The sequence below is a fragment of the Rattus norvegicus genome, chromosome 9 (assembly GCF_021556685.1).
Source record: "Rattus norvegicus strain SHRSP/BbbUtx chromosome 9, alternate assembly SHRSP_T2T, whole genome shotgun sequence".
Taxonomy (NCBI): domain Eukaryota; kingdom Metazoa; phylum Chordata; class Mammalia; order Rodentia; family Muridae; genus Rattus; species Rattus norvegicus.
In genome coordinates this window covers 25,642,666-25,786,844 of record NC_141542.1, presented here as the reverse complement: position 1 = coordinate 25,786,844, position 144,179 = coordinate 25,642,666, and the positions used below count along the sequence as shown (strand labels likewise).

Sequence of the window (144,179 nt, the reverse complement as noted above, 5' to 3'; positions counted from 1 at the left end):
TTCCCTAATTTCTTTCTCAGCCTGTTTACCCTTTGAGTAGAGGAAGACTACTGAATTGTTTGGGTTAATTTTATACTTGGACAGTTTGCTGAAGTTGTTGATCAGGTTAAGTAGTTCTCTGGTAGAATTTTGGTGTTGCTTAAGTAGACTATCATATCATCTTCAAATATTAGTGTTTTGACTTCATCCCTTCTAATTTTTTCCCTTTGACCTACTTTCATTGTTTGATTGCTATGGCTAGGACGTTAAGTACCATATTGTACTTAAGTAGGGAAAGAGTGGGTAGCCTTGTCTAGTCCCTGATTTTAGTGGGATTCCTTCAATATTCTAAGTTTAGTTTGATGTTAGGTACAGGTTTGATGTATTTTGCATTTTCCTATATTTAGATTCAGGCCTTCAATTCCTGATCTTTCCAGGACTTTATTAATGAAAGGGTAATGAATTTTGTCAAATGATTTCTCAGCATCTAATGAAATGATCATGTGGTATTGACTTTGTTTATATGATGAATTTCATTGATGGACTTCCGTATATTAAATCATCCCGGCATCCTTGCCATGAGGCCTACTTGACCATGATGGATGATTGTTTGGATGTGTTCTTGGATTCAGTTTGCAAGAATTTTATTGAGCATTTTTGATCAATATTCATAAATAAAATAGGTCTGAATTTCTCTGTCTTTGTTGTATCTTTGTGTGGTCTAGGTATAAGAGTAATTGTGGCTTCATAGAAGGAATTTGGTAGTGCTCTGTCTGTTTCTATTTTGAGGAATAGTTTGGACAGTATTGGTATGAAGTCTTCTATGAAGGTCTGATAGAATTCTGCACTAAATCCATGTAGTCCTGGGTTCTTTTTGGATGGGAGATGTTTAATAGCAGTTTCTATGTCTTTATGAGTTATGGGGTTGTTTCGATGGTTTATTTGTTCCTGATTTAACTGTGGTACCTGGTATCTGTATAAAAAATTGTCCATTTACTTCACATTTTCCAGTTTTGTTGAATATATGTTTTTGTAGTAGGATCTGATGATCTTTTTAATTTCTTCAGATTTTGTTGTTATGTCTCCCTTTTATTTCTGATTTTATTAATTTGGATACACTCTCTGTGAACTCTGGTTAATATGGCTAAGCGTTTATGTATCTCGTTGATTTTCTCAAAGAACCAGCTCCTGGGTTTGCTGATTCTTTTGATACTCGGTTTTGTTTCTTCTTGTTTGATTTCAGCCCTGAGTTTGATTATTTCCTGCCTTCTACTCCTTTAGGGTTTATTTAATTTTTTCTAGAGCTTTTAGGTGTGCTGTCAAGCTGCTGACATATGCTCTCTCTTGTTTCTTTTTGCAGGCACTCAGAGCTATGAGTTTTCCTCTTAACGCTGCTTTTATTGTGTCCCATAAGTTTGGGTATGTTGTATCTTCATTTTCATTAAATTCTAAGAAGTCTTTAATTTCTTTCTTATATCTCCAATGACCAAGTTGTCATTGACTTCAACTTCCATGTATATGTGGGCTTTCTGTCCTATTTGTTGTTATTGATCAGCAGCCTTAGTCCGTGGTTTTTTGATACGAGGCATGGGATTATTTCTACCTTCCTGTATCTGTTGAGGCCTGTTTTGTGAACGATTATATGGTCAATTTTGTAGAAGGTACAATGGGATCCTGAGAAGAAGGTATATCCTTTGGTTTTAGGGTGGAGTGTTCTATAAATATATGTTAAATCCATTTGTTTCATAACCTGTTAGTCTTTCTGTGTCTCTGTTTAATTTTTGTTTCCCTGATCTGTCCATTGATGAAAGTGGCATGTTTAAATCTCCTACTCTTATTGTTTGTGTTGCAATGTATGATGTTTTTGAGCTTTAGAAAGGTTTCTTATTGTTTAGGGACACAACTGCTATATACTTGACAAATATAGCAATCACCCAGAATATCCGTAGAAAGCATGTTACTGTTGGCCACATGAGGATGAGTTTCTTTCAAGATCATCATGATTTTTGGTAAGATCTTCCCTGTAATTGGTGGAATGGCTTCCCACAAACATGGTCCAGTTGTGTAGAATCTCCTCCTTGGTCAGTATCTCATCCTTGTTTTTATCTGATTCATACACCAGATGCTGGGCCTCAGCCTGTGCATGGTCATAGTCCTGAGGGAGGATCCAATGGTGAATCTCATCCTAATCCAGTTTCCCATCCTTGTTCAGATCTGGGAAATCATTGAACTGCTCCCCAGACAAAACCCAGTCGGTCTCAGGGCAATTGTCCTCGTGAGAAAAAGATATCCACAATGTACTCATCCTAGTCCACAAAACCATCCCCGTTCTTGTCGATATTCTCCAGGGTTTCCAGAACTACAATCTCCTCATATGTTCTAAATCCTCTTAGTGCAGAAAAGCAATGAACCCGTCCTGAGTAGCTGTCAGGTCACCGTCAAGGCCTTAAACCTCCTCTCATCTCGTGGAGGCAACTTTTTTTTTTTTTATTTTTTTTTATTTTTTATTTTTTTATTTTTTATTTTATTTTTTATTTTTTTTTTATTTTTTTTTATTTTTTTTATTTATTTTATTTATTTATTTATTTATTTTTTATTAACTTGAGTATTTCTTATATACATTTCGAGTGTTATTCCCTTTCCCGGTTTCCGGGCAAACATCACCCTCCCCCCTCCCCTTCCTTATGGGTGTTCCCCTCCCAACCCTCCCCCCATTGCCGCCCTCCCCCCATAGACTAGTTCACTGGGGGTTCAGTCTTAGCAGGACCCAGGGCTTCCCCTTCCACTGGTGCTCTTACTAGGATATTCATTGCTACCTATGGGGTCCAGAACTATAATCTCCTTCATATGTTCTAAATGCTCTTAGTGCAGAAAAGCAATGAACCTGTCCTGAGTAGCTGTCAGGTCACCATCAAGGCCTTAAACCTCCTCTCATCTCGTGGAGGCAACTTTTTAAAGTTGTGATGATCAGAGCTATCTTGGAATTCAGCAAGGTTTCCCAGGAAGTAGCCATAGGTAGCCTGCTTGTATTCTTCCCAGGAGATTTTTCATCTATGTCCCTATCATAATCCTTCCAGAGTTTAGCCACATTTTGGTTGATGTATCTTTTCTGTACCTGTTTGATCCAAACTTTCAGATCCTCAGTAGTAACAAGGCCGCCTTCATCACTGTCAATTGGATCAACAATTTTCCCCAACTTCTCCTGCTCTCGTCCAGGATTAGCTATCAAAGGTCTTGGCGTCCTCCTTGCCCCGGAAGACCTCATGATCGTACAGGAAGCTGTGCTTATTCTCTGGTGGCCACTGGCCCTGCTCTGAATCAGGACAAACCATGTGCTCCTTGCTCATCATGCTCTTGGCATGAACGCCAGGACCAGTGCCAGCAGCAGCCCCATATGGAGAGTCCCAGGCTGACACCATGCACCACAGTCGCGATCAAAGGGAGGCAGCAGGGAAGTAGGGGCTCAGAGCACCTTATCCGCTGTCCCTTCCCCAGAGAGGGCTTTTGTTACATTTCGAATGTTATCCATTTTCCTGGTTTCCACAAAACCCCTTATAAAACCCCCTCCCCCTTCTACTGTGAGGGTGTTACCACACCCACCCAAACACCCAGGCCTACCTGCCTCCCTGTTCTGGTTTTCCCTACACTGGGGCATCAAGCCTTGACAAGACCAAGGGCTTCTCCTCCCATTTGTGCCCAAGAAGGCCATCCTCTTCTACATATGCAGCTATAGCCATGTGTCTGTCCATGTGTACTCTTTGGATGGTGGTTTCAGCCCTGGGAGCTATGGGTGTTTCTTACTGTTTTTCTTATGGGGCTGTAAACCCCTTCAGCTCCCTCAATCCTTTCTCTTACTCCCCCATTGGGGACCCTGATCTCAGCTAAATGGTTGGCTGCAAGTATCTGCCTCTGTATTTGTCATGCTCTTTACCCCACTCTTTTGAGCAGATCACCACAGAGCAACGAAGATGTATTGTCTTGGCGTGATGATGTACGGACAAATAGATGATTTCTTAATTCTTATGATGGTTCTATAAGAATTCCTAAAATTAGATTAGAAATTTTAAGCTCCTTTATAATGGGACAGCTATTACGTTTTCTCTGTTAATCAAAATTGCATTGAGAACTCTTCCTTCTTAAAGTTTCATGAGTGAATTGCTTCTGCAATACCAAGCAGGCATCTACAAATTAGAACCCATGCTAAGAGGGTACAAACCAATTAACCAAAGTTCATAAAAAGAGAACTAATGATTTACTATAGGTGCGAGGACTGAACGTAAATAATTGACTGGATTTGCCTATAGGCAATTTCACTTATTCTTTTCTCATAAAAATTACAGCTTTTAACTCTCCATGAACATGCAGAGCCAGTGACAGATGGTGACGGTTTATCCTGATGATTACTCTTCATGGATATGCATGTAAACATTCTCTGTCGTAAACTGATTATCCAACTTATGATTTGAATTCCTGTGCAAACTTGTGGTGAACTTTTCACCATGTGATGCTGTGTTCAGAAAGATATACAAATGCTGAGGACAAAGAGAGAGAAAGCTTTTTAGACAGAACTGAACTGAAGAGAACAGAACTCAAGAAGAACTTAGAAGTAAAGGCATAGCGTTGAGAGTAAGGCATTGAGAGTAAGGAAATTATTGTGTCATAAGAGCAAGAGGAAAGGAGATAAGAAGAAGAGAGCAAGGAGAACCTTATAAGTCAAACTTTATGGAGGCAAACCTTTGTAGAAATTTTAGGAAAACTGAAGAACTTATAAATAAAGGTTAAAATCACTGCTCTTCAGTCTTCAGCCTGGCTCACTGGCTAGCCTCTGCTCTTCAGTCAGACTCACTGGCTATCCTCTGCTCTTCAGTCAGGCTCACTGGCTAGCCTCTGCTCTTCAGCCTGGCTCACTGGCTAGCCTGTGCTCTTCAGTCAGGCTCACTGGCTAGCCTCTGCTCTTCAGCCTGGCTCACTGGCTAGCCTGTGCTCTTCAGCCTGTCTCACTGACTAGCCTCTGCTCTTCAGTCAGGCTCACTGGCTAGCCTCTGCTCTTCAGCTAGGCTCACTGGCTAGCCTCTGCTCTTCAGTCAGGTTCACTGTCTAGCCTCTGCTATTCAGTTACGCTCACTGGCTAGACTCTGCATCTCAGCTGGGCTCACTGACCTATGGGGCCCTAGCACATCGCTTAACCATCTGCTCATGATTGCCTGACCACACTGACCACCTGACCGCCCTGACTTCTTAAAGTCATTCTCTAGAAAGAGCAAAAGAAACCAAAGAGAAACACCACAGCAAACTTTTCCCATGGGCTCTGCTTTAACCTTAAGTGCTTTCATTATTTCTTTAAAAGAGTGAAATATAATTTCGGCTATTCATATGGCCAGGAGAGCTGAGCAGTAGTCATTGCTTTAGGGAATTTGGTGCTAAATCAAAAGATTCCTTTATTCTCTCACGATGTTATCTGTATGCTGTAAGATGTATGTTTAGAAAACACAACACCAAATTCCTAAAATCTAGATGTTTTAAGACATCAGCTCATGGAGAAACATAACTGCTTCCTATCTAGACTGGGCTTTTTTGCTATACTGCAGGTACAATCAATTTTCCACACTACTTCTATGATTTTCAAGAATGATTAAGAGAAAAATAAGTTGAACATAATGGCCAGAAAGGGGGTTCTGTCAAGTTGTCTTATGTGGGACAAGATACCAAACTATGATGGTAAACCTAAAACCACCTGTTCCCAAAACTAACAGAACTTACAGAAAATACATACTTTCTTATCACACCTCCTCCCCAATGGGCAGTGATTTAATGAGCACCTACTACGATCCTAGCACTGTGCATCTAAGTGTGTAATGGTGAATAAAAAAACTTAATAAAAAGCCTCATTAAGGAATAAAGAAAAATGAAACATAACTTTGAAACTCAGAATTCAATATAAGCAAAACCACCATTTCTTCAACTGGTGATTTCTGAAAACTTCATAATTTTTTCCATGGGCTTCTATAGTAATGATACTGAGTCTTGATTTGGTAAATCACAAAAAGCAAGTCACTCTTCTTTCTTGGCTCCCACAACTGTCAAAGGGAACAACACTGTTGCTGTCCATTGTGCTTCCCTATCAATCCTGCTATGGATGGTAATGAATTCCAGTCTTTTCAATGTGAAAACAGGCCACCACTTGAGGGCAAAGATTATTAAAATTACCCAAACCGGTATATTCTCTAAAATTTTCACATAGCATTTTACTGATATCACAATGTAAATTCACCACAAATATTTAACCAATGAAAATATTGAATAGCTCTGCAAATAGGAGCGATAATCATATATACTTGAAAACAACTATTATGGAAACAAAGGACGTACTAGGAGAAAAGATACATCACTAAAAGCTACACAAGCAGCAAAAAAGACACTACATTTCTTGGTTTAAAAGTTAGGTGATACACTTGATCTTTAAAGACAGGCAATGTACTTGATCTTTAAGCCCTTCAACTGTGCCCTGTCCACATAGAAACTGCAGTAGATGACAATCTTTTGTAAGATTTATTTATTTATATGTGAGACAATGCATCTGTCTTCAGACACACCAGAAGAGGGCATCAGTACTCATTACAGATGGTTGTGAGCCACCATGTGGTTGCTGGCATTTGAACTCAGGACCTCTGGAAGAACACTTGGTGCTCTTACCCATTGAGTCATCTCTCCAGCCCTCACAACAGCCTCTCTTTCACAGCATCACAGTGGTCTATTTCACTAGATGGCTCCAGGGTGATAACAGAGAAACTTTCACAGTTCCTGAGCACTTCTGAGTTCAAACACCACCAGTGCCAACTCTGTGCTGTTGGCACATTCTGACCTGTCTCCTAAGGGTTGTCAGCCACAAAAGGGACGGGTTAGCACCAGACAGCATTCACTGCCCAATCCTAAAAACCCCATCGATTCTGAAAAAGCCACATTCCATGCTTGCTCCATATTTGAGGAAGCCAAATGGTTGATCTGGCTCAAGGCTCTACTTTTCTTAGCTCATCAACTTTCTTTTTCCACTTCTTGTCACAAGAAGTATTTTTTTATGCTGCAAATACACTGCAGTGTTTGAAGGAAACCACCATCAACTCTGGGTGCCACCTCTTGAAATTTAAAATTCACAAAACAATTCATGGCTTTCTAATCAGCACCATGGAAAATGAACAACAACAAGCAAAACCATTCCAAAGGAACTTGCTGATCTGAAGGTCTGCTCATAGCATGTAGGAAAGAATTAAATTATGCAGAACTGTAATCTCTCAGAGCTTTGGAGGCTAAAAAAGAGGAAATCTCTGTTTATGTTCCCTTTCTCCAAGTAATTGAAGGAGGGTATTTTGCATCCTCCAAATACAATTTCTTGCAAGGGGCAACCAATTACATAGTAGATCAGAAGAAATCTATTAAATAATACATTCACTGCCTGAGGTTTTTAGAAAATATTTTCCCTTGATCCCAGGCCTTTAACATACATTAGAAACATTACAGGGATGTGCCACCAGGCTAAGCTGCCTCTGAAAAGCCTGTCCTGCCCTGGCAGGTACAGGCCATTTAATTCCAAGTCATCTGGAGAGGTGTGACAACCCCAAGTTGCTGTGGGGATGTCAGAGCACAGCTCTCATGCACACTCCAGATTACCTCTCCATTCTTTCTCAATGCCATGGGCTTTCCAATCCCTGCTTCAGCTCTCCATACATTCCTGAACCCTCCCTTCCCCTACCTAGTGGGCTCACTTTGCATTGCCTCCTTCTGCCATGGCTTTCCCAGGGCGCGGGGGGGGGGGGGGGGCAGAACCAGTCCAAGGAGGGGAGCAGGTCTCCTACCTACCTTGACGATGCTGCTCTTAAGGTGCAGCCCGCCCTGCTTGCTCCTTGCTGTCCCTGGGGACCAGACCGGAGGTCGGGCTAGGGGTCTGCGCGAGCGCCAGGCCTCGAGGTCCCCTGGCAGGACTGGCCTGGGCTTCTTCCTTGGACACTGCGAGGCTGTAGTCTCAGTTGGAAACCCCGTCGCTGTCATAGCGCGCCCTCCGGTGGCCGAGGTGACGCCCAACGCCGCTAAGGCCCCCTTCCCTGGCCGCTTCTTCTGCTTTTTCTTTTCTTTTCTTCTTTCTCTTTTTGTTCGCGATGTGGCGCCTGCGAAGAGCTCGCCTCCAGGAAGGAGGACATCGTGCAGTCAGAATCACCTCTGGGGCCTGCCGGGGTTGGAGAGGGAGAGAGAGGATTCAGCTTGGGAGGTGGCGCCCTGGCTGCTGGCACCTGCTGATGGAAAACTCGCCCAGGCACACGCGCTGCTGAGGGCGCCAAATATAACGCGGGCGCCCGGTCCCCTCAGGCCCCGCGCTCACCCACGAGCTCCGCGTGCCCTGAGGCCCGGCTCGGGCGCGGTCGAGCTGCGGGGTGGGACAGACACGGGTGCCCACTCCACGGTGCAGGCAACACGGGGAAGCAGGACACGGGGAGGCGTGTGGTGTGAATCTCTGGGCTCCGCCCAGGCCCGTCAGACCCCCTCAGTGCTCTGAGGAGGCGCAGGTCGGCTTCTGTGGCCCCCAGGCCCAACATAACCTAACCGAGGCCATCGCCTGCGGAGCTTCCAGCTGCCCCAGGCTTGAGGCTTGGGCATGGTGATTGTGGTTGCCACTCTCCTAGGCCAGCTCAGCAGGGTGCAAGCCACCACCTGCTGTCCTCACCTGAAGGCATCCTGATGGGGCTGAGATCCCAGATCCAGCAGGCGAGCCTCAGGGCACTGGGCCATGGTCTTGGCTCTGCACCTTGTTGCCAGCCCCTCATACATATGGCAGCATCACACATATGGCTCCTACCAACCGCCACTAATTACCATTTGGACATTCCATCACAGTGTTCTCAAGAAGAAAGATTGTAAACAAACAGAAATAGAATGAAATTTAAAATCTTTTTTATCAGGCTGGAGAGATGGCTTGGTGGTTAAGAGCCCTGCTTCTCCAGTGCTCCCAAGTTCAATTCCCAGCAACCACATGCTGACAGACAACTATCTGTAGTGGGATCCAATGCCCTCTTCCTTCTGAAGCTCTCTTCTGACATGCAGGCACACTCGCAGAGTGTTCATGTACATAAATAAATAAATCTTTAAAAATAAAACCTTCTAATCAGTTAATGTATCTACATCTAGAAGCTAGAAAAGGGTCACAGCAATATTAAAAATAATTCAGAAATGGTAAAGGGATGTACGAGAGTCACAAAATTCACTGGGCAAGATGGTGTATGCCTGGAATCCCAGCACTCACAAGGCTGAGGTAGGTGGATTGCCTTGAGTTCAAGCCTAGACTAAAGTGTGAGACCTTGTATTAGAAAACAAAACAATTGGGGAGGGGATGGAGAGAGAGACAGAGAGACAGAGAGACAGAGAGACAGAGAGACAGAAAGAGAAAGACGGAGAGGGTGACAGAGACAGAGAGCCAGCGCCAGAGAGAGACAGAAACAGAGAGAGACATCGATGTCATTTCCTGCACTGATGACAAGCTACTGAAGAATGTGAATGTCTCCTACCAAGCACTGAGATAATCCTAATGACAGAATGGGTTTCTTATTAAGATATCATCAACTGTAGATGGAAAAGTAAAGGAATGTATAAAACATAAAAGAGAAATCCTACATTTGGAAAGCCTTAATTTAGAAGACTGTATAAGTTTAAGTCATAGGGGAGGGGATGAGAAGATGTGGGGGAGAGAATAACCAGAATAAATTATATATGTGTATGAAAATGTTAACTAAGAGCAACCAATGAAAAGAGAAAAGCAGGTTTATTTTACGGTGAAATTGAGTTCCCATATGATACTATATAACATTTTTTAAATTGATTATATGAATTATCTGCAATAAAAAATCAATTGTTATTAAAGATGTGGTTGTGTTCATATTAATTTCAAGTGTTTTAAATTCTTTTTATTTATTTGCTTATTTATTGATTAATTTTTTAAGACAGGGTTTTCCTATGTAGACCAGGTAGACCTCAAAAAAGAGACCCACCTGCCTATGCCTCCAAAGAGTTAGGATCAAAAGTATACATACAGATGAAATTTACATTCTTAAAGTGATCAAAAATTACAGCTATCAACTTGGTACAATTATTGAACAGTGATCAAGTGAATAAAAATATCAGAAACACATGTAAGGCATTAGGTTACTGTTGTTAAAAGGATCTTGAGCAGCATATATAATTCAAATCATCCAGGAGACACATAGTGAAAAAAAAACATGAAACTGGGTAAAGATGATTTAAATTTTTTTAATCTATTAAAAATTTTAAAGTGCATTCGATATGAAAGCTGTAAGTGATATACTTCACATTTTTGCTTATATACCATCTTCAATTTTATGTGCATTCTGCAAGTATTGTCCATGTTTATTCAGGCTCTTAATATTTCCCCATGACTGATACCATTCACAGAAATCATATTGAGCAAACTGTATATGTTGACGTATAATAGAATTGTATTCTACAAAGTATAGCATAGAAATATGTATACATAACTTCCCATATGTATGTATATACATATGTAAATGGCTCAAGAAAATGAGTATCATGTTATCACTGTGGTATTACTTTCATTAAAATCCTGAGAACATTGAAATGGCATCAAATAATGACCAGATTGGCAAAAAAAAACTCCACAAAATAAAATTCTTATAAAGAATCTAACGATACTAGCAAAAGATGCAAAATATTAAAGACTCATTGAAATATAAAGCCCAGATGAAATTCTGTATAATATTTTCTCAACTCTAGGATAATGTATTTTTGTACAACTATATCAATAAAAGGCCTGAATTTTGAAGAATTCAAAAGTAGTACAGTATGATTATGCAGTGGTCAATACTGTTGCATACCATTTTACATAACTGCAAACACTCTTGATCTTTTGTTCCGTGGTCTAGTGATGAACTCGGGTAGATTTATGGGGAACCATTGCACTGTAGACTTAAACTGGATTAATTTGGGGATGAGTAAGCCATATTTTGGTAAAGTTGCTTTAAAAATAAACCGTTGGATATTAGTACGGTAAGTAATTCTCCCTGAAGGAAAAACCAGACACAAAGAACCTAGACCACTGCTGTCCAGGAGAAATTTCTAGATGATAGAAATATTCTATATCTGCGGTGTTTCTGTCTATGGATTCTGGCTGGCTGTTTGCCTCCTGGTTTGCCTGCTGTGACTAAAGAGGCAGATTTTAGTTCTAAGTTTAGTTCATCTCAAATAGCCATGTGTGACCAGTGGGTGCCATTTGAACAGTGTAGCCGCAGAAAACTGAAGCAGTGTAACCAAAGACTCACCTAGGAGTCAGTTGACCTCCTAGAAGGTGACTTGGGAAAACATTGGCATTGATAGCCTCTTGGGGAGCTCACCTTCTCCAAAAGCAAACTGTGAATCCTTTACTCTTCTGCAATAGTCATAATGCAACTGGTCTCACACCCACCCCATCCCTCACCAAAGACACTTGAGAGGGAGCTAAACCCACTGTGTGCTTTAGATTTCAGTTTAGAAAGCACTTCCTTCAAAGTGGAGCAGACTGAGATTGCCAAGTCCTTTTCGTGGCTCCGGGGACTTGGGTCTGACCAGGGATGAGGAGGAAATGAAGAATGACATTGGACACCCATAGATGGGGAAGGCTGGGTCCGTGAGCTGGAGAAAATGCAGCATCCCAGAAGCTCAGCATGTTTATTATATAGAGTTGGCCAGGAAGCAGGGCTGTTGCACAGGGCAGCAAGGAGGTGGGCATTACATGCAGATAAACAAGGAGGGGAGGACTATGCATATGCAACTGACAAGGGGCAGATTTAGCTAATCTCAGTAGGAGCAGTCTCTGCAGGGAACAGTCTTCAGGCTGTAAATATACAGATGGGGCCAGGGAGAAAGGTAGAGTTGACTTTTTCTGCACACACTATCAATGCCATCCTGAGAAGGCTTTGTTGTCTCTGAGTCTCAAGGGGCATGGGGGCCTTTGCCTTTTCCCCATGGATAAACAGCATTGGGTCCATGGCATGGTCATATCAGGTTTACAGCACACATCCACTCAGGGCTGCACTTCCTCAGGGCTTCCTCTGCTCCCACAGTGAGATCTCAAAAGAAAAACAGAAACCAAAGAAAAAATGTGCTCAGTTAACTGGTTAATTCCCTAAAGTATACAGATCCAGTGTCCTAACTAGGACTTCTTCAAAGGCTACAGAAAATCCTGTGGACCTAAAGTAAGCAAGAAAAAAAAAACCCAAAGACCCTTCGTCCCCCAAAAGATGAATGGGAGAAAAAAATTATTAAAGGTTTTCATAGAAAATTGTTTAAGAAAAATACACGGGAATTGTACTTAATAGAGTTAGTGTGCTGAGATGTGAGACCCACTCACAACATGCAGCATTTGGAAGTCTCAGACAACTTAACAGAAGAGGACTCCTAAATGTTCGTTGTGACCACTCTCCACATACTACTCACAGCTTAATACTAACCTCCATAATTGAGTTGGGGACAGTGTTCACCATAGCAGATAATTGAAGCATTAGTGCACACAGACACACAGACACACACAAACACACACACACAAAACACACACACACAAACACACTCACACACACAAAACACACACAAAACACACACACTCACTCACACTCACACATACACTCACAAACATACACACACACTCAAACACACACACAAAAAACACACACTCACACACCCTCACACATACAGTCACACACATACACACACACTCAAACACAAGCACACACACATACACACACCCTCACACATACACACACACAAAACATACCAAACACACACACACTCAGTAGCACACACAAGAGAAATGTATATTCTAGGAAATTTCTTGGTGTATTTTTATTTGTAAGCCTCAATGCTGGAGTATTCTTGGTTTTGCATAAAGTGGGGGGAAAAGTCAGGCTTCATTTTCCCCCTTTTGAAATGACAGATATCTGTGTGTTAAACAGACTCTGATGGCTGTCCAGGCTGCCTCGGCCTATTTGACAGCATCCAGGTCACCTTGGTCTGGACAGTGGTTGTTCTTCTTATTGGCAACTGGTTTGCATCAGAAGAATTTTTCACATCCTTACCAATATTAGAAGATTGGTGACACAAGCAGCTTGACAAACAGTAAAATTATTGTGGTTTTGCCTTTCTGGAGGACATTAAAATTTACATGGTTTGCATATGGCTTTTTTTTCTTAGCATTTAGTCCTGCTTTAGTGCTGTTCAAATGTGGCCATGCAGCCAGCATCCCTTTGCTCCAGGCTCTCAGCACCCCATTCCTGTCACTGATCTGATACATACTTGGTCCCAGAGATTGACAGCAGAGGGACTTGACACACAGCGTCCACTCTGCTTCACTGCATTGATTTTTGTAAATTCTTTACAATGGCTATTTCTTTTTTTTTAAATTAAATTGAGTATTTCTTATATACATTTCTGTTATTCTGTTTCCCACTTTCCGGGCAAACATCCCCCTCCTCCCTCCCATTCTTTATGGGTGTTGCCCTCCCCATCCTCCCCCCATTGCCGCCCTGCCCCCAACAATCTAGTTCACTGGGGGTTCAGTCTTAGCAGGACCCAGGGCTTCCCCTTCCACTGGTGCTCTTACTAGGATATTCATTGCTACCTATGAGGTCAGAGTCCAGGGTCAGTCCATGTATAGTCTTTAGGTAGTGGCTTAGTCCCTGGAAGCTCTGGTTGCTTGGCATTGTTGTACATATGGGGTCTCGAGCCCCTTCAAGCTCTTCCAGTTCTTTCTCTTCAACGGGGGTCCTATTCTCAGTTCAGTGGTTTGCTGCTTGCATTCGCCTCTGTGTTTGCTGTATTCTGGCTTTGTCTGTCAGGAGTGATCTACATCCGGCTCCTGTCGGCCTGCACTTCTTTGCTTCATCCATCTTGTCTAATTGGGTGGCTGTATATGTATGGGCCACATGTGGGGCAGGCTCTGAATGGGTGTTCCTTCTGTGTCTGTTTTAATCTTTGCCTCTCTATTCCCTGCCAAGGGTATTCTTGTTCCCCTTTTAAAGAAGGAGTGAAGCATTCACATTTTGATCATCCTTCTTGAGTTTCATGTGTTCTAGGCATCTAGGGTAATTCAAGCATTTGGGCTAATAGCCACTTATCAATGAGTGCATACCATGTGTGTTTTTCTGTGATTGAGTTACCTCACTCAGGATGATATTTTCCAGTTCCGACCATTTGCCTACGAATTTCATAAAGTCATTGTTTTTGATAGCTGAGTAATATTCCATTGTGTAGATGTACCACATTTTCTGTATCCATTCCTCTGTTGAAGGGCATCTGGGTTCTTTCCAGCTTCTGGCTATTATAAATAAGGCTGCGATGAACATAGTGCAGCACGTGTCTTTTTTATATGTTGGGGCATCTTTTGGGTATATGCCCAAGAGAGGTATAGCTGGATCCTCAGGCAGTTCAATGTCCAATTTTCTGAGGAACCTCCAGACTGATTTCCAGAATGGTTGTACCAGTCTGCAATCCCACCAACAATGGAGGAGTGTTCCTCTTTCTCCGCATCCTTGCCAGCATCTACTGTCACCTGAGTTTTTGATCTTAGCCATTCTCACTGGTGTGAGGTGAAATCTCAGGGTTGTTTTGATTTGCATTTCCCTTATGACTAAAGATGTTGAACATTTCTTTAGGTGTTTCTCAGACATTCGGCATTCCTCAGCTGTGAATTCTTTGTTTAGCTCTGAACCCCATTTTTTAATAGGGTTATTTGTCTCCCTGCGGTCTAACTTCTTGAGTTCTTTGTATAGTTTGGATATAAGGCCTCTATCTGTTGTAGGATTGGTAAAGATCTTTTCCGAATCTGTTGGTTGCCATTTTGTCCGAACCACAGTGTCCTTTGCCTTATATAAGCTTTGCAGTTTTATGAGATCCCATTTGTCGATTCTTGATCTTAGAGCATAAGCCATTGGTGTTTTGTTCAGGAAATTTATCCCGTGCCCATGTGTTCCAGATTCTGCCCTAGTTTTTCTTCTATTAGTTTGAGTGTGTCTGGTTTGATGTGGAGGTCCTTGATCCACTTGGACTTAAGCTTTGTACAGGGTGATAAACATGGATCAATCTGCATTCTTCTACATGTTGACCTCCAGTTGACCCAGCACCATTTGCTGAAAATGCTATCTTTTTTCCATTGGATGGTTTTGGCTCCTTTGTCAAAAATCAAGTGCCCATGGGTGTGTGGGTTCATTTCTGGGTCTTCAATTCTGTTCCATTGGTCTATCTGTCTGTCTCTGTACCAATACCATGCAGTTTTTATCACTATTGCTCTGTAATACTGCTTGAGTTCAGGGATAGTGATTCCCCCTGAAGTCCTTTTATTGTTGAGGATAGTTTTAGCTATCCTGGGTTTTTTGTTATTCCAGATGAATTTGCAAATTGTTCTGTCTTACGCTTTGAAGAATTGGATTGGTATTTTGATGGGGATTGCATTGAATCTGTAGATCGCTTTTGGTAAAATGGCCATTTTTACTATATTAATCCTGCCAATCCATGAGCTTGGGAGATCTTTCCATCTTCTGAGGTCTTCTTCAATTTCATTCTTCAGAGTCTTGAAGTTCTTATTGTACAAATCTTTTACTTGCTTGGTTAAAGTCACACCGAGGTACTTTATATTATTTGGGTCTATTATGAAGGGTGTCCTTTCCCTAATTTCTTTCTCGGCTTGTTTCTCTTTTGTGTAGCGGAAGGCTACTGATTTATTTGAGTTAATTTTATACCCAGCCACTTTGCTGAAGTTGTCTATCAGCTTTAGTAGTTCTCTGTTGGAACTTTTGCGATCACTTAAATATACTATCATATCATCTGCAAATAGTGATATTTTGACTTCTTCTTTTACGATCTCTATACACTTGACCTCCTTTTGTTGTCTGGTTGATCTGGCTAGAACTTCAAGAACTATATTGAATAAGTAGGGAGAGAGTGGGCAACCTTGTCTAGTCTCTGATTTTAGTGGGATTGCATCAAGTTTCTCTCCATTTAGTTTAATGTTAGCAACTGGTTTGCTGTATATGGCTTTTACTATGTTTAGGTATGGGCCTTGAATTCCTATTCTTTCCAGGACTTTTATCATGAAAGGGTGTTGAATTTTGTCAAATGCTTTCTCAGCATCTAATGAAATGATCATATGGTTTTGATCTTTCAGTTTGTTTATATAATGGATCATGTTGATTGTTTTCCATATATTAAACCATCCCTGCATGCCTGGGATGAAGCCTACTTGATCATGGTGGATGATTGTTTTGATGTGCTCTTGGATTCGGTTTGCCAGAATTTTATTGAGTATTTTTGCGTCGATATTCATAAGGGAAATTGGTCTGAAGTTCTCTTTCTTTGTTGGGTCTTTGTGTGGTTTAGGTATAAGAGTAATTGTGGCTTCATAGAAGGAATTTGGAAGTGCTCCATCTGTTTCAATTTTGTGGAATAGTTTGGATAATATTGGTATGAGGTCTTCTATGAAGGTCTGATAGAATTCTGCACTAAACCTGTCTGGACCTGTGCTCTTTTTGGTTGGGAGACCTTTAATGACTGCTTCTATTTCCTTAGGAGTTATGGGGTTGTTTAACTGGTTTATCTATTCCTGATTTAACTTTGGTACCTGATATCTGTCTAGGAAATTGTCCATTTCCTGCAGATTTTCAAGTTTTGTTGAATATAGGCTTTTATAGTAAGATCTGATGATTTTTTGAATTTCCTCTGAATCTGTAGTTATGTCTCCCTTTTCATTTCTGATTTTGTTAATTTGGACACACTCTCTGTGTCCTCTCATTAGTCTGTCTAAGGGATTATCTATCTTGTTAATTTTCTCAAAGAACCAACTTTTGGTTCTGTTGATTCTTTCTATGGTCCTTTTTGTTTCTACTTGGTTGATTTCAGCTCTGAGTTTGATTATTTCCTGCCTTCTACTACTCCTGGGTTTATTTGCTTCTTTTTGTTCTAGAGCTTTTAGGTGTGCTGTCAAGCTGCTGACATATGCTCTCTCCTGTTTCTTTCTGCAGGCACTCAGCGCTATGAGTTTTCCTCTTAGCACAGCTTTCATTGTGTCCCATAAGTTTGAGTATGTCGTACCTTCATTTTCATTAAATTCTAAAAAGTCTTTAATTTCTTTCTTTATTTCTTCCTTGACCAGGTTATCATTGAGTAGAGCATTGTTCAATTTCCACGTATATGTGGGCATTCTTCCCTTATTGTTATTGAAGACCAATTTTAGGCCGTGGTGGTCCGATAGCAGGCATGGGATTATTTCTGTCTTTCTGTACCTGTTGAGGCCTGTTTTTTGACCAATTATATCGTCAATTTTGGAGAAAGTACCATGAGGAGCTGAGAAGAAGGTATATCCTTTTGCTTTAGGATAGAATATTCTATAAATATCTGTTAAGTCCATTTGGCTCATGACTTCTCTTAGTCTGTCTACGTCTCTGTTTAATTTCTGTTTCCATGATCTGTCCATTGGTGAGAGTGGGGTCTTGAAGTCTCCTACTATTATTGTGTGAGGTGCAATGTGTGTTTTGAGCTTTAGTAAGGTTTCTTTTACGTATGTAGGTGCCCTTGTATTTGGGGCATAGAAATTTAGGATTGAGAGTTCATCTTGGTGGATTTTTCCTTTGATGAATATGAAGTGTCCTTCCTTACCTTTTTTGATGAATTTTAGTTGAAAATTAATTTTATTTGATATTAGAATGTCGACTCCAGCTTGCTTCTTCTGACCATTTGCTTGGAAAGTTGTTTTCCAGCCTTTCACTCTGAGGTAGTGTCTGTCTTTGTCTCTGAGGTGTGTTTCCTGTAGGCAGCAGAATGCAGGGTCCTCATTGCATATCCAGTTTGTTAATCTATGTCTTTTTATTGGGGAGTTGAGGCCATTGATATTGAGAGATATTAAGGAATAGTGATTATTGCTTCCTGTTATATTCATATTTGGATGTGAGGTTATGTTTGTGTGCTTTTCTTCTCTTTGTTTTGTTGCCAAGACAATTAGTCTCTTGCTTCTTGTAGGATATAGCCTGCCTCCTTATGTTGGGCTTTACCATTTATTATCCTTTGTAGTGCTGGATTTGTAGAAAGATATTGTGTAAATTTGGTTTTGTCATGGAATATCTTGGTTTCTCCATCTATGTTAATTGAGAGTTTTGCAGGATACAGTAACCTGGGCTGGCATTTGTGTTCTCTTAGGGTCTGTATGACATCTGTCCAGGATCTTCTGGCTTTCATAGTTTCTGGCGAAAAGTCTGGTGTGATTCTGATAGGTCTGCCTTTATATGTTACTTGACCTTTTTCCCTTACTGCTTTTAATATTCTTTCTTTATTTTGTGCGTTTGGTGTTTTGACTATTATGTGACGGGAGGTGTTTCTTTTCTGGTCCAAACTATTTGGAGTTCTGTAGGCTTCTTGTATGCCTATGGGTATCTCTTTTTTTAGGTTAGGGAAGTTTTCTTCTATGATTTTGTTGAAAATATTTACTGGTCCTTTGAGCTGGGAGTCTTCACTCTCTTCTATACCTATTATCCTTAGGTTTGATCTTCTCATTGAGTCCTGGGTTTACTGTATGTTTTGGACCAGTAGCTTTTTCTGCTTTACATTATCTTTGACAGCTGCGTCAATGATTTCTATGGAATCTTCTGCTCCTGATATTCTCTCTTCCATCTCTTGTATTCTGTTGGTGAAGCTCGTATCTACAGCTCCTTGTCTCTTCTTTTGGTTTTCTATATCCAGGGTTGTTTCCATGTGTTCTTTCTTGATTGCTTCTATTTCCATTTTTAATTCCTTCAACTGTTTGATTGTGTTTTCCTGGAATTCTTTCAGGGATTTTTGTGACTCCTCTCTATGGCCTTCTACTTGTGTATTTATGATTTCCTGGAATTCTTTCAGGGATTTTTGTGACTCCTCTCTATGGGCTTCTACTTGTTTATTTATGATTTCCTAGAATTCTTTCAGGGATTTTTGAGATTCCTCTCTGTAGGCTTCTACTTGTTCTCTAAGGGAGTTAGTTCTTCACGTCTTTCTTGAATTCCTCCAGCATCATGATCAAATATGATTTTGAAACTAGATCTTGGGGCTGGGGATTTAGCTCAGTGGTAGAGCGCTTGCCTAGGAAGCGCAAGGCCCTGGGTTCGGTCCCCAGCTCCAAAAAAAAGAACCAAAAAAAAAAAAAAAAACTAGATCTTGCTTTTCTGGTGTGTTTGGATATTCCGTGTTTGCTTTGGTGGGAGAATTGGGCTCCGATGATGCCATGTAGTCTTGCTTTCTGTTGCTTAGGTTCCTGCGCTTGCCTCTCGCCATGAGATTATCTCTAGTGTTACTTTGTTCTGCTATTTCTGACAGTGGCTAGACTCTCCTATAAGCCTGTGTGGCAGGAGTGCTGTAGACCTATTTTCCTGTTTTCTTTCAGCCAGTTATGGGGACAGAGTGTTCTGCTTTCGGGCGTGTAGTTTTCCCCATCTACAGGTCTTCAGCTGTTCCTGTGGGCCTATGTCTGGTGTTCACCAGGCAGGTCACTTGCAGCAGAAAGGTTGGTCTTACCTGTGGTCCCAAGGCTCAAGTTTGCTCATGGGGTGCTGCCTACAAGCTCTACGCGGGGACAGCAACCAGGAAGATCTGTGCCACCCTTTCCGGGAGCCTCTGTGCACCAGGGTTCCAGATGGCGTTTGGTGTTTTCTTCTGGCGTCAGAGATGTGTGCAGAGTGCAGTCTCTTCTGCTTTCCCAGGCGTTTCTGCCTCTCTGAACGTTTAGGTCTCCCTCCCACGGGATTTGGGTGCAGAGAACTGTTTATCCGGTCTGTCCCTTCAGGTTCCAGCAGTGTCTCAGGCGCAGAGGTCCTGCAGCTCCTGGGCCCTCCCCCACCAATACCACCATTTCTTTAACTGGTGATTTCTGAAAAGCTCATCATTTTTTCCATGGGCTTCTACAGTAATGATACTCAGTCTCAGTTTTGTAAGACACAAACAGGCAACTCACACTTCATTCTTGGCTCCCACAACTGTCAAAGGGAACAACACTGTCGCTGTCCATTGTGCTTCCCTATCAATCCTACTATGGATGGTAATGAATTCCAGTCTTTTCAATGTGAAAACAGGCCACCACTTGTGGGCAAAGATTATTAAAATTACCCAAACCGGTATATTCTCTAAAATTTTCACATAGCATTTTACTGATATCACAATGTAAATTCACCACAAATATTTAACCAATGAAAATATTGAATAGCTCTGCAAATAGGAGCGATAATCATATATACTTGAAAACAACTATTATGGAAACAAAGGACGTACTAGGAGAAAAGATACATCACTAAAAGCTACACAAGCAGCAAAAAAGACACTACATTTCTTGGTTTGAAAGTTAGGTGATACACTTGATCTTTAAAGACAGGCAATGTACTTGATCTTTAAGCCCTTCAACTGTGCCCTGTCCACATAGAAACTGCAGTAGATGACAATCTTTTGTAAGATTTATTTATTTATATGTGAGACAATGCAGCTGTCTTCAGACACACCAGAAGAGGGCATCAGTACTCCTTACAGATGGTTGTGAGCCACCACGTGGTTGCTGGCATTTGAACTCAAGACCTCTGAAAGAACACTTGGTGCTCTTACCCACTAAGCCATCTCTCCAGCCCTCACAACAGCCTCTTACACAGCATCACAGTGGTCTATTTCACTAGATGGCTCCAGGCTGATAACAGAGAAACTTTCATAGTTCCTGAGCACTTCTGAGTTCAAATACCACCAGTGCTAACTCTGTGCTGTTGGCACATTCTGACCTGTCTCCTAAGGGTTGTCAGCCACAAAAGGGATGGGTTAGCACCAGACAGTATTCACTGCCCAATCCTAAAAACCCCATCAATTCTGAAAAAGCCACATTCCATGCTTGCTCCATATTTGAGGAAGCCAAATGGTTGATCTGGCTCAAGGCTCTACTTTTCTTAGCTCATCAACTTTCTTTTTCCACTTCTTGTCACAAGAAGTATTTTTTTATGCTGCAACTACACTGCAATGTTTGAAGGAAACCACCATAAACTCTGGATGTCACCTCTTGAAATTTAAAATTCACAAAACAATTCGTGGCTTTTTAATCAGCACCATGGAAAATAAATAAAAACAAGCAAAACCATTCCAAAGGAACTTGCAGATCTGGAGGCCTGCTCAAAGCAGGCAGGAAAGAATTAAATTATGCAGAACTGTAATCTCTCAGAGCTTTGGAGGCTAAAAAAGAGGAAATCTCTGTTTATGTTCCCTTTCCCCCAGTAATTGAAGGAGTGTATTTTACATCCTCCAAATACAATTTCTTGCAAGGGGCAACCAATTACAAAGTAGATCAGAAGAAATCTATTAAATAATACATTCATTGCCTGAGGTTTTAAGAAAATATTTTCCCACGATCCCCGTCCATTAACAGCACACTCCAGATTACCTCTCCATTCTTTCTCAATGCCATAGGCTTTCCAATCCCTGCTTCAGCTCTCCATACATCCCTGAACCCTCCCTTCCCCTACCCAATGGACTCACTTTGCATTGCCTCCTTCTGCCACTGCTTTCCCAGGACAGGGGGACCAGGTGGGGGGGGGGGCGGAGCCAGAACCAGCCAAGTAGGGACGCGGGTCTCCTACCTACCTTGATTCTGCTGCTCTGGCGGTGCAGCCCTCCCTGCTTGCTGCTTGCTGTCCCTGGGGTCCAGACCGGAGGTCGGGCTAGGGGTCCGCGCGAGCACCACGCCTCCAGGTCCCCTGGCAGGGCTGGCCTGGGCTTCGTCCCTGGACACTGAAGGCTGCAGTCTCTGTTTGAAACCCCGCCGCTATCATAGCGCGCCTGCCCTAGGCCGAGCTGACCCCCAACGCCTTTAAGGCCCGCTTCCCTGGCTGCTTCTTCTGCTTTTTCTTTTCTTTTTGTCTTTCTCTTTTTGTTCACGACGTGGCGCCTGCGAAGAGCTCGCTTCCAGGAAGGAGGACATAGTGCAGGCAGAATCACCTCTGGGCCCTGCCGGGGTCGGAGAGGGAGAGAGAGGAGTCAGCTTGGGAGGCGGCGCCCTGACTGCAGGCACCTGCTGATGGAAAACTCGCCCAGGCACACTCGCTGCTGCGGGTGCCAAATATAACGCGGGCGCCCCGTCCCCTCAGGCCCCGCGCTCACCCACGAGATCCGCGTGCCCTGAGGCCCGGCTCGGGCGCGGTCGAACGGCGGGGTGGGAAGGACACGGGTGCCCACTCCAAGGTGCAGGCAACCTGGTGAGGCGCAACACTGGGAAGCGCGTGATGCGGAGCTCCTGGCTCAGTCCAGGTGGGTCAGTCCCCTCTCAGGGCTCTGGGGAGGCTTAGGGCGGCTTCTGTGGCCCCCAGGCCTACCTTGACCTAACTGTGGCCAAAGCCTCAGGAGCTTCCAGCTGCCCCAGGCTGGAGACTTGGGCAGGGTGATTGTGGCTGCCACTCTCCTAGGCCAGCTCAGCAGGGCACAAGCCACCACCTGCTGTCCTCACCTGAAGGCATCCTGATGGGGCTGAGAGCCCAAGTCCAGCAGGCGAGCCTCAGGGCACGGGGCCATGGTCTTGGGTCTGCACCTTGTTGCCAGCCCCTCACACATATGGCAGCATCACACATATGGCTCCTTCTACCAACCGCCACCAATTACCATTTGGACATTCCATCACAGTGTTCTCAAGAAGAAAGATGCAAACAAACACAAAAAGAATGAAATTTAAAATCTTTTTTATCAGGTTGGAGAGATGGCTTGGTGGTTAAGAGCGCTGCTTCTCCATTGCTCCCAAGTTCAATTCCCAGCAACCACATGGTGACCTACAACTATCTGTAGTGGGATCCAATGCCCTCTTCTGTCTGAAGCTCTCTTCTGACATGCAGGCACACTCACAGACAGAGTGCTCATTTACATAAATAAATAAATCTTTAAAAATTAAACCTTCTAATCAGTTAATGTATCTACATCTAGAAGCTAGAAAAGGGTCACAGCAATATTAAAAATAATTCAGAAATTGTAAAGGGATGTACGAGAGTCACAAAATTCACTGGGCAAGATGGTGTATACCTGCAATCCCAACACTCACAAGGCTGAGGTAGGTGGATTGCCTTGAGTTCAAGGCTAGACTAAAGTGTGAGACCTTATATTAGAAAACAAAACAATTGGGGAGGGGATGGAGAGAGAGACAGAGAGACAGAGAGACAGAGAGGGAGACAGAGACAGAGAGACAGAAAAACAGAGAAAGACGGAGAGGGTGACAGAGAGAGAGAGAGAGAGAGAGAGAGAGAGAGAGAGAGAGAGAGAGAGACCTCGATGTCATTTCCTGCACTGATGACAAGCTACTGAAGAATGTGAATGTCTCCTACCAAGCACTGAGATAATGCTAATGACAGAATGGGTTTCTTATTAAGATATCATAAACTGTAGATGGAAAAGTAAAGGAATGTATAAAAAATAAAAGAGAAATCCTACATTTGGAAAGCCTAAATTTAGAAGACTGTATAAGTTTAAGTCATAGGGGTGGGAATGAGACGATGTGGGGGGAGAGAATAATCACAATAAACTATATATGTGTATGAAAATGTTAACTAAGTGCAACCAATTAAAAGAGAAAAGCAGGTTTGTTTTACGATGAAATTGATTTCCCATATGACACTATATAACATTTTGTGAATGGATTATATGAATTATCTGCAATAAAAAATCAATTGTTATTAAAGATGTGGTTGTGTTCATATTAATTTCAAGTGTTTTAAATTCTTTTTTTATTTGCTTATTTATTGATTGATTTTTTTAAGATAGGGTTTTTCTATGTAGACCAGGTTGACTCAAAAAAGAGATGCACCTGCCTATGCCTCCAAAGAGTTAGGATCAAAAGTGTATACACACACATGAAATTTACATTCTTAAAGTCATAAAAAATTACAGTTATCAACTTGGTACAATTTTTGAACAGTGATCAAGTGAATAGAAATATCAGAAACACATGTAAGGCATTAGGTTACTGTTGTTAAAAGGATCTTGAGCAGCATATATAATTCAAATCATCCAGGAGATACATTGTGAAAAAAAAACATGAAACTGGGTAAAGATGATTTAAATTTTTTAATCTATTAAAAATTTTAAAGTGCATTTGATATGAAAGCTCTAAGTGATATACTTCACACTTTTGCTTATATACCATCTTCAATTTTATGTGCATTCTGCAAATATTGTCCATGTTTATTCAGGCTCTTATTATTTCCCCATGACTGATAACATTCACAGAAATCATATTGAGCAAACTGTATATGTTGACGTATAATAGAATTGTATTCTACACAGTATAGCATAGAAATATGTATATATAACTTCCCATACGTGTGTATATACATATGTAAATGACTCAAGAAAATGAGTATCACTTTATCATTGTGGTATTATTGTCATCAAAATCCTGAGAACATTGAAATGGCATCAAATAGTGACCAGATCGGCAAAAAAATCCACAAAATAAAACTCTTATAAAGAATCTAACAATACTAGCAAAAGATGCAAAAATATTAAAGTCTCAATGAAATAAAAAGCCCAGATGAAATATTGTATAATATTTTCTCAACTCTAGGATAATGTATTTTTGTAAAACTATCAATAAAAGGCCTGAATTTTGAAGAAATCAAAAGTAGTACAGTATAATTTTGCAGTGGTCAATATTGATGCATACCATTTTACATAACTGCATAAACTGTCTTTCTTTTGTTCCGTGGTCTACCGTCGAACTCAGATAGATTTATGGGGAACCATTACATTGTAGACTTAAACTGGATTAATTTGGGGGTGAGTAAGTCATTTTGGTAAAGTTGCTTTAAAAATAAACCTTTTGATATTAGTACAGCAAATAATTCTCCCTGAAGGAAAAACCAGACACCAAGAACCTAGACCACTGCTGTCCAGGAAAAATTTCTAGATGATAGAAATATTCTATATCTGCGGTGTTTCTGGCTATGGATTCTAGCTGGCTGTTTGCCTCCTGGTTTGCCTGCTGTGACTAAAGGGGCAGATTTTAGTTCTAAGTTTAGTTCATCTCAAATAGCCATGTGTGACCAGTGGGTGCCATTTGGACAGTGTAGCCACAGAAAACTGAAGCAGTGTAACCAAAGACTCACCTAGGAGTCAGTTGACCTCCTAGAAGTAACTTGGGAAAACATTGGCAATGATAGCCTCTTGGGGAGCTCAGCTTCACCAAAAGCAAACTGTGAATCCTTTACTCTTCTGCAATAGTCATAATGCAACTGGTCTCACACCCACCCCAACCCTCACCAAAGACACTTGAGAGGGAGCTGAACCCACTGTGTGCTTTAGATTTCAGTGTAGAAAGCACTTCCTTCGAAGTGGAGCAGACTGAGATTGCCAAGTCCTTTGTGTGGCTCCAGGGACTTGGGTCTGACCAGGGGTGAGGAGGAAATGAAGAATGACATTGGACACACATACATGGGGAAGGCTGGGTCCGTGAGCTGGAGAAAATGCAGCATCCCAGAAGCTCAGCATGTTTATTATATAGAGTTGGCCAGGAAGCAGGGCTGTTGCACAGGGCAGCAAGGAGGTGGGCATTACATGCAGATAAACAAGGAGGGGAGGACTATGCATATGCAACTGACAAGGGGCAGATTTAGCTAATCTCAGTAGGAGCAGTCTCTGCAGGGAGCAGTCTTCAGGCTGTAAATATCCAGATGGGGCCAGGGAGAAAGGTAGAGTAGACTTTTTCTGCACACACTATCAACACCATCCTGAGAAGGCATTGTCATGTCTCTGAGCCTCAAGGGACATGGGGGCCTTTGCCTTTTCCCCATGGATAAATGGCTTTGGGTCCAAGGCATGGTCATATCATGTTTACAGCACATATCCACTTAGGGCTTCAGTTCCTCAGGACTTCCTCTGCTCCCACAGTGAGATCTCAAAAGAAAAACAGAAACCAACAAACAAAAAATGTGCTCAGTGAACTGGTTAATTCCCTTAACTGTACAGATCCAGTGTCCTAAGTCTAGGACTTCCTCCAAGGCTACAGAAAATCCTCTGGACCTAAAATAAGCAAAAAACATACAAACAAACAAAAAGAAAACAAAAAAAAAACAAAAACAAAAACAAAAACCAAACAAAGACCCTTGCGCCCCCCCCCCCAAATGAATGGGAGAAAAAATTATTAAGGTTTTCATAAAAATTGTTTAAGAAAAACACACGGGAATTTACTTAATAGAGTTAGTGTGCTGAGATGTGAGGCCCACTCACATTATGCAGCATTTGGAAGTCTCAGACAACTTAACAGAAGAGGACTCCTAAATATTCTTTGTGACCACTCTCCACATACTACTCACAGCTTAATACTAACCTTCATAATTGAGTTGGGGACAGTATTCACCATAGCAGATAATTGAAGCATTAGTGCACACAGACACAGACACAGATACACACACACTCATACACACACTCACACATGCACACACACACAAAACACACACACTCACACACATACACACACACTCACACATGCATACACACTCACACACATACACACAGAGACACACCGACACTCACACACACAAGTACACACACATACACACACACTCACACATACACATAAAACACACACAAAACACATACAAATCACACACTCTGAGGAGCACACACAAGAGAAGTGTATATTCTATGAAGTTTCTTGGCATATTTTTATTTGTAATCCTCAATGCTTTAGTATTCTTGGTTTTGCTTAAAGGGGGGAAAAGTCAGGCTACATTTTCCCCGTTTTGAGATGACAGATATCTGTGTGTTAAACATACTCTGACGGCTGTCCAGGCTGCCTCGGCCTATTTGACAGCATCCAGGTCACCTTGGTCAGGACAGTGGTTGCTCTTCTTATTGGCAACTGGTTTGCATCACAAGAGTTTTCCACATCCTTACCAATATTAGAAGTTTGGTGACACAAGCAGCTTGAGAAACAGTAAAATTATTGTGGTGTTGTCTTTCTGGAGGACATTAAATTTACATGGTTTGCATATTGCTTTTTTTTCTTAGCATTTAGTCCTGCTTTAGTGCTGTTCAAATGTGGCCATGCAGCCAGCATCCCTTTGCTCCAGGCTCTCAGCACCCCATTCCTGTCACTGATCTGATGCATACTTGATCCCAGAGATGGACAGCAGAGGGATTTGACACACAGCATCCACTCTGCTCCACTGCTTTGCTTTTTGTAAATTCTTTACAATGGCTATTTCTTGATTTATTATTTCTACGAACATGACTTGGCTTGATATTTTGAGATAGGATCTTCTTAGGCAGCCCAGGCTGGCCTTGATTTCCCAATTCTCTGGCCTTAGTCTTCCACCATTCCCTGATTCTCAGTTTGTTACTAGAGGTAGTTATATGGCCCCATTTCCAAATCAAATGTTCTTCTGGCTTTATTACTCTGCCCTTTTCACAGACTTTTATTAATTATGCAAAGTAGATGGTGTTTAATGTTTAAATACTAGATATATTAACTCATCAGTCCCCAAGACAACTCTGTGAATTAAACACTCATTATCATCCTCACTGTGCAGATAAGGGAATTGAGTCACACAAGGTAAAATAACTTCTCCACAGTTGAACATCTAAAGAGTGTGAGAGCCAAGCTTTGAGTCCAACTACAAAGTAGATCGGCCTATAATGGGGTGGCCTGTGGTGCTGTATATTCAAATGCTAAATTCTGTACCCTAAGGTCTGGTTGCTTCAAACAAGGAGACCCTAATGTATACCAGATTTTTTTTTGCCTCCTAAGTTATCCCTGATTGGTTAATAAAATCCCTACAACATGGGCTTGGAAGAAGAGAGGGGACAGAGCAAAGTTGTCCTTGGCTTGGGGGCTCAGGCAGGGTCCACGAGGAGAGGGAAAGGACATGGAGGAGAAGGAAGGAGACACCACCCCATAGGGTAGTTGGATCATGAGTGTATTGCCATGAGGGCCACTTTGTTAGAACAGGCGTGGCCCAGGCAGAGCGTGGCAAGCAATACCTCAGTGTTACTGACAGGGAAGCAGAAAAAATAGCACAGAAGGTGGATGTCTGCCCAGTTCTAGTACTTTAAAGCTTATTATAAATCTAAAAGTTTTGTGTCTTTTATTTGGGAACGAAATGATCTACGGTCTGGTAGAAACCCCCTTATAATATTTACTGTAGCAATGGCCACTCAATTATTGTGGTATTTTAAATATAACACACATTGAATTTTACAATTCAGATGCAAGGCTTTGTATATTTCCATGTGACTGTACACCTGAGGTCATGTGTAGGTATAGAGACATAACATGGCAGAAATACCTAGAACATTTTAAGGTCACCCCACCGACCAAATGAAAGCCACAGGCTATACAGACTGTGATGGATGAGGAGAAGGCTTAGTGCTCTCTGGAGTCCCCTTCCCTAGTCTTGGGATAAGACTTCCAGTAAGCCAAGACCATATTCCTCTTCCATTTCTCAAGGAGCCAGGGGTAGACCCAGATATATGATTTATTGCCTGCAGGGTTTTTTTTTCTGCAAGCGCTGCCCTGTTTGAGGACTTGTCAAGGGTAAGCACCATCAGAGGAAGGCCAGCATATGAATTCTGTATAACTCTGCTCTGACACCATGTAGCACAATCCTATCAAGTACTGGAAGCCTTGCTGGAAAGATTAATCAAACTCTAGGATCAAAAGGAAGCAACCCGAGGGCCACATGGCTGTAAATCAAGTCTGAAACCATAGCCCAGTATGGAAGTTCAGCCTTGGATCTTATGTCAAACAGCGTTAGCATCCAAAAGAAACACAAAATTGAAATGGCAAGGTGACGGGTAATGACCACATGGAAAGGATATCTAAGTCATGTGGAAAGATTCCAGTGCAAAGACATCTAGCAAAGATACTGAAAGAGTGTACCCCAAAACGGGGAGCCCCATCTCGCGCTCTGATCGTGGGCTGGGGTGCCCCCAGGAATCACGAGTAGCCATTCTTGATGTAACTGCAAGAGGTAGCTTTTATTAAGGGGATCCCGGGTCTTAGCGGGATCCCGGGTCGATCCGTGTCTCACACAGGAGAGAGAGGAATCGACCCCGAGCCTCCAATCTGGGGGGTTTATATAGGGGAGGTTAGGGGCATTTGCAGGGTTACACATGATTGGTCAATTCAAATGGTGCACAGTTACTTTCGGCACGAAATTACATCAGCAAGGAGTATGTGCTCTCTAGCAGCTCGGCAGGCAGGTAGGGTGGCTCATCTCACTCAGGGGGGTGAAGGAAGGGGAGGGGGTGGCTACTGATGGTCAATGTCCTTGGGGCTGGTAGCTGGTCCGGCAAGTCCTATCTCTGTCTCTCCCTCAGGCACGTCCGGCCCTGCACATCCGGACTCTGACAATGAGTAACCTTTTTAAAACTCTAGTTCTACATTCCCTTCTCCTTTTTTGTTAATAGTTCTAATCTTAGAACTTCATGGAGAACTCAGCTTCATCTAGCATAACAGCTTGGTATTGTTGTCTTAACATGAGGATTCTAATCTGGACACTATCTAAGCCTATACACCAAGGTCATGACTAGCTTTTAGAACTTCTAAGCTTATACAGACTGTGATCCCTGAGGCACGGTCCCAAGAAGTATTAAGAGTAGTAACATATGCAATGTTACATCATTTGTAATGGAAATCAAGCCTATCCCACAACTATCTTGATAGAACCCAGGACAAACATGACTGAATTTCCCTCTAGGTCCCAGCTCTCAGCCCCAACAGCTAGTACACGACTGGTGAGGGCTGAGAATTGACAGCTGTCAAGGTGGTCAGCAGCACCAGGTATGGTCCTTTCCAGCGAGGCTCAAGTGTCTGGGCTCAGTGTAGCTGCAGTCTCCGACCTGGAACTGATGGGATGTCTCAGGGGTCTCCGGGGCATAGGCTGCTGTCAGCTGTGAGCAGATTTCTTTCTGTATCACCTGTAGGTCTTTTAGCCTGGCACACAAATCATTATTACTATGGCACTATGACGTGTTGGTTCAGTAACATCATCTAATACAGTCAGGGGGGCTGAGGCCTCATATAAGATCTCAAAGGGGGTAAGGCTGAATCTGGAAGGGGTATTTCTTGCTCTGAAGAGAGCAAGAGGGAAGGAGTGTCACCCAGGCTGTGCCAGTCTCCATGGTTAATTTAATTTGGTCAGGGTCTCTTTTAGAGTTGTATTTATTTACTCTACCTGTCCTGAACTTTGAGGTCTGTAGATACAATGTAATTTCCAATCGACCTCTAAATACTTGGCCACACCCTGGCTTACCTTGGCAATGAAAATAGGACTGTTGTCTGACCAGATTACCTTGGGTACTCCAGACTGGGGGAAGATTTCTTCCAGTATCTTCTTGATGACTATCGAGGCCATCTCTTGCAGTTGTTGGCTTCACCAGGGCATCCAAGAGATGGTAAAGGCATCTGAAGTGCTGATGTGCTGGGGGTAGGAGTTCAGCCATCCCAGATGACATCGTGTTGTCCACCATGGCAGCACCCACTTGTCTCTGACCTTCATTCATGAAGAGAACTGTTCCCGTTTGTGGACAAGGTCCTCGGCTTTCAGCAGGGGTTAATCAGCCAGTTGCAGAGGTCTTTCCTCCACCCATGGGCTTCTGTCAGTGCTTGACACTCGTGCTGTGGTGGCTCCAGGTCTGGATTGGGCAGCAAGGTGACCAGATTGTCCCCAACCATTGGAGAACCTAGTCCATGGCAGCTGACCAGTGGTCCCGTCTTTTGGGACACTCTATTTAAAGGCAAAACATCAGCCACTCTATCACAGTTTAAGTCCTGGATTGGGTGATAATTGCCAGTGCCCGGCTGGCAGGAACGGTGTGTTCCAAGCAGAACAGCGCTAAGCCACACACCTCCCAGCATCAGGTACTGGTGCACTGAGACAGGTCTTAAGCTCCACATTCACAGTCTGTAGATATGCATACACATGGCCTCACCCAGCGATTTCAGCCCACGCAAGCCAATTTGGAGAGCAATTTTCTCATGAGTAGGGATAGGGGCAGTCAGGGATGACCATGAATTAGTGGGTGGGTTACCCGGCCCACCCCAAGGTCCACTGTTCTTCGGGCAGTCCATAAGTATTGTTCGTTGCCAGTAGCCCCTTGCACTCAAGGTTTTTGGATATTGGCCCACTGGGGGGCATAGGAGCACAGAGCATTGGGTCCCTCTCCAGCACTCTAGGACCAAGAAGCTCTCCAGTGGCCCCTCTTGTTCTTTCTTGGGCAGTCCCTGCCACAGTGTCCTTTTTCTTTGCATTAGGCACACTGATCTTTAGCCAGGAATTCTCTTCTATTGCCAGGTACTATCTTCCTAGGTTCCCTAACTACTGTGGCCAGTATATGTTCCTCTCTCATCTTTTATCTCTCTTTAGCTCTCTAACTTCTTCTTCTTTTTGTCTCTTTTCTTCCCTAGCTTCCTACTCTTTTTATCCTCTTTCTTTCTTTCTTTTTTTCAATCTCTCTGTCTGCACCTTCTTCTACAGCTATTTTTCTCTGCAACTTACAATAACTCTCTCAGTGACTTAGCTTAACCCTTCAAGTTTCTGTAACTTTCTCTTCATATCCTTTCCTTATCTTAGCCAGATTGGTGGGGCATTTTCCAGCCCCTCAGAGACCCACCCTTGGAGCCTGGCGGCAGACATGGAGCACTCCCTACCTTCAGGCGTCTGAAGAGAGCACGCAGAAGTGAGGGCCTTCTATCCGTGTCTGGAACATTTTTTCTGGCCTCTAGTAGGATCCCGTCTTTCCTCAGTGGTAAAGAAAACCTGTAACAGTTATTAACAAGCATGAAGAGGGCAAACAGCATTTAGTCACACAGCTAAACCAGGAGGCCTTCTTGGACAAAAAGCCATTGTACAATTAAGCACAAGCTTTGTCTATGAAACGGAAAGGTGAGCAGAGAGGCAGCAGATCTGCTATCGACTATCTCTCTAGACTTAGATTTTTCCCTCAAGGAGTATAACCAAAGGATGGAGAGATGGTTAGAACCTGGGTGCTAGATGACAGGTGGCTGACAAAAGAATCATAACCAATTCACCTGGGGCTATCAGGACCTCAGTAGCAGCCCTTTACCAAACTGTCTCACTGGGTTTAAAGGCCCATGGAAAAGAAAACATTAATCCTGACCTTGGCCACCGCCTGATAAGGCAGGCTCCCTTAAAGAACTTCTCTAAATGAGCGCTCTCCTACTATGAGCAAATGTCAGAAATTCCTTTCTTGTTCTTGTTTTCCTTATAGTCCTCTCCCACCTCGCTCTCAGCCTTTTCAGATAGTTCCTCCTGTAGCATTTCTAACACAGCCTGTCTCTCTCTCTTTTTTTTTTTTTTGATAGCCTGTTGACAGCATTTCTGATCTTTTAGGCAGCTACGCACTAAGTGTCAAAACGGCTGAAACTCTGCCTTTAAGATTCCTTACTCCCAAGCAAAATTTAAATCTTTCTCTAGCTTATCTCAGCTGGCTGCGAGCACAAGCACAGAGAAAACACTGTTTTAAAAATTAACTTTGGCTATCAACCAACACACCGCCACTAGAGCAGGGTCCATAAGATTAAGTTTCTTACTCACTAAGCATTAAGGGGACCAAGTAAAACTCTTCGACGAACAAAGCAAAACATGATTTCAAACACAGTCGTCAGTCCAAGATTTTAAACACAGTCAGATCTTTTTGACTGTCAGTTGCCGGGTCCTCCCTGCAAAATTCAGCTCGTGTAACGGTCTCATGCGTCCCAGAACCTGCGCGATTGGGGCGTCCCCCTGTGCGCTTTCTACAAAGGAAAAAGAAAAAAAAAAGACTATTCGGAGTAGGAATCCTTCATCTACTCACAGGCGCCTATTCGGGGTGGGGAACCTTCTTCCACCCCTGCACAGGGCAGGAATCCTCCTTCTGCCCAGACAGTGCACTCTCAAGCTAGCTTTCTACTGGGTGGGAATCCTTCTTCCACCCGTGCACAGGGCAGGAATCCTCCTTCTGCCCAGACAGTGCACTCTCAAGCTAGCTTTCTACAGGGTGGGAATCCTTCTTCCACCCGTGCACAGGGCAGGAATCCTCCTTCTGCCCAGACAGTGCACTCTCAAGCTAGCTTTCTACGGGGTGGGAATCCTTCTTCCACCCGTGCACAGGGCAGGAATCCTTCATCTGCCCAGACAGTGCACCAAGACCTTAAAACGGTACTGAAAAACACAGACTACAAGACTTAATTCACACAAACTCACACACAGCAGCCGCTTTCCAGCACTCACATTAACGTACCTCCAAGTGGCATTCGGGGTTCCGGGGGGGGGGTCACGCTCAGATCCCGGACGAGCCCCCAAATGAAAGATCATACCCCAAAACGGGGAGCCCCGTCTCTCACTCCGATCGTGGGCTAGGGTGCCCCCAGGAATCACGAGTAGCCATTCTTGTTGTAACAGCAAGAGGTAGCTTTATTAAACGAGACCCCAAGTCTTAGCGGGATCCCGGGTCGACACGTATCTCACACAGGAGACAGAGGAATCGACCCCGAGCCTCAAAACTCGGGGGTTTATATAGGGGAGGTTAGGGGCATTCGTGCGGTTACACATGATTGGTCAATTCAAATGGTGCACAGTTACTTTCGGCACGAAATTACATCAGCAAGGAATACGTGCTCTCTAGCAGCTCGGCAGGCAGGTAGGGTAGCTCATCTCACTCAGGGGGGTGAAGGAAGGGGAGGGGGTGACTATAGATGGTCAATGTCCTTGGGGCTGATAGCTGGTTTGGCAAGTCCTATCTCTGGCTCTCCCTCAGGCATATCCGGCCCTGAACATCCGGAATCTGACAATGAGTAACCTTTTTAAAACTCTAGTTCTACAATACATGTCCATGAAGCTTTCACCAAGAATCCCCATTCTGTGTTCTAAAATACTATATATACACACACACACAGTGAATCCTAATTTATGGTCAGCTATGGGGATTGATTCTCTGGGAACCTGACTTTGAGATAGAGATAGATGCATAAATGTGTTTGACAAGTGCTCTTGGTGACCATGGCTGTGACAAAGAGGAGAGAAGAGGATAGGGTGGAGAGCACTCTGGCTCTAATGCAGTCACAAGAGTATGTAGGCAGCCCTGTGTGGGGCTCAGGAGCTGGCCTGACACTGAAGTCTTAGCCTGCACTGGAACAAGCAGGAGGCCCCGCCTTAAAGTCCCCATTGGCTAAGGACGAGGTCCTGGTCAGAAACTAGTTACCACATTGTAACCACATAGCCATCCCTTCTCCAATATCATTCTTCCTGAATTTCCAAGTCCAATCATGAGGATATTTGGGGCTCCACTCTGATCTTTTACTCAGAGCAAACATAGAAATCAGGCCGATGGGCAGGGAGTGGAATGGCCTAAGGTTAGGCTAAACCTCAATTTTAATGGGTCCATAAGTTCAGGAGGGAGTCCATTTGGCATTGTCATCTGTGGCTTCTGTGTCCTTATCCCGGGTGTGCTGACTCTGTGATACGATGCCACCTCAACTCACATATGTCAGGGTGAAAATCATGTATGACTTTTCTGGGAAGAACTCTGCCTTTTCCTACCATCTGGAGTTATACAACATCACTATGCAAAGCTCAGAAGAGAGGGGTGGAGATTGTGGAGGCCTTAGAAGTTGAGGATCTTTTCTGATTAAGGCACATATTTTTTCCTGTATAATTTTTCCCTTGCTCTTTCCCTAATGATGGTTGACTTCATTCCTGGCCTGAAGTAAACTGGATTCTAAGGTTTGGATTAGGGAAGCCCCTCTTTTTGAGATGATAGGCCCAGCAAGGGATCCCACTGCATACAGGTTCCTATTCCCAAGGCAGTTGTTGCTGCAGAATCACAGCATGGGGGCAGCAGCACAGGATACCTCCCAGCTTTCTCTCCTGCACTTGCTGCAAGTGTAATAAGGCTGTTTGTTTGTTTGTTTGTTTGTTTTTTATTGGAAATTCCTACAAAGCTGGTCAGAATTAATACATGCCTTTAATACCAGCACCTACAAGGTATTTTTGTTTTTGCTTTTGTTTTTGTTTTATTTCATTTCATTATTTCTGTAATTGTTGTTAGGATTCTTATTGTTTTCTTTGGTAATTCCCTCTACCTCTTACCTCTCTACCTAGAATGTGAAGCCTATGCTCTGCATGGTCCTATTATTCATGTTAAGAATTTTATTCTTACCACCAACACCACAGATGATCACATTATTTACTTTCAAATCAGGAAAACAGGCATAAAGAAGAGAGCTATGTAGTTTGGTCTCAGGTAAGCAGGCAATCAGGAGTGTAGGATGGCTTCCCATTGTTTTAGGTTAGGTAAGCTTCTGTTATTGAGATGAAAGGCCTCTGCTGAAACCTCCAGTTGAGTAACAGAGAGCATGGAAAGACTGAAAGAGTGGTTGCACCTTGAAGGTGAAGGCTGGCCCTTCAGTGCCTCTGCAGCCTGAGGCAGAGTTCTGTTGTGAACACAAGGGCACTTGGTCAGAGATCATAGGGGACTGCATTTTGGTTGAGCCCTGAGACCTGGATGAGCAGAGGCCTCCACAGTCCTGATAAAGGGAAGCAGAGCCACATAGATGTGAGGGAACAATGGATCTTTGAACTGCATGTTCTCCACCTCATTTATCTTGTATACATAATATATGTAAATGACAAGGGCACCCTACTTTATCACATCTAGTCTCTCTATCTGTTAAAGCATGTGCAAATGTAAATACAGTAGAGTTAGTTCAGCAATACATTGTATCCCATTTTGTTAAAGAACTTTGTTTTATTTCTATTTATATATTTTTTCTTTTTCACTTTACGTTCTGCTCACTGACTACTGATACTTAATTACTCTCCCACAATCCTTCCCCAATTCTCCTGGCACAGTCTTCTCTGAGTGTATGAGGGCCAACTGTCTCAGTACCTCCCTTCTTTAACCAAAGCCTTTCCTGGGGGCATTGGTGAGGATGCTGGTTTTGAATGCCTTGGACTTGGCTTTCTTCATGCTCCAATTTGCTGGCTTTCGGAAGTTTGTGAAGAAATGTCTGTGAACTTGGTCCTTCATCCAGATGGTACACAAGAGGCAATGGTTTTGTTAATATTTTTGAGAGTATATTTCAATCAAACCTATCCTACTAATATCCTAACAATAACAAAGGTAATGGGAGGCTACACATCTATTCCCTTAGTTTTCAGTTCTTCTCAGAGCAGCAGTGTAGAAGCCCACAAAGGTGGCAAAGTGAAGTGAGGTCAGGCAGGGGTCTTAAGAGCTCAGTCCTACTTTCTTAGAGTAACTCCTAGGGATTTACCATATCCATACACCCGTAGCTCCATATGCACTGGACCCCAGGGAAGTGCTCAACATTCATTGCTTTTGCCACGCAGTTTGCCACAAATGTTAGAAATCTGAAAAGTTCAGGAAACTTGAAGGTGTGAATAAGTCCCAGTGACTGGAGTAAGCTCAAACAGTCTGTGACAACAAAGAACTGACTGAGCATCCAAGAGACAAGACGCTCACCAGGATCATAGTTGTATTCCAGTAAGAAAATTTAATAATAAGTTTTCAGGTGAAAAGATAAATTAGGAGGTCATAGACCTAAAAGTTTTATCCTTTGCCCTCAGGGGAGCAGCCATTCTGTCAGCCTTTCCTGGCCCTCGGTCACAGGATCAGAGTTCTCACCTGGAAGCAGGGTTATCTGGAAGGCACATAATACATATCCACAGTCTCCTCTTTGGGTACAAACTGATAGGCAACTTCAAGGCTTAAAGTCATTCTCTCTCTCTCTCTCTCTCTCAGCTTGAGGTTGCACACACGCTGTATTCTTTTGTGCACTCCGGTTTTTTTATTGCAGTTTTCTTTTCTCAAACTCCCACAATCATGTACACATGTGTTCATTACCCTTGCATTCTCACACACACTCTTCATACACACCTCGTACATATCTCACACACACCACATGCACTCTCCTGTCACGCACACACACATAATCTTCACACACACCTCACACATATCTCACACACAGCACATGCACTCTCCTGTCACGTACACACACATAATCTTCATACGCACCTCACACATATCTCACACACACCACATGCACTCTCCTGTCACTCACACACACAGTCTTCATACACACCTCATACATATCTCACACACAGCACATGCACTCTCCTGTCATGCACACACACAATCTTCACACACACCTCACACATATCTCACACACACCATATGTACTCTCCTGTCACGTACACACACATAATCTTCATACACGCCTCACACATATCTCACACACACCACATGCACTCTCTTGTCACACACACACACAGTCTTCACACACACCTCACATTATTTCCTCACTCATTTTCACATTCTCTCCTCATGCTTTCTCCCTGGCTCTCACATTTGTTCTCAGACTCGCTCTCTCATTAGCTTCCTCATTCACTCTTCACATTCTCTCTCCACTCACTCTTCACATGCTCTTCTCATGCTCTCTCATTCGCTCTCACATTTGTTCTTACATTTGCTCTGTCATTTACTCTCTCATTCACTCCCTCATGCTCTCTCTCATTTACTCTTCACATGTTCTGTACCCTTTCTCTTGCCCCAGTCCTTTATTAATAATCCAAAAGCGGGTAGAAAAAAGAGATTTTATAATCATTGCCAAATCAAATGCAAAGAATGACTACATCTCACCAAGAACTAAGAATTACAACTGTTCTCCAATTTTCAGGCTTGCCCTATACCCAGGCCTGTGGCCAATATAATAATAATAATTGTAAACTTATCATTATTTAAACTTTAAATCTTTACTTTTATACTTCAGAGTCCAAAGCTCTGAGGTCAGCAAATTGCATTTTCCTGTGACACTCTAATGATAAATTACATAGGCAAAACTGCCAGGCAGTGGCCAGAAAGAATCAAGGTAACCCTTAGCACACTAATTCCACTAGCGTTCTGTTCCTTGCACACAATGACTCTCATAAGGGTTCCAGTAGTTAGACTTAGTTTACTAGTATATTATTTTATATATTCTATACTTCCTTAACCAGTCTATAATATTATGTAAAACTTACTTCCTAACTTCAATAACTTTTTCCTTTCTTAGGGTCCCAATGTCGGCTCTAATTCATTTTCTCTTATTTTCTTCAAGCTGTCTTTGCAAGTCAAACCCTAATCTAGAACTACAATTCTGCAGTTATTACATTTTTTTCCAAGATGAGAATACACAGTATCCACCAGGGCCACTAGGGCTGTGCTGTGCTGTGCCCCTATGCATCAATTTCCAATTGTCTAAGAATCATAACATCAACGAACATCTAGTTTCACAGAATTCACCAGAGCAGAAGGAGAAAGAAGTAGGAAAGTCAGATATAATACAATAATTGTGCACACCAAGGCCAACTGATAGGCAGTCACACACAAATGAAATCTATACAGCCGTTGTCCAGGGCTAAGGTTTGGAGAAATGGAAACAACCAGTTTTTACAAAAAGCTACTGCGGGCTACTGAGATGTCTCCATTGTATGTTGTCCCCAGCATTAGCCAGAACTCAGACAACAAAGGGAGGTCAAAAGGATACAGATTGGAAAGGAAGAAGTCAAAATATCACTGTTGCAGAGGATAGGGTAGTATACATGGGACACCCCAAAAGTTACAACAGAGAACTCCTAAGCCTGATAAACAACTTCAGCAAAGTGGTTGGGTATAGAATTAATCAAACAAATCAGTAGCCTTCCTCTACACAAAAGATAAACAGGCTGAGAAAGAAATTAGGGAAATGACACCTTTCATAACAGTCCCAAATCATATAAAAATACCTCAGTGTGACTTTTATCAAACAAGTGAAAGATCTGTGTGACAAGAACTTCATGATATGAAGAAAGTAATTGAAGAAGATCTCAGAAAATGGAAAGATTTCCCATGCTCGTGGGTTGGCAGTATGAAGATAGTAAAAATGGCCATTTTCCCAAAGTGACCTACAGTTGCAATGCAATCTCCATCAAAATTCGATTCCAATTCTTCATAGGGTTAGACAGAACAATTTGCAAATTCATTTGGAATAACAAGTAACGCAGGATAACTAAAACTATCCTCACAATAAAAGGACATCCCTGGGAATCACCATCCCTGAACTCAACCGATTTACAGAGCATTAGTGATAAAACTGTATGGTATTGGTACAGAGACAGGAAGATAGACCAGTGGAATAGAACTGCAGACCCAGAAATGAACCGGCACACCTATGGTCCCTTGATTTTTGACAAAGGAGACAAAAGCATCCAGTGGAAAAAGGATAGCATTTTTAGCAAAGGGTGTTGGTTCAAATGGAGGTCAACATATGGAGGAGTACAAATCATCCCCTTCTTATTGCCCTGTGTAAAGCTTAAGTCCAGGTGGATCAAGGACCTCTACATCAAACCAGAGCACTCAAACTAATAGAAGCAAAAGCGGGGAAGAATCTTGAACACATGGACACTGGAAAAAATTTCCTGAACAAAACACGAATGGCTTATGCTCTAAGATCAAGAATAGATAAATGACCTCATAAAGCTACAAAGCTTCTGTAAGACAAAGGACACTGTGGTTAGGACAAAACAGCAACCAACAGACTGGGAAAAGACCTTTACTAATCCTACAACTGATAGAGGGCTAATATCCAAAATATACAAGATCTCATGAAGTTGGACTGCAGGGAGACTAATAACCCTATTAAAAATTGCAGTTCAGAGCTAAACAAAGAATTCATAGCTGAGGAATATGGAGTGACGGAGAAGGACCAAAAGAAATGTTCAACATCTTTAGTTATGTGGGAAATGTAAATCAAAACAACCCTGAGATTCCACCTCACACCAGTCTGAATGCCTAAGATAAAACACTCATGCCACAGAAGATACTTGCAGGGATGTGAGAAAGAGGAACACTCCTCCATTGTCGGTGAGATTGCAGACTGGTACAACCATTCTGGATATCAGTCTGGAGGTTCCTCAGAAAATTAGACATTGCACTAGCTGAGGACCCAGCTATACCTCTCTTGCACATATACCCAAAAGATGCTCCAACATACAACAGGGCACATGCTCCACCATGTTCATAGCAGCCTTATTTATAATAGACAGAAAATGAAAAGATCCCAGATGCCCTTCAACAGAGGAATGGAAACAGAAAGTGTGGTACATCTACACAATGGAGTACTACAGAGATATCAAAAACAATGACTTCATGAAATTCATAGGCAAAGAGAACGAACTAAAACATATCATCCTGAGTGAGTTAACCCAATGACAGAAACACACACATGGTATGCACTCACTGATAAGTGGATATTAGCCCAAATGCTCAAATTCTCCAAGATTCACAGACCAAATGAAATTCAGGAAGGATGACCAAAATGCTGATTCTTCACTCCTTCCTTTAAAGGAGAAGAAGAATCCCTATTGAAGTGATAGGGATGAAAAGTTTAAAACAGAGCCTAGAGGAATGTCCATTCAAGAGTCTACACCACATGTGGCCTATACATATACAGCCTTCAAACTAGATAAGGTGGATGAAGCTAAGAAGTGCAGGCTGATAGGAACTGGATATAGATGTCTCCTGAGAGGCACAGCCAGAGCATGTCTAATACAGTGGCGAATGCTAGCAGCAAACCATTGAACTGAGAACTGGACCTCAGTTGGAGGATTTACAGAAAGATTGAAAGAGCTGAAGGGACTTGCAACCCCATAAGAACAACCATGCCTGCCAAGCAGAGTTCCCAGAGACTAAACCACTACCCAATCACTATACAGGGACTGTGCCATGGCCTCATCTGCATGTGTATCAGAGGATAATCTTCTTGGGCACAAATGGAATGAACAGCCCTTGGTCCTGCCTAGGCTGGGAAAGTGGATGGCTGGTGAAGGGAATACTTTTATAGCAGAGGTGGAGGGCGATGGTATTCAGACTTATTTCTGGAAAACAAGGAAGGAATAACATTTGAATTCAAAATGAAAAATACCCAATTAAAATTCAACAACAACAAAATGGTATTTTGAGCTTCGAATCAAAAAAAGCCACAGTCAGGAAACAGAGAATTGTATGCCTATGGTTTTCTTCAAATATGCTCAGGGCCCAGGTAGGTTCTGGGTCCAGGCTGGACCAAGCAGGTTCCTGCCACTGACTGCTCTTCTATTCCTGTTTCCAGAGGCACCATGCAGATTAATATTGGGCCAGAGATGTGGGCAGAGCTGGTCAGAAGTGGCTTTCTTTCCTGTGGTCTCAGGATTATCTGCATTCCTGGGTGTTCAGCATTTTCTGCCCCTGGATTTGGGTGCAGGATTCCCGATGGCTTTAAACTCCCTTATACCATGTTTATATGTCCTGGGAGGTGTTACAGAAAAATTAATGTTTATCCTATTAATTTGGTCAAAACTCTCATCGACAGAGTATAATTTACAGGTAACTATATATTTGACAGCAAGCATACACAGTGGGTAATGTATGCATGATGAAGGTGAAATTCAGAGTTGGAAACACAGTGCACAGTGACTGTATAAATGCCTGTGAATCTCAGTCTGACTGGGAAGTGATTTGATGCCCAGTTCCCATGAGAATTCAGAGATCCATCCCTCCCTGATAGCTGTGGGACTTCAGATGTTGACACTAATGATCAATAAAGAAGGTTCCTAAGAGTGAAGAGTTTAAGATTACTCCTTTATTGACCAGAATACATCCAATTTACTTGATAGTAACCAGATGCAGGTAGTAAATATATACAGTCTATATCCTTATCAAAATAGAAAAGCAAATGAACAAAACAACAACAGATAAATAATAAATCTTCAAATGAATAGAAGGAAAACCAAATAACCAAAACAATTAAAAATTAACCAAACTTTAAATAGAAGAATTGCGCTAAGCATTCTTTTGCTGCTCCTTTTGCAGAATAGACTTATAGCCTGTGGCTTGCCTTGGAGACATAGTAGACAAGCAGTTAGTGATGGTAACAATCTTTTCGAGAGGAGTGGAAGTAGGTCTGTTTTGTTGGAGTGGGGGTATTAAGGAAAAAGCCTACCAATACTGAGTATAAATTATATTACAGACTTTGTCACAAAGTCTTTCCAATGTTGTGAACTGATCTCCATGAAACTCTTCTGGATGACCCATCAGGACAAGTACAAATTTACACATGCACAGTCTTTCTGGATGACCAGCAGCTCTTGATTGATGTGCATCAGCACTTCTCTGAGTCCCTCCAAAAGTTTACACTTGCTGGAGGGTGGGGAGGTGAAAGATCTTATCCTGGTCTGTGTCATGTTCGAGTTTCTGCTGGAGAATTTCAGACCTAGCAGAGCAAGGGAATAAAGATTTATTGAGTGGTTGTCAATTCAGCTCTCCCTCTTACATCAGCTCTATTCAGTTGGACAATCCAGCATGACCTGTCAGCTGAGGTCAGTCCCTGCATCCCCAAGTGACATAGAGTACCTGCGCTTGGATTTATATCTCAGCTTTTAACACTGCTGGAATTTGAACTGTGGACTATGCACTGTGCTGGGATTAAGAGAAAAATGAGCATTTTTCCCCACTGGTCCAGGTATATGACATTGAATAATAACATTGTAGCTATGTCTGAATCTGAGTTCAAGAGAGGTATGAGCAACGTAGAATACCATGTGGATTCCTTCTGGAGAACATGCCCAGAATTGAGCTGAAATTTCTGATTATGTTAGCACTGAAGGAACCCGTCTAGTTTCCATTTGTAACCACTGAGTCTGCAAATACACAGAGAAGCCATCTCACTTCAAATTCATGCTCACTGCATAGATCCTGTAATCACTGAGAATGTGCTCCATGTAAATCTTCCCAGCGTACACACGGACATTAAAGGTGATTATGATGTAGAAACAGAACAGCACCCCTGTAAGTCTATGGCTAGTGTAAGGCAATTTGTGAGAGGACAGAAGAGAAAATGTCCTCAGATCTTTCCGGAGAGATCACAGGAAGAAAGGAGTAGAACATAGCAAGAAATCCAGAGGATCATATATATTGTTTCATGGGCAAAATTCACATGAACTGTACCAGAACTATACTCTGAGTAGCTCCTTAGCTGCCTGAGGCTGAAATCCAGGTGGGTGGTCATCCACCCAAAAAGGGTATTTATATAGGGAAGGATATTCAAATGGCTTCTTCCAGCCTGTGTTCTTACCTGAACATTAATGCTTAATGTAAAGATTCCCCAGGATTCGCTGGAGGCATAAAAACAAATGTTGACTCGGATATGTACATAGTGGCCAGACCTATAGACAGCTCAGTCAGTGATGTGCTGTCCTCCCATAAACCGTCATAGACTCAGGGTTCTTTCCCCATTAACAATCTGGCTTAGCAAGTCCCAAAGGCTGTGTAGAGCTGTCTTGTTGCTCAGCAAAGGATCATATATTGGTGGTGGACTAGACTCTTGTTCTTGTTCACTCTTTCAGACTTTCCCCAAAGTGTGCAACTTCTTCTAATCGGAGCTGTCTTTACCATAGCCTGAGTGACTTCATGCCCAAAGCTAGAATCATAGGAAATCTCCATAACCAGGATCCAAATCAACAAATTTTCTCCCCGTAATGTGATTGTTCCACAGATAATTTGAATAAGTAAGTAAACGCTTGCATGGATTATCTCACACTGAATCAGAATCTATGGAAGGGCTCCATCGTATGGTACACTTTTACTCCTTGGCTGATGGACGTCTGGATAGATTCTCCTTCAAGGTTACTCTGGGACCACTACAACATTGATGCTCCCTAGTTGCAATGGCAATACCTACTCCTTGTTGTGGAATCACTGGGTTAACTAAAACTTCTGTTCCACTTTCTGAACATGGCTTCTCATAGGGCTACCTGTTCTTACACTGTCAGACCCATTTGAAGCTCATCATTTCTCCTAACCCATTGAGGCTGAAATTAACTGAGAGAAAATGATGTTGATCGACAGCACTTGCAGAATGCTACACAGATAACATAGAGGAGCGCTTTGGATTATCTGTGCACCTAAAGGGGTTCCTGAACCTGCCCTGTTCTTGCACCACAGCATAGCTATGGGACTTTTTCTGGATGACGATACAATTCCAAGCAACTCAAATTCTCAATGAATAAAATCCAAGCCAAACTCCATGGGGAAGTTGTAGTGTGCCAAGGTAGCTCGAAAGAAATGGTAGCAGGCAATGTGGAAAGCAACCTTGGAGAAGACACAGTGAGTGACATAACCTTCCAGTGGGCTTTCACAATTCACAAAGAACAGAGAAGCAGAATAAACTCATGGATTTTTCTAGAGAAGCCTTGCCCTTACCTCCCAGTACTCCATTCCTTTGATGTGCTCCAAAGGATTTCAATGCAGATCAGTAGTTTTGCCCCTAATCACTTGAAAATCTAACTTTACAGGTGTTTTTGTGTCCTCTTTTTGGGGGTTGCATTTCTAAAGGATTTTATTGTCCTGCTTCTACACCATAACAAAAAGGGACCTGCAAGCTCTAGGCCTGTACCATTTGTTACCCCTGTGAAACATGACTCACTTGAACATATTTCCACTCCTCCCCAGACTTCACAAGATAATTCATTCTGAAATTTTTGGAAACAATAAATTAGTAATTTAAGTGTCCTTTTGCTGTACAGAGCTAGATGGAGATGCCAAATGACTGGGCAGCTCTATTTCATGTTTCATGGATGTAAAGTGAACGCTTAGAGTACTTTTCTCATGAAACTTGGAAATAGAGGGAAACATACATTCACTACTGCAAACACACACACACACACACACATATACCCACACACACACACCACACACACACACACACACACACAAACACACACACACAAACACAGACACACAGATACACACTTGCATGCACAAATGAAAACTTTGCTCTTATGCAGCACATTTCCTGTTGAGTGAGGAATTAGTGGGAACAATGCTGTGTACAAGTCTCTTAGACACAAGTAAGATGTGCTGCCCTGGCCTGTACTCATTTCCACTTCAGGAAACCATTCTATGCAGATACTTGCTGATCCGACAAGTAAGTTACATGTTCTGCACAGATAGCCTAAACAACACAACATCAAATCCCCAAGAGAGATTTCTAGGAAAAGACTCCATCAAGCTCTATGCTGACTCATCATAGGCCCCTCACTAAAACTACTCTGTTTCCTTCATAGAAGACTTTGGAAGCACCAGAGGAGACAGTGACTCATGGTCAGTTCCCAGGAACATTTGATCACATTAGAGTTCCTGTGGTATTAAAACAACCTCAATGTCAGTCAGAAAAAGGCTAAATAAATAACATACAGTGAATTTTCTGAAATGCAGCACTGTGTACAATATTGAGAGGGAATCTATCCTGAAAGAATGCAGTGCCCATGATATAGTCAGCAAAGCAATGTCAGCAGAGGGTTGCACTCTAGGATTCCATGCAATATCATGGTGAAGCCAATAAGACAATCCAGAATCTTCCCGGGGGATAACTCTGTTCAGGTAAAGTGAAGAAATCTAATCCTTATTTTTAAAATAGCTGAATGGTTTAAGAATGTGTTGAGACAAATAAGAGAGGGGGCTCATCTTGGAACTGGACGAATGATGCAAAGACTGCTGGCCAGCACAAAACAGGAAGCTTCATGTTTGTTGAGAGACCTAGGCTTAAAGGACTAAGTTAGATAATGACTGGACAAAACTGCATGTCATGAACTGGCCTCCCCGCATGCTCCCTAAGATGCAGGTCAGCACAGCAATGCAACTTTCTTGGTGAGAATTGGGGGTACATATGGATAACTTTGTTCTTGAAGTCTCAAGTCTCTCATACCAACCCTCAGCCTTTGAGAAACCTTTTCCACATCCTTGCTCTTCTAAACAGCTTCAGGTTCTAAGGCCCAGTTATGAACTCTCCAGGAGCACTCAAATAAGACAGGACTGACATGCTGATACACAGGCTCTGTAGTTACCCAAGATCTATGAAGCATGAAGTCACCATCTTCATATACAGGGACATGAGGGGAGGAAGAACAAAAGCCACCACAAATGACAATGAGAACCATTTCTTTGGCATTTCCAGCAGGCTCTCCTCCTTGAAAACTACTTACTTCCTGAGTCTCACACCATCCCTGTAAAAAAATGGGCTCTGGGCTTTTGCTTCATCCCTCAAAGCCCTGCTCTAGTCTAAAGAGGTGCTCCCACATAGCACCCTCCATCCATAATGGCATGTAGTGCTCTGCTGTGTGATCAACCTATCTCCCTTAATGAAGTGCAGATTCTCGAAGAGCAGGAGCATTTGCTTTCGAAACATGCAGTTTCTTGAAAAGGGGCTATCTCCACAGAAAGCCTTGTAAACCATCACATGAATGAACACTTGGATGAGACCTAGGTCAGGACATGGATCAGTCAATAGACAGTTACATTGGTTTGTCTATGTTTATGGTAAGACCTGAGGACAACCTGACCCTGAGGCCTAACCCTACCTGCTGTTGCTTGGCACTGGGGGCACAGATGTTCATTCCGGCCTCTTCACAGAGCCTTTTTGTCTCCACAGAGAATGCGGGCAGTTCAGTCTGCTCCACCAGCAGTTCTCTCTTCTCATTCAGCAAAATCTGTATATTGTTCTTCAATTGAGCTTGTTCACGCAGGAGCTGGGAGTGCCTGATGCTGAACCACAAACAAAAAATGGTAAATCCCAGCCAGCTTCTATTTGCCTGTCACTCCTACAAGTCCAATCATCCCTTCAAGGGTCCTCATCCTCAGAAATCCCCAGAATAGAGCCACACTATGCAAGTTAGCACCAATTAGAGGAGGTCAAATCCAGAATCCACATTCCACATGAATCAAAGTACTTCTGAAAATCCTGACACTAAGACGGTTTATATAAATCAAGGAAGAAGAGATGGTCCATAAGGGAGCTCGTATGTCCATGGTATGGTGAAACCATCTTCACGTTGTGGGGAAAGCCCCTCTGAGGGGTAGTTGAAGACCCAATAGATATAGACTCTTTCCATGTGTTTCTCATGGATCACAGATCTTTAAATCTCCTGTCAGAGTCCTAGAGATTCAGAGTTGATTGATATTCCCATCATGGTGCAAACCTTTTCAATCTAGAGGAACTTTAACGGGGAAAATAACAATTGGAGGGTCTTCTACACCCTTCACATGTAGGACAACTGAGTCCAAGAGCTACAAATCTAAGACCCTTGCCAGGAGGCAGCCTTCTTGTTAAGAGTCAAACACCATGGAACCAGAGCCCTGACTTTTGTTCAAAGTCATACAGGACAGAAGCATTCCCTGCCTAGTGCTGGGTTCTCATCTCTGTCAGCGACTCACCGGTAGGAACTGTTCACTTGTATGAGCTCCTTGTACCTGTCCATGGCATCACTTATTGAGTTGGTCATCATTTGCATAGCCATCATTCTCATCTCATGTTCAGATTGAAGGACTGGCAATTCGACATGCAGCCTGGGTTAGGTCATGGCCAAAGGAACAAACAACGTTTTGAACTCACGATTTCAGAATTAGGTGAAATGTAAATAAAAATATATAATAAAAAATTTCAAATTCAAGGAATGGTGGAAGGGAAGAAAATGGCAAACTCAAAAACCAGACCAAAACCCAACAGTGAGTCTCAATCCACAGAAAATATTTCTATGTAAATAAGCAAACATTTGTTTTGAAATAAGGACTCCTTGGAATCCTGAGAGATATGGTTCTGCAAAGACTCACTATATAGGAGGGGCAGAGCCAGCCTGAGAGCTGCCTGTTTGGGAATAACAACTGTCAAGACCACAGTGACCATTTCTAGGTCACAATAAACAATCCCTGGATAGTTAAAAAAATAAAAAAACTAAAGATCAAAGCAGGTGAAACAAATTAGGTAAAATCAGACTGTTCTCTCTATTACTTAAACTCAGTATGTTCCACATACTTGCTCCTTCAAAGTATTTGTACTGGTTAAGTTTATTATCCTGGGCACAGGACAACAGAGTCACGGTACCAGTTAGAGGAACCTGACCATCAAGAGCTGGCCAGGTAAGCATGATGGAATTCACTAGTTCAGGAAGAAGATTCCTCCAGTCTGTGCCACAGCTTTGGGCCCAAGAGAAAGCTGTGATGACATTTCTCTTGTTTTGAAAGCAGGTATACTCAATCCTTGGTTTCTATCGTTACATGAATTCCCAGAGTGCATAACTATGTTTGACAGGGAAGAGGATTTATAGCACCTCCTCCCCTCAGGAGAGTCCTGTGTGCCACCAAGGTATACAGAAGGAGCAAAGTGCTGTGTTGATCAGTGTGGGCCTCCATGTACTCATCACTATCATGACCTGCAAACTGTTGATCAAACAAATCCTCAGACCCATTCAAAGGTCCCAGACGTCCTGATCCAGAGTAAACCACCAACAAATACTGCCACATATATACACACCAACCCATATCCAAACACATTTAGAATGCCAACTACATCCATGGAGGTGCCATAGAATCAGTGTATAATGAACAAATTCAGAGGAAAGAGTGATGACGTGCAGGCATTTCATTCACACACACAGTTGCAGCAAGTGTGACAAGGTCATTCTAGCTGTTGACAGAACCAATGCTAATCCAAGAGGCTCAGGGTCAAGTACAAAAGAGGTTGACCCTAAACACACAGCACCTAGCTCATCTCACAAGCAAATGCCTGCCAAATCTCCTTAAAATCCAGGATGAGAGGTGAAACTCTCTCGTGCTATGAGTAAATCTTGAGGTAGCAGAGAGAGAGCGCAAGGCAGTGAACAGGTTACTGGGCATAATGACTACCTGTGGTCCCACTCATCATAGATATAAAGATCCAGGATTTGATAAAGTTCATCCCTCTCGAATTGACACTTCTGGATTTCAAATTTGAGTTCCTCCAGTTCCTTTAGACACTCCTCTTCCTTAGTGATGACATTTTGGGATGATGCATTCCTACCAAAACCTGTAGACAGATAAACCCAAGTGAATTTGCATATTTGAACCAATGGGCAGAATAGATCATTCTGAATCCGAAAAGGAGGTTGAGGAAGGGGAAATGGTAGAGACTGGGTGAATCCCTGAAAGAGCAGAAAAGCTTTCTTAAAGGTTGATTCTTAAGCTATGTCCCTCTTCCCAACCTCTAATGCCATACACGTGCCACACTCACTATTACACAACCCGCGGCACTGAAAGTTATAATCTGACTGAGACATAAACATCTGCGACATTGTTATATCAGATATGGTGCAGATAATCCTGGAGTTCATAATGACTTCATAATGTTTAGCACCATCAAGCTCTAACCAAGTGTGGTCCAGCCCAAAGTGTCTGAGAACTCAATTCATGACTAGGGGTGCATCCTTCCTTGTTCTCGCCATCAAGACTTATGTAATGTACAGTAATCTAGAGGATGAAGCGCTTCAACTCCCAACCATGGATGGTCACATTGTTAATCTCACAGTGCCTCCTCCTGCCAATCATTGACACTCACAGTTAAAAAGCTTCAAGAAAAGACACTGAAGTCTTACAACTTTATGGCTTTCTCTCAAATTAAAGATCAGGAACTCCTGACTCTTGGTTTGCCTTTGAAAAATCCCAAGGCTCCTGCTTGTAAGGCCTAGTCTTAGAAGGCACATCTCAAACCTACCTCCTTGAGGATGTTCCCCAACTCTGCCCACGACTCACCAAGCCTTCCCAAGAATGATTTCCTCCTTCCTGTTTCACTAGAGAGGGGGTCAGCTTCCCTCTGACCTGGTGCGGTCTCTCCTTGATCAACACTTTCCTTCCGAAATAGCCTGAGCAGCTGGCGAAACATGCCTGCTTGTGAACCCAAAGGGAACTGAAGTAATATCCCAAAGGCAGTTGGTGTCACCACAACACTGGTGACATCACAGAAGATTCTAGGGATCTCTTAGATACAATAGAGTGTCCAGTGAACGTCTTACTGATGATGTCACTGGAAAGTTCTATGGTCTACCTACCAACCAGCTCTCCCCAAACTGATGAATTTCTATTGGGACCCTTTCCTCCAGTCTCCCATGTGTCACTGGGAATACCATTTGGCAACCTCTATTTCAAATCTAGATATGTTTCTCTGCTTCATTAGAAGTCAACAATGCTTTTGCTGCGGAGGGTTTCTTACAACCCTGAATTGGAGAACAGATTTTTCTTAGCACCCAAATCTCTAGGGACCAAGGAGGAGGGAGATTTTTCTTAAAAGTAAATCTACTACTCGAGACAATGCATGTGACATGTATTTCGATTTCTAAGCTTTTCCCTTTTTCTGGAGGCCAATATATTTCTTCTATACCTCTGAGTGTATAAAACCTGGAAATATTTGCTTACTGTGCAGTCCTTGAAAGCCGACATTGTTTCCATTTACATATCCATGTATTTCACAAAATCAATGGTCTATAATCCTATTTTTTTGCAATAAAAACTCCTTTTACTTGGGAACAGAGGGATCAACAACAGGGCATATATAAAATAATAAATTTCTGTCTGTTTTATATATTATGTAGGACATCCTCCCTTTCTCAAATATAACAAGACAATTAAATTGGACATCAGTGAGCAAATGTCAACCTGGACCTTGTGTTACTACATTGTAACTATATAGCCATCACTTCCAATATCCTTCTCTGTGAATAGACAAATCTAGGCATGAGAATATTGGGGACTACAACATGATCTTTTACTTGTAGCAAACATAAGAATCAGGAGGACGGGAAGGGAGTAGAATGGCCTGAGTTCAGGTTGAACCTCAATTTTAATGGGTCCATATGTTCAGGAGGGAGTCTATTTGGCATTGTGATATATGGATTCTGTCTTCTTATCATAGGTGTTATAATAATTCAACATGAATGTGTGCTATAATGCCAGCCCACCTCAGAGATGTAAGAGTGAAAATCATGTCTGACCTTTCTGGGAAGAACTCTGCCTTTTACTACCATCTGGAGTTATACAACATCACTATACAAAGCTCAGAAGAGAGGGGTGCAGATGTGCGTGCCTTAGAAGTTGAGGATCTTTTCTTCTGATTAGGGCACTTGTTTTTCCTATGTAATTTTCCCTTGCTCTTTTACTAATGATGGCTGACTTCTTTCCTGGCCTGAGGTAAACTGGAGTCCAATCTTTTGGATTACCGAAGCTTCTATTTTTGAGATGACAGTCCCACCAAGGGTCCTACTGCATACAGAAGGTATGAATAAGTCTCAGGGGCTGGAGTAAGTTAAAAAGGTCTGTGACAACAAAGAACTGATTAAGAAAACAAGAGCCCAGCTGCTCATCAAGATCACAGTTGTATGATAGTAAGAAAATGTGAATAGGGCATCAGGTGAAAAGATAAATTAATTAGGAGGTCATAGGCCTAGAAGAGGTAGCCTTTGCTCTCAGTGGAGCTGCCATTCTTTCTGCCATTCCTCACCCTCTGCCACAGAACCAGAGACTTCCCCAAACAACTGGTTGGCCTTGCCAAAGACCTGGCAGGGCTTCTCCCTGTAGAATAGGACACATAGAGTCCTTGAGGACTCACCAAGAGGTCTCCTCCACACAGGTTCCTTGTTGTCAAAGGGAATTGTTCCTGCAGAATCCTGCCATGGCAGCAGGAATTTCAACCTGGCTGCTCTTGGTCCAGCTCACTGGGTGCAGGCCTGAGGCCCAGGGGTATCTGGGGAAAGAAGCAGCAGGCACTACCTCACAGCTCTCTCTTTCTTGGATGCAAGTGCTAGGACTGTGATGGGATTTTTGTTTCTTTATGTGTTTTATCAGAAATACCTACAAAGCTGATTAAATTTGCAACATGCCTTCATACCCAGATTGCAGAATGTTTTTACATCGTTGTTGTTCCTGTTTTATGTTTGGATTTTGTTCTTTAATCCCCTCAGGAAATTTCCCTGTGCTTAGAATGTTAAGCACATGCTCAGGAGGGATCGATTATTCAAGTTCGGCAAAGCTTTTGTTCTCACCATCACTCCACAGATGATGCCATTACTTAATTTGAAATAAGAAAACAGTTATAGAGAAGTAAATTAACCTGCAAGCTATCGAAGAAGAAACACATCATGATTGTGGAATGGTACCCCAGTATTTTGTATTTCCTAAGTTATTTTTATTTTAAACTTTTTTATTGGATTTTTTTGGGTACATTTCATCGTTTTAAATCCTTAAAGGTATCTTTTATTCCTCTCCTCCCATTTACAAGGTGGAATTTCACCTGTGATTGTTAGTCCAGATGGTTTGGTCAATGGCTTAGATATCACCTTGGCCTAGTTTCCTTGGCATAAGCTGAGTTAGAAGCCGGCTCAAAGATTCAGGACCAACAAATAATGAATTCCACTACATCTGGATACCTAGCCTCACAGTCAGGAAGGGACTGTATTTCCATTCACTATTTAAAAAAAAGATGCAGTTCATTAACATATAAAAACTTTCTCAAGTGTATTAAAGTGTTTACCATCGTCATACAGTTTTTCAAATACCTGGCATTCATCTTTTTCCAAAACCTAAAATATCTTTCTTATTCACATTTTTTGATTATTTTTGTTATTAGTATCATTTTTTTTAAATTTCAGTTTTTTTCATAGATATATATGTTTTATTCAAACGTTATTCCCTTTCTCAGCTTTTGGTCCATAACCCCCCTGCCATGCCCTCTCCCATATGTATGGTCCCCCAATCCATGCCACTTAGAAACCCCTTCCCGGACATTTCCTTGCACTCAGGGTCCAACCTTGTTAAGAACAAGGGCTTCCCCTTCCACAGGTGCCCCAACAAGGATATTCTCTCCTATATATGCAGTTGGACCCCTGGGTCAGTCCACGTATAGTCTTTTGCTAGTGGTTTATTTGGTTGGCATTGCTGTTCTTATGGGGTTGCAAGCCCTTCAGCTCTTTGAATCCTTCCTCTAATTCCCATAAAGGGCGTCCTGTTCTCAGTTCAGTAGTTTACTGCAAGCACTGACCTCTTTATTTGACATGCTCTGGATGTATCTCTCAGGGGAGATGTATATCCGGTCCCTTTCAGTAAGCACTTTTTAGCTTCATCAATCTTACCTAGTTTTGCTGGATGTATATATATGGGCCACATGTGGGGCAGACTCTGAATGGCTGTTCCTTCGGTCTCTGCCTTAGTTTTGGCCTCCATATCCCCTCCTATGGATATTTTTGTTCCCCCTTTTAAGAAGGAGTGGGAACATCTGCACTTTGGTCATCCTTCTTCTTGAGTTTCCTGAGATCTGTAGATTGCATCTTGGGTAATTTGAGGTTTTGGTCAATATCCACTTATCAATGAGTGCATACTGTCAATGAGGGGTGCTGAGTACCTGGAAGAGAATGGGGGACAAGAGACGCGAAGAAGGACGCCAAGACAAGAGTCTGATCAAGGTGACAATTTTATTTTTCCCCAAGGCTGAATTTGTACCATAAAAAGGGTAACAGAGAGAGGAGAGAAGTAAGAAAATTTACCCACGCCAAGGACACAATATTCGTGTGGTCAGGGAATCAGCTGATGTTGACAGGTTGTCAGAAAACTCACAGGTTTGTAATATCTATTAGTCAGCAGGATGTTGGTTTTTCAGAAAGGTTACAGGTCATCACATTGGGTATCTTAACGTCACACGTTATCATATGATTATTCATCTTGACCACCACATTTGTATTAGTCTTCTGCAGCTGGCTGGGGATTTTCCATGAACCCAGTCATACTTAATGCTAACCATAATAATAACATCAATAATGGAGGGCTTCAAGGCCATCGCTCCCAAGACCATATCAAGTGTGCTTTTCTGTGATTGGATTGCCTCACTGTGGATGATATTTTCTAGTTCTTTCCATTTGCCTATGAATTGAACGTAGTCATTGTTTTTGATAGCTGAGTGGTACTCCATTGTGTAGATGTACCACATTTTTCGAATAAATTCCTCTGTTGAAGGGCATCTGGGTTCATTCCAGCTTCTGGCTATTATGAATAAGGCTGCTATGAACATAGGGGATCATATGTGTTGTTGTATGTTGGAGCATCTTTTGAGTATATGCCCAGGACAGGTATAACTGTGTGCTCAGGTAGTGCAATGTCCAATTTTCCAGGAACGTTCAGACTGATTTCCAGAGTTCTTGTACCAGTTTGCAATCCCAGCGACAATGGACGAGTGTTCCTCTTTCTCCACATCCTCGCCAGCATCTGTTGTCACCTGATTTTTTGATCTTAGACATCCTGACTGGTGTGAGGTGGATTCTTAGGGTTGTTTTGATTTGCATTTCCCTGATGACTAAGGATGTTGAGCATTTCTTTAGGTGCTTTTCAGCTATTCTATATTCCTCAGCTGAGAATGTTTTCTTTAGCTCCGAACTCCATTTATTAACAGGGGTTTTTGGCTCTCTGTACTCTAACTTCTGTTTTGTGTATACTTTGGATATAAGCCCTCCATCAGATGCAGGATTGGTAAAGATTTTTTCCCAATCTGTGGGTTGCCTTTTTGTCCTAATGACACTGTCCTTTGCCTTAAAGAAGCTTTTCAGTTTTATGAGGTCCCAATTGTCGATTCTTGATCTTAAAGCATAAGCCATTGGTATTTTGTTCAGGCAATTTTCCTTAGTGCTCTTGTCTTCGAGACTCTTCCCTACTTTTTATCCATTACTTTTAGTGTATCTGGTTTGATGTGGAGGTCCTTGATCCACTTGGACTGAAGCTTTGTACAGGGTAATAAGAATGGGTCAACTTGCATTCTTCTACATGTTGACCTCCAGTTGACTCAGCACCATTTGTTAAAAATGCTCTCTTTCTTCCATTGGATGTTTTACCTCCTTTGTCAAAGATCAAATGACCATAGGTGTGTGGGTTCTTTTCTGTGTCTTAAATTATGTTCCACTGAGCTGCCTGTCTGTATGCCAATACCATAGAAACTATTGCTCTGTAATACTGCTTGAGGTCAGAGACGGTGATTCCCCCAGAAGTTCTTTTATTGTTGAGTATAGTTTTGCTATCCTGGGTTTTATTTTATACCAAATGACGGCAAATTGCACTTTCTACCTTTATAAAGAATTGAGTAGGAATATTGTTGGTGATGGCATTGAATCTGTAGATTGCCTTTGGCAAAATGGTCATTTTTTACCATATTCATCCTGCCAATCTATGAGCATGGGAGATCTTTCCATCTTCTGAGACCTTCTTCAATTTCTTCAGAGATTTGAAGTTCTTGTCATACAGATTTTTTACTTGCTTGGTTCAAGTAACAGCAAGTTATTTTATATTATTTGGGACTATTGTGGAGGGTGCCATTTCCCTAATTTCTTTCTCAGCCTGTTTACCCTTTGAGTAGAGGAAGGCTACTCAATTGTTTGGGTTAATTTTATACTCGGACAGTTTGCTGAAGTTGTTGATCAGGTTAAGTAGTTCTCTGGTAGAATTTTGGTGTTGCTTAAGTAGACTATCATATCATCTTCAAATATTAGTGTTTTGACTTCATCCCTTCTAATTATTTCCCTTTGACCTACTTTCGTTGTTTGATTGCTATGGCTAGGACCTTAAGTACCATATTGTACTTAAGTAGGGAAAGAGTGGGCAACCTTGTCTAGTCCCTGATTTTAGTGGGATTCCTTCAATACTCTAAGTTTAGTTTGATGTTAGGTACAGGTTTGATGTATTTTGCATTTTCCTATATTTAGATTCAGGCCTTCAATTCCTGATCTTTCCAGGACTTTATTAATGAAAGGGTAATGAATTTTGTCAAATGATTTCTCAGCATCTAATGAAATGATCATGTGGTTTTGACTTTGTTTATATGATGAATTTCGTTGATGGACTTCCGTATATTAAACCATCCCTGCATCCTTGCCATGAGGCCTACTTGACCATGATGGATGATTGTTTGGATGTGTTCTTGGATTCAGTTTGCAAGAATTTTATTGAGCATTTTTGATCAATATTCATAAATAAAATAGGTCTGAATTTCTCTATCTTTGTTGTATCTTTGTGTGGTTTAGGTATAAGAGTAATTGTGGCTTCATAGAAGGAGTTTGGTAGTGCTCTGTCTGTTTCTATTTTGCGGAATAGTTTGGACAGTATTGGTATGAAGTCTTCTATGAAGGTCTGATAGAATTCTGCACTAAATCCATCTGGTCCTGGGCTCTTTTTGGATGGGAGATGTTTAATAGCAGTTTCTATGTCTTTATGAGTATGGGGTTGTTTCGATGGTTAATTTGTTCCAGATTTAACTGTGGTACCTGGTATCTGTATAGAAAATTGTCCATTTCCTCCACATTTTCCAGTTTTGTTGAATATATGTTTTTGTAGTAGGATCTGATGATCTTTTTAATTACTTCAGATTTTGTTGTTATGTCTCCCTTTTATTTCTGATTTTATTAATTTGGATACACTCTCTGTGACCTCTGGTTAATATGGCTAAGTGTTTATGTATCTTGTTGATTTTCTCAAAGAACCAGCTCCTGGGTTTGCTGATTCTTTTGATACTCGGTTTTGTTTCTTCTTGTTTGATTTCAGCCCTGAGTTTGATTATTTCCTGCCTTCTACTCCTCTAGGGTTTATTTAATTTTTTTCTAGAGCTTTTAGGTGTGCTGTCAAGCTGCTGACATATGCTCTCTCTTATTTCTTTCTGCAGGCACTCAGAGCTATGATTTTTCCTCTTAGCATTGCTTTTATTGTGTCCCATAAGTTTGGGTATGTTGTATCTTCACTTTCATTAAATTCTAAGAAGTCTTTAATTTCTTTCTTATGTCCGCCATGACCAAGTTGTAATTGACTTCAACTTCCATGTATATGTGGGCTTTCTGTACTTTTTGTTGTTATTGATCAGCAGCCTTAGTCCGTGGTTTTTTGATACGAGGCATGGGATTATTTCTACCTTCCTGTACCTGTTGAGGCTTGTTTTGTGACCAATTATATGGTCAATTTTGGAGAAGGTACCATGAGGTGCTGATAAGAAGGTATATCCTTTGGTTTTAGGGTGGTGTGTTCTATAAATATATGTTAAATCCATTTGTTTCATAACCTCTTAGTCTTTCTGTGTCTCTGTTTAATTTCTGTTTCCCTGATCTATCCATTGATTCAAGTGGCGTGTTTAAATCTCCTACTATTATTGTTTGTGGTGCAATGTATGATTTTTTTGAGCTTTAGAAAGGTTTCTTATTGTTTAGGGACACAACTGCTATATACTTGACAAATATAGCAATCAACCAGAATATCCGTAGAAAGCAGGTGACTGTTGGCCACATGAGGATGAGTTTCTTTCAAAGATCATCATGATTTTTGGTACGATCTTCCCTGTAATTGGTGGCATGGCTTCCCACAAACATGGTCCAGTTGTCTACAATCTCCTCCTTGGTCAGCATCTCATCCTTGTTCTTATCTGACTCATACACCAGATGCTGGGCCTCAGCCTGTGCCTGGTCATAGTCCTGAGGGAGGATCCAGTGGTGAATCTCATCCTAATCCAGTTTCCCATCCTTGTTCAGATCTGGGAAATCATTGAACTGCTCCCCAGACAAAACCCAGTCGGTCTCAGGGCAATTGTCCTCGTGAGAAAAAGATGTCCACAATGTACTCATCCTGGTCCACAAACCATCCCTGTTCTTGTCGATATTCTCCAGCGTTTCCAGAACTACAATCTCCTTCATATGTTCTAAATCCTCTTAGTGCAGAAAAGCAATGAACCAGTCCTGAGTAGCGGTCAGGTCACCGTCAAGGCCTTAAACCTCCTCTCATCTCGTGGAGGCAACTTTTTAAAGTTGTGATGATCAGAGCTATCTTGGAATTCAGCAAGGTTTCCCAGGTAGTAGCCATAGGTAGCCTGCTTGTATTCTTCCCAGGAGATTTTTCATCTATGTCCCTATCATAATCCTTCCAGAGTTTAGCCACATTTTGGTTGATGTATCTTTTCTGAACCTGTTTGATCCAAACTTTCAGGTCCTCAGTAGTAACAAGGCCGCCTTCATCACTGTCGATTGGATCAACAATTTTCCCCAGCCTCTCCTGCTCTCGTTCAGGATTAGCTATCAAAGGTCTCGGAGTCCTCCTTGCCCAGGAAGACCTCAGGATCGTACAGGAAGCTGTGCTTATTCTCTGGTGGCCATTCGCCCTGCTCTGAATCAGGACAAACCATGTGCTCCTTGCTCATCATGCTCTTGGCCATGAACACCAGGTCCAGTGCCAGCAGCAGCCCATGGAGCATCCCAGGCTGACACCATGTACCACAGTCGCGATCAATGGGAGGCAGCAGGGAAGTAGGGGCTCAGAGCAGCTTATCCGCTGTCCCTTCCCCAGAGAGGGCTTTTGTTACATTTCAAATGTTATCCGTTTTCCTGGTTTCCACAAAACCCCTTATAAAACCCCCTCCCCCTTCTACTGTGAGGGTGTTACCACACCCACCCAAACACCCAGGCCTATCTGCCTCCCTGTTCTGGTTTCCCCTACACTGGGGCATCAAGCCTTGACAAGACCAAGGGCTTCTCCTCCCATTTGTGCCCAAGAAGGCCATCCTCTTCTACATATGCAGCTGTAGCCATGGGTCCGTCCATGTGTACTCTTTGGATGGTGGTTTCGGTCCTGGGAGCTCTGGGTCTTTCTTAGTGTTGTTCTTATGGGGCTGTAAACCCCTTCAGCTCCCTCAATCCTTTCTCTTACTCCTCCATTGGGGACCCTGCTCTCAGCTGAATGGTTGGCTGCAAGTATCTGCCTCTGTATTTGTCATGCTCTTTACCCCACTCTTTTGAGCAGATCACCACAGAGCAACGAAGACGTATTGTCTTGGCGTGATGATGTACAGACAAATAGATGATTTCTTAATTCTTATGATGATTCTATAAGAGTTCCTAAAATTAGATTAGTAATTTTAAGCTCCTTTATAATGGGATAGCTATTATGTTTTCTCTGGTAATCAAAATTGCATTGAGAACTCTTCCTTCTTAAAGTTTCATGAGTGAATTGCTTCTGCAATACCAAGCAGGCATCTACAAATTAGAACCCATGCTAAGAGGGTATAAACCAATTAACCAAAGTTCATAAATAGAGAACTAATGATTTACTATAGGTGCAAGGACTTTACGTAAATAATTGACTGGATTTGCCTATAGGCAATTTCACTTATTCTTTTCTCATAAAAATTACAGCTTTTAACTCTCCATGAACATGCAGAGCCAGTGACAGATGGTGACGGTTTATCCTGATGATTACTCTTGATGGATATGCATGTAAACATTCTCTGTCGTAAACTGATTATCCAACTTATGATTTGAATTCCTGTGCAAACTTGTGGTGAACTTTTCACCATGTGATGCTGTGTTCAGAAAGATATACAAATGTTGAGGACAAAGAGAGAGAAAGCTTTTTAGACAGAACTGAACTGAAGAGAACAGAACTCAAGAAGAACTTAGAAGTAAAGGCCTAGCGTTGAGAGTAAGGCATTGAGAGTAAGGAAATTATTGTGTCATAAGAGCAAGAGGAAAGGAGATAAGAAGAGAGCAAGGAGAACCTTATAAGTCAAACTTTATGGAGGCAAACCTTTGTAGAAATTTTAGGAAAACGGAAGAACTTATAAATAAAGGTTAAAATCACTGCTCTTCAGTCTTCAACCTGGCTCACTGGCTAGCCTGTGCTCTTCAGTCAGACTCACTGGCTAGCCTGTGCTCTTCAGCCTGGCTCACTGGCTAGCCTCTGCTTTTCAGCTGGGCTCACTGGCTAGCCTCTGCTCTTCAGCTAGGCTCACTGGCTAGCCTCTGCTCTTCAGTCAGGTACACTGTCTAGCCTCTGCTATTGAGTTAGGCTCACTGGCTAGACTCTGCTTCTCAGCTGGGCTCACTGGCCTATGGGGCCCTAGCACATCGCTTAACCATCTGCTCATGACTGCCTGACCACACTGACCACCTGACCGGTCGCCCTGACTTCTTAAAGTCATTCCCTAGAAAGAGCACAAGAAACCAAAGAGAAACACCACAGCAAACTTTTCCCATGGGCTCTGCTTTAACCTTAAGTGCTTTCATTATTTCTTTAAAAGAGTGAAATATAATTTCGGCTATTCATATGGCCAAGAGAGCTGTGCAGTAGTCATTGCTTTAGGGAATTTGGTGCTAAATCAAAAGATTCCTTTATTCTATCACGATGTTATCTGTATGCTGTAAGATGTATGTTTAGAAAACACAACACCAAATTCCTAAAATCTAGATGTTTTAAGACATCGGCTCATGGAGAAACATACCTGCTTCCTATCTAGACTGGCCTCTTTTGCTATACTGCAGGTACAATCAATTTTCCACACTACTTCCATGATTTTCAAGAATGATTAAGAGAAAAATAAGTTGAACATAATGGCCAGAAAGGGGGTTCTGTCAAGTTGTCTTATGTGGGACAAGATACCAAACTATGATGGTAAACCTAAAACCACCTGTTCCCAAAACTAACAGAACTTACAGAAAATACATACTTTCTTATCATTCCTCCTCCCCAATGATCAGTGATTTAATGAGCACCTACTACGATCCTAGCACTGTGCATCTAAGTGTGTAATGGTGAATAAAAAACTTAATAAAAAGCCTCATTAAGGAATAAAGAAAAATGAAACATAACTTTGAAACTCAGAATTCAATATAAGCAAAACCACCATTTCTTCAACTGGTGATTTCTGAAAACTTCATCATTTTTTCCATGGGCTTCTATAGTAATGATACTGAGTCTTGATTTGGTAAATCACAAAAAGCAAGTCACACTTCTTTCTTGGCTCCCACAACTGTCAAAGGGAACAACACTGTTGCTGTCCATTGTGCTTCCCTATCAATCCTGCTATGGATGGTAATGAATTCCAGTCTTTTCAATGTGAAAACAGGCCACCACTTGAGGGCAAAGGTTATTAAAATTACCCAAACCGGTATATTCTCTAAAATTTTCACATAGCATTTTACTGATATCACAATGTAAATTCACCACAAATATTTAACCAATGAAAATATTGAATAGCTCTGCAAATAGGAGCGATAATCATATATACGTGAAAACAACTATCATGGAAACAAACGACGTAATAGGAGAAAAGATACATCACGAAAAGCTACACAAGCAGCAAAAAAGACACTACATTTCTTGGTTTAAAAGTTAGGAGATACACTTGATCTTTAAAGACAGACAATGTACTTGATCTTTAATCCCTTTAACTGTGCCCTGTCCACATAGAAACTGCAGTAGATGACAATCTTTTGTAAGATTTATTTATTTATATGTGAGACAATGCATCTGTCTTCAGACACACCAGAAGAGGGCATCAGTACTCCTTACAGATGGTTGTGAGCCACCATGTGGTTGCTGGCATTTGAACTCAGGACCTCTGGAAGAACACTTGGTGCTCTTACCCACTGAGCCATCTCTCCAGCCCTCACAACGGCCTCTTACACAGCATCACAGTGGTCTATTTCACTAGATCGCTCCAGGATGATAACAGAGAAACTTTCACAGTTCCTGAGCACTTCTGAGTTCAAACACCACCAATGCCAACTCTGTGCTGTTGACACATTCTGACCTGTCTCCTAAGGGTTGTCAGCCACAAAAGTGACAGTTAGCACCACACAGTATTCACTGCCCTATCCTAAAAACACCCTTCGATTCTGAAAAAGCGACATTCCATGCTTGCTCCATATTTGAGGAAGCCAAATGGTTGATCTGGCTCAAGGCTCTACTTTTCTTAGCTCATCAACTTTCTTTTTCCACTTCTTGTCACAAGAAGTACGTTTTTATGCTGCAACTACACTGCAATGTTTGAAGGAAACCACCATAAACTCTGGGTGCCACCTCTTGAAATTTAAAATTCACAAAACAATTCATGGCTTTCTAATCAGCACCATGGACAATAAACAAAAACAAGCAAAACCATTCCAAAGGAACTTGCTGATCTGGAGGCCTGCTCATAGCAGGCAGGAAAGAATTAAATTAGGCAGAACTGTAATCTGCATAAATTGCCTGAGGTTTTAAGAAAATATATTCCCATGATCCCCATCCTTTAACATACAATAGAAACATTACAGGGAGTGTGCCACCAGGATAAGCTGCCTCTGAAAAGCCTGTCCTGCCCTGGCAGGTACAGGTCATTTAATTCTAAGTCAATCTGGAGAGAGGTGACAGCCCCAAGTTGCTCTGGGGATGTCAGAGCACAACTCTCATGCACACTCCAGAGCACCTCTACACTCTTTCCCAATGCCATAGGCTTTCCAATCCCTGCTTCAGCTCTCCATACATCCCTGAACCCTCCCTCCCCCTACCCAGTGGGCTCACTTTGCATTGCCTCCTTCTGCCATTGCTTTCCCAGGACAGGGGGACCAGGTGGGGTGGGGGGCAGAACCAGTCCAAAGAGGGACGCGGGTCTCCTACCTACTTTGATTCTGCTGCTCTGGGGCTGCAGCCCGCCCTGCTTGCTGCTTGCTGATTGCTGTTCCTGGGGACCAGACCGGAGGTTGGGCTAGGGGTCCCCGCGAGCTCCATGCCTCAAGGTCCCCTGGCAGGGCTGGCCTGGGCTTCTTCCTTGGACACTGCGAGGCTGTAGTCTCTGTTGGAAATGCCGCCGCTGTCATAGGGCGCCCTCCCGTGGCCGAGATGATGCCCAACGCCGCTAAGGCCCCCTTCCCTGGCCGCTTCTTCTTTTCTTTTTTTTCTTTCTCTTTTTGCTGGCGATGTGGCGCCTGCGAAGAGCTCGCCTCCAGGAAGGAGGACATCGTGGAGGCAGAATCACCTCTGGGGCCTGCCGGGGTCAGAGAGGGAGAGAGAGGAGTCAGCTTGGGCGGCGGCGCCCTGGCTGCCGGCGCCTGCGGAAGGAAAACTCGCCCAGGCACACGCACTGCTGAGGGCGCCAAATATAACGCGAGCGCCCCGCCCGCTCAGGCCCTGCGCTCACCCACGAGTTCCGCGTGCCCTGAGGCCCGGCTGGGGCGAGGTCGAAGGGCGGGGTGGGAAGGACACGTGTGCCCACTCCAAGGTGCAGGCAACACTGGGAGGCGCGACACCCGGAAGCGCAGGGTGCTGAACTCAGGGATCCAACCAGGCGCGTCAGTCCACTCTCAAGGCTCTGTGGATGCGAGGGCGGCTTCTTCAGGCCTCCAGGTCCACCACGAAAAACCCGCGGCCATCACAGCTGGAGCTTCCAGGTGCCCCAGGCTGGAGGCTTGGACATGGCGATTGTGGTTGCCACTCTCCTAGGCTGGCTCAGCAGGGCAAAAGCCACCACCTGCTGTCCTCACCTGAAGGCATCTTGATGGGGCTGAGAGCCCACATCCAGCAGGCGAGCCTCAGTGTTCAGGGCCATGGTCTTGGGTCTGCACCTTGTTGCCAGCCCCTCACACATATGGCAGCATCACACATATGGCTCCTTCTACCAACCGCCACTAATTACCATTTGGACATTCCATCACAGTGTTCTCAAGAAGAAAGATGCAAACAAACACGAAAAGAATGAAATTTAAAATCTTTTTTATCAGGTTGGAGAGATGGCTTGGTGGTTAAGAGCGCTGCTTCTCCATTGCTCCCAAGTTCAATTCCCAGCAACCACATGGTGACCCACAACTATCTGTAGTGGGATCCAATGCCCTCTTCTGTCTGAAGCTCTCTTCTGAGATGCAGGCACACTCGCAAACAGAGTGCTCATGTACATAAATAAATAAATCTTTAAAAATAAAACCTTCTAATCAGTTAATGTATCTACATCTAGAAGCTAGAAAAGGGTCACAGCACTATTAAAAATAACTCAGAAATAGTAAAGGGATGTATGAGAGTCACAAAATTCACTGGGCAAGATGGTGTATACCTGCAATCCCAACACTCACAAGGCTGAGGTAGGTGGATTGCCTTGAGTTCAAGGCTAGACTAAAGTGTGAGTCCTTGTACTAGAAAACAGAACAATTGGGGAGGGGATGGAGAGAGAGACAGAGAGACAGAGAGACAGAGAGGGAGACAGAGACAGAGAGACAGAGATAGATAGAGAGAGAGAGAGAGAGAGAGAGAGAGAGAGAGAGAGAGCTTGATGTCATTTCCTGCACTGATGACAAGCTACTGAAGAATGTGAATGTCTCCTATCAAGCACAGAGAGTGCTAATGACAGAATGGGTTTCTTATTAAGATATCATAAAATGTAGATGGAAAAGTAAAGGAATGTATAATAAATAAAAGAGAAATCCTAAATTTGGAAAGCCTAAATTTAGAAGACTGTATAAGTTTAAGTCATAGGGGAGGGGATGAGACGATGTGGGGGGAGAGAATAATCACAATAAATTATATATGTGTATGAAAATGTTAACTAAGAGCAACCAATGAAAAGAGAAAAGCAGGTTTGTTTACGATGAAATTGAGTTCCCATATGACACTATATAACATTTTGTGAATGGATTATATGAATTATCTGCAATAAAAAAATCAATTGTTATTAAAGATGTGGTTGTGTTCATATTAATTTCAAGTGTTTTAAACTCTTTTTTATTTGCTTATTTATTGATTGATTTTTTTTAAGATAGGGTTTTCCTATGTAGACCAGGTTGACTCAAAAAAGAGATCAACCTGCCTAAGCCTCCAAAGAGTTAGGATCAAAAGTGTATACACACACATGAAATTTACATTCTTAAAGTCATAAAAAATAACAGCTATCAACTTGGTACAATTTTTGAACAGTGATCAAGTGAATAGAAATATCAGAAACACATGTAAGGCATTAGGTTACTGTTGTTAAAAGGATCTTGAGCAGCATATATAATTCAAATCATCCAGGAGATACATTGTGAAAAAAAACATGAAACTGGGTAAAGATGATTTAAATTTTTTAATCTATTAAAAATTTTAAAGTGCATTCGATATGAAAGCTCTAAGTGATATACTTCACACTTTTGCTTATATACCATCTTCAATTTTATGTGCATTCTGCAAATATTGTCCATGTTTATTCAGGCTCTTATTATTTCCCCATGACTGATAACATTCACAGAAATCATATTGAGCAAACTGTATATGTTGACGTATAATAGAATTGTATTCTACACAGTATAGCATAGAAATATGTATACATAACTTCCCATATGTGTGTATATACATATGTAAATGGCTCAAGAAAATGAGTATCACTTTATCATTGTGGTATTATTGTCATCAAAATCCTGAAACATTGAAATGGCATCAAATAGTGTCCAGATCGGCAAAAAAATCCACAAAATAAAACTCTTATAAAGAATCTAACAATACTAGCAAAAGATGCAAAAATATTAAAGTCTCAATGAAATAAAAAGCCCAGATGAAATGTTGAATAATATTTTCTCAACTCTAGGATAATGTATTTTTGTAAAACTATCAATAAAAGGCCTGAATTTTGAAGAAATCAAAAGTAGTATAGTATAATTATGCAGTGGTCAATATCGATGCATACCATTTTTACATAACTGCATAAACTGTCTTTCTTTTATTCCGTGGTCTACCGTCGAACTCGGATAGATTTATTGGGAACCATTACATTGTAGACTTAAACTGGATTAATTTCGGGGTGAGTAAGTCATATTTTGGTAAAGTTGCTTTAAAAATAAACCATTTGATATTAGTACGGCAAATAATTCTCCCTGAAGGAAAAACCAGACACCAAGAACCTAGACCACTGCTGTTCAGGAGAAATTTCTAGATGATAGAAATATTCTATATCTGCGGTGTTTCTGGCTATGGATTCTGGCTGGCTGTTTGCTTCCTGGTTTGCCTGCTGTGACTAAAGAGGCAGATTTTAGTTCTAAGTTTAGTTCATCTCAAATAGCCATGTGTGACCAGTGGGTGCCATTTGGACAGTGTAGCCACAGAAAACTGAAGCAGTGTAACCAAAGACTCACCTAGGAGTCAGTTGACCTCCTAGAAGTGACTTGGGAAAACGCTGGCACTGATAGCCTCTTGGGGAGCTCAGCTTCACCAAAAGCAAACTGTGAATCCTTTACTCTTCTGCAATACTCATAATGCAACTGGTCTCACACCCACCCCAACTCTCACCAAAGACACTTGAGAGGGAGCTGAACCCACTGTGTGCTTTAGATTTCAGTTTAGAAAGCACTTCCTTCAAAGTGGAGCAGACTTAGATTGCCAAGTCCTTTGTGTGGCTCCAGGGACTTGGGCCTGACCAGGGATGAGGAGGAAATGAAGAATGACATTGGACACACATACATGGGGAAGGCTGGGTCCGTGGGCTGGAGAAAATGCAGCATCCCAGAAGCTCAGCATGTTTATTGTATAGAGCTGGCCAGGAAGCAGGGCTGTTGCACAGGGCAGCAAGGAGGTGGGCATTACATGCAGATAAACAAGTAGGGGAGGACTATGCATATGCAACTGACAAGGGGAAGATTTAGCTAATCTCAGTAGGAGCAGTCTGTGCAGGGAGCAGTCTTCACGCTGTAAATATCCAGATGGGGCCAGGGAGAAAGTTAGAGTAGACTTTTTCTGCACACACTATCAACACCATCCTGAGAAGGCTTTGTCATGTCCCTGAGCCTCAAGGGACATGGGGGCCTTTGCCTTTTCCCCATGGATGAATGGCTTTGGGTCCAAGGCATGGTCATATCATGTTTACAGCACACATCCACTTAGGGCTGTACTTCCTCAGGGCTTCCTCTGCTCCCACAGTGAGATCTCAAAAGAAAAACAGAAACCAAACAAAGAAAAATTGTGCTCAGTGAACTGGTTAATTCCCTTAACGGTATAGATCCAGTGTCCTAAGTCTAGGACTTCCTCCAAGGCTACAGAAAATCCTGTGGACCTAAAATAAGCAAAAAAAAAAAAAAAAAAAAAAACAAACAAACAAAAAGAAAACCAAAAAACAAAACAAAAACAAAAAACAAAGACCCTTGCGCCCCCCCAAAAAAATGAATGGGAGAAAAAATTATTAAAGGTTTTCATAGAAAAATGTTTAAGAAATACACACGGGAATTTACTTAATATAGTTAGTGTGCTGAGATGTGAGGCCCACTCACATCATGCAGCATTCGGAAGTCTCAGACAACTTAACAGAAGAGGACTCCTAATTATTCTTTGTGACCACTCTCCACATCTACTCACAGCTTAATACTAACCTTCATAATTGAGTTGGGGACAATATTCACCATAGCAGATAATTGAAGCATTAGTGCACACAGACACAGACACAGACACACACACTCATACATACACTCACACACGCACACACACACAAAACACACACACTCACACGCATACACACACACTCACACCTGCATACACACTCACACACATACACACACAGACACACAGACACTCACACACACAAGTACACACACATACACACACACTCACACATACACATAATACACACACAAAACACACACAAAACACACACACTCAGGAGCACACACAAGAGAAATGTATATTCTATGAAGTTTCTTGGCATATTTTTATTTGTAATCCTCAATGCTTTAGTATTCTTGGTTTTGCTTAAAGGGGGGGAAAGTCAGGCTTCATTTTCCCCCTTTTGAAATGACAGATATCTCTGTGTTAAACATACTCTCATGGCTGTCCAGGCTGCCTCGGCCTATTTGACAGCATCCAGGTCACTGTGGTCAGGACCACAGTGCTCTTCTTATTGGCAACTGGTTTGCATCACAAGAGTTTTCCACATCCTTACCAATATTAGAAGTTTGGTGACACAAGCAGCTTGACAAACAGTAAAATTATTGTGGTTTTGGCTTTCTGGAGGACATTAAAATTTACATGTTTTGCATATTGCTTTTTTTCTTAGCATTTAGTCCTGCTTTAGTGCTGTTCAAATGTGGCCATGCAGCCAGCATCCCTTTGCTCCAGGCTCTCAGCACCCCATTCCCGTCACTGATCTGATGCATACTTGGTCCCAGAGATGGACAGCAGAGGGACTTGACACACAGCATCCACTCTGCTCCACTGCTTTGCTTTTTGTAAATTCTTTACAATGGCTATTTCTTGATTTATTATTAAATAATAATAAATCTTGACTTTTCTTGACATTTTGACATAGGATCTTATTAGGCAGCCCAGGCTGGCCTTGATTTCCCAATTCTCTGGCCTTAGTCTTCCACCATTCCCTGATTCTCAGTTTGTTACTAGAGGTAGTTATATAGCCCCATTTCCAAATCAAATGTTCTTCTGGCTTTATTACTTTGCCCTTTCCACAGACTTTTATTAATTATGCAAAGTAGATGATGTTTAATGTTTAAATACTAGATATATTAACTCGTCAGTCCCCAAGACAACTCTGTGAATTAACACTCGTTATCATCCTCACTGTGCAGATAAGGGAATTGAGTCACACAAAGGTAAAATAACTTCTCCAGGTTGAACATCCAATGGATGTGAGAGCCAAGCTTTGAGTCCAACTACAAAGTAGATCGGCCTATAATGTGTCTGCTGCTGCTGTATATTCAAATGCTAAATTCTGTACCCTAAGGTCTGGTTGCTCCAAGACAAGGAGATCCTCATGTATACCAGATTTTCTTTTTTTTTTTTGCCTCCTAAGTTACCCCTGATTGGTTAATAAAATCCCTACAACATGGGCTGGGCAGAAGAGAGGGGACAGAGCAAAGTTTCCCTGGGCCTGGGGGCTCAGGCAGGGTCCACGAGGAGAAGGAAAGGACATGGAGGAGAAGGAAGGAGACACCACCCCATATGGTAGGTGGATCGTGAGTGTATTGGCATGAGGGGCAGCCTGTCAGAACAGGAGTGGCCCAGGTAGAGCATGGCAAGCAATACCTCAGGGTTATTGAGAGGGAAGCAGAAAAAATAGCACAGAGGGTTGATGTCTGCCCAGTTCTAGTATTTTAAAGCTTATTATAAATCTAAAAGTTTTGTGTCTTTTATTTGGGAACTAAATGATCTACGGTCTGGTAGAAACCCCCTTATAATATTTACTGTAGCAATGGCCACTCAATTATTGTGGTATTTTAAATATAACACACATTGAATTTTACAATTCAGATGCAAGGTTTTGTATATTTCCAATGTGACTGTACACCTGAGGTCATGTGTAGGTATAGAGACATAACATGGCAGAAATACCTAGAACATTTTAAGGTCACCACACCGACCAAATGAAAGCCACAGGCTATACAGAATATGATGGATGAGGAGAAGGCTTAGTGCTCTCTGGAGTCCCCTTCCCTAGTCTTGGGATAAGACTACCAGTAAATCAAGACCATATTCCTCTTTCATTTCTCAAGGAGCCAGGGGTAGACCCACATATATGATTTATTGCCTGCAGGGTTTTTTTTCTGCAAGCGCTGCCCTGTTTGAGAACTTGTCAAGGGTAAGCACTGTCAGAGGAAGGCCAGCATATGAATTCTGTATAACTCTGCTCTGACAGCATGTAGCACAATCCTATCAAGTACTGGAAGCCTTGCTGGAAAGATTAATCAAACTCTAGGATCAAAAGGAAGCAACCCGAGGGCCACATGGCTGTAAATCAAGTATGAAACCATAGCCCATTACGGAAGTTCATCCTTGGATCTTATGTCAAACAGCGTTAGCATCCAAAAGAAACACAAAATTGAAATTGCAAGGTGACGGGTAATGACCCCATGGCAAGAATATCTAAGTCATGTGGAAAGATCCCAGTGCAAAGACATGTAGCAAAGATACTGAAAGAGTGTACCCCAAAACGGGGAGCCCCGTCTCTTGCTCTGATCGTGGGCTGTGGTGCCCCCAGGAATCACGAGTAGCCATTCTTGATGTAACAGCAAGAGGTAGCTTTTATTAAGGAGATCCCGGGTCTTAGCGGGATCCCGGGTCGATACGTATCTCACACAGGAGACAGAGGAATCGACCCCGAGCCTCCAACCTGGGGGGTTTATATAGGGAGGTTAGGGACATTTGCACGGTTACACATGATTGGTCAATTCAAGTGGTGCACAGTTACTTTCGGCGCGAAATTACATCAGCAAGGAGTACATGCTCCCTAGCAGCTCGGCAGGCAGGTAGGGTGGCTCATCTCACTCAGGGGGGTGAAGGAAGGGGAGGGAGTGGCTACTGATGGTCAATGTCCTTGGGGCTGGTAGCGGGTCCGGCAAGTCCTATCTCTGGCTCTCCCTCAGGCACGTCCGGCCCTGCACATCCGGACTCTGACAATGAGTAACCTTTTTAAAACTCTAGTTCTGCAATACATGTCCATGAAGCTTTCACCAAGAATCCCCATTCTGTGTTCTAAAAAACTATATATACACACACACACACAGTGAATCCTCATTTATGGTCAGCTATGGGGATTGATTCTCTGGGAACCTGACTTTGAGATAGAGATAGATGTATAAATGTGTTTGACAAGTGCTCTTGGTGACCATGGCTGTGACAAAGAGGAGAGAAGAGGATAGGGTGGAGAACACTCTGGCTCTAATGCAGTCACAAGAGTATGTAGGCAGCCCTGTGTGGGGCTCAGGAGCTGGCCTGACACTGAAGTCTTAGTCTGCACTGGAACAAGCAGGAGGCCCCGCCTTAAAGTCCCCATTGGCTAAGGACGAGGTCCTGGTCAGAAACTAGTTACCACATTGTAACCACATAGCCATCCCTTCTCCAATATCATTCTTCCTGAATTTCCAAGTCCAATCATGAAGATATTTGGGGCTCCACTCTGATCTTTTACTCAGAGCAAACATAGAAATCAGGCCGATGGGCAGGGAGTGGAATGGCCTAAGGTTAGGCTAAACCTCAATTTTAATGGGTCCATAAGTTCAGGAGGGAGTCCATTTGGCATTGTCATCTGTGGCTTCTGTGTCCTTATCCCGGGTGTGCTGACTCTGTGATACGATGCCACCTCAACTCACATATGTCAGGGTGAAAATCATGTATGACTTTTCTGGGAAGAACTCTGCCTTTTCCTACCATCTGGAGTTATACAACATCACTATGCAAAGCTCAGAAGAGAGGGGTGGAGATTGTGGAGGCCTTAGAAGTTGAGGATCTTTTCTGATTAAGGCACATATTTTTTCCTGTATAATTTTTCCCTTGCTCTTTCCCTAATGATGGTTGACTTCATTCCTGGCCTGAAGTAAACTGGATTCTAAGGTTTGGATTAGGGAAGCCCCTCTTTTTGAGATGATAGGCCCAGCAAGGGATCCCACTGCATACAGGTTCCTATTCCCAAGGCAGTTGTTGCTGCAGAATCACAGCATGGGGGCAGCAGCACAGGATGTCTCCCAGCTTTCTCTCCTGCACTTGCTGCAAGTGTAATAAGGCTGTTTGTTTGTTTGTTTGTTTGTTTGTTTTTTATTGGAAATTCCTACAAAGCTGGTCAGAATTAATACATGCCTTTAATACCAGCACCTACAAGGTATTTTTGTTTTTGCTTTTGTTTTTGTTTTATTTCATTTCATTATTTCTGTAATTGTTGTTAGGATTCTTATTGTTTTCTTTGGTAATTCCCTCTACCTCTTACCTCTCTACCTAGAATGTGAAGCCTATGCTCTGCATGGTCCTATTATTCATGTTAAGAATTTTATTCTTACCACCAACACCACAGATGATCACATTATTTACTTTCAAATCAGGAAAACAGGCATAAAGAAGAGAGCTATGTAGTTTGGTCTCAGGTAAGCAGGCAATCAGGAGTGTAGGATGGCTTCCCATTGTTTTAGGTTAGGTAAGCTTCTGTTATTGAGATGAAAGGCCTCTGCTGAAACCTCCAGTTGAGTAACAGAGAGCATGGAACGACTGAAAGAGTGGTTGCACCTTGAAGGTGAAGGCTGGCCCTTCAGTGCCTCTGCAGCCTGAGGCAGAGTTCTGTTGTGAACACAAGGGCACTTGGTCAGAGATCATAGGGGACTGCATTTTGGTTGAGCCCTGAGACCTGGATGAGCAGAGGCCTCCACAGTCCTGATAAAGGGAAGCAGAGCCACATAGATGTGAGGGAACAATGGATCTTTGAACTGCATGTTCTCCACCTCATTTATCTTGTATACATAATATATGTAAATGACAAGGGCACCCTACTTTATCACATCTAGTCTCTCTATCTGTTAAAGCATGTGCAAATGTAAATACAGTAGAGTTAGTTCAGCAATACATTGTATCCCATTTTGTTAAAGAACTTTGTTTTATTTCTATTTATATATTTTTTCTTTTTCACTTTACGTTCTGCTCACTGACTACTGATACTTAATTACTCTCCCACAATCCTTCCCCAATTCTCCTGGCACAGTCTTCTCTGAGTGTATGAGGGCCAACTGTCTCAGTACCTCCCTTCTTTAACCAAAGCCTTTCCTGGGGGCATTGGTGAGGATGCTGGTTTTGAATGCCTTGGACTTGGCTTTCTTCATGCTCCAATTTGCTGGCTTTCGGAAGTTTGTGAAGAAATGTCTGTGAACTTGGTCCTTCATCCAGATGGTACACAAGAGGCAATGGTTTTGTTAATATTTTTGAGAGTACATTTCAATCAAACCTATCCTACTAATATCCTAACAATAACAAAGGTAATGGGAGGCTACACATCTATTCCCTTAGTTTTCAGTTCTTCTCAGAGCAGCAGTGTAGAAGCCCACAAAGGTGGCAAAGTGAAGTGAGGTCAGGCAGGGGTCTTAAGAGCTCAGTCCTACTTTCTTAGAGTAACTCCTAGGGATTTACCATATCCATACACCCGTAGCTCCATATGCACTGGACCCCAGGGAAGTGCTCAACATTCATTGCTTTTGCCACGCAGTTTGCCACAAATGTTAGAAATCTGAAAAGTTCAGGAAACTTGAAGGTGTGAATAAGTCCCAGTGACTGGAGTAAGCTCAAACAGTCTGTGACAACAAAGAACTGACTGAGCATCCAAGAGACAAGACGCTCACCAGGATCATAGTTGTATTCCAGTAAGAAAATTTAATAATAAGTTTTCAGGTGAAAAGATAAATTAGGAGGTCATAGACCTAAAAGTTTTATCCTTTGCCCTCAGGGGAGCAGCCATTCTGTCAGCCTTTCCTGGCCCTCGGTCACAGGATCAGAGTTCTCACCTGGAAGCAGGGTTATCTGGAAGGCACATAATACATATCCACAGTCTCCTCTTTGGGTACAAACTGATAGGCAACTTCAAGGCTTAAAGTCATTCTCTCTCTCTCTCTCTCTCTCTCTCTCTCTCTCTCTCTCTCTCTCAGCTTGAGGTTGCACACACGCTGTATTCTTTTGTGCACTCCGGTTTTTTTATTGCAGTTTTCTTTTCTCAAACTCCCACAATCATGTACACATGTGTTCATTACCCTTGCATTCTCACACACACTCTTCATACACACCTCGTACATATCTCACACACACCACATGCACTCTCCTGTCACGCACACACACATAATCTTCACACACACCTCACACATATCTCACACACAGCACATGCACTCTCCTGTCACGTACACACACATAATCTTCATACGCACCTCACACATATCTCACACACACCACATGCACTCTCCTGTCACTCACACACACAGTCTTCATACACACCTCATACATATCTCACACACAGCACATGCACTCTCCTGTCATGCACACACACAATCTTCACACACACCTCACACATATCTCACACACACCATATGTACTCTCCTGTCACGTACACACACATAATCTTCATACACGCCTCACACATATCTCACACACACCACATGCACTCTCTTGTCACACACACACACAGTCTTCACACACACCTCACATTATTTCCTCACTCATTTTCACATTCTCTCCTCATGCTTTCTCCCTGGCTCTCACATTTGTTCTCAGACTCGCTCTCTCATTAGCTTCCTCATTCACTCTTCACATTCTCTCTCCACTCACTCTTCACATGCTCTTCTCATGCTCTCTCATTCGCTCTCACATTTGTTCTTACATTTGCTCTGTCATTTACTCTCTCATTCACTCCCTCATGCTCTCTCTCATTTACTCTTCACATGTTCTGTACCCTTTCTCTTGCCCCAGTCCTTTATTAATAATCCAAAAGCGGGTAGAAAAAAGAGATTTTATAATCATTGCCAAATCAAATGCAAAGAATGACTACATCTCACCAAGAACTAAGAATTACAACTGTTCTCCAAAGTTTCAGGCTTGCCCTATACCCAGGCCTGTGGCCAATATAATAATAATAATTGTAAACTTATCATGATTTAAACTTTAACTCTTTACTTTTATACTTCAGAGTCCAAAGCTCCGAGATCAGCTAATTGCATTTTCCTGTGACACTCTAATGATAAATGACATAGGCAAAACTGTCAGGCAGTGGCCAGAAAGAATCAAGGTAACCCTTAGCACACTAATTCCACTAGCGTTCTGTTCCTTGCACTCAATGACTCTCATAAGGGGTCCAGTAGTTAGACTTAGTTTACTAGTATATTATTTTATATATTCTATACTTCCTTAACTAGTCTATAATATTATGTAAAACTTACTTCCTAGCTTCAATAACTTTTTCCTTTCTTGGGGTCCCAATGTTGGCTCTAATTCATTTTCTCTTATTTTCTTCAAGCTGTCTTTGCAAGTAAAACCCTAATCTAGAACTACAATTCTGCAGTTATTACATTTTTTCCAAGATGAGAATACACAGTATGCACCTGGGCCACTAGGGCTGTGCTGTGCTGTGCCCCTATGCATCAATTTCCAATTGTCTAAGAATCATAACATCAAAGAACATCTAGTTTCACAGAATTCACCAGAGCAGAAGGAGAAAGAAGTAGAAAAGTCAGATATAATACAATAATTGTGCACACCAAGGCCAACTGATAGGCAGTCACACACAAATGAAATCTATAAAGCCGTTGTCCAGGGCTAAGGTTTGGAGAAATGGAAACAACCAGTTTTTACAAAAAGCTACTGTGGGCTACTGCGATGTCTCCATTGTATGTTGTCCCCAGCATTAGCCAGAACTCAGACAACAAAGGGAGGTCAAAAGGATTCAGATTGGAAAAGAAGAAGTCAAAATAGCACTGTTGCAGAGGATAGGGTAGTATACATGGGACACCCCAAAAGTTACAACAGAGAACTCCTAAGCCTGATGAACAACTTCAGCAAAGTGGCTGGGTATAAAATTAACTCAAACAAATCAGTAGCCTTCCTCTACACAAAAGATAAACAAGCTGAGAAAGAAATTAGGGAAATGACACCTTTCATAATAGTCCCAAATCATAAAAAATACCTCAGTGTGACTTTTATCAAACAAGTGAAAGATCTGTGTGACAAGAACTTCATGATCTGAAGAAAGAAATTGAAGAAGATCTCAGAAAATGGAAATATCTCCCATGTTCATGGCTTGGCAGTATGAAGATAGTAAAACTGGCCATTTTCCCAAAGTGACCTACAGTTGCAATGCACTCTCCATCAAAATTCGATTCCAATTCTTCATAGGGTTAGACAGAACAATTTGCAAATTCATTTGGAATAACAAGTAATGCAGGATAGCTAAAACAATCCTCAACAATAAAAGGACTTCCCTGGGAATCACCATCCCTGAACTCAAGCAGTTTACAGAGCATTAGTGATAAAACTGTATGGTATTGGTACAAAGACAGGAAGATAGCCCAGTGGAATAGAACTGCAGACCCAGAAATGAACCAGCACACCTATGGTCCCTTGATTTTTGACAAAGGAGACAAAAACATCCAGTGGAAAAAGGATAGCATTTTTAGCAAAGGGTGCTGGTTCAAATGGAGGTCAACATATGGAGGAGTACAAATCATCCTCTTCTTATTGCCCTGTGTAAAGCTTAAGTCCAGGTGGATCAAGGACCTCTACATCAAACCAGATCACTCAAACTAATAGAAGCAAAAGCGGGGAAGAATCTTGAACACAAGGACACTGGAAAAAATTTCCTGAACAAAACACGAATGGCTCTTGCTCTAAGATCAAGAATAGACAAATGGGACCTCATAAAGCTACAAAGCTTCTGTAAGGCAAAGGACACTGTGGTTAGGACAAACCAGCAACCAACAGATTGGGAAAAGACCTTTACTAATCCTACAACTGATAGAGGGCTAATATCCAAAATATACAAGAACTCATGAAGTTGGACTGCAGGGAAACTAATAACCCTATTAAAAATTGTAGTTCAGAGCTAAACAAAGAATTCATAGCTGAGGAATATGGAGTGGCTGAGAAGCACCAAAAGAAATGTTCAACATCTTTAGTTATGTGGGAAATGCAAATCAAAACAACCCTGAGATTCCACCTCACACCACTCAGAATGGCTAAGATCAAACACTCAGGCTATAGAAGACGCTTGCACAGATGTGAGAAAGAGGAACAATCCTCCATTGTTGGTGAGATTGCAGACTGGTACAACCATTCTGGATATCAGTCTAGAGGTTCCTCAGAAAATTAGACATTGCACTAGCGGAGGACCCAGCTATACCTCTCTTGCACATATACCCAAAAGATGCTCCAACATACAACAGGGCACATGCTCCACCATGTTCATAGCAGCCTTATTTATAATAGTCAGAAAATGAAAAGATCCCAGATGCCCTTCAACAGAGGAATGGAAACAGAAAGTGTGGTACATCTACACAATGGAGTACTACAGAGATATCAAAAACAATGACTTCATGAAATTCATAGGCAAAGAGAATGAACTAAAACATATCATCCTGAATGAGTTAACCCAATCACAGAAACACACACATGGTATGCACTCATTGATAAGTGGATATTAGCCCAAATGCTCAAATTCTCCAAGATTCACAGACCAAATGAAACTCAGGAAGGATCACCAAAATGCTGATTCTTCACTCCTTCCTTTAAAGGAGAAGAAGAATCCCTATTGAAGGGATAGGGATGCAAAGTTTAAAACAGAGCCTAGAGGAATGACCATTCAGAGTCTACCCCACATGTGGCCTATACATATACAGCCTTCAAACTAGATAAGGTGGATGAAGCTAAGAAGTGCAGGCTGATAGGAACTGGATATAGATGTCTCCTGAGAGGCACAGCCAGATCATGTCAAATACAGCGGTGAATGCTAGCAGCAAACCATTGAACTGAGAACTGGACCTCATTTGGAGGAATTACAGAGAGATTGAAAGAGCTGAAGGGACTTGCAACCCCATAAGAACAACCATGGCTGCCAAGCAGAGTTCCCAGAGACTAAACCAGTACCCAACGACTATACAGGGACTGTGCCATGGCTCCATCTGCATGTGTATCAGAGGATGGTCTTCTTGGGCACAAATGGAATGAGCAGCCTTGGTCCTGCCTAGGCTGGGAAAGTGGATGGCTGGTGAAGGGAATACTTTTAAAGCAGAGGTGGAGGGCGATGATATTCGGACTTATTTCTGGAAAACAAGGAAGGAATAACATTTGAATTCGAAATGAAAAATATCCAACTAAAAATCAACAACAACAAAATGGTATTTTGAGCTTCGAATCAAAAAAAGCCACAGTCAGGAAACAGAGAATTGTATGCCTCTGGTTTTCTTCAAATATGCTTGGGGCCCAGGTAGGTTCTGGGCCTAGGCTGAACCAAGCAGGTTCCTGCCACTGACTGCTCCTCTATTCCTGTTTCCAGAGGCATCATGCAGATTAATATTGGGCCAGAGATGTGGGCAGAGCTGGTGAGAAGTGGCTTTCTCTCCTGTGGTCTCAGGATTATCTGCATTCCTGGGTGTTCAGCATTTTCTGCCCCGGGATTTGGGTGCAGGATTCCCGATGGCTTTAAACTCCCTTATACCATGTTTATATGTCCTGGGAGGTATTACAGAAAAATTAATGTTTATCCTATTAATTTGGTCAAAACTCTCATCGACAGAGTATAATTTACAGGTAACTATATATTTGACAGCAAGCATACACAGTGGGTAATGTATGCATGATGAAGTTGAAATTCAGAGTTGGAAACACAGTGCACAGTGACTGTATAAATGCCTGTGAATCTCAGTCTGACTGGGAAGTGATTTGATGCCCAGTCCCCATGAGAATTCAGAGATCCATCCCTCCCTGATAGCTGTGGGACTTCAGATGTTGACACTAATGATCAATAAAGAAGGTTCTTAAGAGTGAAGAGTTTGAGATTACCCCTTTATTCACCAGAATACATCCAATTTACTGGATAGTAACCAGATGCAGGTAGTCAATATATACAGTCTATATCCTTATCAAAATAGAAAAGCAAATGAACAAAACAACAACAGATAAATAACAAATCTTCAAATGAATAGAAGGAAAACCAAATAACCAAAACAATTAAAAATTAACCAAACTTTAAATAGAGGAATTGCACTAAGCATTTTTTGCTGCTCCTTTTGCAGAATAGACTTATAGCCTGTGGCTTGCCTTGGAGACATAGTAGACAAGCAGTTAGTGATGGTAATAATCTTTTCAAGAGGAGTGGAAGTAGGTCTGTTTTGTTGGAGTGGGGGTATTAAGGAAAAAGCCATCCAACACTGAGTATAAATGATATTACAGACTTTGTCACAAAGTCTTTCCAATATTGTGAACTAATCTCCATGAAACTCTTCTGGGTGACCCATCAGGACAAGTACAAATTTACACGTGCACGGTCTTTCTGGATGAATAGCAGCTCTTGATTGATGTGCATCAGCACTTCTCTGAGTCCCTCAGAAAGTGCACACTTGCTGGAGAGAGGCAAGGTGAAAATACAGTGTATTCAATCCAAAGAAATCAAACTAAAGGAGGAAAATGCAGTCCACAATTGCTATGGACATTACAGATGAGATGTTATAGTGGTGTATTTGCTCTGCACACTTAGTTCTCCTCCTGTAGTTCTTCTCTCCAAGGGAGATCTTGTCCTGGACTGTGTCATGTTCGAGTTTCTGCTGGAGAATTTCAGACCTAGCAGAGCAAGGGAATAAAGATTTAGTGAGTGGTTGTCAATTCAGCTCTCCCTCTTACATCAGCTCTATTCAGTTGGATAATCCAGCATGACCTGTCAGCTGAGGTCAGTCCCTGCATCCCCAAGTGTAGTAGAGTACCTGCGCTTGGATTTATATCTCACCTTTCAAACTGCTAGAATTTGAACTGTGGACTATGCACTGTACTGGGATTAAGAGAAAAATGAGCATTTTTCCCACTGGTCCAGGTATATGACATTGAATAATAACATTGTAGCTATGTCTGAATCTGAGTTCAAGAGAGGTATGAGCAACATAGAATACCATGTGGATTCCTTCTGGAGAACATGCCCAGAATTGAGGTGAAATTTCTGATTATGTCAGCACTGAAGGAACCCGTCTAGTTTCCATTTGTAACCACTGTATCTGCAAATACACAGAGAAGCCATCTCACTTCAAATTCATGCTCACCGCACAGATCTTGTAATCACTGAGAATGTGCTCCATGCAAATCTTCCCAGCGTACACATGGACATTAAAGGTGATTGTGATGTAGAAACAGAACAGCACCCCTGTAAGTCTATGGCTAGTGCAAGGCAGATTGTGAGAGGACAGAAGAGAAAATGTCCTCAGATCTTTCCGGAGAGATCACAGGAAGAAAGGAGTAGAACATAGCAAGAAATCCAGAGGATCATATATATATTGTTTCATGGGCAAAATTCACATGAACTGTACCAGAACAATACTCTGAGTAGCTCTTTAAATGCCTGAGTCTGAAATCCAGGTGGGGTGGTCATCCACCCAAAAAGGATATTTATATAGGGAAGGATATTCAAATGGCCTCTTCCAGCCTATGTTCCTACCTGAACATTAATGCTTAATGTAAAGATTCCCCAGGATTTGCTGGAGGCATAAAAACAAATGTTGAGTGGGATATGTACATAGTGGCCAGAGCCTATAGACAGCTCAGTCAGTGATGTGCTGTCCTCCCATAAACCGTCATAGACTCAGGGTTCTTTCCCCATTAACAATCTGGCTTAGCAAGTCCCAAAGGCTGTGTAGAGCTGTCTTGTTGCTCAGCAAAGGATCATATGTTGGTGGTGGACTAGACTCTTGTTCTTGTTCACTCTTTCAGACTTTCCCCAAAGTGTGCAACTTCTTCTAATCGGAGCTGTCTTTACCATAGCCTGAGTGACTTCATGCCCAAAGCTAGAATCATAGGAAATCTCCATAACCAGGATCCAAATCAACAAATTTTCTCCCCTAATGTGATTGTTCCACAGATAATTTGAATAAGTAAGTAAAAGCTTGCATGGATTATCTCACACTGAATCAGAATCTATGGAAGGGCTCCATCGTATGGTACACTTTTACTCCTTGGCTGATGGACATCTGGATAGATTCTCCTTCAAGGTTACTCTGGGACCACTACAACATTGATGCTCCCTAGTTGCAATGGCAATACCTACTCCTTGTTGTGGAATCACTGGGTTAACTAAAACTTCTGTTCCACTTTCTGAACATGGCTTCTCATAGGGCTACCTGTTCTTACACTGTCAGACCCATTTGAAGCTCATCATTTCTCCTAACCCATTGAGGCTGAAATTAACTGAGAGAAAATGATGTTGATCGACAGCACTTGCAGAATGCTACACAGATAACATAGAGGAGCGCTTTGGATTATCTGTGCACCTAAAGGGGTTCCTGAAACTGCCCTGTTCTTGCACCACAGCATAGCTATGGGACTTTTTCTGGATGACGATACAATTCCAAGCAACTCAAATTCTCAATGAATAAAATCCAAGCCAAACTCCATGGGGAAGTTGTAGTGTGCCAAGGTAGCTCGAAAGAAATGGTAGCAGGCAATGTGGAAAGCAACCTTGGAGAAGACACAGTGAGTGACATAACCTTCCAGTGGGCTTTCACAATTCACAAAGAACAGAGAAGCAGAATAAACTCATGAATTTTTCTAGAGAAGCCTTGCCCTTACCTCCCAGTACTCCATTCCTTTGATGTGCTCCAAAGGATTTCAATGCAGATCAGTAGTTTTGCCCCTAATCACTTGAAAATCTAACTTTACAGGTGTTTTTCTGTCCTCTTTTTGGGGGTTGCATTTCTAAAGGATTTTATTGTCCTGCTTCTACACCATAACAAAAAGGGACCTGCAAGCTCTAGGCCTGTATCAATTGTTACCCCTGTGAAACATGACTCACTTGAACATATTTCCACTCCTCCCCCAGACTTCACAAGATAATTCATTCTGAAATTTTTGGAAAGAATAAATTAGTAATTTAAGTGTCCTTTTGCTGTACAGAGCTAAATGGAGATGCCAAATGACTGGGCAGCTCTATTTCATGTTTCATGGATGTAAAGTGTATGCTTAGAGTACTTTTCTCATGAAACTTGGAAATAGAGGGAAACATGCGTTCACTACTGCAAAAACACACACACACATATACCCACACACACCACACACACACACACACACAAACACACACACAAACACAGACACACAGATACACACTTGCATGCACAAATGAAAACTTTGCTCTTATGCAGCACATTTCCTGTTGAGTGAGGAATTAGTGGGAACAATGCTGTGTACAAGTCTCTTAGACACAAGCAAGATGTGCTGCCCTGGCCTGTACTCATTTCCACTTCAGGAAACCTTTCTATGCAGATACTTGCTGGTCCGACAAGTAAGTTACATGTTCTGAACAGATAGCCTAAACAACACATCATCAAATCCCCAAGAGAGATTTCTAGGAAAAGACTCCATCAAGCTCTATGCTGACTCATCATAGGCCCCTCACTAAAACTACCCTGTTTCCTTCATAGAAGACTTTGGAAGCATCAGAGAAGACAGTGATTCATGGTCAGTTCCCAGGAACATTTCATCACATTAGAGTTCCTGTGATATTAAAACAACCTCAATGTCAGTCAGAAAAAGGCTAAATAAATAACATACAGTGAATTTTCTGAAATGCAGCACTGTGTACAATATTGAGAGGGTATCTATCCCGAAAGAATGCAGTGCCCATGATATAGTCAGCAAAGCAATGTCAGCAGAGGGTTGTACTCTAGGATTCCATGCAATATCATGGTGAAGCCAATAAGACAATCCAGAATCTTCCCGGGGGATAACTCTGTTCAGGTAAAGTGAAGAAATCTAATCCTTATTTTTAAAATAGCTGAATGGTTTAAGTATGTGTTGAGACAAATAAGAGAGGGGGCTCATCTTGGAACTGGACGAATGATGCAAAGACTGCTGGTCAGCACAAAACAGGAAGCTTCATGTTTGTTGAGAGACCTAGGCTTAAAGGACTAAGTCTCCAGGAGCACTCAAATAAGACAGGACTGACATGCTGAAACACAGGCTCTGTAGTTACCCAAGATCTATGAAGCATGAAGTCACCATCTTCATATACAGGGACATGAGGGGAGGAAGAACAAAAGCCACCACAAATGACAATGAGAACCATTTCTTTGGCATTTCCACCAGGCTCTCCTCCTTGAAAACTACTTACTTCCTGAGTCTCACACCATCCCTGTAAAGAAAATGGGCTCTGGGCTTTTGCTTCATCCCTCAAAGCCCTGCTCTAGTCTAAAGAGGGGCTCCCACATAGCACCCTCTATACATAATGGCATGTAGTGCTCTGCTGTGTGATCAACCTATCTCCCTTAATGAAGTGCAGATTCTCGAAGAGCAGGAGCATTTGCTTTCGAAACATGCAGTTTCTTGAAAAGGGGCTATCTCCACAGAAAGCCTTGTAAACAATCACATGAATGTACACTTGGATGAGACCTAGGTCAGGACATGGATCAGTCAATAGACAGTTACATTGGTTTGTCTATGTTTATGGTAAGACCTGAGGACAACCTGACCCTGAGGCCTAACCCTACCTGCTGTTGCGTGGCACTGGGGGCACAGATGTTCATTCCGGCCTCTTCACAGAGCCTCTTTGTCTCCACAGAGGATGCTGGCAGTTCAGTCTGCTCCACCAGCAGTTCTCTCTTCTCATTCAGCAAAATCTGTATATTGTTCTTCAATTGAGCTTGTTCACGCAGGAGCTGGGAGTGCCTGATGCTGAACCACAAACAAAAAATGGTAAAACCCAGCCAGCTTCTATTTGCCTGTCACTCCTGCAAGTACAATCATCCCTTCAAGGGTCCTCATCCTCAGAAATCCCCAGAATAGAGCCACACTATGCAGGTTAGCACCAATTAGAGGAGGTCAAATCCAGAACCCACATTCCACATGAATCAAAGTACTTCTGAAAATCCTGACACTAAGACGGTTTATATAAATCAAGGAAGAAGAGATGGTCCATAAGGGAGCTCGTATGTCCATGGTATGGTGAAACCATCTTCACGTTGTGGGGAAAGCCCCTCTGAGGGGTAGTTGAAGACCAAATAGCTATAGACTCTTTCCATGTGTTTCTCATGGATCACAGATCTTTAAATCTCCTGTCAGAGTCCTAGAGATTCAGAGTTGATTGATACTCCCATCATGGTGCAAACCTTTTCTATCTAGAGGAACTTTAACTGGGAAAATAACAATTGGAGGGTCTTCTACACCCCTCACATGTACGACAACTGAGTCCAAGAGCTACAAATCTAAGACCCTTGCCAGGAGGCAGCCTTCTTGTTAAGAGTCAGACACTACAGAACCAGAGCCCTGACTTTTGTTCAAAGTCATACAGGACAGAAGCATTCCCTGCCTAGTGCTGGGTTCTCATCTCTGTCAGCGACTCACCGGTAGGAACTGTTCACTTGTATGAGTTCCTTGTACCTGTCCATGGCATCACTTATTGAGTTGGTCATCATTTGCATAGCCATCATTCTCATCTCATGTTCAGATTGAAGGACTGGCAATTCGACATGCAGCCTGGGTTAGGTCATGGCCAAAGGAACAAATAATGTTTTGAACTCACGATTTCAGAATTAGGTGAAATGTAAATAAAAATATATAATAAAAAATTTCAAATTCAAGGAATGGTGGAAGGGAATAAAATGGCAAACTCAAAAACCAGACCAAAACCCAACAGTGAGACTCAATCCACAGAAAATATTTCTATGTAAATAAGCAAACATTTGTTTTGAAATAAGGACTCCTTGGAATCCTGAGAGATATGGTTCTGCAAAGACTCACTATATAGGAGGGGGCAGAGCCTGAGAGCTGCCTGTTTGGGAATAACAACTGTCAAGACCACAGTGACCATTTCTAGGTCACAATAAACAATCCCTGGATAGTTAAAAAAATAAAAAAACTAAAGATCAAAGCAGGTGAAACAAATTAGGTAAAATCAGACTGTTCTCTCTATTACTTAAACTCAGTATGTTCCACATACTTGCTCCTTCAAAGTATTTGTACTGGTTAAGTTTATTATCCTGGGCACAGGAAAACAGTGTCACGGTACCAGTTGGAGGGACCTGACCTTCAAGAGCTGGCCAGGTGAGCATGATGGAATTGACTAGTTCAGGAAGAAGATTCCTCCAGTCTGTGCCACAGCTTTGGGCCCAAGAGAAAGCTGTGATGACATTTCTCTTGTTTTGAAAGCAGGTATACTCAATCCTTGGTTTCTATCGTTACATGAATTCCCAGAGGGCATAACTATGTTTGACAGGGAAGAGGATTTATAGCACCTCCTCCCCTCAGGAGAGTCCTGTGTGCCACCAAGGTATACAGAAGGAGCAAAGTGCTGTGTTGATCAGTGTGGGCCTCCATGTACTCATCACTATCATGACCTGCAAACTGTTGATCAAACAAATCCTCAGACCCAATCAAAGGTCCCAGACGTCCTGATCCAGAGTAAACCACCAACAAATACTGCCACAGCCACACCGGCGGATCCCGGACCGCAGCAGCTCTCTGCTCCCAAACCCCGTGGGAGAGAGACCTCACCGCCTGATCAGGTGGGCACTCCTGAGGCTGCAGAGCGGAGGAGACCACCAACACTGCCCACCCCTGCCCACATCCCTGGCCCAAGAGGCAACTGTATAAGGCCTCTGGGTTTCCGTAGGGGAGGGCCCGGGAGCGGCAGGACCCCTGTGCCTGAGACACTGCCGGAACCTGAAGGAAACAGACCGGATAAACAGTTCTCTGCACCCAAATCCCGAGGGAGGGAGAGCTGAACCTTCAGAGAGGCGGACACGCCTGGGAAACCAGAAGAGACTGCACTCTGTGCACATCCAGGCGCCAGAGGAAAACACCAAACGCCATCTGGAACCCTGGTGCACGGAGGCTCCCGGAAAGAGCGGCGCAGATCTTCCTGGTTGCTGCCACAGCGGAGAGGACTTAGGCAGTACCCCACGAGCAAACTTGAGCCTTGGAACTGCAGGTAGGACCAACTTTTCCCTTGCAAGAAACCTGCCTGGTGAACTCAGGACACACAGAGGCAAAATTCCTCTAAGGCCGGGCACTTCCTGTGTTTATCGGAAGTCCCACACCAGCGGATCCCGGACCGCAGCAGCTCTCTGCTCCCAAACCCCGTGGGAGAGAGACCCCACCGCCTGATCAGGTGGGCACTCCTGAGGCTGCAGAGCGGAGGAGACCACCAACACTGCCCACCCCTGCCCACATCCCTGGCCCAAGAGGCAACTGTATAAGGCCTCTGGGTTCCCGTAGGGGAGGGCCCGGGAGCGGCAGGACCCCTGCGCCTGAGACACTGCCGGAACCTGAAGGAAACAGACCAGATAAACAGTTCTCTGCACCCAAATCCCGTGGGAGGGAGAGCTGAACCTTCAGAGAGGCGGACACGCCTGGGAAACCAGAAGAGACTGCACTCTGTGCACATCCAGGCGCCAGAGGAAAACACCAAACGTCATCTGAAACCCTGGTGCACGGAGGCTCCCGGAAGGAGCGGCACAGATTTTCCCGGTTGCTGCCACAGCAGAGAGGACTTAGGCAGTACCCCACGAGCAAACTTGAGCCTTGGAACCACAGGTAGGACCAATTTTTCCCCTGCAAGAAACCTGCCTGGTGAACTCAAGACACAGGCCCACAGGAACAGCTGAAGACCTGTAGAGAGGAAAAACTACACGCCCGAAAGCAGAACACTCTGTCCCCATAACTGGCTGAAAGAAAACAGGAAAACAGGTCTACAGCACTCCTGACACACAGGTTATAGGACAGTCTAGCCACAGTCAGAAATAGCAGAACAAAGTAACACTAGAGATAATCTGATGGCGAGAGGCAAGCACAGGAACCCAAGCAACAGAAACCAAGACTACATGGCATCATCGGAGCCCAATTCTCCCACCAAAGCAAACACGGAATTTCCAAACACACCAGAAAAGCAAGACCTAGTTTCAAAATCATATTTGATCATGATGCTGGAGGACTTCAAGAAAGACATAAAGAACTCCCTTAGAGAACAAGTAGAAGCCTACAGAGAGGAATCGCAAAAATCCCTGAAAGAATTCCAGGAAAACACAATCAAACAGTTGAAGGAATTAAAAATGGAAATAGAAGCAATCAAGAAAGAACACATGGAAACAACCCTGGACATAGAAAATCAAAAGAAAAGACAAGGAGCTGTAGATACAAGCTTCACCAACAGAATTCAAGAGATGGAAGAGAGAATCTCGGGAGCAGAAGATTCCATAGAAATCATTGACTCAACTGTCAAAGATAATGTAAAGCGGAAAAAGCTACTGGTCCAAAACATACAGGAAATCCAGGACTCAATGAGAAGATCAAACCTAAGGATAATAGGTATAGAAGAGAGTGAAGACTCCCAGCTCAAAGGACCAGTAAATATCTTCAACAAAATCATAGAAGAAAACTTCCCTAACCTAAAAAAAGAGATACCCATAGGCATACAAGAAGCCTACAGAACTCCAAATAGATTGGACCAGAAAAGAAACACCTCCCGTCACATAATTCTCAAAACACCAAACGCACAAAATAAAGAAAGAATATTAAAAGCAGTAAGGGAAAAAGGTCAAGTAACATATAAAGGGAGACCTATCAGAATCACACCAGACTTTTCGCCAGAAACTATGAAGGCCAGAAGATCCTGGACAGATGTCATACAGACCCTAAGAGAACACAAATGCCAGCCCAGGTTACTGTATCCTGCAAAACTCTCAATTAACATAGATGGAGAAACCAAGATATTCCATGACAAAACCAAATTTACACAATATCTTTCTACAAATCCAGCACTACAAAGGATAATAAAGGGTAAAGCCCAACATAAGGAGGCAAGCTATACCCTAGAAGCAAGAAACTAATCATCTTGGCAACAAAACAAAGAGAATGAAAGCACACAATCATAACCTCACTTCCAAATATGAATATAACGGGAAGCAATAATCACTATTCCTTAATCTCTCTCAATATCAATGGCCTCAACTCCCCAATAAAAAGACAGAGATTAACAAACTGGATACGCAACGAGGACCCTGCATTCTGCTGCCTACAGGAAACACACCTCAGAGACAAAGACAGACATTACCTCAGAGTGAAAGGCTGGAAAACAATTTTCCAAGCAAATGGTCAGAAGAAGAAAGCTGGAGTAGCCATTCTAATATCAAATAAAATCAATTTTCAACTAAAAGTCATCAAAAAAGATAAGGAAGGACACTTCATATTCATCAAAGGAAAAATCCACCAAGATGAAGTCTCAATCCTAAATATCTATGCCCCAAATACAAGGGCACCTACATATGTAAAAGAAACCTTACTAAAGCTCAAAACACACATTGCACCTCACACAATAATAGTGGGAGATTTCAACACCCCACTCTCATCAATGGACAGATCATGGAAACAGAAATTAAACAGAGATGTAGACAGACTAAGAGAAGTCATGAGCCAAATGGACTTAACGGATATTTATAGAACATTCTATCCTAAAGCAAAAGGATATACCTTCTTCTCAGCTCCTCATGGTACTTTCTCCAAAATTGACCATATAATTGGTCAAAAAACGGGCCTCAACAGGTACAGAAAGATAGAAATAATCCCATGCGTGCTATCGGACCACCACGGCCTAAAACTGGTCTTCAATAACAGTAAGGGAAGAATGCCCACATATACGTGGAAATTGAACAATGCTCTACTCAATGATAACCTGGTCAAGGAAGAAATAAAGAAAGAAATTAAAAACTTTTTAGAATTTAATGAAAATGAAGGTACAACATACCCAAACTTATGGGACACAATGAAAGCTGTGCTAAGAGGAAAACTCATAGCGCTGAGTGCCTGCAGAAAGAAACAGGAAAGAGCATATGTCAGCAGCTTGACAGCACACCTAAAAGCTCTAGAACAAAAAGAAGCAAATACACCCAGGAGGAGTAGAAGGCAGGAAATAATCAAACTCAGAGCTGAAATCAACCAAGTAGAAACAAAAAGGACCATAGAAAGAATCAACAGAACCAAAAGTTGGTTCTTTGAGAAAATCAACAAGATAGATAAACCCTTAGCCAGACTAACGAGAGGACACAGAGAGTGCGTCCAAATTAACAAAATCAGAAATGAAAAGGGAGACATAACTACAGATTCAGAGGAAATTCAAAAAATCATCAGATCTTACTATAAAAACCTATATTCAACAAAACTTGAAAATCTTCAGGAAATGGACAATTTCCTAGACAGATACCAGGTATCGAAGTTAAATCAGGAACAGATAAACCAGTTAAACAACCCCATAACTCCTAAGGAAATAGAAGCAGTCATTAAAGGTCTCCCAACCAAAAAGAGCCCAGGTCCAGACGGGTTTAGTGCAGAATTCTATCAAACCTTCATAGAAGACCTTATACCAATATTACCCAAACTATTCCACAAAATTGAAACAGATGGAGCCCTACCGAATTCCTTCTATGAAGCCACAATTACTCTTATACCTAAACCACACAAAGACCCAACAAAGAAAGAGAACTTCAGACCAATTTCCCTTATGAATATCGACGCAAAAATACTCAATAAAATTCTGGCAAACCGAATTCAAGAGCACATCAAAACAATCATCCACCATGATCAAGTAGGCTTCATCCCAGGCATGCAGGGATGGTTTAATATAAGGAAAACCATCAACGTGATCCATCATATAAACAAACTGAAAGAACAGAACCACATGATCATTTCATTAGATGCTGAGAAAGCATTTGACAAAATTCAACACCCCTTCATGATAAAAGTCCTGGAAAGAATAGGTATTCAAGGCCCATACCTAAACATAGTAAAAGCCATATACAGCAAACCAGTTGCTAACATTAAACTAAATGGAGAGAAACTTGAAGCAATCCCACTAAAATCAGGGACTAGACAAGGCTGCCCACTCTCTCCCTACTTATTCAATATAGTTCTTGAAGTTCTAGCCAGAGCAATCAGACAACAAAAGGAGATCAAGGGGATACAGATCGGAAAAGAAGAGGTCAAAATATCACTATTTGCAGACGACATGATAGTATATTTAAGTGATCCCAAAAGTTCCACCAGAGAACTACTAAAGCTGATAAACAACTTCAGCAAAGTGGCTGGGTATAAAATTAACTCAAATAAATCAGTTGCCTTCCTCTATACAAAAGAGAAACAAGCCGAGAAAGAAATTAGGGAAACGACACCCTTCATAATAGACCCAAATAATATAAAGTACCTCGGTGTGACTTTAACCAAGCAAGTAAAAGATCTGTACAATAAGAACTTCAAGACACTGAGGAAAGAAATTGAAGAAGACCTCAGAAGATGGAAAGATCTCCCATGCTCATGGATTGGCAGGATTAATATAGTAAAAATGGCCATTTTACCAAAAGCAATCTACAGATTCAATGCAATCCCCATCAAAATACCAATCCAATTCTTCAAAGAGTTAGACAGAACAATTTGCAAATTCATCTGGAATAACAAAAAACCCAGGATAGCTAAAGCTATCCTCAACAATAAGAGGTCTTCAGGGGGAATCACTATCCCGGAACTCAGGCAGTATTACAGAGCAATAGTGATAAAAACTGCATGGTATTGGTACAGAGACAGACAGATAGACCAATGGAATAGAATTGAAGACCCAGAAATGAACCCACACACCTATGGTCACTTGATTTTTGACAAAGGAGCCAAAACCATCCAATGGAAAAAAGATAGCATTTTCAGCAAATGGTGCTGGTTCAACTGGAGGGCAACATGTAGAAGAATGCAGATCGATCCATGCTTATCACCCTGTACAAAGCTTAAGTCCAAGTGGATCAAGGACCTCCACATCAAACCAGACACACTCAAACTAATAGAAGAAAAACTAGGGAAGCATCTGGAACACATGGGCACTGGAAAAAATTTCCTGAACAAAACACCAATGGCTTATGCTCTAAGATCAAGAATCGACAAATGGGATCTCATAAAACTGCAAAGCTTCTGTAAGGCAAAGGACACTGTGGTTAGGACAAAACGGCAACCAACAGATTGGGAAAAGATCTTTACCAATCCTATAACAGATAGAGGCCTTATATCCAAAATATACAAAGAACTCAAGAAGTTAGACCGCAGGGAAACAAATAACCCTATTAAAAAATGGGGTTCAGAGCTAAACAAAGAACTCACAGCTGAGGAATGCCGAATGGCTGAGAAACACCTAAAGAAATGTTCAACATCTTTAGTCATCAGGGAAATGCAAATCAAAACAACCCTGAGATTTCACCTCACACCAGTGAGAATGGCTAAGATCAAAAACTCAGGTGACAGCAGATGCTGGCGAGGATGTGGAGAAAGAGGAACACTCCTCCATTGTTGGTGGGATTTCAGACTGGTAAAACCATTCTGGAAATCAGTCTGGAGGTTCCTCAGAAAATTGGACATTGAACTGCCTGAGGATCCAGCCATACCTCTCTTGGGCATATACCCAAAAGATGCCTCAACATATAAAAGAGACACGTGCTCCACTATGTTCATCGCAGCCTTATTTATAATAGCCAGAAACTGGAAAGAACCCAGATGCCCTTCAACAGAGGAATGGATACAGAAAATGTGGTACATCTACACAATGGAATATTACTCAGCTATCAAAAACAACGAGTTTATGAAATTCGTAGGCAAATGGTTGGAACTGGAAAATGTCATCCTGAGTGAGCTAACCCACTCACAGAAAGACATACATGGTATGCACTCATTGATAAGTGGCTATTAGCCCAAATGCTTGAATTACCCTAGATCCCTAGAACAAAGGAAACTCAAGACGGATGATCAAAATGTGAATGCTTCACTCCTTCTTTAAATGAGGAAAAAGAATACCCTTGGCAGGGAAGGGAGAGGCAAAGATTAAAACAGAGACTGAAGGAACACCCATTCAGAGCCTGCCCCACAGGTGGCCCATACATATAGAGCCACCCAATTAGACAAGATGGATGAAGCAAAGAAGTGCAGACCGACAGGAGCCGGATGTAGATTGCTCCTGAGAGACACAGCCAGAATACAGCAAATACAGAGGCGAATGCCAGCAGCAAACCACTGAACTGAGAATAGGTCCCCCGTTGAAGGAATCAGAGAAGGAACTGGAAGAGCTTGAAGGTGCTCGAGACCCCAAAAGTACAACAATGTCAAGCAACCAGAGCTTCCAGGGACTAAGCCACTACCTAAAGACTATACATGGACTGACCCTGGACTCTGTCCCCATAGGTAGCAATGAATATCCTAGTAAGAGCACCAGTGGAAGGGGAAGCCCTGGGTCCTACTAAGACTGAACCCCCAGTGAACTAGACTATGCGGGGAGGGCGGCAATGGGGGGAGGTTTGGGAGGGGAACACCCATAAGGAAGGGGAGGGGGGAGGGTGATGTTTGTCCGGAAACCGGGAAAGGGAATAACACTTGAAATGTATATAAGAAATACTCAAGTTAATAAAAAAAAAATTAACTCAAATAAATCAGTTGCCTTCCTCTATACAAAAGAGAAACAAGCCGAGAAAGAAATTAGGGAAACGACACCCTTCATAATAGACCCAAATAATATAAAGTACCTCGGTGTGACTTTAACCAAGCAAGTAAAAGATCTGTACAATAAGAACTTCAAGACACTGAGGAAAGAAATTGAAGAAGACCTCAGAAGATGGAAAGATCTCCCATGCTCATGGATTGGCAGGATTAATATAGTAAAAATGGCCATTTTACCAAAAGCAATCTACAGATTCAATGCAATCCCCATCAAAATACCAATCCAATTCTTCAAAGAGTTAGACAGAACAATTTGCAAATTCATCTGGAATAACAAAAAACCCAGGATAGCTTAAGCTATCCTCAACAATAAAAGGACTTCAGGGGGAATCACTATTCCTGAACTCAAGCAGTATTACAGAGCAATAGTGATAAAAACTGCATGGTATTGGTACAGAGACAGACAGATAGACCAATGGAATAGAATTGAAGACCCAGAAATGAACCCACACACCTATGGTCACTTGATTTTTGACAAAGGAGCCAAAACCATCCAATGGAAAAAAGATAGCATTTTCAGCAAATGGTGCTGGTTCAACTGGAGGGCAACATGTAGAAGAATGCAGATCGATCCATGCTTATCACCCTGTACAAAGCTTAAGTCCAAGTGGATCAAGGACCTCCACATCAAACCAGACACACTCAAACTAATAGAAGAAAAACTAGGGAAGCATCTGGAACACACGGGCACTGGAAAAATTTTCCTGCACAAAACACCAATGGCTTATGCTCTAAGATCAAGAATAGACAAATGGGATCTCATAAAACTGCAAAGCTTCTGTAAGGCAAAGGACACTGTGGTTAGGACAAAACGGCAACCAACAGATTGGGAAAAGATCTTTACCAATCCTACAACAGATAGAGGCCTTATATCCAAAATATACAAAGAACTCAAGAAGTTAGACCGCAGGGAAACAAATAACCCTATTAAAAAATGGGGTTCAGAGCTAAACAAAGAATTCACAGCTGAGGAATGCCGAATGGCTGAGAAACACCTAAAGAAATGTTCAACATCTTTAGTCATCAGGGAAATGCAAATCAAAACAACCCTGAGATTTCACCTCACACCAGTGAGAATGGCTAAGATCAAAAACTCAGGTGACAGCAGATGCTGGCGAGGATGTGGAGAAAGAGGAACACTCCTCCATTGTTGGTGGGATTGCAGACTGGTAAAACCATTCTGGAAATCAGTCTGGAGGTTCCTCCGAAAATTGGACATTGAACTGCCTGAGGATCCAGCTATACCTCTCTTGGGCATATACCCAAAAGATGCCTCAACATATAAAAGAGACACGTGCTCCACTATGTTCATCGCAGCCTTATTTATAATAGCCAGAAACTGGAAAGAACCCAGATGCCCTTCAACAGAGGAATGGATACAGAAAATGTGGTACATCTACACAATGGAATATTACTCAGCTATCAAAAACAACGAGTTTATGAAATTCGTAGGCAAATGGTTGGAACTGGAAAATATCATCCTGAGTGAGCTAACCCAATCACAGAAAGACATACATGGTATGCACTCATTGATAAGTGGCTATTAGCCCAAATGCTTGAATTACCCTAGATCCCTAGAACAAAGGAAACTCAAGACGGATGATCAAAATGTGAATGCTTCACTCCTTCTTTAAATGAGGAAAAAGAATACCCTTGGCAGGGAAGGGAGAGGCAAAGATTAAAACAGAGACTGAAGGAACACCCATTCAGAGCCTGCCCCACATGAGGCCCATACATATAGAGCCACCCAATTAGACAAGATGGATGAAGCAAAGAAGTGCAGACCGACAGGAGCCGGATGTAGATTGCTCCTGAGAGACACAGCCAGAATACAGCAAATACAGAGGCGAATGCCAGCAGCAAACCACTGAACTGAGAATAGGACCCCCGTTGAAGGAATCAGAGAAAGAACTGGAAGAGCTTGAAGGGGCTCGAGTCCCCATATGTACAACAATGCCAAGCAACCAGAGCTTCCAGGGACTAAGCCACTACCTAAAGACTATACATGGACTGACCCTGGACTCTGACCCCATATGTAGCAATGAATATCCTAGTAAGAGCACCAGTGGAAGGGGAAGCCCTGGGTCCTGCTAAGACTGAACCCCCAGTGAACTAGACTATGGGGGGAGGGCGGCAATGGGGGGAGGGTTGGGAGGGGAACACCCATAAGGAAGGGGAGGGGGGAGGGGGATGTTTGCCCGGAAACCGGGAAAGGGAATAACACTTGAAATGTACATAAGAAATACTCAAGTTAATAAAAAAAAAACAACAAAGAAAAAAAAATACTGCCACATATATACACACCAACCCATATCCAAACACATTTAGAATGCCAACTACATGCATGGAGGTGCCATAGAATCAGTGTATAATGGACAAATTCAGAGGAAAGAATGATGACGTGCAGGCATTTCATTCACACACACAGTTGCAGCAAGTGTGACAAGGTCATTCTAGCTGTTGACAGAACCAATGCTAATCCAAGAGGCTCAGGGTCAAGTACAAAAGAGGTTGACCCTAAACACACAGCACCTAGCTCATCTCACAAGCAAATGCCTGCCAAATCTCCTTAAAATCCAGGATGAGAGTTGAAACTTTCTCGTGCTATGAGTAAATCTTGAGGTAGAAGAGAGAGAGCGCAAGACAGTGAACAGGTTACTGGGCATAATGACTACCTGTGGTCCCACTCATCATAGATATAAAGATCCAGGATTTGATAAAGTTCATCCCTCTCGCATTGACACTTCTGGATTTCAAATTTGAGTTCCTCCAGTTCCTTTAGACACTCCTCTTCCTTAGTGATGACATTTTGGGATGATGCCTTCCTACCAAAACCTGTACACAGATAAACCCAAGTGAATTTGCATATTTGAACCAATGGGCAGAATAGATCATTCTGAATCCGAAAAGGAGGTTGAGGAAGGGGAAATGGTAGAGACTGGGTGAATCCGTGAAAGAGCAGAAAAGCTTTCTTAAAGGTTGATTCTTAAGCTATGTCCCTGTTCCCAACCTCTAAAGCCATACACGTGCCACACTCACTATTAAACAACCCGCGGCACTGAAAGTTATAATATGACTGAGACATAAACATCTGTGACATTGTTATATCAGATGTGGTGCAGATAATCCTGGAGTTCATAATGACTTCATAATGTTTAGCACCATCAAGCTCTAACCAAGTGTGGTCCAGCCCAAAGTGTCTGAGAACTCAATTCATGACTACGGGTGCATCCTTCCTTGTTCTCGCCATCAGAGACTTATGTAACCTACAGTAATCTAGAGGATGAAGTGCTTCAACTCCCAAACATGGATGGTCACATTGTTAATCTCACAGTGCCTCCTCCTGCCAATCATTGACACTCACAGTTAAAAAGCTTCAAGAAAAGACACTGAAGTCTTACAACTTTATGGCTTTCTCTCAAATTAAAGATCAGGAACTCCTGACTCTTGGTTTGCCTTTGAAAAATCCCAAGGCTCCTGCTTGTAAGGCCTAGTCTTAGAAGGCACATCTCAAACCTACCTCCTTGAGGATGTTCCCCAACTCTGCCCACGACTCACCAAGCCTTCTCCAGAATGATTTCCTCCTTCCTGTTTCACTAGAGAGGGGGTCAGCTTCTCTCTGACCTGGTGCGGTCTCTCCTTGATCAACACTTTCCTTCCGAAATAGCCTGAGCAGCTGGCGAAACATGCCTGCTTGTGAACCCAAAGGGAACTGAAGTAATATCCCAAAGGCAGTTGGTGTCACCACAACACTGGTGACATCACAGAAGATTCTAGGGATCTCTTAGATACAATAGAGTGTCCAGTGAACGGCTTACTGGTGATGTCACTGGAAAATTCTATGGCCTACCTACTAACCAGCTCTCCCCACACTGATGAATTTCTGTGGGGACCCTTTCCTCCAGTCTCCCATGTGTCACTGGGAATACCATTTGGCAACCTCTATTTCAAAGCTACATATGTCTCTCTGCTTCATTACAAGTCAACATTGCTTTTGCTGCAGAGGGTTTCTTACAACCCTGAATTGGAGAACAGATTTTTCTTAGCACCCAAATCTCTAGGGACCAAGGAGGAGGGAGATTTTTCTTAAAAGTAAATCTACTACTCGAGACAATGCATGTGACATGTATTTCGATTTCTAAGCTTTTCCCTTTTTCTGGAGGCCAATATATTTCTTCTATACCTCTGAGTGTATAAAACCTGGAAATATTTGCTTACTGTGCAGTCCTTGAAAGCCGATATTGTTTCCATTTACATATCCATGTATTTCACAAAATCAATGGTCTATAATCCTATTTTTTTGCAATAAAAACTCCTTTTCCTTGGGAACATAGGGATCAACTACAGGGCATATATAAAAGAATAAATTTCTGTCTGTTTTATATATTATGTAGGACATCCTCCCTTTCTCAAATATAACAAGACAATTAAATTGGACATCAGTGAGCAAATGTCAACCTGGACCTTGTGTTACTACATTGTAACTACATAACCATCACTTCTCCAATATCCTTCTCCGTGAATAGACAAGTCTAGGCACGAGAATATTGGGGACTACAACATGATCTTTTACTTGTAGCAAACATAAGAATCCGGAGGACGAGAAGGGAGTGGAATGGTCTGAGTTCAGGTTGAACCTCAATTTTAATGGGTCCATACGTTCAGGAGGGAGTCTATTTGGCATTGTGATATATGGATTCTGTCTTCTTATCATAGGTGTTATAATAATTCAACATGAATGTGTGCTATAATGCCAGCCCACCTCAGAGATGTAAGAGTGAAAATCATGTCTGACCTTGCTGGGAAGAACTCTGCCTTTTACTACCATCTGGAGTTATACAACATCACTATACAAAGCTCAGAAGAGAGGGGTGCAGATGTGCTGGCCTTAGAAGTTGAGGATTAAGCCACTTCTTTTTCCTATGTAATTTTTCCCTTGCTCTTTTACTAATGGTGGCTGACTTCTTTCCTGGCCTGAGGTAAACTGGAGTCCAATCTTTTGGATTACCGAACCTTCTATTTTCGAGATGACAGTCCCACCAAGGGTCCTACTGCATACAGAAGGTATGAATAAGTCTCAGGGGCTGGAGTAAGCTAAAAAGGTCTGTTACAACAAAGAACTGATTAAGAAAACAAGAGCCCAGCTGCTCATCAAGATCACAGTTGTATGAGATTAAGAAAATGTGAATAGGGCATCGGGTGAAAGATAAATTAATTAGGAGGTCATAGGCCTAGAAGGGTTATCCTTTGATCTCAGTGGAGCTGCCATTCTTTCTGCCATTCCTCGTTCTCTGCCACAGGACTAGAGACTTCCCCATACAAATGGCTGGCCTTGCCAAAGACCTGGCAGGGCTTCTCCCTGTAGAACAGGACATGTAGAGTCCTTGAGGACTCACCAAGAGGTCTCCTCCACACAGGTTCCTTGTTGTCAAAGGGAAATGTTCCTGCAGAATCCTGCCATGGCAGCAGGAATTTCAACCTGGCTGCTCTTGGTCCAACTCACTGGGTTCAGGCCTGAGGCTCAGGAATATCTGGGGAAAGAAGTAGCAGGCACTACCTCACAGCTCTCTCTTTGTTGGATGCAACTGCTAGGACTGTGATAGGATTTTTGTTTCTTGTGTGTTTATTAGAAATACCTACAAAGCTGATTAAAGTTGTAACATGCCTTCATACCCAGCGTGCAGAATGTTTTCAAATCGTTGTTGTTCCTGTTTTATGTTTGGATTTTGTTCTTTAATCCCCTCAGGAAATTTCCCTGTGCTTAGAATGTTAAGCACATGCTCAGGAGGGATCGATTATTCAAGTTAGGCAAAGCGTTTGTTCTCACCATCCACTCCACAGATGATGCCATAACTTACTTTGAAATAAGAAAACAGTTATAGAGAAGTAAATTAACCTATAAGCTATCACAGAAGAAACACATCATGATTGTGGAATGGCACCCCAGTATTTTGTATTTCCTAAGTTATTTTTATTTTAAACTTTTTTATTGGATTTTTTTGGGTACATTTCATCTTTTTTAAATCCTTAAAGGTATCTTTTATTCCTCTCTTCCCATTTAAACAAGGTGGAATTTCACATGTAATTGTTAGTCCAGATAGTTTGGTCAATGGCTTAGATATCACCCTGGCCTAGTTTCCTTGGCATAAGCTGACTTAGAAGCAGACTAAAAGGTTCAGGACTCAACAAATAATGAATTCCACTACACCTGGATACCTAGCCTCACAGCCAGGAAGGGACTGGATTTCCATTCGCTATTTAAAAAAAAGATGCAGTTCATTAACATGTAAAAAATTTCTCAAGTATATTAAAGTGTTTACCATGGTCATACAGTTTTTTAAATATTTGGCATTCATCTTTTTCCAAAACCTAAAATTTCTTTCTTATTCACATTTTTTGATTATTTTTTGGTATCAGTATCATTTTTTAAATTTCAGTTTTTTTACTAGATATATATGTTTTAATAAAACGTTATTCCCTTTCCCAGCTTTTGGTCCATAAGCCCCCCTGCCGTGACCTCTCCCATATGTATGGTCCCCAAATCCATGCCACTTAGAAACCCCTTCCTGGACATTTCCCTGCACTCAGGGTCCAACCTTGTTAAGAACAAGGGCTTCCCCTTCCACAGGTGCCCCAACGAGGATATTCTCTCCTACATATGCAGTTGGACCCCTGGGTCAGTCCATGTATAGTCTTTTGCTAGTGGTTTATTTGGTTGGCATTGCTGTTCTTATGGGGTTGCAAGCCCTTCAGCTCTTTGAATCCTTCTTCTAATTCCCATAAAGGGCGTCTTGTTATCAGTTCAGTAGTTTACTGCTAGCACTGACCTCTTTATTTGACATGCTCTGGATGTGTCTCTCAGGGGAGATGCATATTCTGTCCCTTTCAGTCAGCACTTTTTAGCTTTATCAATCTTACCTAGTTTTGGTGGCTGTATATATATATGGGCCACATGTGGGGCAGACTCTGAATGGCTGTTCCTTCAGTCTCTGCTTTAGATTTGGCCTCCATATCCCCTCCTATGGATATTTTTGTTCCCCATTTTAAGAAGGAGTGGGAGCATCTGCACTTTGGTCATCCTTCTTCTTGAGTTTCCTGAGATCTGTAGATTGCATCTTGGGTAATTCGAGGTTTTGGTCAATATCCACTTATCAATGAGTGCATACTGTCAATGAGGGGTGCTGAGTACCTGGAAGAGAATGGGGGACAAGAGATGTGACGAAGAACTCCAAGACAAGAGTCTAATCAAGGCGACACTTTTATTTTTCCCCAAGGCTGATTTTGTACCATAAAAAGGGTAACAGAGAGAGGGGGGGAAGTAAGAAACATTTACCCACGCTAAGGACACAATATTCCTGTGGTTAGAGAATTGGCTGGTGTTGACAGGTTGTCAGAAAGGTCACGGGTTTGTCATATCTATTAGTCAGCAGGATGTTGGTTTATCAGAAAGGTTACAGGTCATGACATTGGGTATCTTAACGTCACACGTTATCATATGATTATTCATTTTACCACCACTTTTGTATTAGTCTTCTGCAGCTGGCTGGGGATTTTCCATGAACCCAGTCATACTTAATGCTCACCATAATAATAACATCAATAATGGAGGGCTTCAAGGCCATCGCTCCCAACAGCATACCAAGTGTGTTTTTCTGTGATAGGATTACCTCAATGTGGATGATATTTTCTAGTTCTTTCCATTTGCCTATGAATTGAACGTTGTCATTGTTTTTGATAGCTGAGTGGTACTCCATTGTGTATATATACCACATTTTTCGAATAAATTCCTCTGTTGAAGGGCATCTGGGTTCATTCCAGCTTCTGGCTATTATGAATAAGGCTGCTATGAACATCGTGGATTATATGTGTTGTTGTATGAGGGAGTATCTTTTGGGTATATGCCCAGGACAGGTATAGCTGTGTGCTCAGGTAGTGCAATTTCCAATTTTACAGGAATGTTCAGACTGATTTCCAGAGTTCTTGTACCAGTTTGCCATCCCAGCAACAATGGACGAGTGTTCCTCTTTCTCCACATCCTCGCCAGCATCTGTTGTCACCTGAGTTTTTGATCTTAGACATCCTGACTGGTGTGAGGTGGATTCTTAGGGTTGTTTTGATTTGCATTTCCCTGATGACTAAGGATATTGAGCATTTCTTTAGGTGCTTTTTAGCTATTCTATATTCCTCAGCTGAGAATGTTTTCTTTAGCTGTGAACCCCATTTATTAACAGGGGTGTTTGGCTCTCTGTACTCTAACTTCTTCTGTTTTGTGTATACTTTGGATATAAGACCTCCATCAGATGCAGGATTGGTAAAGATTTTTTCCCAATCTGTGGGTTGCCTTTTTGTCCTAATAACACTGTCCTTTGCCTTACAGAAGCTTTTCAGTTTTATGAGGTCCCATTTGTCAATTCTTGATCTTAAAGCATAAGCCATTGGTATTTTGTTCAGGAAATTTTCCTTAGTGCTCTTGTCTTCGAGACTCTTCCCTACTTTTTTATCCATTACTTTTAGTGTATCTGGTTTGATGTGGAGGCCCTTGATCCACTTGGACTTAAGCTTTGTACAGGGCAATAAGAATGGGTCAACTTGCATTCTTCTACATGTTGACCTCCAGTTGAATCAGCACCATTTGTTAAAAATACTATCTTTCTTCCATTGGATGTTTTAACTCCTTTGTCAAAGATCAAATGACCATAGGTGTGTGGGTTCTTTTCTGTGTCTTCAATTATGTTCCACTGATCTGCCTGTCTGTATGCCAATACCATACAGACTATTGCTCTGTAATACTGCTTGAGGTCAGAGATGGTGATTCCCCCAGAAGGTCTTTTATTGTTGAGTATAGTTTTGCTATCCTGGGTTTTATGTTATACCAAATGACGGCAAATTGCACTTTCTACCTTTATAAAGAATTGAGTAGGAATATTGTTGGTGATGGCATTGAATGTGTAGATTGCTTTTTGCAAAATGGCCATTTTTTACCATATTCATCCTGCCAATCTATGAGCATGAGAGATCTTTCCATCTTCTGAGACCTTCTTCAATTTCTTCAGAGATTTGAAGTTCTTGTCATACAGGTTTTACTTGCTTGGTTCAAGTAACAGCAAGTTATTTTATATTATTTGGGACTGTTGTGAAGGGTGTCATTTCCTTAATTTCTTTCTCAGCCTGTTTACCCTTTGAGTAGAGGAAGACTACTGAATTGTTTGAGTTAATTTTATACTCGGCCAGTTTGCTGAAGTTGTTGATCAGGTTAAGTAGTTCTCTGGTGGAATTTTGGTGTTGCTTAAGTAGACTATCATATCATCTTCAAATTTTACTATTTTGACTTCATCCCTTCTAATTTTTATCCCTTGACCTACTTTCATTGTTTGATTGCTATGGCTAGGACCTTAAGTACCATATTGAAAAAGTAGGGAAAGAGTGGGCAGCCTTGTCTAGTCCCTGATTTTAGTGGGATTCCTTCAATTTTCTCAGTTTAGTTTGATGTTACCTACTGGTTTGATGTATTTTGCATTTTCCTATATTTAGATATGGGCCTTGAATTCCTGATATTTCCAGGACTTTATAAATGAAAGGGTATTGAATTTTGTCAAATGATTTCTCAGCATCTAATGAAGTGATCATGTGTTTTCTTTCCTTTGAGTTTGTTTATATGGTGAATTTCGTTGATGGATTTCTGTATATTGAACCATCCATGCATCCTTTCATGAATCCTACTTGATCATGATGGATGATTGTTTGGATGTGTTCTTGGATTCAGTTTGCAAGAATTTTATTGAGCATTTTTGCATCAATATTCATAAATCAAATAGGTCTGAATTACTCTATCTTTGTGTGGTTTAGGTATAAGAGTAATTGTGCCTTCAGAGAAGGAATTTGGTAGTGCTCTCTCTGTTTCTATAACTGGTAAGCCTAAAACCCCCTGTTCCTGAAAGTAACAGAACTTACAGAAAATACATACTTTCTTATCATTCCTCCTCCCCAATGGTCAGTGATTTATTGAGCACCTACTACGATCCTAGCACTGTGTATGTAAGGGTGTAATGGTGAATAAAAAACTTAATAAAAAGCTTCATTAAGGAATAAAGAAAAATGAAACATAATTTTGAAACTCAGAGTTAAATATAAGCAATACCACCATTTCTTTAACTGGTGATTTCTGAAAAACTCATCATTTTTTCCATGGGCTCCTACAGTAATGACACTAAGCCTTGATTTTGTAAGACACAAATAGGCAACTCACACTTCATTCTTGGCTCTCAAAACTGTCAAAGGGAACAACACTGTTGCTGTCCATTGTGCTTCCCTATCAATCCTGCTATGGATGGTAATACATTCCAGTCTTTTTAATGTGTAAACAGGCCACCACTTGAGGGGAAAGGTTATTATAATTACCCAAACCCATATATTCTCTAAAATTTTCACATAGCATTTTACTGATATCACAATGCAAATTCACCACAGATATTTAACCAATGAAAACAGAAATATTGAATAGCTCTGCAAATAGGATCAATGATCATATATACTTGAAAAGAACTATTATGGAAACAAATGATGTTATAGGAGAAAAGATACATCATTAAAAGGTACAGAAGCAGCAAAAAAGACACTACATTTCTTGGTTTAAAAGTTAGGTGATACACTTGATCTTTAAAGACAGGCAGTGTATTTGATCTTAAAGCCCTTAAACTGTGCCCTGTCCACATAGAAACTGCAGTAGATGACACTCTTTTGTAAGATTTATTTATTTATATGTGAGACAATGCATCTGTCTTCAGACACAACAGAAGAGGGCATCAGTACTCATTACAGATGGTTATGAGCCACCATGTGGTTGCTGGGATTTGAACTCAGGACCTCTGGAAGAACACTTGGTGTTCTTACCCACTGAGCCATCTCTCCAGCCCTCACAACAGCCTCTCTTTCACAGCATCACAGTGGTCTATTTCACTAGATGGCTCCAGGATGATAACAGAGAAACTTTCACAGTTCCTGAGCACTTCTGAGTTCAAACACCACCAGTGCCAACTCTGTGCTGTTGACACATTCTGACCTGTCTCCTAAGGGTTGTCAGCCACAAAAGTGACAGTTAGCACCACACAGTATTCACTGCCCTATCCTAAAAACACCCTTCGATTCTGAAAAAGCGACATTCCATGCTTGCTCCATATTTGAGGAAGCCAAATGGTTGATCTGGCTCAAGGCTCTACTTTTCTTAGCTCAATCAACTTTCTTTTTCCACTTCTTGTCACAAGAAGTATTTTTTTTTATGCTGCAACTACACTGCAGTGTTTGAAGGAAACCACCATCAACTCTGGGTGTCACCTCTTGAAATTTAAAATTCACAAAACAATTCATGGCTTTCTAATCAGCACCATGGAAAATAAACAAAAACAAGCAAAACCATTCCCAAGGAACTTGCTGATCTGGAGGCCTGCTCATAGCAGGTAGGAAAGAATTAAATTATGCAGAACTGTAATCTCTCAGAGCTTTTGGAGGCTAAAAAAGAGGAAATCTCAGTTTATGTTCCCTTTCTCCGAGTAATTGAAGGAGTGTATTTTACATCCTCCAAATACAATTTCTTGCAAGGGGCAACCAATTACAAAGTAGAACAGAAGAAATCTATTAAATAATCATTCATTGCCTGAGGTTTTAAGGAAATATTTTCCTATGATCCCTGTCCTTTAACATACAATGGAAAAATTACAGGGAGTGTGCCACCAGGCTAAGCTGCCTCTGAAATGCCTGTCCTGCCCTGGCAGGTACAGGCCATTTAATTCCAAGTCATCTGGAGAGGTGTGACAGCCCCAAGTTGCTCTGGGGATGTCAGAGCACAGCTCTCATGCACACTCCAGAGCACCTCTCCACTCTTTCCCAATGCCATAGGCTTTCCAATCCCTGCTTCAGCTCTCCATACATCCCTGAACCCTCCCTTCCCCTACCCAATGGGCTCACTTTGCATTGCCTCCTTCTGCCACTGCTTTCCCAGGGCGGGGGAGGGGAGCAGAAGGAGCCTAAGGAGGGGCGCGGGCGGGCATGGGTCTCCTACCTACCTTGATGATACTGCTCTTAAGGTGCAGACCGCCCTGCTTGAGGCTTGCTGTCCCTGGGGAGCAGACCGGAGGTCGGGCTAGGGGTCCGCGCGGGCGCCAGGCCTCCAGGTCCCCTGGCAGGACTAGCCCCGGCTTCTTCCCTTGAAACTGCAGGGTGGAGTCCCGGTTGGAAACCCCGCCACTGTCTTAGCGCGCCCTCCGGTGGCCGAGGTGACCCCCCAACGCCGTTACCGCCCCCTTCTCTGTCAGCTTCTTCTGATTTTTCTTTTCATTTTTTTCTTTTCTCTCTTTGTTCGCGACGTGGCGCCTGCGAAGAGCTCGTCTCCAGGAAGGAGGACATCGTGCAGGCAGAATCACCTCTGGGCCCTGCCGGGGTCGGAGAGGGAGAGAGAGGAGTCAGCTTGGGCGGCGGCTCCCTGGCTGTGGGCACCTGCGGAAGGAAAACTCGCCCAGGCACACGCGCTGCTGCCGGCGCCAAATATAACACGCGCGCCCCGCCCCCTCAGGCCCGGCGCTCACCCACGAGCTCCGCGTGCCCTGAGGCCCGGCTCGGGCGCGGTCGTGCGGCGGGGTGGGAAGGACACGTGTGCCCACTCCCCGGTGCAGGGAACACCAGGAGGCGTGACACGGGGAGGCGCGTGGTGCGGATCTCCCGGCTCCGCTCAGGCCAGTCAGTCCCCTCTCAGGGCTCGGCGGAGGCCGGGCGGCTTCTGCGGCCCCCAGGCCCACCCTGACCTAACCGCGGCCATCGCCTCCAGAGCTTCCAGCTGCCCCAGGCTTGAGGCTTGGGCATGGTGATTGTGGTTGCCACTCTCCTAGGCCGGCTCAGCAGGGTGCAAGCCACCACCTGCTGTCCTTACCTGAAGGCATCCTGATGGGGCTGAGAGCCCACATCCAGTAGGCAAGCCTCAGGGCAGGGGGCCATGGTCTTGGCTCTGCACCTTGTTGCCAGCCCCTCACACATATGGCAGCATCACACATATGGCTCCTTCTACCAACCGCCACTAATTACCATTTGGACATTCCATCACAGTGTTCTCAAGAAGAAAGATTGCAAACAAACATAAAAAGAATGAAATTTAAAATCTTTTTTATCAGGCTGGTGAGATGACATGGTGGTTAAGAGCGCTGCTTCTCCAGTGCTCCCAAGTTCAATTCCCAGCAACCACATGGTGACCAACAACTATCTGTAGTGGGATCCAATGCCCTCTTCTGTCTGAATCTCTCTTCTGACATGCAGGCACACTCGCAGAGTGTTCATGTACATAAATACATAAATCTTTAAAAATAAAACCTTCTAATCAGTTAATGTATCTACATCTAGAAGCTAGAAAAGGGTCACAGCAATATTAAAAATAATTCAGACATAACATGGCAGAAATACCTGAAACATTTTAAGGTCATCACACCGACCAAATGAAAGCCACAGGCTAAACAGACTACGATGGATGAGGAGAAGGCTTCGTGATCTCTGGGAGTCCCCTTCCCTAGACTTGGGATAAGACTTCCAGTAAGCCAAGACATATTCCTCTTTCATTTCTCACAGAGCCAGGGGTAGACCCACATATATGATTTCTTTGCTTGCAGTGTTTTTTTATCCAAACGCTGCCCTGTTTGAGGACTAGTCAAGGGTAAGCACCATCAGAGGAAGGCCAGCATGTGAATTCTGTGTAACTCTGCTCTGACAGCATGTAGCACAATCCTATCAAGTACTGGAAGCCTTGCTGGAAAGATTAATCAACCTCTAGGATCAAAAGGAAGCAACCCGAGGGGCACATGGCTGTAAATCAAGTCTGAAACCATAACCCATTATGGAAGTTCATCCTTGGATCTTATGTCAAACAGCAGTAGCATCGATAAGAAAAACAAAAGTGAAATGGCAAGGTGACGGGTAATGACCCCATGGCAAGGATATCTAAGTCATGTGGAAAGATCCCAGTGCAAAGAGATCTAGCAAACATACATGTCCATGAAGCTTTCACTAAAAATCCCCATTCTGTGTTCTAAAACATTATATATATATACACACACACACACACACACACAGTGAATCCTCATTCATGGTCAGCTATAGGGATTGATTCTCTGGGAACCTGAATTTGAGATTGAGATTGATGTATAAAGGTATTTGACAAGTGCTCTTGGGGACAATGGCTGTGACAAAGAGGAGAGAAGGGGATTGGGCAGAGAGCACTCTGGCTCTAATGCAGTCACAAGGGCATGCAGGCAGCCCTGTGTGGGGCTCAGGAGCTGGCCTGACCCTCAAGTCTTAGCCTGCACTGGAACAAGCAGGAGGCCTGGCCTTGAAGTCCCCATTGGCTAAGGATGAGGTTCCTGGTCAGAAACTAGTTACCACATTGTAACCACATGGCTATCCCTTCTCCAATATCATTCTTCCTGAATTTCCAAGTCCAATCATGAGGATATTTGGCGCTACACTCTGATCTTTTACTCAGAGCAAACATAAAACTCAGGCAGATGGGCAGGGAGTGGAATGGCCTAAGGTTAGGCTAAACCTCAATTTTAATGGGTCCATTATTTCAGGAGGGAGTCCATTTGGCATTGTCATCTGTGGCTTCTGTGTTCTTATCCCGGGTGTGGTGACTCTGTCCCGCGCTGTCTCTCGCCAGCAAGAATACGCAGAAACCCTTCATGATAAAAGTCCTGGAAAGAATAGGAATTCAAGGCCCATACCTAAGCATAATAAAAGCCATATACAGCAAACCAATTGCTAACATTAAACTAAATGGAGAGAAACTTGAAGCAATACCACTAAAATCAGGGACTAGACAAGGCTGCCTACTCTCTCCCTACTTATTCAATACAGTTGTTGAAGTTCTAGCCAGAGCAATCAGAAAACAAAAGGAGGTCAAGGGGATACAGATCGGAAAAGAAGAAGTCAAAATATAACTATTTGCAGATGATATGATAGTATATTTAAGTGATCCCAAAAGTTCCACCAGAGAACTACTAAAGCTGATAAACAACTTCAGCAAAGTGGCTGGGTATAAAATCAACTCAAATAAATCTGTAGCCTTCCTCTACACAAAAGAGAAAAAAGCCGAGAAAGAAATCAGGGAAACGACACCCTTCATAATAGACCCAAATAATATAAAGTACCTCGGTGTGACGTTAACTAAGCAAGTAAAAGATCTGTACAATAAGAACTTCAAGACTCTGAAGAAAGAAATTGAAGAAGTCCTCAGAAGATGGAAAGATCTTCCATGCTCATGGATTGGCAGGATTAATATAGTAAAAATGGCCATTTTACCAAAGCGATCTACAGATTCAATGCAATCCCCATCAAAATACCAATCCAATTCTTCAAAGAGTTAGACAGAACAATTTGCAAATTCATCTGGAATAACAAAAAACCCAGGATAGCTAAAACTATCCTCAGTATAAAAGGACATCAGGGGGAATCACTATCCCTGAACTCAAGCAGTATTACAGAGCAATAGTGATAAAAACTGCATGGTATTGGTACAGAGACAGACAGATAGACCAATGGAACAGAATTGAACACCCAGAAATAATCCCACACACCTATGGGCACTTGATTTTTGACAAAGATGCCAAAACCATCAAATGGAAAAAAGATAGCATTTTCAGAAAATGGTGCTCGTTCAACTGGAGGTCAACATGTAGAAGAATGCAGATAGATCCATGCTTATCACCCTGTACAAAGCTTAAGTCCAAGTGGATCAAGGACCTCCACATCAAGCCAGACACACTCAAACTAATAGAAGAAAAACTAGGGAAGCATCTGGAACACATGGGCTCTGGAAAAAATTTCCTGAACAAAACACCAATGGCTTATGCTCTAAGATCAAGAATCGACAAATGGGATCTCATAAAACTGCAAAGCTTCTGTAAGGCAAAGGACACTGTGGTTAGGACAAAATGGCAACCAACAGATTGGGAAAAGATCTTTACCAATCCTACAACAGATAGAGGCCTTATATCCAAAATATACAAAGAACTCAAGAAGGTAGACCGCAGGGAGTCAAATAACCCTATTAAAAAATGGGGTTCAAAAAGTACAACAATGCCAAGCAACCAGAGCTTCCAGGGACTAAGCCACTACCTAAAGACTGTACATGGACTGACCCTGGACTCTGACCCCATAGGTAGCAATGAATATCCTAGTAAGAGCACCAGTGGAAGGGGAAGCCCTGGGTCCTGCTAAGACTGAACCCCCAGTGAACTAGTCTATGGGGGGAGGGCGGCAATGGGGGGAGGGTTGGGAGGGGAACACCCATAAGGAAGGGGAGGGGGGAGGGGGATGTTTGCCCGGAAACCGGGAAAGGAAATAACACTCGAAATGTATATAAGAAATACTCAAGTTAATAAAAAAAAATGGGGTTCAGAGCTAAACAAAGAATTCACAGCTGAGGGATGCCGAATGGCTGAGAAACACCTAAAGAAATGTTCAACATCTTTAGTCATAAGGGAAATGCAAATCAAAACAACCCTGAGATTTCACCTCACACCAGTGAGAATGGCTAAGATCAAAAACTCAGGTCACAGCAGATGCTGGTGAGGATGCGGAGAAAGAGGTACACTCCTCCATTATTGGTGGGATTGCAGACTGGTACAACCATTCTGGAAATCAGTCTGGAGGTTCCTCAGAAAATTGGACATTGAACTGCCTGAGGATCCAGCTATACCTCTCTTGGGCATATACCCAAAAGATGCCCCAACATATAAAAAAGACACATGCCCACTATGTTCATTGCAGCCTTATTTATAATAGCCAGTAGCTGGAAAGAACCCAGATGCCCTCAACAGAGGAATGGATACAGAAAATGTGGTACATCTACACAATGGAATATTACTCAGCTATCAAAAACAATGACTTCATGAAATTTGTAGGCAAATGGTCGGAACTGGAAAATATCATCCTGAGTGAGGTAATCCAATCACAGAAAAACACACATGGTATGCACTCATTGATAAGTGGCTATTAGCCCAAATGCTTGAATTACCCTAGATGCCTAGAACAAATGAAACTCAAGACGGATGATCAAAATGTGAATACTTCACTCCTTCTTTAAAAGGGGAACAAGAATACCCTTAGCAGGGAATAGAGAGGCAAAGATTAAAACAGACACAGAAGGAACACCCATTCAGAGCCTGCCCCACATGTGGCCCATACATATACAGCCATCCAATTAGACAAGATGGATGAAGCAAAGAAGTGCAGGCCGACAGGAGCAGGGTGTAGATCTCTCCCGAGAGACACAGCCAGAATACAGCAAACACAGCGGCATATGCCAGCAGCAAACCACTGAATTGAGAATAGGACCCCCGTTGAAGGAATCAGAGAAAGGACTGGAAGAGCTTGAAGGGGCTCAAGACCCCATATGTACAACAATGCCAAGCAACCAGAGCCTCCAGGGATTAAGCCACTACCTAAAGACTATACATGGACTGACCCTGGACTCTGACCTCATAGGTAGCAATGAATATCCTAGTAAGAGCACCAGTGGAAGGAGAAGCCCTGGGTCCTGCTAAGACTGAACCCCCAGTGAACTAGATTGTTGGGGGGAGGGTGGCAAGGGGGGGAGGATGGGGAGGGCAACACCCATAAAGTAGGGGAGGGAGGAGGGGGATGTTTGCCCGGAAACCGGGAAAGGGAGTAACACTCGAAATGCATATAAGAAATACTCAAGTTAATAAAAGAAAAAAAAAAAAAGAATACGCGGGAACACACGAATCCTTCTGTAGCCAAAATGCTTATATTTATTAATAATAGAGGGCGGCAGGGCGCCAGCATGGTGCGGCTTATATATACCATAGCGGGGCGCATCCACACCTGATTGGTTGCTTACCCATGATCTCATTAGGCACGCCCCAGAGTGGGCAAAGACCTGGCACAAAGGTACTCTTGCACATGCGCATACAATTAACTTCCTGAAAGGAAGTCGGCTGGCGCCATCTTGTAATGGCGAAACTATCTCGGCTTTCCACATGGGGCACAGTGGAAGCCAGCGCCATCTTGTGGTGGCGAATGTTATTGCGGCCCTCTACATCTACCCCTTATTATTTTATTAATTAATAATAAATTATTTTCTAGGCTGGTCTAGGTCTCTGCAGTTATGTCCATCTGCTGTGGCTCCTGTCTTAGGTCGTTCCTCTATGTCACAGCCTTATCTGTCGAAGGGTAACCCTATCGCCACCGGGCCCCATGTACTGTGCATGAGGAAAGTTGCCCATCTCTGGATACCACAGTGCTGTGTGACAGTAACTGTTAAGTGACCTAGGGCAAACTCTAAAAAGAGGCCAGCCAGAAAATGAGTTAGTGGGGAAGTCATGATCATCCTATCACGTGCAATGAGGAAACCTCAGCGATGTGGAAGGGCTGATCAAAGAATCATTGAGTGTCTCTCATCCCAGTGCAATGGATCCACAGATCCATGGGGTGCAAGAGCAGAGAACTCAGATACCGACTAATTTTTGAAGATAGATAACCAAATTTCAGCGGGGGGGCCCTTGTTCAATGGCCACAAGTGCTTGAGTGACAACGAACTCGTCAAGTTTCTGTTGAGATCTGATTTTGCAAACCAACCATAGCATGAACACTAATCCACAGCATAGGGCTGCACCAAACAGAGCCACTCCAGATAAGTAGTGGGCACCTCATCTGGTTCACCTCAGCTGTTACCACCAAGGGCCATAGTCAAGCCGCTCCTATAATAAAATTTAGAATTCCCAATTGTTAACAACTACTCCGGAAAGTTCACCCACTGTGCTTCTCTAACCATAGATTGGGGGAGGGTAACTCCAGACACTGTAGACACAATGGCTATAGCAGTAAATGGCTGCTACAATAGCAGCGAAAGTGTCAAGGTCTTTCCCAGGACAGTTCGGGATCAGTCATTCTTCTCTGGAACAACCAGCAGGCAATGGAACCATGTCTGAGATCTGCATAACCAGGACAGAGTTCCCCAGTCCACAGCAGCTTTATGCAGGTGGCATTCCTGTGAAGGTATAGACTGCAAGATGACAATACCAGTTAAGGCAGCAAGAGTCACCAGGGGAATGAGGGGGGCAGCAACGGCTGGAGTCCAGTCTTTTCCTGCAAGCAGCAGTGCACAGAGGGTCAGAGAGCAGGCCACAGTGGGACGGGACACACGCAGCGGTAACATGGACTGCAGCAACGCCAAAATCTCTGTGATGACAAAAGATGAGGGGGAATCTTCCATCTTCTTCTCAGGGCAGAGGAATGACTCCAGGGACCCGAACCAGGGGAGCTGAATCTTTATGTAACCAGGATCAGCAAGTCTCAGCAACCACCTCTGGCAGCTGGCACACTCTTGTAGCATCCTGTAGAAAAAACACAAACATTCCCTCTTCCCCATATACAATATCTGGACAGGATCATGTCAATATGTGAATCTTTCTATTTCACCTAGGCAGAAGTATGCCTAGTTGTAGGGTGCCATAAAGTTTTGCATCCAAATTTTAAAATTGAAATAAAAGGAGCATTATTTAGCATACAGGGATAACTCCCCCTTTTTATTTATTAAGATATAGTTAAGATATTATTTATTAAGGTAAGTCCTCGAGGATTGAATTGAGGACACTGAGCACTTGTATTTATAAATTGACTTGTATACCAAATTATTGTTTCTAGCATTATTGTTTTGGATATATAAAGAATGAGATTTTTTGACTAATTGTTCCTATGTAAGGCCTATAATCTGTCTGGTATCATTGTCCTCCCTTGTTAAGGAGTCTAGGCAATCTAGTTTGAGTTCTTAAATGGTCTGTTAAGGAACAGTACTTAGTGCTCTTAACCACTAAGCCATCTCTTCAGCCCCTCACCAGCTTTATTTACCTAAACATAAGCATTAATTAGAAATGTCAAAACCTGTAAATATTGCCTAGATTTAGTTGTACTAGAAATCCCTGAACTGGGAGGGTGAGGCTGGAAATTGAAAGTAAGCAAATGGAGTCTTCTTCTTTCCATATTAACTCCATTACCATTTTCAAAGAGCTGGGGCTATGGTTTTGTTTAGTTGTCTGAGCCAGACACTGAAAGGACAGTGAGTTGTCAGACAATCACACTGAAATTGATTTTAAATAGAAAACCGGTCTCTAGTAAAGAATTAAGTAATTGAAATCAATTGTAAACCACAAGCCATACATTGGCTATCAGTATGTGAATTGAAAGCTTGATTTAAAAACAGTGGCTAAACCACAGAAATTAATAATCTGTGTTGAAGCAGCAGAAACTCAAGAGAATAAACAAGTGATCCAATCATACATGTAGCCTTTTCATTAGATGAACCACCTATAAACACAGTAAGCTCATTTCCTATGGGTTGTATGCACAAATATATAGGAAGTACAAAAGCATGTAAAGAGTAAAATTATCAATTTTGCCTGAAAAATTTGTATATGTAATAGGCCAAATATCAGTATTTTGTAATAACCAATTTAACTGTTGTTTGGAATAAGATGTTTTACCAGGTTTCTTTTTAAAATACTTCCATGACTCTAGCCTACAATTTTGTATTAACACAACTGAAGCTTTATCTCCAATGTGGATAACAAAGACCTAAGTCCTCTGGTAAGGTGAGGTACTTAGCCAATTAACATATCCTTAGAAGCTTAAAATTAGTTTCAAATATTCTTTTCTGGAGTAGTGCAACAGCTACTCCCCAAATTTTAAAGCTCATTTTGAGAGCAAAAGTTTGTAGTAAAAGTTTCCATATACACTGAAAGATTTAAAGTTCTGACTTCTTACATTGAAGAAGTGACAAAATTACATAATATAAGGCTATTAGCCATTCTTTTGTAAAAATTTTTAATGATATCACTTTATGGGCTCTCTAAAATTATAAGCAAGCTCACGAAATGGAAACTCACAATCGCCAGGACGTAAATAAATTGCATAAAAACAATCCTCTGAATCAATCTTGAAATGGCAGTTGGAGTAAACAAACTGGCTGTAATGCTCTCACAAGTTTCAAAACCTCATCAATCCTTCGTAAATCTTGTAACAATCTCTATCTGTTTGATTTTTTCTTAATTACAAATAAATTTGAGTTAGTCAATGTAACACTGGCAATCCTTAATCACAATCTTTAAGTTCTCCTTGTAACACCAGAACACAGCCACAACTTTGGAAAGTCACCTGAGTCCTGAGTATGTGACTAGGCAGCTGTTCTTGGGGCAGTGGAATTAGCATCAAAATACAGATAACTTCAGGGCAAATCACAACTTTGGAAAGCAAAACTCAACTTCTAACAAACTAGCCTCTAAAATCCAGTCTCCAAAACACTGTTACAAAGTTTGACTGTCAGTTCCTACAAATGAATGCACGATGGTGTGGTCTCCAATACCTGAACAAAGAGACATTGCCCTAAAATCTTTTAGAAGCCTGGTTTCTAGAATAAGAATTCCATAAAAATATTATCTCAATTTAGACCTGTTTCCCTAGGTTGGCCCATGTCACATGTGGTCTAGAATGACTTTATCCAAATTAGTTTTAAGCCAACTTTCTGTTACCAATGTTATACCTTTTTAACCATATCTAATAACTTGAAAGACAATAGCCCATAACCAAGGCACGTAGAGCATATTTATACATTTAAAACCAATGAGAAACAAAATTGAAGTGGCTACACATATCTTAATATTTAGACCAAACACCATTTTTACCTTTTTAGCTATGATTTTAAGAGAAGCACCTTGTCACCTGTTGAGTCAAAGAAGAAGTCAGGGATTTTTCTAAGAGAAACAGCTATCAGCTCTTGCACCAAAGAAGCTGAGGAGCTGCTGGCGCCTTTAAGATCAGCTCGTGCAGACGCTTAGCCCCTGGGCAGCTTCTCCAGCTGACCTAGACTCCTGGCTACATGTGCAGGGCTTCAAAGGCCGATAGAAGCTGCTTTTTATTCATTTGTTCCTTTTTGAAACGAGTTAAAACCAAATCAAGATGTGAACGATTGACAGATAAAGTTTTCACCATTTTTTCTTTTGAACATGAAACATAAAACATTTAAGCAACAAGAAACAAAAACCACAGACATAAACTGACATACAGGGACAGCTTGGTGCACCAAGGACAGACAATAGACAAAGAGGGGAAAAAACAGATGGTATCAGCAGAGAGGTAGGATTTTCCCTTTCCCACCACTTCCATGGTGACTATCCACTCGAGTGGAGTTGATATGGACGATGGATTGTCTCAATTCCTGGACTAGTCCATCAACGTGTTGAAACCAAATTCCTGTAAGATACTGAGATATATTACGGGATATCTAAGCAGCCCGACTGACATTCACAAATGGTATGGAAGTGAAACACAGTCCTGAATATTTTTACTCACAACCCAATTACATTAACTCCATCAAGCTGTGCGTGGGCGTTGAGATGTCCTTTTGTTTGATTCTCCTGAATAAATTTTCAGGCGGTCTACCTCTATCAAGTCTGATCAGTATGACTCTGTGAAGCTTCCAGAGCCTAATCACACCTTTTACAAGCACAAAGACAAAATTTTTCTCCTAAAATACTGTGTTCCTTTTATCTCCTCCTTTTTTCTCTCCCGGGGCATTTTTTCCCCAATCTCTCGCCTCCGCAGATCTGAAGTCTTCAGAGGGGACTGTCTGCTTATTATCTTTTTTCCTTGAGCTCTTTAATTTTTTACCCAACGCTGTTTCTGACATGCCGCCTTGTACCTCCTCCAGCACTCTCTGCTTTGCTATTACAGCTGGGCAGCTCCCATGCGACCTCTGACGCCATCTGGCAGTAGCTAGAAACTCAAAGGCCAATAAAGAAAGCCCGAGGGCTGCCAAAACGATAATAAAAACTTCCACCGCATCTAGCAGGGGAGTGAAGTAGAACAAATCAAGACGCATGTCTCTCAGGGCCTACCTTTTAAACACTACAGTTCTGGATTCCTTCCGCAGGCGGAAGACCCCCTCTTGGCGCCTGGCGATGGCGTGGCGTCCCGGGTTCTCGGCACCAAATGTCCCACGCTGTCTCTCGCCAGCAAGAATACGCGGGAACACACGAATCCTTCTGTAGCCAAAATGCTTATATTTATTAATAACAGAGGGCGGCGGGGCGCCAGCATGGCGCGGCTTATATACACCCTAGCGCGGCGCATCCACACCTGATTGGTTGCTTACCCATGATCTCATTAGGCACGCCCCGGAGTGGGCAAAGACCTGGCACGAAGGCACTCTTGCACATGCGCACACAGTTAACTTCCTGAAAGGAAGTCGGTTGGCGGGGAGGAGGCCAGTGCCATCTTGTAATGGCGAAACTATCTCGGCCTTCCACGTGGGGCACAGTGGAAGCCAGCGCCATCTTGTGGTGGCGAATGTTATTGCGCCCCGCTACACTGACTCTGTGAAACGATGCCAACTAACCTCACATATGTTAGGGTGAAAATCATGTATGACTTTTCTGGGAAGAAATCTGCCTTTTCCTACCATCTGGAGTTATACAACATCACTATGTCAAGCTCAGAATAGAGGGGTGGAGATTGTGGAGGCCATAGAAGTTGAGGATCTTTTCTGATTAAGGCACATATTTTTTCCTATGTAATTATTACTTTGCTCTTTCACTAATGATGGTTGACTTCATTCCTGGCTTGAAGTAAACTGGATTCCAAGGTTTTGGATTAGGGAAGCCCCTATTTTTGAGATGACAGGCCCAGCAAGGGATCCCACTGCATACAGGTTCTTATTCCCAAGGAAGTTGTTGCTGCAGAATCACAGCATGGGGGCAGCAGCACAGGACATCTCCCAGCTTTCTCTCCTGCAAATGCTGCAACTGTAATAAGGCTGTTTGTTTGTTTGTTTGTTTGCTTTTTATTGGAAATACCTACAAAGCTGAGCAGAGTCAATACATGCCTTTAATTTCAGGACCCACAAGGTATTTTTTTTTGCTTTTGCTTTTGTTTTATTTCGTTTGATTATCTGTAATTGTTTTTAGGATTCTTATTGTTTTCTTTGGTAATTCCCTCTAGCTCTTCACTCTGTACCTAGAATGTGAAGCCCATGCTCTGCATGGGCCTATTATTCATGTTAAGCATTTTATTCTTACCACCAACACCACAGATGATCACATTATTTACTTTCAAATCAGGAAAACAGGTAGAAAGAAGAGAGCTATGTTGTTTGGTCTCAGGTAACCAGCCAATCAGGAGTGTAGGATGGCTTCCCAATGTTATGGATTAGGTAAGCTTCTGTTATTGAGATGAAAGGCCTCTGCTGAAGCCTCCAGTTGAGAAACAGAGAGCCTGGAAAGACTGAAAGAGTGGTTGTGCCCTGAAGGTGAAGGCTGGCCCTTCAGTGCGTCTGCAGCCTGAGGCAGAGTTCTATTGGGAACAGAAGAGCACTTGGCCAGAGATCATAGGGGACTGCATTTTGGTTGAGCCCTGACACCTGGATGAGCAGAGGCCTCCACAGTCCTGATAAAGGGAAACAGATCCACACAGATGTGAGGGAACAGTGGATCTTTGAACTGCATGTTATCTACTTCATATATCTTTGCTGTGAACATAGTATATGTAAATGACAAGGGCATCCTACTTTATCACATCTAGTCTCTCTAGATTTTCAAATGTGTGCAAGTTTAAACACAGTAGAGTTAGTTCAGCAATACATTGTGTCCCATTTTGTTAAAGACTTTATTTTATTTCTATTTATATATTTTTTTCTTTTTCACTTTACATCTTGCTCACTGACTACTGATACCTAATTACTCTCTCCCACAATCCTTCCCCAATTCTCCTGGCACAGTCTTCTCTGACTGTATGTGGGCCAACTGTCTCAGTACCTCCCTTCTTCTAACAAAGCCTTTCCTGGGGTCATTGGTGAGGATGCTGGTTTTGAATGCCTTGGACTTGGCTTCTTCATGCTCCAATTTGCTGGCTTTGGGAAATTTGTGAAGAACTGTCTGTGAACTTGGTACTTCCTCCAGATGGTACACAAGAAGCAATGGTTGTTAATATTTCTGAGAGTATATTTCAATCAAACCTATCCTACTAATATCCTAACAATGACAAAGGTAATGGGAGGCTACACATCTATTCCATTAGTTTTCAGTTCTTCTCAGAGCAGCAGAGTAGAAGCCCACAAAGGTGGCAAAGTGAAGTGAGGTCAGGCAGGGGTCCTAAGAGCACAGTCCTACTATCTTAGAGTAACTCCTAGGGACTTACCAGATCCACACACCCATAGCTCCATATGCACTGGACCCCAGGGAAGTGCTCAACATTCATATCTTTTGTCACTCAGTTTGCCACGAATGTTAGAAATCTGAAAAGTTCAGGAAACTTGAAGGTGTGAATAAGTCCCAGTGACTGGAGTAAGCTCAAACAGTCTGTGACAACAAAGAACTGATTGAGCATCCAAGAAACAAGACGCTCACCAGGATCATAGTTTTATCCCAGTAAGAAAATTTTAATATTAAGGCTTCAGGTGAAAAGATAAATTAGGAGGTCTAGGCCAAAAAGTTTATCCTCTGGCCCCAAGGTTGTAGCCGTTCTTTCAGACTTTCCTGGCCCTTTGTCACAGGATCAGAGTTCTCAACAGGAAGCAGGGTTATCTGGAAGGCGCATAATACATATCCACAGATTACTCTTTAGGTACAATCTGATAGGCAATTTCAAGGCTTAACGTGATTCTCTCTGTCACTCTCTCTCTCTCTGTCTCTCTCTCTCTCACTCTGAATCTCTCTCTGTCTCTCTCACTCTGTCTCTCTGTCTCTGTCTCTGTCTCTCTCTCTCTAACACACACACACATACACACATACACACAGTTTGTGGCTACAGTCACTTTGCATTCTTTTGTGCACTCTGCCTTTTTTATTGCAGTTTTCTTTACTCAAACTCCCACTCTCATGCACACGTCTGTTCATTACCCTTTCATTCTCACACACACTCTTCAAACACACCTCACATTCTCTCTCCACTCACTCTTCACATGCTCTTCTCATGCTCTCTCATTCGCTCTCACATTTGTTCTTACATTAGCTCTGTCATGTACTCTCTCATTCACTCCCTGATGCTCTCTCTCATTTACTCTTCACATGTTCTGTAGCCTTTCTCTTGCCCCACTCCTTTATTCATGATGCAAAAGCGTGTAGAAAAATGACATTTTATAATCATTGCCAAATCAAATGCAAAGAATGACTACATCCCACCAAGAACTAAGAATTACAACTGTTCCCCAAAGTTTCAGGCTTGCCCTATACCCAGGCCTGTGGCCAATATAATAATAATAATTGTAAACGTATCATTATTTGAACTTTAACTCTTTACTTTTATACTTCAGAATCCAAAGCTCCCAGATCAGCTAATTGCATTTTCCTGTGACACTCTAATGATAAATGACATAGGCAAAACTGCCAGGCAGTGGCCAGAAAGAATCAAGTTAACCCTTAGCACACTAATTCCACTAGCGCTCTGTTCCTTGCACACAATGACTCTCATAAGGGTTCCAGTAGTTAGACTTAGTTTACTAGTATATTATTTTATATATTCTATACTTCCTTAACCAGTCTATAATATTATGTAAAACTTACTTCCTAACTTCAATAACTTTTTCCTTTCTTAGGGTCCCAATGTTGGCTCTAATTCATTTTCTCTTATTTTCTTCAAGCTGTCTTTGCAAGTAAAACCCTAATCTAGAACTACAATTCTGCAGTTATTACATTTTTTTTCCAAGATGAGAATACACAGTATCCACCTGGGCCACTAGGGCTGTGCTGTGCTGTGCCCCTATGCATCAATTTCCAATTGTCTAAGAATCATAACATCAAGGAGCATCTAGTTTCACAGAATTCACCAGAGCAGAAGGAGAAAGAAGTAGGAAAGTCAGATATAATACAATAATTGTGCACACCAAGGCCAACTGATAGGCAGTCACACACCAATGAAATCGATACAGCCGTTGTCCAGGGCTAAGGTTTGGAGAAATGGAAACAACCAGTTTTTACAAAGAGCTACTGCGGGCTACTGAGATGTCTCCATTGTATGTTGTCCCCAGCATTAGCCAGAACTCAGACAAAAAAGGGAGGTGAAAAGGATACAGATTGGAGAGGAAGAAGTCAAAATATCACTGTTGCAGAGGATAGGGTAGTATACATGGGACACCACAAAAGTTACAACAGAGAACTCCTAAGCATGATAAACAACTTCAGCAAAGTGGCTGGGTATAAAATTAACTCAAACAAATCAGTAGCCTTCCTCTACACAAAAGATAAACAAGCTGAGAAAGAAATTAGGGAAATGACACCTTTCATAATAGTCCCAAATCATATAAAAATACCTCAGTGTGACGTTTATCAAACAAGTGAAAGATCTGTGTGACAAGAACTTTATGATATGAAGAAAGAAATTGAAGAAGATCTCAGAAAATGGAAAGATCTCCCATGTTCATGGCTTGGCAGTATGAAGATAGTAAAAATGGCCATTTTCCCAAAGTGACCTACAGTTGCAATGCAATCTCCATCAAAATTCGATTCCAATTCTTCATAGGGTTAGACAGAACAATTTGCAAATTCATTTGGAATAACAAGTAACGCAGGATAGCTAAAAGTATCCTCAACAATAAAAGGACTTCCCTGGGAATCACCATCCCTGAACTCAAGCAGTTTACAGAGCATTAGTGATAAAACTGTATGGCTTTGGTATAGAGACAGGAAGATAGACCAGTGGAATAGAACTGCAGACCCAGAAATGAACCAGCACACCTATGGTCCCTTGATTTTTGACAAAGGAGACAAAAGCTTCCAGTGGAAAAAGGATAGCATTTTTAGCAAAGGGTGCTGGTTCAAATGTAGGTCAGCATATGGAGGAGTACAAATCATCCCCTTCTTATTGCCCTGTGTAAAGCTTAAGTCCGGGTGGATCAAGGACCTCTACATCAAACCAGATCACTCAAACTAATAGAAGCAAAAGCAGGGAAGAATCTTGAACACATGGACACTGGAAAAAATTTCCTGAACAAAACACGAATGGCTTATGCTCTAAGATCAAGAATAGACAAATGGGACCTCATAAAGGTACAAAGCTTCTGTAAGACAAAGGACACTGTGGTTAGGACAAAACAGCAACCAACAGATTGGGAAAAGACCTTTACTAATCCTAGAACTGATAGAGGGCTAATATCCAAAATATACAAGAACTCATGAAGTTGGACTGCAGGGAGACTAATAACCCTATTAAAAATTGCAGTTCAGAGCTAAACAAAGAATTCATAGCTGAGGAATATGGAGTGGCTGAGAAGCACCAAAAGAAATGTTCAACATCTTTAGTTATGTGGGAAATGCAAATCAAAACAACCCTGAGATTCCACCTCACTCCAGTCTGAATGGGTAAGATCAAACACTCAGGCTATAGAAGATGCTTGCACGGATGTGAGAAATAGGAACACTCCTCCATTGTTGGTGAGATTGCAGACTGGTACAACCATTCTGTATATCAGTCTGGAGGTTCCTCAGAAAATTAGACATTTCACTAGCTGAGGACCCAGCTGTACCTCTCTTGCACATATACCCAAAAGCTGCTCCAACATACAACAAGGCACATGCTCCACCATGTTCTTAGCAGCTGTATTTATAATAGTCAGAAAATGAAAAGATCCCAGATGCCCTTCAACAGAGGAATGGAAACAGAAAGTGTGGTTCATCTACACAATGGAGTACTACAGAGATCTCAAAAACAATGACTTCATGAAATTCATAGGCAAAGAGAATGAACTAATACATATCCTCCTGAGTGAGTTAACCCAGTCACAGAAACACACACATGGTATGCACTCATTGATAAGTGGATATTAGCCCAAATGCTCAAATTCCTCAAGATTCACAGACCAAATGAAATCCAGTGAGGATGACCAAAATGCTGATGCTTCACTCCTTCCTTTAAAGGAGAAGAAGAATCCCTACTGAAGGGATAGGGAGGCAAAGTTTAGAACAGAGCCTGGAGGAATGGCCATTCAGAGTCTACCCCATGAGTGGCCTATACACATACAGCCTCCAAACTAGATAAGGTGGATGAAGCTAAGAGGTGCATTGCTGACAGGAACTGGATATAGATGTCTCCTGAGAGGCACAGCCAGATCATGTCAAATACAGTGGCAAATGCTAGCAGCAAACCATTGAACTGAGAACTGGACATCAGTTGGAGGAATTACAGAAAGATTGAAAGAGTTGAAGGGACTTGCAACCCCATAAGAACAACCATACCTGCCAAGCAGAGTTCCCAGAGACTAAACCACTACCCAACCACTATACAGGGACTGTGCCATGGCCTCATCTGCATGTGTATCAGAGGATGGTCTTCTTGGGCACAAAAGGAATGAACAGCCCTTGGTCCTGCCTAGGCTGGGAAAGTGGCTGGATGGTGAAGGGAACACATTTATAAAAGAGGGGAGGGCGATGGTATTCAGACTTATTTCTGGAAAACAAGGAAGGAATAACATTTGAATTCGAAATGAAAAATATCCAACTAAAAATCAACAACAACAAAATGGTATTTTGAGCTTCGAATCAAAAAAAGCCACAGTCAGGAAACAGAGAATTGTATGCCTATGGTTTTCTTCAAATATGCTCAGGGCCCAGGTAGGTTCTGGGCCCAGGCTGAACCAAGCAGGTTCCTGCCACTGACTGCTCCTCTATTCCTGTTTCCAGAGGCATCATGCAGATTAATATTGGGCCAGAGATGTGGGCAGAGCTGGTGAGAAGTGGCTTTCTCTCCTGTGGTCTCAGGATTATCTGCATTCCTGGGTGTTCAGCATTTTCTGCCCCGGGATTTGGGTGCAGGATTCCCGATGGCTTTAAACTCCCTTATACCATGTTTATATGTCCTGGGAGGTATTACAGAAAAATTAATGTTTATCCTATTAATTTGGTCAAAACTCTCATCGACAGAGTATAATTTAGAGGTAACTATATATTTGACAGCAAGCATACACAGTGGGTAATGTATGCATGATGAAGTTGAAATTCAGAGTTGGAAACACAGTGCATAGTGACTGTTTAAATGCCTGTGAATCTCAGTCTGACTGGGAAGTGATTTGATGCCCACTTTCCAAGAGAATGCAGAGATCCATCCCTCCCTGATAGCTGTGGGACTTCAGATGTTGACACTAATGATCAATAAAGAAGGTTCTTAAGAGTGAAGAGTTTGAGATTACTCCTTTATTGACCAGAATACATCCAATTTACTTGATAGTAACCAGATGCAGGTAGTCAATATATACATGCTATATCCTTATCAAAATAGAAAAGCAAATGAACAAAACAACAACAGATAAATAACAAATCTTCAAATGAATAGAAGGAAAACCAAATAACCAAAACAATTAAAAATTAACCAAACTTTAAAGAGAGGAATTGCACTAAGCATTTTTTGCTGCTCCTTTTGCAGAATAGACTTATATCCTGTGGCTTGCCTTGGAGACATAGTAGACAAGCAGTTAGTGATGGTAATAATCTTTTCAAGAGGAGTGGAAGTAGGTCTGTTTTGTTGGAGTGGGGTATTAAGGAAAAAGCCTACCAATACTGAGTATAAAGTATATTACAGACTTTGTCACAAAGTCTTTCCAATATTGTGAACTGATCTCCATGAAACTCTTCTGGATGACCCATCAGGACAAGTACAAATTTACACATGCACAGTCTTTCTGGATGACCAGCAGCTCTTGATTGATGTGCATCAGCACTTGTCTGAGTCCCTCAAAAAGTGTACACTTGCTGGGGAGAGGCAAGGTGAAAATACAGCGTATTCAATCCAAAGAAATCAAACTAAAGGAGGAAAATGCAGTCCACAATTGCTATGGACACTACAGATGAGACGCAATTGTGGTGTATTTGCTGTGCACACTTAGTTCTCCTCCTGTAGCTCTTCTCTCCAAGGGAGTTCTTGTCCTGGACTGTGTCATGTTCGAGTTTCTTCTGGAGAATTTCAGACCTAGTAGAGCAAGGGAAAAAGGTTTAGTGAGTGGTTGTCAATTCAGCTCTCCCTCTTACATCAGCTCTATTCAGTTGGACAATCCAGCATGACCTGTCAGCTGAGGTCAGTCCCTGCATCCCCAAGTGTCATAGAGTACCTGAGCTTGGATTCATATCTCACCTTTCAAACTGCTAGAATTAGAACTGTGGACTATGCACTGTACTGGGATTAAGAGAAAAATGAGCAGTTTTTCCCACTTGTCCAGGTATATGACATTGAATAATAACATTTTAGCTATGTCTGAATCTGAGTTCAAGAGAGGTATGAGCAACCTAGAATACCATGTGGATTCCTTCTGGAGAACATGCCCAGAATTGAGGTGAAATTTCTGATTATGTTAGCACTGAAGGAACCCGTCTAGTTTCCATTTGTAACCACTGTATCTGCAAATACACAGAGAAGCCATCTCACTTCAAATTCATGCTCACCACACAGATCCTGTAATCACTGAGAATGTGCTCCATGCAAATCTTCCCAGCGTACACGTGGACATTAAAGGTGATTGTGATGTAGAAACAGAACAGCACCCCTGTAAGTCTATGGCTAGTGTAAGGCAATTTGTGAGAGGACAGAAGAGAAAATGTCCTCAGATCTTTCCGGAGAGATCACAGGAAGAAAGGAGTAGAACATAGCAAGAAATACAGAGGATCATATATATTGTTTCATGGGCAAAATTCACATGAACTGTACCAGAACTATACTCTGAGTAGCTCTTTAACTGCCTGAGGCTGAAATCCAGGTGGGGTGGTCATCCACCCAAAAAGGGTATTTATATAGGGAAGGATATTCAAATGGCTTCTTCCAGCCTGTGTTCCTACCTGAACATTAATGCTTAATGTAAAGATTCCCCAGGATTCGCTGGAGGCATAAAAACAAATGTTGAGTGGGATATGTACATAGTGGCCAGAGCCTATAGACAGCTCAGTCAGTGATGTGCTGTCCTCCCATAAACCGTCATAGACTCAGGGTTCTTTCCCCATTAACAATCTGGCTTAGCAAGTCCCAAAGGCTGTGTAGAGCTGTCTTGTTGCTCAGCAAAGGATCATATGTTGGTGGTGGACTAGACTCTTGTTCTTGTTCACTCTTTCAGACTTTCCCCAAAGTGTGCAACTTCTTCTAATCGGAGCTGTCTTTACCATAGCCTGAGTGACTTCATGCCCAAAGCTAGAATCATAGGAAATCTCCATAACCAGGATCCAAATCAACAAATATTTCCCATAATGTGATTGTTCCACAGATAATTTGAATAAGTAAGTAAACGCTTGCATGGATTATCTCACACTGAATCAGAATCTATGGAAGGGCTCCATCGTATGGTACACTTTTACTCCTTGGCTGATGGACGTCTGGATAGATTCTCCTTCAAGGTTACTCTGGGACCACTACAACATTGATGCTCCCTAGTTGCAATGGCAATACCTACTCCTTGTTGTGGAATCACTAGGTTAACTAAAACTTCTTTTCCACTTTCTGAACATGGCTTCTCATAGGGCTACCTGTTCTTACACTGTCAGACCCATTTGAAGCTCATCATTTCTCCTAACCCATTGAGGCTGAAATTAACTGAGAGAAAATGATGTTGATCGACAGCACTTGCAGAATGCTACACAGATAACATAGAGGAGCGCTTTGGATTATCTGTGCACCTAAAGGGGTTCCTGAAACTGCCCTGTTCTTGCACCACAGCATAGCTATGGGACTTTTTCTGGATGACGATACAATTCCAAGCAACTCACATTCTCAATGAATAAAATCCAAGCCAAACTCCCAGGGGAAGTTGTAGTGTGCCAAGGTAGCTCGAAAGAAATGGTAGCAGGCAATGTGGAAAGCAACCTTGGAGAAGACACAGTGAGTGACATAACCTTCCAGTGGGCTTTCACAATTCACAATGAACAGAGAAGCAGAATAAACTCATGGATTTTTCTAGAGAAGCCTTGCCCTTACCTCCCAGTACTCCATTCCTTTGATGTGCTCCAAAGGATTTCAATACAGATCAGTAGTTTTGCCCCTAATCACTTGAAAATCTAACTTTACAGGTGTTTTTGTGTCCTCTTTTTGGGGGTTGCATTTCTAAAGGATTTTATTGTCCTGCTTCTACAGCATAACAAAAAGGGACCTGCAAGCTCTAAGTCTGTACCATTTGTTACCCCTGTGAAATATGACTCACTTGAACATATTTCCACTCCTCCCCCAGACTTCACAAGATGATTCATTCTGAAATTTTTGGAAAGAATAAATTAGTAATTTAAGTGTCCTTTTGCTGTACAGAGCTAGATGGAGATGCCAAATGACTGGGCAGCTCTATTTCATGTTTCATGGATGTAAAGTGAACGCTTAGAGTACTTTTCTCATGAAACTTGGAAATAGAGGGAAACACACGTTCAGTACTGCAAACACACACACACACACACACACATATACCCCCACACACACCACACACACGCACACACACACACACACACACACAAACACACACAAACACAGACAAACAGATACACACTCGCATGCACAAATGAAAACTTTGCTCTTATGCAGCACATTTCCTGTTGAGTGAGGAATTAGTGGGAACAATGCTGTGTACAATCTCTTAGACTCAAGCAAGATGTGCTGCCCTGGCCTGTACTCATTTCCACTTCAGGAAACCTTTCTATGCAGATACTTGCTGGTCCGACAAGTAAGTTACATGTTCTGCACAGATAGCCTAAACAACACAACATCAAATCCCCAAGAGAGAGATTTCTAGGAAAAGACTCCATCAAGCTCTATGCTGACTCATCATAGGCCCCTCACTAAAACTACCCTGTTTCCTTCATAGAAGACTTTGGAAGCATCAGAGAAGACAGTAACTCACGGTCAGTTACCAGGAACATTTATTTCATCATATTAGAGTTCCTGTGCTTTAAAACAACCTCAGTGTCAGTCAGAAAAAGGCTAAATAAATAACATACAGTGAATTTTCTGAAATGCAGCACTGTGTACAATATTGAGAGGGTATCTATCCTGAAAGAATGCAGTGCCCATGATATAGTCAGCAAAGCAATGTCAGCAGAGGGTTGCACTCTAGGATTCCATGCAATATCATGGTGAAGCCAATAAGACAATCCAGAATATTCCCCGGGGAATAACTCTGTTCAGGTAAAGTGAAGAAATCTAATCCTTATTTTTAAAATAGCAGAATGGTTTAAGAATGTGTTGAGACAAATAAGTGAGGGGGCTCATCTTGGAACTGGACGAATGATGCAAAGACTGCTGGCCAGCACAAAACAGGAAGCTTCATGTTTGTTGAGAGACCTAGGCTTAAAGGACTAAGTTAGATAATGACTGGACAAAACTGCATGTCATGAACTGGCCTCCCCGCATGCTCCCTAAGATGCAGGTCAGCACAGCAATGAACCTTTCTTGGTGAGAATTGGGGGTACATATGGATAACTTTGTTCTTGAAGTCTCAAGTCTCTCATGCCAACCCTCAGCCTTTGAGAAACCTTTTCCACATCCTTGCTCTTCTAAACAGCTTCAGGTTCTAAGGCCCAGTTATGAACTCTCCAGGAGCACTCAAATAAGACAGGACTGACATGCTGATACACAGGCTCTGTAGTTACCCAAGATCTATGAAGCATGAAGTCACCATCTTCATATACAGGGACTTGAGGGGAGGAAGAACAAAAGCCACCACAAATGACAATGAGAACCATTTCTTTGGCATTTCCACCAGGCTCTCCTCCTTGAAAACTACTTACTTCCTGAGTCTCACACGATCCCTGTAAAGAAAATGGGCTCTGGGCTTTTGCTTCATCCCTCAAAGCCCTGCTCTAGTCTAAAGAGGGGCTCCCACACAGCACCCTCCATACATGATGGCATGTAGTGCTGTGCCCTCAATGAAGTGCAGATTCTCGAAGAGCAGGAGCATTTGCTTTCGAAACATGCAGTTTCTTGAAAAGGGGCTATCTCCACAGAAAGCCTTGTAAACCATCACATGAATGAACACTTGGATGAGACCTAGGTCAGGACATGGATCAGTCAATAGACAGTTACATTGGTTTGTCTATGTTTATGGTAAGACCTGAGGACAACCTGACCCTGAGGCCTTACCCTACCTGCTGTTGCGTGGCACTGGGGTCACAGATGTTCATTCCGGCCTCTTCACAGAGCCTCTTTGTCTCCACAGAGGATGCTGGCAGTTCAGACTGCTCCACCAGCAGTTCTCTCTTCTCATTCAGCAAAATCTGTATATTGTTCTTCAATTGAGCTTGTTCACGCAGGAGCTGGGAGTGCCTGATGCTGAACCACAAACAAAAAATGGTAAATCCCAGCCAGCTTCTATCTGCCTGTCACTCCTGCAAGTACAATCATCCCTTCAAGGGTCCTCATCCTCAGAAATCCCCAGAATAGAGCCACACTATGCAGGTTAGCACCAATTAGAGGAGGTCAAATCCAGAATCCACATTCCACATGAATCAAAGTACTTCTGAAAATCCTGACACTAAGACGGTTTATATAAATCAAGGAAGAAGAGATGGTCCATAAGGGAGCTCGTATGTCCATGGTATGGTGAAACCATCTTCACATTGTGGGGAAAGCCCCTCTGAGGGGTAGTTGAAGACCCAATAGCTATAGACTCTTTCCATGTGTTTCTCATGGATCACAGATCTTTAAATCTCCTGTCAGAGTCCTAGAGATTCAGAGTTGATTGCTATTCCCATCATGGTGCAAACCTTTTCTATCTAGAGGAACTTTAACTGGGAAATATAACAATTGGAGTGTCTTCTACAAGTACGACAACTGAGTCCAAGAGCTACAAATCTAAGACCCTTGCCAGGAGGCAGCCTTCTTGTTAAGAGTCAGACACTACAGAACCAGAGCCCTGACTTTGGTTCAAAGTCATACAGGACAGAAGCATTCCCTGCCTAGTGCTGGGTTCTCATCTCGGTCAGCGACTCACCGGTAGGAACTGTTCACTTGTATGAGCTCCTTGTACCTCTCCATGGCATCACTTATTGAGTTGGTCATCATTTGCATAGCCATCATTCTCATCTCATGTTCAGATTGAAGGACTGGCAATTCGACATGCAGCCTGGGTTAGGTCATGGCCAAAGGAACAAATAATGTTTTGAACTCACGATTTCAGGATTAGGTGAAATGTAAATAAAAATATATAATAAAAAATTTCAAATTCAAGGAATGGTGGAAGGGAAGAAAATGGCAAACTCAAAATCCAGACCAAAACCCAACAGTGAGACTCAATCCACAGAAAATATTTCTATGTAAATAAGCAAACATTTGTTTTGAAATAAGGACTCCTTGGAATCCTGAGAGATATGGTTCTGCAAAGACTCACTATATAGGAGGGGGCAGTGCCTGAGAGCTGCCTGTTTGGGAATAACAACTGTCAAGACCACAGTGACCATTTCTAGGTCACAATGAACAATCCCTGGATAGTTAAAAAAATAAAAAAAAGCTAAAGATCAAAGCAGGGGAAACAAATTAGGTAAAATCAGACTGTTCTCTCTATTACTTAAACTCAGTATGTTCCACATACTTGCTCCTTCAAAGTATTTGTACTGGTTAAGTTTATTATCCTGGGCACAGGAAAACAGAGTCACGGTACCAGTTGGAGGGACCTGACCTTCAAGAGCTGGCCAGGTGAGCATGATGGAGTTGACTAGTTCAGGAAGAAGATTCCTCCAGTCTGTGCCACAGCTTTGGGCCCAAGAGAAAGCTGTGATGACATTTCTCTTGTTTTGAAAGCAGGTATACTCAATCCTTGGTTTCTATTGTTACATGAATTCCCGGAGGGCATAACTATGTTTGACAGGGAAGAGGATTTATAGCACCTCCTCCCCTCAGGAGAGTCCTGTGTGCCACCAAGGTATACAGAAGGAGCAAAGTGCTGTGTTGATCAATGTGGGCCTCCATGTACTCATCACTATCATGACCTGCAAAGTGTTGATCAAACAAATCCTCAGACCCCATCAAAGGTCCCAGACGTCCTGATCCAGAGTAAACCACCAACAAATACTGCCACATACATACACACCAACCCATATACAAACACATTTAGAATTCCAACTACATCCATGGAGGTGTCATAGAATCAGTGTATAATGAACAAATTCAGAGGAAAGAGTGATGACGTGCAGGCATTTCATTCACACACACAGTTGCAGCAAGTGTGACAAGGTCATTCTAGCTGTTGACAGAACCAATGCTAATCCAAGAGGCTCAGGGTCAAGTACAAAAGAGGTTGACCCTAAACACACAGCACCTAGCTTATCTCACAAGCAAATGCCTGCCAACTCTCCTTAAAATCCAGGATGAGAGGTGAAACTTTCTCGTGCTATGAGTAAATCTTGAGGTAGCAGAGAGAGAGAGCGCAAGACAGTGAACAGGTTACTGGGCATAATGACTACCTGTGGTCCCACTCATCATAGATATAAAGATCCAGGATTTGATAAAGTTCATCCCTCTCGAATTGACACTTCTGGATTTCAAATTTGAGTTCCTCCAGTTCCTTTAGACACTCCTCTTGCTTACTGATGACATTTTGGGATGATGCCTTCCTACCAAAACCTGTAGACAGACAAACCCAAGTGAATTTGCATATTTGATGGCCTATGGGCAGAAAAGAACATTCTGAATCCGAAAAGGAGGTTGAGGAAGGGGAAATGGTAGAGACTGGGTGAATCCCTGAAAGAGCAGAAAAGCTTTCTTAAAGGTTGATTCTTAAGCTATGTCCCTCTTCCCAACCTCTAATGCCATACACGTGCCACACTCACTATTAAACAACCCGCGGCACTGAAAGTCATAATATGACTGAGACATAAACATCTGCGACATTGTTATATCAGATGTGGTGCAGATAATCCTGGAGTTCATAATGACTTCATAATGTTTAGCACCATCAAGCTCTAACCAAGTGTGGTCCAGCCCAAAGTGTCTGAGAACTCAATTCATGACTAGGGGTGCATCCTTCCTTGTTCTCGCCATCACACACTTATGTAACCTACAGTAATCTAGAGGATGAAGCGCTTCAACTCCCAAACATGGATGGTCACATTGTTAATCTCACAGTGCCTCCTCCTGCCAATCATTGACACTCACATTTAAAAAGCTTCAAGAAAAGACAATGAAGTCTTACAACTTTATGGCTTTCTCTCAAATTAAAGATCTGGAACTCCTGACTCTTGGTTTGCCTTTGAAAAATCCCAAGGCTCCTGCTTGTAAGGCCTAGTCTTAGAAGGCACATCTCAAACCTACCTCCTTGAGGATGTTCCCCAACTCTGCCCACGACTCACCAAGCCTTCCCAAGAATGATTTCCTCCTTCCTGTTTCACTAGAGAGGGGGTCAGCTTCTCTCTGACCTGGTGCGGTCTCTCCTTGATCAACACTTTCCTTCCGAAATAGCCTGAGCAGCTGGCGAAACATGCCTGCTTGTGAACCCAAAGGGAACTGAAGTAATATCCCAAAGGCAGTTGGTGTCACCACAACACTGGTGACATCACAGAAGATTCTAGGGATCTCTTAGATACAATAGAGTGTCCAGTGAACGGCTTACTGGTGATGTCACTGGAAAATTCTATGGCCTACCTACTAACCAGCTCTCCCCACACTGATGAATTTCTGTGGGGACCCTTTCCTCCAGTCTCCCATGTGTCACTGGGAATACCATTTGGCAACCTCTATTTCAAAGCTACATATGTCTCTCTGCTTCATTAGTAGTCAACAATGCATTTGCTGGGGAGGGTTTCTTACAACCCTGAATTGGAGAACAGATTTTTCTTAGCACCCAAATCTCTAGGGACCAAGGAGGAGGGAGATTTTTCTTAAAAGTAAATCTAATACCAGAGACAATGCATGTGACATGTATTTCGATTTCTAAGCTTTTCCCTTTTTCTGGAGGCCAATATATTTCTTCTATACCTCTGAGTGTATAAAACCTGGAATTATTTGCTTACTGTGCAGTCCTTGAAAGCTGACATTGTTTCCATTTACATATCCATGTATTTTACAAAATCAATGGTCTATAATCCTATTTTTTTGCAATAAAAACTCCTTTTACTTGGGAACATAGGGATCAACTACAGGGCATATATAAAAGAATAAATTTCTGTCTGTTTTATATATTATGTAGGACATCCTCCCTTTCTCAAATATAACAAGACAATTAAATTGGACATCAGTGAGCAAATGTCAACCAGGACCTTGTGTTACTACTACATTGTAACTATATAGCCATCACTTCTCCAATATCCTTCTCCGTGAATAGACAAGTCTAGGCACGAGAATATTGGGGACTACAACATGATCTTTTACTTGTAGCAAACATAAGAATCCGGAGGACGAGAAGGGAGTGGAATGGCCTGAGTTCAGGTTGAACCTCAATTTTAATGGGTCCATACGTTCAAGAGGGAGTCTATTTGGCATTGTGATATATGGATTCTGTCTTCTTATCATAGGTGTTATAATAATTCAACATGAATGTGTGCTATAATGCCAGCCCACCTCAGAGATGTAAGAGTGAAAATCATGTCTGACCTTTCTGGGAAGAACTCTGCCTTTTACTGCCATCTGGAGTTATACAACATCAGTATACAAAGCTCAGGAGAGAAGGGTGCAGATGTGCGGGCCTTAGAAGTTGAGGGTCTTTGCTACTGATTAAGCCACTTGTTTTTCCTATGTAATTTTTCCCTTGCTCTTTTACTAATGGTGGCTGACTTCTTTCCTGGCCTGAGGTAAACTGGAGTCCAATCTTTTGGATTACAGAACCTTCTATTTTCGAGATGACAGTCCCACCAAGGGTCCTACTGCATACAGAAGGTATGAATAAGACTCAGGCTGGAGTAAGTTAAAAAGGTCTGTTACAACAAAGAACTGATTAAGAAAACAAGAGCCCAGCTGCTCATCAAGATCACAGTTGTATGAGATTAAGAAAATGTGAATAGGGCATCGGGTGAAAGATGAATTAATTAGGAGGTCATAGGCCTAGAAGGGTTATCCTTTGATCTCAGTGGAGCTGCCATTCTTTCTGCCATTCCTCCTTCTCTGCCACAGGACCAGAGACTTCCCCATACAAATGGCTGGCCTTGCCAAAAAGACCTGGCAGGGCTTCTCCCTGTAGAATAGGACATGTAGAGTCCTTGAGACTCACCAAGAGGTCTCCTCCACACAGGTTCCTTGTTGTCAAAGGGAAATGTTCCTGCAGAATCCTGCCATGGCAGCAGGAATTTCAACCTGGCTGCTCTTGGTCCAGCTCACTGGGTGCAGGCCTGAGGCCCAGGGGTATCTGGGGAAAGAAGTAGCAGGCACTACCTCACAGCTCTCTCTTTGTTGGATGCAACTGCTAGGACTGTGATAGAATTTTTGTTTCTTGTGTGTTTATTAGAAATACCTACAAAGCTGATTAAAGATGTAACATGCCTTCATACCCAGAGTGCAGAATGTTTTTACATCGTTGTTCTTCCTGTTTTATGTTTGGATTTTGTTTTTTAATCCCCTCAGGAAATTTCCCTGTGCTTAGAATGTTAAGCACATGCTCGGGAGGGATCGATTATTCAAGTTAGCCAAAGCTTTTGTTCTCACCATCACTCCACAGATGATGCCATTACTTACTTTGAAATAAGAAAACAGTTATAGAGAAGTAAATTAACCTGTAAGCTATCACAGAAGAAACACATCACGATTGTGGAGTGGCACCCCAGTATTTTGTATTTCCTAAGTTATTTTTATTTTAAACTTTTTTATTGGATTTTTTTGGGTACATTTCATCTTTTTTAAATCCTTAAAGGTATCTTTTATTCCTCTCCTCCCATTTACAAGGTGGAATTTCACATGTAATTGTTAGTCCAGATAGTTTGGTCAATGGCTTAGATATCACCTTGGCCTAGTTTCCTTGGCATAAGCTGAGTTCGAAGCAGACTCAAAGGTTCAGGACCAACAAATAATGAATTCCACTGCATCTGGATCCCTAGACTCACAGCCAGGAAGGGAGTGTATTTCCATTCACTATTTAAAAAAAAGATGCAGTTCATTAACATGTAAAAAATTTCTCAAGTATATTAAAGTGTTTACCATGGTCATACAGTTTTTCAAATACCTGGCATTCATCTTTTTCCAAAACCTAAAATTTCTTTCCTATTCACATTTTTTGATTATTTTTTGGTATTACTATCATTTTTTAAATTTCAGTTTTTTTAATAGATATATATGTTTTATTCAAACGTTATTCCCTTTCCCAGCTTTTGGTCCATAAGCCCCCCTGCCGTGCCCTCTCCCATATCTATGGTCCCCCAATCCACGCCACTTAGAAACCCCTTCCTGGACATTCCCCTGCACTCAGGGTCCAACCTTGTTAAGAACAAGGGCTTCCCCTTCCACAGGTGCCCCAACAAGGATATTCTCTCCTACATATGCAGTTGGATCCCTGGATCAGTCCATGTATAGTCTTTTGCTAGTGGTTTATTTGGTTGGCATTGCTGTTCATATGGGGTTGCAAGCCAATCAGCTCTTTGAATCCTTCTTCTAATTCCCATAAATGGCGTCCTGTTCTCAGTTCAGTAGTTTACTGCTAGCACTGACCTCTTTATTTGACATGCCCTGGATGTGTATCTCAGGGGAGATGTATATCCGGTCCCTTTCAGTAAGCACTTTTTAGCTTCATCAATCTTACCTAGTTTTGGTGGCTGTATACATATGGGCCACATGTGGGGCAGACTCTGAATGGCTGTTCCTTCAGTCTCTGCTTTAGATTTGGCCTCCATATCCCCTCCAAGGATATTTTTGTTCCCCATTTTAAGAAGGAGTGGGAGCATCTGCACTTTGGTCATCCTTCTTCTTGAGCTTCCTGAGATCTGTAGATTGCATCTTGGGTAATTTGAGGTTTTGGTCAATATCCACTTATCAATGAGTGCATACTGTCAACGAGGGGTGCTGAGAATCTGGAAGAGAATGAGGGACAAGAGATGTGAAGAAGGACTCCAAGACAAGAGTCTGATCAAGGCGACAATTTTATTTTTCCCCAAGGCTGAATTTGTACCGTAAAAAGGGTAACAGAGAGAAGAGAGAAGTAAGAAACATTTACCCACACAAAGGACACAATATTCGTGTGGTCAGGGAATCGGCTGATGTTGACAGGATGTCAGAAAGGTCACAGGTTTGTCATATCTATTAGTCAGCAGGATGATGGTTTTTCAGAATGGTTACAGGTCATGACATTGGGTATCTTAACGTCACACGTTATCATATGATTATTCATCTTGACCACCACATTTGTATTAGTCTTCTGCAGCTGGCTGGGGATTTTCCATGAACCCAGTCATACTTAATGCTAACCATAATAATAACATCAATAATGGAAGGCTTCAAGGCCATCGCTCCCAACAGCATACCAAGTGTGTTTTTCTGTGATTGGATTGCCTCACTGTGGATGATATTTTCTAGTTCTTTCCATTTGCCTATGAATTGAACGTAGTCATTGTTTTTGATAGCTGAGTGGTACTCCATTGTGTAGATGTACCACATTTTTCAAATCCAGTCTTCTGTTGAATGGCATCTGGGTTCATTCCAGCTTCTCGCTATTATGAATAAGGCTGCTATGAACATAGTGGATCATATGTGTTGTTGTATGTTGGAGCATCTTTTGGGTATATGCCCAGGACTGGTATAGCTGTGTGCTCAGGTAGTACAATTTCCAATTTTCCAGGAACGTTCAGACTGATTTCCAGAGTTCTTGTACCAGTTTGCAATCCCAGCAACAATGGACGAGTGTTCCTCTTTCTCCATATCCTCACCAGCATCTGTTGTCACCTGATTTTTTGATCTTAGACATCCTGACTGGTGTGAGGCGGATTCTTAGGGTTGCTTTGATTTGCATTTCCCTGATGACTAAGGATATTGAGCATTTCTTTAGGTGTTTTTCAGCTATTCTATATTCCTCAGCTGAGAATGTTTTCTTTAGCTCCAAACCCCATTTATTAACAGGGGTGTTTGGCTCTCTGTACTCTAACTTCTGTTTTGTGTAAACTTTGGATATAAGCCCTCCATCAGATGCAGGATTGGTAAAGATTTTTTCCCAATCTGTGGATTGCCGTTTTGTCCTGATGACACTGTCCTTTGCCTTACAGAAGCTTTTCAGTTTTATGAGGTCCCATTTGTCGATTCTCAATCTTAAAGCATAAGCCACTGGTATTTTGTTCAGGAAATTTTCCTTAGTGCTCATGTCTTCGAGACTCTTCCCTACTTTTTATCCATTACTTTTAGTGTATCTGGTTTGATGTGGAGGTCCTTGATCCACTTGGACTGAAGCTTTGTACAGGGTAATAAGAATGGGTCAACTTGCATTCTTCTACATGTTGACCTCCAGTTGACTCAGCACCATTTGTTAAAAATGCTCTCTTTCTTCCATTGGATGTTTTACCTCCTTTGTCAAAGATCAAATGACCATAGGTGTGTGGGTTCTTTTCTGTGTCTTAAATTATGTTCCACTGAGCTGCCTGTCTGTATGCCAATACCATAGAAACTATTGCTCTGTAATACTGCTTGAGGTCAGAGACGGTGATTCCCCCAGAAGTTCTTTTATTGTTGAGTATAGTTTTGCTATCCTGGGTTTTATTTTATACCAAATGACGGCAAATTGCACTTTCTACCTTTATAAAGAATTGAGTAGGAATATTGTTGGTGATGGCATTGAATCTGTAGATTGCCTTTGGCAAAATGGTCATTTTTTACCATATTCATCCTGCCAATCTATGAGCATGGGAGATCTTTCAATCTTCTGAGACCTTCTTCAATTTCTTCAGAGATTTGAAGTTCTTGTCATACAGATTTTTTACTTGCTTGGTTCAAGTAACAGCAAGTTATTTTATATTATTTGGGACTATTGTGAAGGGTGTCATTTCCCTAATTTCTTTCTCAGCCTGTTTACCCTTTGAGTAGAGGAAGACTACTGAATTGTTTGGGTTAATTTTATACTCGGACAGTTTGCTGAAGTTGTTGATCAGGTTAAGTAGATCCCTGGTAGAATTTTGGTGTTGCTTAAGTAGACTATCATATCATCTTCAAATATTAGTGTTTTGACTTCATCCCTTCTAATTTTTTCCCTTTGACCTACTTTCATTGTTTGATTGCTATGTCTAGGACGTTAAGTACCATATTGTACTTACGTAGGGAAAGAGTGGGCAGCCTTGTCTAGTCCCTGATTTTAGTGGGATTCCTTCAATTTTCTCAGTTTAGTTTGATGTTAGGTACAGGTTTGATGTATTTTGCATTTTCCTATATTTAGATTCAGGCCTTCAATTCCTGATCTTTCCAGGACTTTATTAATGAAAGGGTAACGAATTTTGTCAAATGATTTCTCAGCATCTAATGAAATGATCATGTGGTTTTGACTTTGTTTATATGATGAATTTCGTTGATGGACTTCCGTATATTAAACCATCCCTGCATCCTTGCCATGAGGCCTACTTGACCATGATGGATGATTGTTTTGATGTGTTCTTGGATTCAGTTTGCAAGAATTTTATTGAGCATTTTTGATCAATATTCATTAATCAAATAGGTCTGAATTTCTCTATCTTTGTTGTATCTTTGTGTGGTTTAGGTATAAGAGTAATTGTGGCTTCATAGAGGGAGTTTGGTAGTGCTCTGTCTGTTTCTATTTTGCGGAATAGTTTGGACAGTATTGGTATGAAGTCCTCTATGAAGGTCTGATAGAATTCTGCACTAAATCCATCTGGTCCTGGGCTCTTTTTGGATGGGAGATGTTTAATAGCAGTATCTATGTCTTTATGAGTTATGGGGTTGTTTCGATGGTTTATTTGTTCCTGATTTAACTGTGGTACCTGGTATCTGTATAGAAAATTGTCCATTTCCTCCACATTTTCCAGTTTTGTTGAATATATATTTTTGTAGTAGGATCTGACGATCTTTTTAATTTCTTCAGATTTTGTTGTTATGTCTCCCTTTTATTTCTGATTTTATTAATTTGGATGCACGCTCTGTGACCTCTGGTTAATATGGCTAAGTGTTTATGTATCTTTTTGATTTTCTCAAAGAACCAGCTCCTGGGTTTGCTGATTCTTTTGATACTCGGTTTTGTTTCTTCTTGTTTGATTTCAGCCCTGTGTTTGATTATTTCCTGCCTTCTACTCCTCTAGGGTTTATTTAATTTTTTCTAGAGCTTTTAGTTGTGCTGTCAAGCTGCTGACATATGCTCTCTCCTGTTTCTTTTTGCAGGCATACAGAGCTATGAGTTTTCCTCTTAGCGCTGCTTTTATTGTGTCCCATAAGTTTGGGTATGTTGTATCTTCATTTTCATTAAATTCTAAGAAGTCTTTAATTTCTTTCTTATGTCTCCAATGACAAAGTTGTCATTGACTTCAACTTCCATGTATATGTGGGCTTTCTATCTTATTTGTTGTTATTGATCAGCAGCCTTAGTCCATGGTTTTTTGATAGGATACATGGGATTATTTCTATCTTCCGGTATCTGTTGAGGCCGGTTTTGTGACCGATTATATGGTCAATTTGGAGAAGGTACCATGGGATGCTGAGAAGAAGGTATATCCTTTGGTTTTAGGGTGGAGTGTTCTATAAATATATGTTAAATCCATTTGTTTCATAACCTGTTAGTCTTTCTGTGTCTCTGTTTAATTTCTGTTTCCCTGATCTGTCCATTGATGAAAGTGGTGTGTTTAAGTCTCCTACTATTATTGTTTGTGGTGTAATGCATGATTTTTTTGAGCTTTCAAAAGGTTTCTCATTGTTTAAGGACACAACTGCTATATACTTGACAAATATAGCAATCAACCAGAATAGAAAGCATGTGACTGTTGGCCACATGAGGATGAGTTTCTTTCAAAGATCATCATGATTTTTGGTAAGATCTTCCTTGTGATTGGTGAAATGGCTTCTCACAAACATGGTCAAGTTGTCTAGAATCTCCTCCTTGGTCAGCATCTCATCCTTCTTTTTATCTGACTCATACACCAGATGCTGGGCCTCAGCCTGTGCATGGTCATAGTCCTGAGGGAGGATCCAATGGTGAATCTCATCCTAATCCAGTTTCCCATCCTTGTTCAGATCTGGGAAATCATTGAACTGCTCCCCAGACAAAACCCAGTCGGTCTCAGGGCAATTGTCCTCGTGAGAAAAAGATGTCCACAATGTACTCATCCTAGTCCACAAAACCATCCCCGTTCTTGTCAATATTCTCCAGCGTTTCCAGAACTACAATCTCCTTCATATGTTCTAAATCCTCTTAGTGCAGAAAAGCAATGAACCCGTCCTGAGTAGCTGTCAGGTCACCGTCAAGGCCTTAAACCTCCTCTCATCTCGTGGAGGCAACTTTTTAAAGTTGTGATGATCAGAGCTATCTTGGAATTCAGCAAGGTTTCCCAGGTAGTAGCCATAGGTAGCCTGCTTGTATTCTTCCCAGGAGATTTTTCATCTATGTCCCTATCATAATCCTTCCAGAGTTTAGCCACATTTTGGTTAATGTATCTTTTCTGTACCTGTTTGATCCAAACTTTCAGGTCTTCAGTAGTAACAAGGCTGTCTTCATCACTGTCAATTGGATCAACAATTTTCCCCAGCCTCTTCTGCTCTCGTCCAGGATTAGCTATCAAAGGTCTTGGAGTCCTCCTTGCCCAGGAAGAGCTCATGATCGTACAGGAAGCTGTGCTTATTCTCTGGTGGCCACTCGCCCTGCTCTGAATCGGGACAAACCATGTGCTCCTTGCTCATCATGCTCTTGGCATGAACGCCAGGACCAGTGCCAGCAGCAGCCCATGGAGTGTTCCAGGCTGACACCATGCACCACAGTCGCAATCAAAGGGAGGCAGCAGGGAAGTAGGGGCTCAGAGCAGCTTATCCGCTGTCCCTTCCCCAGAGAGGGCTTTTGTTACATTTCAAACGTTATCCGTTTTCCTGGTTTCCACAAAACCCCTTATAAAACCCCCTCCCCCTTCTACTGTGAGGGTGTTACCACACCCACCCAAACACCCAGGCCTATCTGCCTCCCTGTTCTGGTTTTCTCTACACTGGGGCATCAAGCCTTGACAAGACCAAGGGCTTCTCCTCCCATTTGTCCCCAAGAAGGCCATCCTCTTCTACATATGCAGCTGTAGCCATGGGTCTGTCCATGTGTACTCTTTCGATGGTGGTTTCGGTCCTGGGAGCTCTGGGTGTTTCTTAGTGTTGTTCTTATGGGACTGTAAACCCCTTCAGCTCCCTCAATCCTTTCTCTTACTCCTCCATTGGGGACCCTGCTCTCAGCTGAATGGTTGGCTGCAAGTATCTGCCTCTGTATTTGTCATGCTCTTTACCCCACTCTTTTGAGCAGATCACCACAGAGCAACGAAGATGTATTGTCTTGGCCTAATGATGTACAGACAAATAGATGATTTCTTAATTCTTATGATGGTTCTATAAGAATTCCTAAAATTAGATTAGTAATTTTAAGCTCCTTTATAATGGGACAGCTATTATGTTTTCTCTGGTAATCAAAATTGCATTGAGAACTCTTCCTTCTTAAACTTTCATGAGTGAATTGCTTCTGCAATACCAAGCAGGCACCTACAAATTAGAACCCATTCTAAGAGGGTATAAACCAATTAACAAAAGTTCATTAAAAGAGAACTAATGATTTACTATAGGTGCAAGGACTGAACGTAAATAATAGACTGGATTTGCCTATAGGCAATTTCACTTATTCTTTTCTCATAAAAATTACAGCTTTTAACTCTCCATGAACATGCAGAGCCAGTGACAGATGGTGACAGTTTATCCTGATGATTACTCTTCATGGATATGCATGTAAACATTCTCTGTCGTAAACTGATTATCCAACTTATGATTTGAATTCCTGTGCAAACTTGTGGTGACTTTTCACCATGTGATGCTGTGTTCAGAAAGATATACAAATGCTGAGGACAAAGAGAGAGAAAGCTTTTTAGACAGAACTGAACTGAAGAGAACAGAACTCAAGAAGAACTTAGAAATAAAGGCATAGCGTTGAGAGTAAGGCATTGAGAGTAAGGAAATTATTGTGTCATAAGAGCAAGAGGAAAGGAGATAAGAAGAAGAGAGCAAGGAGAACCTTATAAGTCAAACTTTATGGAGGCAAACCTTTGTAGAAATTCTAGGAAAACGGAAGAACTTATAAATAAAGGTTAAAATCACTACTCTTCAGTCTTCAGCCTGGCTCACTGGCTAGCCTGTGCTCTTCAGTCAGGCTCACTGGCTAGCCTCTGCTCTTCAGTCAGGCTCACTGTCTAGCCTGTGCTCTTCAGCCTGGCTCACTGTCTAGCCTCTGCTCTTCAGTCAGACTCATTGGCTAGCCTCTGCTCTTCAGTCAGGGTCACTGGCTAGCCTCTGTTCTTCAGCCTGGCTCACTGGCTAACCTGTGCTCTTCAGTCAGGCTCACTGGCTACCCTCTGTTCTTCAGTCAGCCTCACTGGCTAGCCTCTGCTCTTCAGTCAGGCTCACTGGCTAGCCTGTGCTCTTTAGTCAGGCTCACTGTCTACCCTGTGCTCTTCAGTCAGGTTCCCTGGCTAGCCTCTGCTCTTCAGTCAGGCTCACTGGCTAGCCTCTGCTCTTCAGTTAGGCTCACTGACTAGCCTCTGCTCTTCAGTCAGGCTCACTGGCTAGCCTCTGCTCTTCAGCCTGGCTCACTGGCTAGCCTCTGCTCTTCAGTAAGACTCACAGGCTAGCCTGTGCTCTTCAGCCTGGCTCACTGCCTAGACTCTGCTTTTCAGCTGGGCTCACTGGCTAGCCTCTGCTCTTCAGTCAGACTCACAGGCTAGCCTGTGCTCTTCAGCCTGGCTCACTGCCTAGACTCTGCTTTTCAGCCTGGCTCACTGGCTAGCCTCTGCTCTTCAGTCAGGCTCACTGGCTAGCCTCTGCTCTTCAGCTAGGCTCACTGGCTAGCCTCTGCTCTTCAGCTTGGCTCACTGGCTAGCCTCTGCTCTTCAGTCAGGTTCACTGTCTAGCCTCTGCTATTCAGTTAGGCTCACTGGCTAGACTCTGCTTCTCAGCTGGGCTCACTGGCCTATGGGGCCCTAGCATATCGCTTAACCATCTGCTCATGACTGCCTGACCACACTGACCACCTGACCGGTCGCCCTGACTTCTTAAAGTCATTCTCTAGAAAGAGCACAAGAAACCAAAGAGAAACACCACAGCAAACTTTTCCCATGGGCTCTGCTTTAACCTTAAGTGCTTTCATTATTTCTTTAAAAGAGTGAAATATAATTTCGGCTATTCATATGGCCAAGAGAGCTGTGCAGTAGTCATTGCTTTAGGGAATTTGGTGCTAAATCAAAAGATTCCTTTATTCTCTCACGATGTTATCTGTATGCTGTAAGATGTATGTTTGAAAACACAACACCAAATTCCTAAAATCTAGATGTTTTAAGACATCAGCTCATGGAGAAACATAACTGCCTCCTATCTAGACTGGGCTTTTTTGCTATACTGCAGGTACAATCAATTTTCCACACTACTTCCATAATTTTCAAGAATGATTAAGAGAAAAATAAGTTGAACATAATGGCCAGAAAGGGGGTTCTGTCAAGTTGTCTTATGTGGGACAAGATACCAAAGTATGATGGTAAACCTAAAACCACCTGTTCCCAAAACTAACAGAACTTACAGATAATACATACTTTCTTATCATTCCTCCTCCCCAATGATCAGTGATTTAATGAGCACCTACTACGATCCTAGCATAGTGCATCTAAGTGTGTAATGGTGATTAAAAAACTTAATAAAAAGCCTCATTAAGGAATAAAGAAAAATGAAACATAACTTTGAAACTCAGAATTCAATATAAGCAAAACCACCACCATTTCTTCAACTGGTGATTTCTGAAAACTTCATCATTTTTTCCATGGGCTTCTATAGTAATGATACTGAGTCTTGATTTGGTAAATCACAAAAAGCAAGTCACACTTCTTTCTTGGCTCCCTCAACTGTCAAAGGGAACAACACTGTTGCTGTCCATTGTGCTTCCCTATCAATCCTTTTATGGATGGTAATGAATTCCAGTCTTTTCAATGTGAAAACAGGCCACCACTTGAGGGCAAAGGTTATTAAAATTACCCAAACCGGTATATTCTCTAAAATTTTCACATAGCATTTTACTGATATCACAATGTAAATTCACCACAAATATTTAACCAATGAAAATATTGAATAGCTCTGCAAATAGGAGCGATAATCATATATACTTGAAAACAACTATTATGGAAACAAAGGACGTACTAGGAGAAAAGATACATCACTAAAAGCTACACAAGCAGCAAAAAAGACACTACATTTCTTGGTTTAAAAGTTAGATGATACACTTGATCTTTAAAGACAGGCAATGTACTTGATCTTTAATCCCTTCAACTGTGCCCTGTCCACATAGAAACTGCAGTAGATGACAATCTTTTGTAAGATTTATTTATTTATATGTGAGACAATGCAGCTGTCTTCAGACACACCAGAAGAGGGCATCAGTACTCATTACAGATGGTTGTGAGCCACCATGTGGTTGCTGGCATTTGAACTTAGGACCTCTGGAAGAACACTTTGTGTTCTTATCCACTGAGCCATCTCTCCAGCCCTCACAATGGACTCTTACACAGCATCACAGTGGTCTATTTCACTAGATGGCTCCAGGGTGATAACAGAGAAACTTTCACAGTTCCTGAGCACTTCTGAGTTCAAACACCACCAGTGCCCACTCTGTGCTGTTGGCACATTCTGACCTTCTCCTAAGGGTTGTCAGCCACAAAAGGGACGGGTTAGCACCAGACAGCATTCACTGCCCTATCCTAAAAACCCCCTCGATTCTGAAAAAGCCACATTCCATGCTTGCTCCATATTTGAGGAAGCCAAATGTTGATCTGGCTCAAGGCTCTTCTTTTCTTAGCTCATCAACTTTCTTTTTCCACTTCTTGTCACAAGAAGTATTTTTTTTTTTATGCTGCAACTACACTGCAATGTGTGAAGGAAACCAACATCAACTCTGGGTGTCACCTCTTGAAATTTAAAATTCACAAAACAATTCATGGCTTTCTAATCAGCACCATGGAAAATAAACAAAAACAAGAAAACCATTCCAAAGGAACTTGCTGATCTGGAGGCCTGCTTATAGCAGGTAGGAAAGAATTAAATTATGCAGAACTGTAATCTCTCAGAGCTTTGGAGGCTAAAAAAGAGGAAATCTCTTTATGTTCCCTTTCTCCGAGTAATTGAAGGAGTGTATTTTACATCCTCCAAATACAATCTCTTGCAAGGGGCAACCAATTTCAAAGTAGATCAGAAGAAATCTATTAAATAATACATTCATTGCCTGAGGTTTTAAGAAAATATTTTCCCACGATCCCAGTCCTTTAACAGCACACTCCAGATTACCTCTCCACTCTTTCCCAATGCCATGGGCTTTCCAATCCCTACTTCAGCTCTCCATACATCCCTGAACCCTCCCTTCCCCTACCCAATGGGCTCACTTTGCATAGCCTCCTTCTGCCACTGCTTTCCCAGGACAGGGGGAAGGGGGGTGGGGGGGCAGGGCCAGAACCAGGCAAGTAGGGACGCTGGTCTCCTACCTACCTTGATTCTGCTGCTCTGGCGGTGCAGCCCGCCCTGCTTGCTGCTTGCTGTCCCTGGGGACCAGACCGAGGTCCGGCTAGGGGTCCGGGCAAGCGCCAGGCCTCGAGGTCCCCTGGCAGGGCTGGCCTGGGCTTCTTCCCTGGACACTGCGAGGCTGCAGTCTCTGTTGGAAACCCCGCCACTGTCATAGCGCGCCTGCCCCAGGCGGAGCTGACCCCCAAAGCCGCTAAGGTCCCCGTCCCTGGTCTCTTCTTCTGCTTTTTCTTTTCTTTTTTTCTTTCTCTTTTTGTTCGCGACGTGGCGCCTGCGAAGAGCTCGTCTCCAGGAAGGAGGACATCTTGCAGGCAGAATCACCTCTGGGCCCTGCCGTGGTCGGAGAGGGAGAGAGAGGCGTCAGCTTGGGCGGCGGCGCCCGGCTGCCGGCACCTGCGGAAGGAACACTCGCCCAGGCACACGCGCTGCTGCCGGCGCCAAATATAACGCGCGCGCCCCGTCCCCTCAAGCCCCGCGCTCACCCACGAGCTCCGCGTGCCCTGAGGCCCGGCTCGGGCGCGGTCGAACGGCGGGGTGGGAAGGACGCGTGTGCCCACTCCGTGGGGCAGACAACGGGGCGAGGCGCGACACCGGGAGGCCTGTGGTGCGGAGCTCCGGGCTCCGTCCAGGCGGGTCAGTCCCCTCTCAGGGCTCTGAGGAGGCGCAGGGCGGCTTCTGCGGCCCCCAGGCCCAGCGTGACCTAACTGTGGCCATAGCCTCAGGAGCTTCCAGCTGCCCCAGGCTCGAGGCTTGGGCAGGGCGATTGTGGTTGCCACTCTCCTAGGCTGGCTCAGCAGGGCGCAAGCCACCACCTGCTGTCCTCACCTGAAGGCATCCTG

The 144,179-nt window shown here is 42.4% G+C and overlaps 3 protein-coding genes and 3 pseudogenes across 24 annotated transcripts; all 6 read right to left on the bottom strand.

Annotated features, from left to right (window-relative positions):
- Positions 1 to 1,936: 1,936 nt before the first annotated feature.
- On the bottom strand, positions 1,937 to 3,398 carry LOC148003605 (reticulocalbin-1 pseudogene; annotated as a pseudogene).
- A 38,272-nt stretch (positions 3,399 to 41,670) lies between these two features.
- On the bottom strand, positions 41,671 to 62,808 carry LOC148003603 (uncharacterized). Of its 3 annotated transcripts, none has more exons than XM_087568912.1 (5): positions 62,357 to 62,808; positions 48,793 to 48,952; positions 47,326 to 47,457; positions 46,473 to 46,656; positions 41,671 to 42,328 (listed from the first exon to the last, which is right to left on the bottom strand). In XM_087568912.1, exons 1-5 carry the CDS (start codon positions 62,691 to 62,693, stop codon positions 42,323 to 42,325), a joined length of 819 nt encoding a protein of 272 aa, XP_087425038.1. In that variant the 5' UTR covers positions 62,694 to 62,808; the 3' UTR covers positions 41,671 to 42,322. The 3 variants fall into 3 exon arrangements, with proteins under 3 accessions (XP_087425038.1, XP_087425040.1, XP_087425039.1); XM_087568914.1 differs by having other exon boundaries at positions 62,353 to 62,529; XM_087568913.1 differs by lacking the exon at positions 62,357 to 62,808 and adding an exon at positions 49,675 to 49,899.
- On the bottom strand, positions 57,217 to 58,174 carry LOC148003604 (reticulocalbin-1 pseudogene; annotated as a pseudogene).
- A 15,157-nt stretch (positions 62,809 to 77,965) lies between the features above and the next one.
- On the bottom strand, positions 77,966 to 114,857 carry LOC134480330 (uncharacterized). Of its 16 annotated transcripts, none has more exons than XM_087564548.1 (8): positions 114,621 to 114,857; positions 98,596 to 98,866; positions 97,074 to 97,208; positions 95,236 to 95,367; positions 94,353 to 94,512; positions 83,509 to 83,640; positions 82,656 to 82,839; positions 77,966 to 78,753 (listed from the first exon to the last, which is right to left on the bottom strand). In XM_087564548.1, exons 4-8 carry the CDS (start codon positions 95,363 to 95,365, stop codon positions 78,748 to 78,750), a joined length of 612 nt encoding a protein of 203 aa, XP_087420674.1. In that variant the 5' UTR covers positions 95,366 to 95,367; positions 97,074 to 97,208; positions 98,596 to 98,866; positions 114,621 to 114,857; the 3' UTR covers positions 77,966 to 78,747.
- A 7,029-nt stretch (positions 114,858 to 121,886) lies between these two features.
- Positions 121,887 to 143,779, bottom strand: LOC134480543 (uncharacterized). Of its 5 annotated transcripts, XM_087568922.1 has the most exons (7): positions 143,308 to 143,337; positions 133,379 to 133,646; positions 131,861 to 131,995; positions 129,123 to 129,282; positions 127,655 to 127,786; positions 126,810 to 126,993; positions 121,887 to 122,673 (listed from the first exon to the last, which is right to left on the bottom strand). In XM_087568922.1, exons 5-7 carry the CDS (start codon positions 127,744 to 127,746, stop codon positions 122,668 to 122,670), a joined length of 282 nt encoding a protein of 93 aa, XP_087425048.1. In that variant the 5' UTR covers positions 127,747 to 127,786; positions 129,123 to 129,282; positions 131,861 to 131,995; positions 133,379 to 133,646; positions 143,308 to 143,337; the 3' UTR covers positions 121,887 to 122,667. The 5 variants fall into 5 exon arrangements, with proteins under 5 accessions (XP_087425048.1, XP_087425046.1, XP_087425049.1 ...); XM_087568920.1 differs by lacking the exon at positions 131,861 to 131,995 and having other exon boundaries at positions 143,308 to 143,490; XM_087568923.1 differs by lacking the exons at positions 131,861 to 131,995; positions 133,379 to 133,646 and having other exon boundaries at positions 143,308 to 143,779.
- Positions 137,563 to 138,519, bottom strand: LOC148003602 (reticulocalbin-1 pseudogene; annotated as a pseudogene).
- Positions 143,780 to 144,179: the final 400 nt, after the last annotated feature.

What these genes read in the sequence shown, in the direction of transcription:
- LOC148003603 (XM_087568912.1), bottom strand. Translation starts at nt 62,693, where the DNA reads ATGTCCTCCTTCCTGGAGGCGAGCTCTTCGCAGGCGCCACATCGCCAG. An exon ending in CCCAGAGCAGCAGAATCAAA is followed by an intron (nt 48,953 to 62,356) that starts GTAGGTAGGAGA and finishes ATCTGTCTACAG; the next exon opens with GTTTTGGTAGGAATGCATCA. An exon ending in TATGATGAGTGGGACCACAG is followed by an intron (nt 47,458 to 48,792) that starts GTAGTCATTATG and finishes GACCTAACCCAG; the next exon opens with GCTGCATGTCGAATTGCCAG.
- LOC134480330 (XM_087564540.1), bottom strand. Translation starts at nt 95,365, where the DNA reads ATGTTTCGCCAGCTGCTCAGGCTATTTCGGAAGGAAAGTGTTGATCAA. An exon ending in ATCATTCTGGAGAAGGCTTG is followed by an intron (nt 94,513 to 95,235) that starts GTGAGTCGTGGG and finishes ATCTGTGTACAG; the next exon opens with GTTTTGGTAGGAAGGCATCA. An exon ending in TATGATGAGTGGGACCACAG is followed by an intron (nt 83,641 to 94,352) that starts GTAGTCATTATG and finishes GACCTAACCCAG; the next exon opens with GCTGCATGTCGAATTGCCAG.
- LOC134480543 (XM_087568920.1), bottom strand. Translation starts at nt 133,535, where the DNA reads ATGACCAAAGTGCAGATGCTCCCACTCCTTCTTAAAATGGGGAACAAA. An exon ending in TATGATGAGTGGGACCACAG is followed by an intron (nt 127,787 to 129,122) that starts GTAGTCATTATG and finishes GACCTAACCCAG; the next exon opens with GCTGCATGTCGAATTGCCAG. An exon ending in CAAGTGAACAGTTCCTACCG is followed by an intron (nt 126,994 to 127,654) that starts GTGAGTCGCTGA and finishes TTTGTGGTTCAG; the next exon opens with CATCAGGCACTCCCAGCTCC.